At 42.8% G+C, this 144,179-nt stretch overlaps 3 protein-coding genes and 1 long non-coding RNA gene across 6 annotated transcripts; 1 reads left to right on the forward strand and 3 right to left on the reverse strand.

The window, feature by feature from the left end:
* Nucleotides 1-17,434: 17,434 nt before the first annotated feature.
* Nucleotides 17,435-38,994, reverse strand: LOC124037106 (regulator of G-protein signaling 8-like). Its single transcript, XM_046351751.1, has 6 exons — nucleotides 38,801-38,994; nucleotides 38,611-38,677; nucleotides 28,133-28,237; nucleotides 26,227-26,288; nucleotides 20,389-20,555; nucleotides 17,435-19,581 (listed from the first exon to the last, which is right to left on the reverse strand). Exons 3-6 carry the CDS (start codon nucleotides 28,231-28,233, stop codon nucleotides 19,387-19,389), a joined length of 525 nt encoding a protein of 174 aa, XP_046207707.1. The 5' UTR covers nucleotides 28,234-28,237; nucleotides 38,611-38,677; nucleotides 38,801-38,994; the 3' UTR covers nucleotides 17,435-19,386.
* On the forward strand, nucleotides 38,537-62,026 carry LOC124037107. Of its 2 annotated transcripts, none has more exons than XR_006839117.1 (3): nucleotides 38,537-38,647; nucleotides 61,769-61,888; nucleotides 61,974-62,026. It is a non-coding gene; the product is annotated as an uncharacterized LOC124037107 (long non-coding RNA). The 2 variants fall into 2 exon arrangements; XR_006839118.1 differs by lacking the exon at nucleotides 38,537-38,647 and adding an exon at nucleotides 59,973-60,239.
* A 14,855-nt stretch (nucleotides 62,027-76,881) lies between these two features.
* Nucleotides 76,882-78,604, reverse strand: LOC124037887 (putative nuclease HARBI1). Its single transcript, XM_046353083.1, has 4 exons — nucleotides 77,955-78,604; nucleotides 77,770-77,885; nucleotides 77,562-77,673; nucleotides 76,882-77,467 (listed from the first exon to the last, which is right to left on the reverse strand). The coding sequence occupies exons 1-4, from the start codon at nucleotides 78,424-78,426 to the stop codon at nucleotides 77,097-77,099; spliced, it is 1,071 nt and encodes a 356-aa protein (XP_046209039.1). The 5' UTR covers nucleotides 78,427-78,604; the 3' UTR covers nucleotides 76,882-77,096.
* LOC124037888 lies at nucleotides 78,367-80,858 on the reverse strand. 2 transcript variants are annotated; one of them, XM_046353084.1, is made up of 9 exons: nucleotides 80,576-80,858; nucleotides 79,679-79,749; nucleotides 79,415-79,591; nucleotides 79,263-79,324; nucleotides 79,091-79,180; nucleotides 78,962-79,003; nucleotides 78,720-78,893; nucleotides 78,608-78,643; nucleotides 78,367-78,509 (listed from the first exon to the last, which is right to left on the reverse strand). In XM_046353084.1, the coding sequence occupies exons 1-8, from the start codon at nucleotides 80,731-80,733 to the stop codon at nucleotides 78,608-78,610; spliced, it is 810 nt and encodes a 269-aa protein (XP_046209040.1). In that variant the 5' UTR covers nucleotides 80,734-80,858; the 3' UTR covers nucleotides 78,367-78,509. The 2 variants fall into 2 exon arrangements, with proteins under 2 accessions (XP_046209040.1, XP_046209041.1); XM_046353085.1 differs by lacking the exon at nucleotides 79,679-79,749 and having other exon boundaries at nucleotides 78,501-78,643; nucleotides 80,576-80,652.
* Nucleotides 80,859-144,179: the final 63,321 nt, after the last annotated feature.

A 144,179-nucleotide genomic window follows, 5' to 3' on the forward strand; every position in this document is an offset into this window, starting at 1 on the left:
TATTGTTTCCATCTTAATTAACACGGATGTAATCAAATCCACAGGCATAATTTAATATAAGTCGGTCTCTATCTATGTATCCTGAGAGGACATGGTTGCCCTAGCAACTTGTTGTGAAAAGCCCAGTGGTGTGGTGAATGTTGAGCAGCAGCATGGACCATAATGCCTGTGAAATCCAGTAAATTAGCAGTTTGTTTGCGTGCGTGTGTTTGTGTGTTTGTGTGAGTGTCCTGGAAAACGGTTTGCTTGAGTTCAATGCCACCGGAAAGGCCCGCAATGATTCCTGGCAGCACTTGTTTGTCAGCTTTTCAAGGCCTTCACGTGGTGAGTCAACTGCACAGGAAGGGATGGGTTGGTTAACATCGTTGATGCAGAATGATAATAGGAAAACGTTTCCCTGGATAGCTTTAATTGCAAAAAGTAAAAAAAAGAGTAAAAGTAATTGATATACACAGCCAGCTGAAGGAATCCTTGGGACACATGGGAAATCGCACCCCTATGAATCCAGAGTTATTGGAGTGTGTTCCGCTACTGTACATGTTGCTATAGATGCCTGATATGCTCTATGGCTCTGGTGTCCATCTTGTCAGTTCAAAACCTCTGTTTCTGCAACATACATGAGTAGACAAAGATTATCTTTGCAGGTTTAAAATGTGAAGATATGAAAGGCGTCATTGGAATGGGTATACTTCTTTATGCTTCAGGTCTCAGCGTTTGTAGTGTTAATAAAGTAACTATATTAATTCCAAACTCATTTTCAATAAAATGCCATGCGATGAGTATCGTGTGAAATGACACATTTTTTGTAATGATTGATCTTTTTGTACCAGAATATTCCCCTCCATCTGTAGTGGCAACATGGCTCAATGTGATGAGTTTGGGAGCCTCAGGTTGACCATCTGCCTGACAGTTCCCAGGGGAAAAGGGGAAGAGCGGAAGGGAAGAGGTGGAGGAACCAACAGATGCTGCCTAGGCCTCGTTACACACTGTACTACTCCACAGGGACTGTCAATATAACCTCTATTGTCTGACCATCAACTGAAGACCAACTTCAATCAAACACACTTTGTGTGTGTACTGGAAGTGGCATATGTAATATATGATGTAATGTTACGGAGTGCTGGGAAATCACTAGGGTGACACACCATGTACGCTTACAGCATTCAAAAGAATGTCCATATGAATATAGACTAGTAAAAACATTGCTGCGGTAGGTTTGATTGCCATATAGGGCCTTGCGAGCCATCCCAGACCTGCAATAATGTATTTATTGTATTTATTTGTATTTAACTAGGCAAGTCAGTTAAGAACAAATTCTTATTTACAATGATGGCCTACACCGGCAAAACCCAGACGACGCTGGGTCAATTGTGCTCTGCCCTATGGGACTCCTAATCACGTCTAGTTGTGACACAGTCTGGATACCAACCAGGGTGTCATAGTGACACCTCAAGCACTGAGATGCAGTGCCTTAGACTGCTTCGCAACTTGGGAGCCCAATAAGCTGCATTCCCATCATACACACTCTGAAAAAGTAAATATTCCATATGTTGACATCACGTGAACACTACAGACTTTAATATCGCAATCTATCAGAGATAGTGGCCCCAATGTCCCTAATGCTTGTCTCCGACAGGACATGTTGCTATGTACGTTCCATTTGTGTCGCAGGATCCTTTCATAGCATACTGACTGGGCTGAGACAGTATTTCTGTGACTGCATTGTCCTGTAATGTGATGATTGTTTTGTCTCTTTTTATTGTCCTGTCATAAACTATTTCACAGCTCCTCAGCCTCAGAGGAGGGACTGAGTTTGACTCGGGTCCAGTCTATTGACCACTACCACCTGAGGTTTTGACCACATGCTGCCCAGTGTTTGACTGGGTTTACCGACTGCATAGTGGTGTCTCGACTGTTGGCCATATGACCAACATAGGCTGGTAGCTGATTAACTCTAGCATAAAGAGTTAATCTTTCACAACACAATGGGAAGCCTGGGAAATAACATGTTGATCACAGGTGTCTTACTTAACCTGTAAACATACCTGTAAACATAACATGAAAATGACATATGTAAAGTGACCACCTTTGGGATGGAAGGTGATGTGTTTCTACTCTCCGGGACGCTCTGGAAATGTGATGAGTGGGAAGCTAGCAATCATAACAGCAGCAGGCTCTGGGCAGGTGATTGTGTTTGTTATTAATTAGGAAGCTAGAGAGAGAGTGGCACATTTGTAGGATTTCTCCTTAGTGAATTAGAACACGTTGCCATGACTACAGTTTGCTTTGGAAATTTGTGCAGCTGGAGTCTGACATTTGTTTGGCTTTACTGCAAATAAATACAGACAGTAGTGGGAATAACATTCAAAAAAGGATCACCCAAAAACATTATGTTGAAGATTATTTTATGTAAGAAAGGAATACCACTACTGCTATGTAATCATCACCATTCAGATTATTGTAATCATTTAGGTCATCATAACAATATCTATCACCATCATAATTACATAACCATCATCACCATCAATAATATCCAAGGTAGCACGGTGGGTTTGTTGATTGTTTATTGACCTACATCAGCCCAAGTGTTGCCTGTATGCTGCCGTGTGTCTATGGATGATGTGACGTAGAAGTCCGTCACTGGCCGCGGGCAGCATTTGGTTCTTTAACTCACCCACACGTTCATCACTCCTCCCTGCTCCGTTATAAGATAAGTTAACAATGTGGGTCGACACACAAGTTAACTTCTCTGTCTTAGTACATACATTTCACACTTATGTCAATGTTCCTATTTAATACAAGCAATATGTATTTTACTTATCGATGTTATGGATGAGCGCGGTGTTTGTTTGTTCTGTTCCTCTCTATCTCTGTAGCTTCCCGAGTATCCTGGAAAAGGACCCGAGCTAAGGGAATTGGGCTGACTTTGTAGTGCCTGTCCCGAATGGCTCATCAATGTAAATGTGCATATTGAAAGACACTCTCAGTATTGATGGAATTTTGTAAATGTTATGTTGTGATATTGTTTCATAAACATGTTGCAATGTGTATACTTTAGTATATTTAGTTAATGGGAAATGTAGGTTTGACGAGGTAATTGCTTAATTAATTGTTCTGAGGGGAGGGGCTATCCCTACAAAAGGAGCCTCTCTTTCAGTTCATGGAGAGGCATTTTGGATTGAGCTGTGAATGGGGGAGCATTGTTTTTCGCTGTCCCATAAGGTATAAGTTTGATGGCAGAACTGTTTTTGTTCCGGAATCACTATGTAAATAAACACCCTTGCATAGAAGAACTTTTGCGGCTCCGCCATCTTTTTATTTTGATAGAGGTTAGGTTTCCCAGTATAGCCTTCTGGCCTACTCTACGTGACAGATGAGAACATTGGCCTACATTTCCCCTGTTCCTCTTCCCAACAGTGACTCGACAACTCACAGATACACAGCAGGCGAAACTAAGTGTTGCAGTGGGCGAGACCACTGGGCACCTGGTCTACATATTCAACGGGTGCAGATCCCTTAGTAAAGACACACACTCTCTCTCTCTCTCTCTCTCTCTCTCTCTCTCTCTCTCTCTCTCTCTCTCTCTCTCTCTCTCTCTCTCTCTCTCTCTCTATATATATATATTGGTTAGGCCAGGGTGTGACTAGGGTGGGAATTCTATGTTCCTTTTTCTATGTTTTTGTATTTTGTTTTTGGCCGGGAATGGTTCTCAATCAGGGACAGCTGTCTATCGTTGTCTCTGTAGCACTTGCCCACATGGGTTTTGTGGGTAGTTTCTTTCTGTGTTGTGCCTGACTGAGCTGTTTCGGTTGTTCTTTTTGTTACTTTGTATTTAGTGTTCAGTTCTATTTAATAAATGACGAATACGTACCATGCTGCGCTTTGGCCCTCACCTTCTTCCACCACCGGCCGTTACAGTGTGATGGCTCCCGACTAAGGGCTGTTAGGCCCGAGGCGAAGCCAATAATTAAACGATAATTCCTGGGTTCGAGTGCCTTAGTGCTATTATAAAATGGTTGCCAACATATAAAAAAAGATAAAAAAGTGATTTTACTTAGTAAACATTATTTATATCATCCTTCCACTAGACAATAAAGCCCGTTTTTAGTTCTCAGATTCTGAAGTTGCTAGCCAAACGCTGGTCGTTCAGTATATTCACTCTATTTGCCATGATTTCTTGATTTCTGGTGTCAAAATAAAGAAATCAGAGCACATTTTTGGACTCAGTCAGTAGTTTTTACAAAATCATTGGAAATGAATGTTGAAAGTTCAATTTTTATTCCTAAATCTTAACTTGAAAATGATGCTGTCGCTGCTTGCTGTTGACAAGACATTATGATTTTTTAAAAACAATTTCAAAAGACATTTTTAGTGTCCAAATCAATATTTAAAACCTACAAATAAAATGTAGTATCTTGACATACATGTGCAACAATAATCAAATACCTTTTTATTTTTTATATATATATTTTTTTACAAATACCTTAACTGCAGACACCAGAAAGCGGCAATAATTCACTCATATTGACTTGGGGGAACACCAGCTGGTGAAACTAAAAAAAACACATGGAAACTGGAAATATTTTTTACATCACTGGATAGGGGACAACCTGCAGAAGGCAGTCAGCTACATTTCAAAGTGTTGGATTTTGATACAGAGGACACCGAAACAGAAAAAGAAATGCAACACTGTTTTCTCAAGTACTCATACTGATTTCAAGTTTATTACTAGGTGGTAATAAACTGGTCCTAAACATCTCTAAAACTAAGCTTTGTATTTGGTACAAAAAGTTCTAGACCTCAGTTGAATCTGGCAATGAATGGTGTGGCTGTTGAACAAGTTGAGGAGACTAAATTACTTGCCTTTACCTTAGATTGTAAACTGTCATGGTCAAAACATATAGATTCAATTGTTGTAAAGATGGGGAGTGGTCTGTCAGTAATAAAGAGACATAAGCACTCCAAAAAGCAGGTTCTGCAGGCTAGTTTGCAAGGAAAGACTCAGTTAAACTGCAGCTGGGCCAGAGCAGAGAGGCACATCTTTATCTTCATTGCAATAAGAGGGCTGATATAAATACGATGCATGCCAGTCTCTCTTGGCTAAGAGTTGAGGAGAGACTGACTGCATCACTTCAAGAAACATTCATGTGTTGAAAATCCCAAATGGTTTACATTGTCAACTTACACACACTTCTGACACACACTATCCCACCAGACATGCCACCAGGGGTCTTCTGATAGTTGCCAAATTCAGAAAAAAAGTACAGTATTATATAGAGCCATTATTGCATGGAACTTCATTCCATCTCGTATTGAGCAAATAAACAGCAAATCTAGTTTAACCCCTCCCCTCCAACCACCCCATAATAACAACAGATACAACACCTCTCCCCTATTTGACCTAGATACGTTGTGTGTATGCATTGATATACACTGCTCAAAATAATAAAGGGAACACTAAAATAACACATCCTAGATCTGAATGAATGAAATATTCTTATTAAATACTTTTTTCTTTACATAGTTGAATGTGCTGACAACAAAATCACACAAAAATGATCAATGGAAATCAAATTTATCAACCCATGGAGGTCTGGATTTGGAGTCACACTCAAAATTAAAGTGGAAAACCACACTACAGGCTGATCCAACTTTGATGTAATGTCCTTAAAACAAGTCAAAATGAGGCTCAGTGGTGTGTGTGGCCTCCACGTGCCTGTATGACCTCCCTACAATGCCTGGGCATGCTCCTGATGAGGTGACGGATGGTCTCCTGAGGGATCTCCTCCCAGACCTGGACTAAAGCATCCGCCAACTCCTGGACAGTCTGTGATGCAACGTGGCGTTGGTGGATGGAGCGAGACATGATGTCCCAGATGTGCTCAATTGGATTCAGGTCTGGGGAATGGGCGGGCCAGTCCATAGCATCAATGCCTTCCTCTTGCAGGAACTGCTGACACACTCCAGCCACATGAGGTCTAGCATTGTCTTGCATTAGGAGGAACCCAGGGCCAACCGCACCAGCATATGGTCTCACAAGGGGTCTGAGGATCTCATCTCGGTACCTAATGGCAGTCAGGCTGTGCGGCCCCCCAAAGAAATGCCACCCCACACCATGACTGACCCACCGCCAAACCGGTCATGCTTTTGGATGTTGCAGGCAGCAGAACGTTCTCCACGGCGTCTCCAGACTGTCACGTCTGTCACATGTGCTCAGTGTGAACCTGCTTTCATCTGTGAAGAGCACAGGGCGCCAGTGGCGAATTTACCAATCTCAGGTGTTCTCTGGCAAATGCCAAACGTCCTGCACGGTGTTGGGCTGTAAGCACAACCCCCACCTGTGGACCTCGGGCCCTCTAACCACCCTCATGGAGTCTGTTTCTGACTGTTTGAGCAGACACATGCACATTTTTGGCCTGCTGGAGGTCATTTTTCAGGGCTCTGGCAGTGCTCCTCCTGCCCCTCCTTGCACAAAGGCGGAGGTAGCGGTCCTGCTGGGTTTTTGCCCTCCTACGGCCTCCTCCACGTCTCCTGATATACTGGCCTGTCTCCTGGTAGCGCCTCCATGCTCTGGACACTACGCTGACAGACACAGCAAATCTTCTTGCCACAGCTCGCATTGATATTCCATCCTTGATGAGCTGCACTACCTGAGCCACTTGTGTGGGTTGTAGACTCCGTCTCATGCTACCACTAGAGTGAAAGCACCGCCAGCATTCAAAAGTGACCAAAACATCAGCCAGGAAGCATAGGAACTGAGAAGTGGTCTGTGGTCACCACCTGCAGAACCACTCCTTTATTGGGGGTGTCTTGCTAATTGCCTATAATTTCCACCTGTTGTCTATTCCATTTACACAACAGCATGTGAAATGTATTGTCAATCAGTGTTGCTTCCTAAGTGGACAGTTTGATTTCACAGAAGTGTGATTGACTTGGAGTTACATTGTGTTGTTTAAGTGTTCCCTTTATTTTTTTGAGCAGTGTATAAGCTACATGTGCCTTTTTTTAAATGTATGTAGTTCTGTCCTTGAGCTGTTCTTGTCTATTAATGTTGTTAGGCGGAGCGGAACGGGTTAACCCAAGAGCTGACAGAGGAATCCAAGGGAGTGGTAGAGTGGGGAGTCAAGGACAGAGTAGCAGGATGACTAGACGTGGAACAAGAGACAGGGACCAGAGTCAGAGCGGGCAGAACATGCAGCGACCCAAGGAAACGACTCCGAAAAAGAGGGAAAAACGCGGCGGTGTTCTGGTCAGACTCCGAAAAAGGGCACATCGCGCACCACTTCCCAGTATTCTTCTTGCCAATGTCCAGTCTCTCGACAACAAGGTTGATGAAATCCGAGCAAGGGTGGCATTCCAGAGGGACATCAGAGACTGCAACGTTCTCTGCTTTACGGAGACATGGCTTACTGGGAAAACGCTATCCAGGGCGGTACAGCCAACGGGTTTCTCCACGCATCACGCCGACAGAAACAAACATCTATCTGGTAAGAGGAGTGGAGGGGGCGTATGCCTCATGACTAACGGGACATGGTGTGATGAAGGAAACATACAGGAACTCAAACCCTTCTGTTCACCTGATTTAGAATTCCTCACAATCAAATGTAGACCGCATTATCTTCCAAGAGAATTCTCTTCGATTATAATCACAGCCGTATATATCCCCCCCCAAGCAGACACATCGATGGCTCTGAACGAACTTTATTTAACTCTTTGCAAACTGGAAAACATTTATCCGGAGGCTGCATTCATTGTAGCTGGGGATTTTAACAAAGCCAATCTGAAAACAAGACTCCCTAAATTTTATCAGCATATCGATTGCGCAACCAGGGGTGGTAAAACCTTGGATCATTGTTACTCTAACTTCCGCGACGCATATAAGGCCCTGCCCCGCCCCCTTTCGGGAAAGCTGACCACGACTCCATTTTGCTGATCCCTGCCTACAGGCAGAAATTAAAACAAGAGGCTCCCACGCTGAGGTCTGTCCAACGCTGGTCAGACCAAGCTGACTCTACACTCCAAGACTGCTTCCATCACGTGGACTGGGACATGTTTCGTATTGCGTCAGATGGGAATATTGACGAATACGCTGATTCGGTGTGCGAGTTCATTAGAACGTGCGTCGAAGATGTCGTTCCCATAGCAACGATAAAAACATTCCCTAACCAGAAACCGTGGATTGATGGCAGCATTCGCGTGAAACTGAAAGCGCGAACCACTGCTTTTAATCAGGGCAAGGTGTCTGGCAACATGACTGAATACAAACAGTGCAGCTATTCCCTCCGTAAGGCTATCAAACAAGCTAAGCGTCAGTACAGAGACAAAGTGGAATCTCAATTCAATGGCTCAGACACAAGAGGCATGTGGCAGGGTCTACAGTCAATCACGGACTACAAGATGAAATCCAGCCCAGTCACGGACCAGGATGTCTTGCTCCCAGGCAGACTAAATAACTTTTTTGCCCGCTTTGAGGACAATACAGTGCCACTGACACGGCCTGCAACGGAAACATGCGGTCTCTCCTTCACTGCAGCCGAGGTGAGTAAGACATTTAAACGTGTTAACCCTCGCAAGGCTGCAGGCCCAGACGGCATCCCCAGCCGCGCCCTCAGAGCATGCGCAGACCAGCTGGCCGGTGTGTTTACGGACATATTCAATCAATCCCTATACCAGTCTGCTGTTCCCACATGCTTCAAGAGGGCCACCATTGTTCCTGTTCCCAAGAAAGCTAAGGTAACTGAGCTAAACGACTACCGCCCGTAGCACTCACTTCCGTCATCATGAAGTGCTTTGAGAGACTAGTCAAGGACCATATCACCTCCACCCTACCTGACACCCTAGACCCACTCCAATTTGCTTACCGCCCAAATAGGTCCACAGACGATGCAATCTCAACCACACTGCACACTGCCCTAACCCACCTGGACAAGAGGAATACCTATGTGAGAATGCTGTTCATCGACTACAGCTCGGCATTCAACACCATAGTACCCTCCAAGCTCGTCATCAAGCTCGAGACCCTGGGTCTTGACCCCGCCCTGTGCAACTGGGTACTGGACTTCCTGACGGGCCGCCCCCAGGTGGTGAGGGTAGGCAACAACATCTCCTCCCCGCTGATCCTCAACACGGGGGCCCCACAAGGGTGCGTTCTGAGCCCTCTCCTGTACTCCCTGTTCACCCACGACTGCGTGGCCACGCATGCCTCCAACTCAATCATCAAGTTTGCGGACGACACAACAGTGGTAGGCTTGATTACTAACAACGACGAGACGGCCTACAGGGAGGAGGTGAGGGCCCTTGGAGTGTGGTGTCAGGAAAATAACCTCACACTCAACGTCAACAAAACTAAGGAGATGATTGTGGACTTCAGGAAACAGCAGAGGGAACACCCCCCTATCCACATCGATGGAACAGTAGTGGAGAGGGTAGCTAGTTTTAAGTTCCTCGGCATACACATCACAGACAAACTGAATTGGTCCACTCACACTGACAGCGTCGTGAAGAAGGCGCAGCAGCGCCTATTCAACCTCAGGAGGCTGAAGAAATTCGGCTTGTCACCAAAAGCACTCACAAACTTCTACAGATGCACAATCGAGAGCATCCTGGCGGGCTGTATCACCGCCTGGTACGGCAACTGCTCCGCCCTCAACCGTAAGGCTCTCCAGAGGGTAGTGAGGACTGCACAACGCATCACCGGGGGCAAACTACCTGCCCTCCAGGACACCTACACCACCCGTTGTTACAGGAAGGCCATAAACATCATCAAGGACATCAACCACCCGAACCACTGCCTGTTCACCCCGCTATCATCCAGAAGGCGAGGTCAGTACAGGTGCATCAAAGCTGGGACCGAGAGACTGAAAAACAGCTTCTATCTCAAGGCCATCAGACTGTTAAACAGCCACCACTAACATTGAGTGGCTGCTGCCAACACACTGACATTGACACTGACCCAACTCCAGCCATTTTAATAATGAGAATTGATGGGAAATTATGTAAATATATCACTAGCCACTTTAAACAATGCTACCTTATATAATGTTACTTACCCTACATTATTCATCTCATATGCATATGTATATACTGTACTCTACAACATCGACTGCATCCTTATGTAACACATGTATCACTAGCCACTTTAACTATGCCACTTTGTTTACTTTGTCTACACACTCATCTCATATGTATATACTGTACTCGATACCATCTACTGTATGCTGCTCTGTACCATCACTCATTCATATATCCTTATGTACATGTTCCTTATCCCCTTACACTGTGTATAAGACAGTAGTTTTGGAATTGTTAGTTAGATTACTTGTTGGTTATCACTGCATTGTCGGAACTAGAAGCACAAGCATTTCGCTACACTCGCATTAACATCTGCTAACCATGTGTATGTGACAAATAAAATTCGATTTGATTTGATTTGATTTGAACTATAGCGGAGAGGAAAACATCAGGCAGGGAAACAGACACAGCAGAATCTGAACAGTAACAAATAGCTAGAAGCGTAGACTGACTGAGCAGAGATTACGATCTGGCAGTGTGGAAGTGGCAGGACTGAGTATTTTGCAGAGGTCTTGATTATGGAATGGGTTGCAGCTGGTGGGGATCTGCTCTGATTCCAGCACACCTGTCTCCACCCACACACAGGGAAAGAGCACTGGGGGAGGTGGCAGGTCAAAGAGGGAAAGGATGAGCATTAGATGGCGGTGCAGGAGCAGATGTGACAGTAGTACCCCCACCACGACCAGGCTTATCTGGGTGTGAGGTATAGAAATCCCGTAAGAGGGATGGGTTCCAGAATATGGTGGAGGGGCACCCAGCAAGGCTCCTCAGGCCCGTATCCCTCCCAGTCTACTAGGTACTGCCAGCCACAACGGCACACATCCAGAAGCTGCCAGACAGTATAGGCAGGATGGTCATCGATGAGAAAAGGGGGTGGAGGAGCTGCAGCAGGAGGAGACAGGGGACTTGGCCAGACAGGTTTAATAAGGGATAAGTGGGAGGTAGGATGGATTCTGAGAGAGGATGGGAGTTTCAGGCGCACCATCGAGGGATTGATAACATGATCAATTTCAAAGGGGCCTATGAATCGGGGGGGAAAGTTTCTTCGATGCCACCTTCAATGGCAGGTCCTTCGATGAGAGCCATACCTTTGCCTTGGGGTGTAGACTGGGGCTGAGGCCTGGCGACGGTTGGCATGGTACTGAGTCATGTTGTAGGCACGAAGAAGGGCAGCCCCGGCCTTCTTCCAGGTACGGTGACAATGGAGCAGATGTTCCTGGACAGAGGGAACCACAACCTCTTGGGCGGGGAACAAGGGGGGTTGGTAACCCAGAGCACACTCGAAGGGTGACATACCTGATGAGGCATTGGTGAGGGTGTTGTGGGCATATTCAACCCAGGGCAGCTGAGCTCTCCAGCAGGAAGGTTTGGCAGAGATCACGCAGTGTAGGACATTCTCCATCCCTTGTTTGGCCCGTTCGGTCTGGCCTTTGGTCTGGGGGTGATATCCAGAAGGCTGACATTGATAGCAAGAGCTCAACAGAAGAATCTCCATACCTGGGAGGTGAACTAGGGTCCTCTGTCGGAAACAATGTCAGTGGGGATGCCATGCAGACAAAATACATGGGATACTAACAGGTCCGCATTCTCCCTGGAGGATGGTAGCTTGGAGAGGGGAATGAAGTGAGACATTTTGGAAAACTTGTCAATAATGGTGAGGATGATGGGGGAAGGCCAGTGATGGAGTCCATAGTTGTGTGAACAGGGGCAACTGGGTATGGGAAGAGAGAGGAGCAGACCGGATGTGGGTTTTGTGGAGGTTTTGTTCCGGGCACAAACCGAACAGGCTGAGACAAACTCCCAGACATCTCTTGCCATGGTGGGCCACCAAAAGTGCTGATGCAGGAAGGCGAGGGTCCTGTTCATACCAGGGTGACAGGTAAGGTGGGTAGAATGGCCTGACTGAAGATAAGAATGAGCACAATCTGTAACAAACAGAGTATTACTAGGACCCTTACCCGGGTCATTGAAATGTTATCTTCCGAAGAAGGCCCACCTGGCTTGCCTGGCGGTCTGGATGTAGGACAGGTTTTTATGGTCAGTCAACACGATGAAGGGGGTTACAGAGCCCTCCAGCCAGTGACGCCATTCCTCCAGAGCTAGCTTAACTGGAAGGAGTTCCGGGTTTCCGATGTCAAAATTCCTCTGCATGTGAGAGCTTATGGGAAAATAATGCACATGGATGGACCTTCTGATCAGAGGGGGAACGTTGAGACATAACAGCACCTACCCCGGTGCCACAATGAACTGGAGTTTTGGGTCGGGCTGTGTAAGGACCAGGGGTGAAGTGACGCTTGAGTTCCAGGAAAGCTGCCTCTGCCTCAGGAGTCCAGTGGAACGGAGGTGAGAGGTGCTGCTAAATGGTTGTAGTTGCGGATGAAACGTATGTAAAAATGTGCAAACCCCAGGAAACACTGTAGCTGCTTCAGGTTGGAGTGCACAGGCCACTGACTGTTATATATCCATACGAAACTGTCCCTGTGCACTAATATAACCCAGGAAAGACACTGGCAGCATGGAACTAATATTTTTCAGCTTTATCAAAAATTGTATTCTCCAACAGCTGTTGAAGATGAGCCTCAGGGTTCTTGGAAAAAAAATCAGGATGTCATCTAATTAGACAAAAACAGAGTGTCCAATCACATCCCTCAGCACGTCATTTACTAGGTTATGGAAAACCGCAGGGGCTTTAGTAAGACCAAAAGGCTTGACCAAATACTCAGTGGTGTGTTGAACGCAGTCTTACACTCGTCCCCCTCTCTTATGCGGACAAGGTTTTAGATATTCCGGAGGTCGAGTTTGGTAAATACCGTGGCACCGTGGAGCAGGGCAAAAGCGGAGCTGATGAGTGGCAAGTGGTACTTGTTGTTAACAGTAATATTATTCAGCCCAAGGAAGTCTATGCACGGCCTCAGTGACCCATCCTTCTTCACAAAGAAAAACCCAGCACCTACCGGGGAGGATGATGGCTTGTAGCCAGAGAATCCTGGATGTACCTCTCCATAGACTCTTGTTTGGGACGAGAGGTTAACTTCTTGCGTCGAGCCATGCTCTCAAGCTTAGCCTTTTGTTAACAACACTGTCATCTCAGATTTTCAAAATATGCTTCTCAACCATTGCAAAACAAGCATTTGTGTAACAGTATTGATTGCTAGCATAGCATTTAGCTTTAGCATTCAGCAGGCAACATTTTCACAAAAACCAGAAAAGGATTCAAATAAAATCATTTACCTTTGAAGAACTTCAGATGTTTTCAATGAGGAGACTCTCAGTTAGATAGCAAATGTTCCGTTTTTACAAAAAATATTATTTGTGTTGACAAATCGGTCCGTTTTCTTCATCATTCTTCATCACGTTTGCGTAAGAAAAAAACAGAAAATTAAGTCATTAAAACGTGAACTTTTTCCAAATTAACTCCATAATATGGACAGAAAAATGGCAAACCGATGTTTAGAATCAATCCTCAAGGTGTTTTTCACATATCTATCGACGATAAAATCCTTCGTGGCAGTTGACTTTCTCTTCTGAAAAAATGGAACGTGCATGGACCTTGGAGAAATGACACAAAGGGCAGGCTCATTCCTGGTGCATTGACAGCCATATAAGGAGACATTGGAACACAGCGCCTTCAGAATCTGGGGCATTTCCTGTATGAAACTTCATCTTAGTTTCGCCTGTAGCATCAGTTCTGTGGCACTCACAGATAATATCTTTGCAGATTTGGAAACGTCAGAGTGTTTTTTGGATGCAATGTTCAGACATTCACAGAATCTCAGTCCCCACCCCTTTCCTTTGTCTACCAAACCGTCATATCGGCTTCATCCGCTAGGGACTTTTTCATTCTATCATGTAGTAACCCATATATCTACTGTTTGTTTGTTACGTATTTTGGGGTGATTATTTAGTTAGTTACTATATAAATATTTAAGTCAATTTGTATATCGTTGATTCATGATTTAGGCTAGGGCTCATGCAGATATCCAATGGTTTGCGACATTCTGTCATGTTTTGTCATATATTGTCTTGTCATTATGCTTTCCCTTCTGTTCGTTTCCCCCTGCTGGTCTTATTAGGTTCGTTCCCTCTTTCTATCCCTCTCTCTCCCCCTCCCTCTCTCACTCTCTCGCTCTCTCTTCTCTCTATCGTTCCGTTCCTGCTCCCAGCTGTTCCTATTCCCCTAATCAATCATTTAGTCTTCCCACACCTGTTCCCGATCCTTTCCCCTGATTAGAGTCCCTATTTCTTCCTTTGTTTTCCGTTCCTGTCCTGTCGGATCCTTGTATGTATTGGTCACCGTGCTGTGTTTGTGTATCGCCCAGTCGTGTCGTGTTTCCCTCAGATGCTGCGTGGTGAGCAGGTGTCTGAGTCTGCTAGGTTCAAGTGCCTTCCCGAGGCTACCTGCTGTTCAAGATCGAGTCTCCAGTCGGTTCTCGTCATTACGAGTGGAAGTTGTGTTTTTTGATTGTATTTTACTTTACTGGATTAAAGACTCTGTTTTCGCCAAGTCGCTTTTGGGTCCTCATTCACCTGCATAACACATTCAGTAATGAGAACTGATGAGGTAATAATAATGAATTAATAGAAGACTAATTGATCAGATATTAAAATATCTGAAGAGTTATATTCAGAAAATTATAACTCTGTAAATCTAAAAATTTTCCATGGTGTCCCGACTCCCTGGTTAATTAATGTTTGCATGATCAGTTTAATTAGTCTCATATGTATTCTACACTATATTGCATCCTATGCTGCTCTGATATTGCTCATCCATATATTTATATTTATATATTCTTATTCCATTCCGTACTTATATTGGTATTGTAATGACCCGACTAGATCATAAATGAACAATTGTCCAGACAGAGGCTTGAGTTTACGAATTGACGGTTTATTACACCAACTTTACACAGGCTACTGTTTGGGCCGTAGCACACGCCAAATAGATGACACAAGCCAATCGTGACCTTCTCTTGTGAAACCCAGACGTAAGAGAGAGAGAACAAAGGCTGAACCTGGTCTTAACTTCCAATGCTCCACCCCCCTGCCCAACCCCCCTCCACGCCACTCCGCCAACCACCAGGATGCCCGGCATCAGAACATTCCAGGCATTCCCGTGATTGGCAGATAGCAGGTTGATTGACAGGTCGGACCCCGCGAACACCGGGTACTGGTCAGTACAACACAACCACCTCCTAGCCTAACACATAACACACAGCTGTCTGTGCGGGTCGCTACAGTATGTATTAGGTGTTGTTAGATATTACTTGTTAGATATTGCTGCACTGTCGGAACTAGAAGCTACAATCATTTCGCTACACTCGCAATAACATCTGCTAACCATGTGTATGTGACAATAACCTGTATTTTTTAAACAAATAAACAAACAAAACAACATGGCTCACATTTGGGAATGGACACAAATGGCTCTTTGGAGGTCAGATGGTATGACATGATAAAATGTCCTGAAATTATGTATAGGGAATTTTTGTATTACTTTGTGCTCTCCTTGGGAGTGGATGGTTCCACTGTGAAAAATTACAAGAGTACAGAGGCCTGTCAGTACCTCCACAATGGAAGGTGGGCCGACTTCTACTTCACCAGGGGGATGGAAAAGGATTGTTATTTTTGAAGGCCGATGTTCAGTCCAGCCAATCAAGCAGTGCTTACCACTCTGCTTGGGGACTTGTGTATCCAACAGCGGATCAGAAGAGACGGCTTTCGAACAAGTCAAGCATTTATAGTGGACCTGGGATTCCTAGGACTGCATTCTGATGAAATTCATCAATGGTAAGGAAACATGTATCATGTATTTTCTGGTTTCTGTTGACTCCAACATGGTGGCTAATTTGGCTACTGTTCTGAGCTCCGTCTCAGATTATTGCGTGGGTTGCTTTTTCCGTAAACTTTTTTTGAAATCTGACACAGCGGTTGCATTAAGGAGAGGGCTATCTATAATTCCATGTGTATAACTTGTATTATTATCTACATTTATGATGAGTATTTCTGTTGAAACGATGTGGCCCTGCAAAATCACTTGATGTTTTTGGAACTAGTAAATCTAATACGCCAATGTAATCTCAGATTTTTGTATATAAATATGAACGTTATCAAACAAAACATGCATGTATTGTGTAACATGAAGTACTATGAGTGTCATCTGATTGTAACGTTCGTCGTTGGGAGAAAGAGATGAGGACCAAGGTGCAGCGTGGTAACTATTCATATTCTCTTTTAATGAAAACGAATACTCGAACAAAAACAACAAAACACAAGAACGAAAACAAAACAGTCCTGAATGGTGAAATACAAACACAGAACAGCAAATAAACACCCACGAAACACAAGTGGGAAAAGGCTACCTAAATATGATTCTCAATCAGAGACAACTAACGACACCTGCCTCTGATTGAGAACCATACCAGGCCAAACGCAAAACACAACATAGAAAACGGAACATAGACAAACCCACCCAACTCACGCCCTGACCATACTAAAACAAATACATAACAAAGGAACGAAGGTCAGAACATGACACTGATGAAGATAATTCACGGTTAGTGATTCATTTTATCTCTATTTCGGCTTTTTGTGAATGCTATATTTAGCTGGAAAATGGCTGTGCTTATTGTGGTTTGGTGGAGACCTAACATAATCGTTTGTAGTGCTTTCACTGAAAAGCCTATTTGAAATCGGACACTTTGGTGGGATTAACATAAAGATTAACTTTAAAATGATATAAGACACATGTATGTTTTAGCAATTGTAATTATGAGATTTCTGTGGTTTGAATTTGGTAGTTGACAACTGGTAGTTGTCATATCGACCCCGTTAGCGGGATTGCAGCCATAACAAGTTAGTAATGCAAGATATGGAAACGTTATTAGAGTGGCATTATTAAAGTGACTGGTGTTCCATTTATTAAAGTGGCCAATGATTTCAAGTCTGTATGTAGACAGCAGTCTCTCTGTGCTAGTGATGGTTGTTTAAGTCTGACGGTCTTGAAATAGAGACTGAAAAACAGCTTCTCGGTACCAGCTTTGATGCACCTGTACTGACCTCGCCTTCTGGATGGTAGCAGGGTGAACAGGCAGTGGCTCGGGTGGTTGTTGTCCTTGATGATCTTTTTGGCCTTTCTGTGACATTGGGTGCTCTAGTTGTCCTGGAGGGCAGGTAAGTTTGCCCCCGGTGATGCATTGGCAGACCACACCTCCCTCTGGAGAGCTCTGTGATTGTGGGCGGTGCAGTTGCCGTACCAGGCGGTGATACAGCCTGTCAGGATGCTCTCAATTGTGAATCTGTAAAGGGTTTTAGGTGCCAAGCCTAATTTCTTGGGTAGAATGTGGGTGGACCATTTCAGTTTGTCAGTGATATGTACGCCGAAGAACTTAAAACTTTCCACCCCCTTCACTGCTGTCCCGTCGATGTGGATGGGAGGGTGCTCCCTCTGCTGTTTCCTGAAGTCCAAGATCATCTCCTTTGCTTTGTTGAAGTTGAGTGAGAGGTTCTTTTCCTGACCCACACTCCGAGAGCCCTCACCTCCTCCCTGTAGTCTGTCTCGTCGTTGTTGGTAATAAAGCCTACTACTGTTGTGTCGTTTGCAAACTTGATGATTGAGTTGGAGGCGTGCATGGCCAAATAGTCATGGGTGAACAGGGAGTACAGGAGACGGCTGAGCACACACCCTTGTGGGGTCCCAGTGTTGAGGATCAGCGAAGTGGAGATGTTGTTTCCTACCTTCACCACCCGGAGGCAGGCCCGTCAGGATGTCGAGGACTCAATTGCACAGGGTGGGAGTTGAGACCCAGGGCCTCAAGCTTAATGATGAGCTTGGAGGTTACTATGGTATTGAATGCTGAGCTATAGTCAATAAACCGCATTCATACATAGGTATTCCTATTGTCTACATGGCAGAGGGCAGTGTGCAGTGTGATGGTGACCCAAAAGCATCGTCTGTGGACCTTTTGGAGCAGTAAGCAAATTGAAGTGAGTCTAGAATGACAGGTAAGATGCACTTCATGATGACATAAGTGACTGCTAAGGGGCAATAGTCATTTAGTTCAGTTACCTTTGCATTCTTGAGTACAGGAACAATGGTGGCCATCTTGAAGCATGTGGGGACAGCAGGGATAGGGAGAGATTGAATATGTTCGTAAACACATCAGCCAGCTGGTCTGCGCATGCTCTGAGGACTTGGCTAGGCATGCCGCCTGGGCACGCAGCCTTGTGAGGGTTAACATGTTTAAATGTCTTACACAAGTCGGTGGCACTGTATGATCCTCAAAGTGGGCCAAGAAGGTGTTGTTTGGAAGCAAGACGTCGTTATCCGTGACATGCTTGGTTTTCCTTTTCTAGTCCTTGATTGTCTGTAGACACCGCCACATACGTCTCGTGTCTGAGCCGTTGAATTACGACTCCACTTTGTCTCTATACTGACATTTTGCTTGTTTGATTTCCTTGCGGAGGGAATGACTGCCCAGTTTGTATTCTGGCATATTCCCAGTCGCCTTGCCATGTTTAAATGCGGTGGTACGCGCTTTCAGTTTTGGGCGAATGCTACCATCTATTATGATTTCTGGTTAGGGTAGGTTTTAATGTTATGATGTGTTAATGATGCCCGTTTGTCAGTATTAGCTAGCCACCGCTGAGGTAATTCACTAGCGTTGACGGAAGTTGTGAGACGGAAACAAACACAATCACGTTCAAATGGAACTGAGTCGAGTGGACGGGGCTAGATAAGAGGAATACCCACTGTATCTGTTGTAAGATGAAAAGAAAGTTATGGAAAAACATGATATTGATTAGACTTTTTTTCCAACCCACAATTTGCACCAATTCTGTACAACCACCCACATATAGTGTATATATCAGATGACATGTTGCAAAACTTTAATAAAATTGCCAGACATATTTCTACACCACGATAAATCTATAGTGATGGGAGAAATAAATATCATCAACAACAACACATTTTCTAATAGGAGTAATGAAAGGATACACAGTACAATGTCTTGTGGTATTTTGTTTTCTAAGTGTAAACTATATGTTGACACAGTTCTAAGAGGGATGATACAATATCACAATATGTCTAAATACTAAGAATCTCTCTGTGAGAGGAGAATCCTAACTTGATATTTGTATGGATAACTCAAAAACGTTCACATGATGTCATCTTGAGTTGTTGAGTTACGCATTGAGAACTCAAGTTAGAACATGAGGAATAATGGTTCCTTGGGTCCTAGCTACTGAAGAAAAACACAACTGTGTGTGTGTGTGTGTGTGTGTATGTGTATCTGCGACGGCACATGTGTGTGTTCTTCAGACAGAGTTCCGATGGCAGTGTGTGTACTGCATGTCGAGTAAGTCCTGGTAGATCTTGGAGTGGAGAAAGCGTGGGTAAGAGTCTTTCTCCATTAGGCTGTGGACCCTGGCCTGAACCTCATTCAGACTGGAGGGGGTGGGCTCCGCAAGGCTCTGCCTCATCACTTCCCGCGTACGGAAGTCTATGTTTACCTACAGAGACCAAGGAAGAGAAACGAAAATGTAGATATCCAAATCATCTTAGTGTGAATTTCCTATGAAACACTTGTTTGTGGACAGCATAAGCATGAGTATTAATCCTTATAATCAAAGTATGCATAGAGTATTCATGTGTATCTATCGGTAATATTGGGAGGTTGTGGATTAAAATGTTTATCTGACACATAGTAACCCCAAATTAAAAACTAATCATAGTCTTTTGCATTGTTATTTAAGGCCAGGCACCACAGGTTGAAAATATATTTTTGTATATACAGTACTTTGGTCCATTAATATTTTCTATATTTGATCTTATTCTTACTCATCAAAAAGTCGAAGCCCATTTCATAGAGAATGTTACATATTAATTTACTTTCATTTAAAAATAATTCTAGATGACATTTTCTTCTGAAACCTGTGCCCTTTTAAAGGCATTTTACCTATCTTTCTTTGGTGTTTACAGATAGATGTGTGAATAAATGTGTGAATAAATACTTTAAAAAACAATCTGTGTAAGTCCAGTCATGGAGTGTCTTAACAAAATGAAACACAAATATTTAGTCTTTCTTCATTCAGCGTCCAGAAAAATGTATTTGTGTGATATGCAAATATACACATATTTAATTAGAACACCTAATTTTTATATTTAATACAAAAAACTATTCGATTTCTGTACACTTTCAACTGGTAAAAGATTGTGATATGATTAAGGGGGAAAATACCCTATTAGGGTGTGGTGCCTGGCCTTAAAAGAGACAAAGTGAATATGTTGCATCATTAGTCATTTGATCAAACACAAACCTCTCTGGGAGCCTTGACATCAATAAACTCATTGTAGATCTTGTTAATTTTGGTCATCAATTTAGCGGGAGTCTTTATTTTTTTATATTCCTCGCAGGCCATCCAGAACTCAATGTTCTCGTCGCTGAACTCCGTCTGGAGAAAAGCCTGGAAGGCAGCCAGGCCACCTAAGACACAAAACATCCATCAGATAGATGGAAGAGCTAATGGACAGCAAGTGAGTGAGAGAGCGAGAGCGAGAGCGAGAGCGAGAGAGAGAGAGAGAGAGAGAGAGAGAGAGAGAGAGAGAGAGAGTCTTTACAAAGATCGATATTGTATCCCAGCACCTATTTTTTTCTTCACAGAGAGCAGCTGTAGATACTAACAGGGTTGTTTACCATGTGTTGATATTGTCTCAGATGCAGAGTGTGCTCTTGTTCTCAGCACAGTTGGCTGGGGTCGTTAGGTCAGCATTATTGTGTATATTAGTTGGCTGGGGTCGTTAGGTCAGCAGTATTGTGTATATTAGTTGGCTGGGGTCATGAGGTCAGCAGTATTGTGTATATTAGTTGGCTGAGGTCGTTAGGTCAGCCTCTTCTGTAGCCTGTCAACTATGTGTCTGTCTATCCCTGTTCTCTCCTCTCTGCACAGACCATACAAACGCTCCACACCACCCTAATCTGGTGGTCCCAGCGCGCACGACCCACGTGGAGTTCCAGGTCTCCGGTAGCATCTGGAAGTGCCGATCTGCGGCCAACAAGGCAGAGTTCATCTCAGCCTATGCCTCCCTCCAGTCCCTCGACTTCTTGGCACTGACGGAAACATGGATCACCACAGGCAACACTGCTACTCCTACTGCTCTCTCTTCGTCCGCCCACGTGTTCTCGCACACCCCGAGAGCTTCTGGTCAGCGGGGTGGTGGCACCGGGATCCTCATCTCTCCCAAGTGGTCATTCTCTCTTTCTCCCCTTACCCATCTGTCTATCGCCTCCTTTGAATTCCATGCTGTCACAGTTACCAGCCCTTTCAAGCTTAACATCCTTATCATTTATCGCCCTCCAGGTTCCCTCGGAGAGTTCATCAATGAGCTCGATGCCTTGATAAGCTCCTTTCCTGAGGACGGCTCACCTCTCACAGTTCTGGGCGACTTTAACCTCCCCACGTCTACCTTTGACTCATTCCTCTCTGCCTCCTTCTTTCCACTCCTCTCCTCTTTTGACCTCACCCTCTCTCCTTCCCCCCTACTCACAAGGCAGGCAATACGCTCGACCTCATCTTTACTAGATGCTGTTCTTCCACTAACCTCATTGCAACTCCCCTCCAAGTCTCCGACCACTACCTTGTATCCTTTTCCCTCTCGAACTCATCCAAAAACCTCCCACACTGCCCCTACTCGGATGGTATCGCGCCGTCCCAACCTTCGCTCTCTCTCCCCCGCTACTCTCTCCTCTTCCATCCTATCATCTCTTCCCTCTGCTCAAACCTTCTCCAACCTATCTCCTGATTCTGCCTCCTCAACCCTCCTCTCCTCCCTTTCTGCATCCTTTGACTCTCTATGTCCCCTATCCTCCAGGCCGGCTCGGTCCTCCCCTCCCGCTCCGTGGCTCGACGACTCATTGCGAGCTCACAGAACAGGGCACCGGGCAGCCGAGCGGAAATGGAGGAAAACTCGCCTCCCTGCGGACCTGGCATCCTTTCACTCCCTCCTCTCTACATTTTCCTCCTCTATCTCTGCTGCTAAAGCCACTTTCTACCACTCTAAATTCCAAGCATCTGCCTCTAACCCTAGGAAGCTCTTTGCCACCTTCTCCTCCCTCCTGAATCCCCCCCCCTCCTCCCTCTCTGCAGATGACTTCGTCAACCATTTTGAAAAGAAGGTTGACGACATCCGATCCTCGTTTGCTAAGTCAAACGACACCGCTGGTTCTGCTCACACTGCCCTACCCTGTGCTCTCACCTCTTTCTCCCCTTTCTCTCCAGATGAAATCTCGCGTCTTGTGACGGCCGGCCGCCCAACAACCTGCCCGCTTGACCCTATCCCCTTCTCTCTTCTCCAGACCATTTCCGGAGACCTTCTCCCTTACCTCACCTCGCTCACCAACTCATCCCTGACCGCTGGCTACGTCCCTTCCGTCTTCAAGAGAGCGAGAGTTGCACCCCTTCTGAAAAAACCTACACTCGATCCCTCCGATGTCAACAACTACAGACCAGTATCCCTTCTTTCTTTTCTCTCCAAAACTCTTGAACGTGCCGTCCTTGGCCAGCTCTCCCGCTATCTCTCTCTGAATGACCTTCTTGATCCAAATCAGTCAGGTTTCAAGACTAGTCATTCAACTGAGACTGCTCTTTTCTGTATCACGGAGGCGCTCCGCACTGCTAAAGCTAACTCTCTCTCCTCTGCTCTCATCCTTCTAGACCTATCGGCTGCCTTCGATACTGTGAACCATCAGATCCTCCTCTCCACCCTCTCCTAGTTGGGCATCTCCGGCGCGGCCCACGCTTGGATTGCGTCCTACCTGACAGGTTGCTCCTACCAGGTGGCGTGGCGAGAATCTGTCTCCTCACCACGCGCTCTCACCACTGGTGTCCCCCAGGGCTCTGTTCTAGGCCCTCTCCTATTCTCGCTATACACCAAGTCACTTGGCTCTGTCATAACCTCACATGGTCTCTCCTATCATTGCTATGCAGACGACACACAATTAATCTTCTCCTTTCCCCCTTCTGATGACCAGGTGGCGAATCGCATCTCTGCATGTCTGGCAGACATATCAGTGTGGATGACGGATCACCACCTCAAGCTGAACCTTCGCAAGACGGAGCTGCTCTTCCTCCCGTTCCATGATCTCGCCATCACGGTTGACAACTCCATTGTGTCCTCCTCCCAGAGCGCTAAGAACCTTGGCGTGATCCTGGACAACACCCTGTCGTTCTCAACTAACATCAAGGCGGTGGCCCGTTCCTGTAGGTTCATGCTCTACAACATCCGCAGAGTACGACCATGCCTCACACAGGAAGCGGCGCAGGTCCTAATCCAGGCACTTGTCATCTCCCGTCTGGATTACTGCAACTCGCTATTGGCTGGGCTCCCTGCCTGTGCCATTAAACCCCTACAACTCATCCAGAACGCCGCAGCCCGTCTGGTGTTCAACCTTCCCAAGTTCTCTCACGTCACCCCGCTCCTCCGCTCTCTCCACTGGCTTCCAGTTGAAGCTCGCATCCGCTACAAGACCATGGTGCTTGCCTACGGAGCTGTGAGGGGAACGGCACCTCAGTACCTCCAGGCTCTGATCAGGCCCTACACCCAAACAAGGGCACTGCGTTCATCCACCTCTGGCCTGCTCACCTCCCTACCACTGAGGAAGGACAGTTCCCGCTCAGCCCAGTCAAAACTGTTCGCTGCTCTGGCCCCCCAATGGTGGAACAAACTCCCTCACGACGCCAGGACAGCGGAGTCAATCACCACCTTCCGGAGACACCTGAAACCCCACCTCTTTAAGGAATACCTAGGATAGGATAAGTAATCCTTCTCACCCCCCTTTAAGATTTAGATGCACTATTGTAAAGTGACTGTTCCACTGGATGTCATAAGGTGAATGCACCAATTTGTAAGTCGCTCTGGATAAGAGCGTCTGCTAAATGACTTAAATGTAAATGTAAATGTAAATGCACAGGGAAGAGCTCTGTTATTAGAACATAAACATATGCCCCACAAACCTTCAATGAGATTTTTGTATTCATCAATCAAAGATAAGTGATCAATTTGTCTGACATCAATGAAAACACAGGAGGTCATGTTTTGCAATTGGCCATGTCATGTTAACATGTTTTCTCCATACTTGCTATCCCTCCTTCACTCCCTCCCTCCCTCCCTCTTTTCTCTTGCATTTATTTGCTTAACATTTGCCCAGCAGCAGCAGTAGAGTAGTCCATCAGGCCCTATCACCAACATTACTCACACACTCTCACTACACACTGGTTATAGGAAAATCACCAGGGACACTGTGACTACATGCAGCCTTGTCAACAGACAGTGTTCACAATAAAAAAGCATTGAACTTAGCTTGGAGGAAGATTCTCTCGCCCTGCTTTATTCTTACAATACGTGTCCCAAAAAATATACAAAGGTCCTGAGCTTTCCTATTTATCCCAGATATAGGACAGACACTTCAAAACCTTATTCCGTATGACCTTATTCCTTATGACTGTCTTTTTCCCCATTTATGAATGTGTTATTCAATGTGTTTGTATGGGCTGTAGTTGTAAAGACCAAATTCAATATTCTATCAAATGATATGTAATTTTTTTTTTTTTACCTAAAGGGGTGCTAAAATTCTAAATCAAAGAGCTCAATTATCCATGGTATGACCATCTTAAAACAATTCCATATATTAGCTTATATTTTTATAGGTTTTAATTAATTAGCATCTTTAGGAATAGGCTATTATCTGGTAGTCAAGCAAAGGCCTTCCAATGTCTGAATGTACTGTAGGTCAGTGTTCATTTCTCACTCTCATTCGATTTTCCTTACAGAAATACACTACACAGAGAGAGCTAATGTACACATAAAGATTATAATTTAATATTGAAAAACATAGATTTAGTTCAGCATCATGGTCTCTTTACTCATTGCCAGGTCGCAGTTGTAAATGAGAACTTCTCAACTGGCCTACCTGGTTAAATAAAGGTGAAATCATTTTAAAAATGGTGTTTGGTGAAACCGGTTACAGAAGTGTTTCCCTTTGTCCCCTTCTGTCTGAGGATAATATTTGTCAATTACAGGAACAAGCAGACTGAGAGCCTAGACTTTCATGCAGCTAGGGTCATACGAGGTTACGTGTGGATGTGACGTCAAACCATGATTGAAGTTTACACCAATTTGTCTATATTATACAACAGCACCACCTGCTAAAGAGTTAATAGAAGGGTTTACAGTACTGCTTGATTAACTCAATAGAGACAAATGCTAATTTGAATCATTCACACATTACATTACTAATGACCATTAACATAACATTACCATATGACTTGAGTTGTGAGTATATCTCTAGTTTGGACAAAATATTATTGTAGTATTAAAAAACAGCAAGTTGTTGTTCATTGACACACTGAAAAATAAAATTAAATAGAACTAAAGTCAAGGTAGGTCGTCTGTCTTCCTACAGTGCAGTCTAGTTTTCCGCTCCCTGTGGAGAGCCTACAGCTATCACTCCCTTTTCTGTCTTTTTTGTCAGGTTCTCTAGTGAGAGTGTATGTGCGAGTGAGAGAGAGAACACTGACAGTCTCTTCAGATGACCTGTTATTATGAACACACTTAACCTGTCACGTGTGTGTGTGTGTGTATGCCTGCACGTGAACGCTATGTGTGTGCTTGTGAGTCTGTGTGTGTGTGTGTTTGCATGTGTGTATTTGCACATGAACATGTGTGTTATTGTGTAATCCACAGAGAAGGTCACAACCAAGCGTGTGACTCATTGTGTGTTGAGGAGTAACACAATGAGTCACACATCAATAGCCAGACAGACAGCGGATCTTACATAAGAAGGGTTTAGGGGGAAGGAAATGGACTGATGTGGGGAGCCATCCTCAGATAGGAAACAGAAAGACAATCATCTTGTCAAATGAAATAGAGAGGCAATCATGTTTTCAAAGGGAACAGAAGGGGTATAGAATGAGACTGAGGAAAAAATGTAATCTGTACAGTTGCGTGGTTTGCATCGCTAACAATGGCACGGGCAGTTTTTTGGAGGGGTTGGTTGATAAAAAAAATATATATTGTTTCCTCCTTATTTTGGTTCAATTTCTCATATCGAACTCTAAGGAGAAGGATTGACTGATACTTGTCAATAAAAAGGGACTTACACTTGTTCGACAGAAGAACATCGAAGGATTCTGCCCACAGAACGACTTCATCTTTTGACAGCCTTGAAGAAAAGACAGAAAGATACAGTGGCATGTTTTCAAATGTGGATCCAACCATGCAGATAAAGGCAATTCAACACACCCACATTTATAGTTTAAGAGGTGTTTCAAAAAGAGTCTACACCATCTATCGCGTAGTCTTATTACATACAGCTGAAGTCAGAAGTATATATACACCTTAGCCAAATACATATCAACTGAGTTTTATGAATTCCTGACATTTAATCTGAGTAAAGTTCCCTGTTTTAGGTCAGTTAGAATCACCATTTTCTTTTAAGAATGTGAGATGTCAGAATAATAGTAGAGAGAATGATTTATTTCAGCTAGTATTTCTTTAATCATATTCCCAGTGGGTCAGAAGTTTACATACACTCAATTAGTATTTGGAAGCATTGCTTTAAATTGTTTAACTTAGATCAAATGTTTTGGGTAGTCTTCCACAAGCTTCCCGCAATAAGTTGGATGAATATTTTCACATTCCTCCTGACAGAGCTGGTGTAACTGAGTCAGGTTTGTAGGCCTCCTTGCTCGCACACACTATTTCAGTTCTGACCACACATTTTCTATGGGATTGAGGTCAGGGCTTTGAGATGGCCACTCCAATACCTCGACTTTGTTGTCCTTAAGCGATTTTGCCACAATTTTGGAAATAAGCTTCGGGTCATTGTCCATTTGGAAGACCCATTTGCGACCAAGCTTTAACTTCCTGACTAATGTCTTGAGATGTTGCTTCAATATATCCACATAATTTTCCTCCCTCATGATGACATCTATTTTGTGAGGTGCACCAGGCCCTCCTTCAGCAAATCAGCCCCACAACATGATGCTGCCACCCCCGTGCTTCACGGTTGGGATGGTGTTCTTTGGCTTGCAAGCCTCCCCCTTTTTCCTCCAAACATAACGATGGTCATTATGGCCAAACAGTTCTATTTTTGTTTCATCAGACCAGAGGACATTGCTCCAAAAAGTACTAACTTTGTCCCCATGTGCAGTTGCAAACCATAGTCTGGCTTTTTTATGGCGGTTTTGGAGCAGTGGCTTCTTCCTTGCTGAGCGGCCTTTCAGGTTATGCCGATTATAGGACTCATTTTACTGTGGATATAGATACTTTTGTACCTGTTTCCTCCAACATCTTCACAAGGCTCTGTGCTGTTTTTCTGGGATTGATTTGCAGTTTTTGCACCAAAGTATGTTAATCTCTAGGAGACAGAACGTATATCCTTCCTGAACGGTATGATGGCTGAGTGGTCCCATGGTGATTAGACTGCATACTAATGTTTGTACAGATGAGCGTGGTAGCTTCAGGCGTTTGGAAATTGCTCCCAAGGATGAACCAGACTTGTGGAGGTCTACCATTTTTTTCTGAGGTCTTGGCTGGTTTCTTTTGATTTTCTTATGATGTCAATCAAAGATGCACTGAGTTTGAAGGTAGGCATTGAAAGACATCTACGGGTACACCTTCAATTGACTCAAATGATGTCAATTAGCCTACTGGAAGCTTCTAAAGCCATGACAAAGTTTTCTGGAATTTTCCAAGCTGTTTAAAGACACAGTCAACTTAGTGTATGTAAACTTGTGACCCACTGGAATTGTGATACAGTGAATTATAAGTGAAATAATCTGTCTGTAAACAATTGTTGGAAAAATGACTTGTGCCATCCACAAAGTAGATGTCCTAACCGACTTGCTTAACAAGACATTTGTGGAGTGGTTGAAAAACATAAGTTTATGTAAACATCCGACTTCAACTGTATGACATATTTCTGGCAGTGCGAGTAATAATACGTACATTCTATATCAATGGGAGGGACTGGAACAATGTCATCTGATGAAAATATCTACTTACTTTCGGCATCTGGTGGCCCTGTCCTGGGCAGGGGGCAGGAACTCAGTGATGTCTGGGTATGAGTCAGACTTATTGGACAGGCAGCCTAGTCTGGTCTTCATGGTTCTACTCATATGAATGGGAGAATGGAATAAAAGCACACAAGAAAGTACCTCTCCTGATTACTGATCACATGACATGAAAACCTATTATATCAAATTTAGACTGTCCTCTGATTTTTTTCACCTTTATTTAACCAGGTAGGCAAGTTCTCATTTACAATTGCAACCTGGCCAAAATAAAACAAAGCAGTTCGACACATACAATGACACAGAGTTACACATGGAGTAAAACAAACATACAGTCAATAATACAGTATATACAAGTCTATATACGATGTGAGCAAATGAGGTGAGATAAGGGAGGTAAAGGCAAAAAAGGCCATGCTGGCAAAGTAAATACAATATAACTGTCACGCCTTGGGTCTTAGTATTTTGTGTTTTCTTTATTTATTTGGTCAGGCCAGGGTGTGACATGGGTTATTGTGGTGTGTTTTTTGTCTTGGGCTTTTGTGTGGTGTGTACATAGTCTATGGCTGCCTGAGGCGGTTCACAATCAGAGTCAGGTGATTATCGTTGTCTCTGATTGGGAGCCATATTTAGGCAGCCATATTCTGTGAGTGTTTCGTGGTTGATTGTTCCTGTCTCTGTGTTTGTTATCACAAGATAGGCTGTATAGGTTTTCACGTTTCGTTTTGTTGTTTTGTATATTATTGTTATTTCATGTATCGTTCAAATTATTATTAAAGAACATGAGTAACCACCACGCCACATTTTGGTCCGCTTCTCTTCCAACAGACGAACGCCGTTACAATAACAAGTAAAACACTGGAATGGTAGATTTGCAGTGGAAGAATGTGCAAAGTAGAAATAAAAAATAATGGGGTGCAAAGGAGCAAAATAAATAAATAAATAAAATAAATACATTAGGGAAAGAGGTAGTTGTTTGGGCTAAATTATAGGTGGGCTATGTACAGGTGCAGTAATCTGTGAGCTGCTCTGACAGTTGGTGCTTAAAGCTAGTGAGGGAGATAAGTGTTTCCAGTTTCAGAGATTTTTGTAGTTCCTTCCAGTCATTGGCAGCAGAGAACTGGAAGGAGAGGTGACCAAAGAAATAATTGGTTTTGGGGGTGACCAGAGAGATATACCTGCTGGAGTGCGTGCTACTGGTGGGTGATGCTATGGTGACCAGCGAGCTGAGATAAGGGGGGACTTTACCTAGCAGGGTCTTGTAGATGACATGGAGCCAGTGGGTTTGGTGACGAGTATGAAGCGAGGGCCAGCCAACGAGAGCGCACAGGTTGCAATGTTGGGTAGTATATGGGGCTTTGGTGACAAAACGGATTGCACTGTGATAGACTGCATCCAATTTGTTGAGTAGGGTGTTGGAGCCTATTTTGTAAATAACATCGCCGAAGTCGAGGATTGGTAGGATGGTCAGTTTTACAAGGGTATGTTTGGCAGCATGAGTGAAGGATGCTTTGTTGTGAAATAGGAAGCCAATTCTAGATTTATCTTTGGATTGGAGATGTTTGATGTGGGTCTGGAAGGAGAGTTTACAGTCTAACCAGACACCTAGGTATTTGTAGTTGTCCACGTATTCTAAGTTAGAGCCGTCCAGAGTAGTGATGTTGGACAGGCGGGCAGGTGCAGGCAGTGATCGGTTGAAGAGCATGCATTTAGTTTTACTTGTATTTAAGAGCAATTGGAGGCCACGGAAGGAGAGTTGTATGGCATTGAAGCTTGCCTGGAGGGTTGTTAACACAGTGTCCAAAGAAGGGTCAGAAGTACACAGAATGGTGTCGTCTGCGTAGAGGTGGATCAGAGACTCACCAGCAGCAAGAGCGACATCATTGATGTATACAGAGAAGAGAGTCGGTCCAAGAATTGAACCCTGTGGCTTCCCCATAGAGACTGCCAGAGGTCCGGACAGCAGACCCTCCAATTTGACACACTGAACTCTATCAGAGAAGTAGTTGGTGAACCAGGCGAGGCAATCATTTGAGAAACCAAGGCTGTCGTGATTGACAGAGTAGAAAGCCTTGGCCAGATCAATGAATACGGCTGCACAGTAATGTTTCTTTTCGATGGCGGTCAAGATATCGTTTAGGACCTTGAGCGTGGCTGAGGTGCACCCATGACCAGCTCTGAAACCAGATTGCATAGCAGAGAAGGTATGGTGAGACTCGAAATGGTCGGTAATCTGTTTGTTGACTTGGCTTTCGAAGACCTTAGAAAGGCAGGGTAGGATAGATATAGGTCTGTAGCAGTTTGGGACAAGAGTGTCCCCCCCTTTGAAGAGGGCAAGTACAGGGAGCATGTACACCTACAGCTCTAAACATAGTCTTCTAGGAAAGTGCTCAGATGTAAACCTCCTGCATGTAGTCACTATGCTGATGGGTCAGTCATGAGCAAGGCCATGGCCTGTGGATCAGTGTATTGATCTATCCAATGACTACATAATTAAATGTTTGCATCCAGATGTTCAGATGTTGGAAGTGGGAGAGCACAGTTTCAGGATGTGCCTCATGAAGTTTACTAAAACATCACTTCACATTTGTTTAATATGCACCGACCTGATGACACATAGTAATTTGCCTTCGACATATTTCTACTTACTCACTCACACTACATATCACACAATCAATCTGTTCAATGTTTTTTCTATGGTGTATCATGGACACCGGTTGTTGATGTAATCATCAAATGAAAGAAATGGCAAGTAAAGTTCTACCTGACTTATCAAACAGTAACGTTTCATATCATCACCTATTGGCCAGCTGCTGTAGGATTAGACAGATCAGACAGACAGACATATTTATGGATGTGATTAGAGTCATTGCTCTAAAGAGACACACCAGATAGACATAGAAAGCAGGTGTAGCTCCATATGGAGAAGGCAACATGAATATCCATCAGCTAGCTACCAGAGAACATCCAATCTGGATAGTGAGCCACAAGCCTCTCTACCATGCACCTATTTCCCCTGATAACACGCACACCAAACACTGCTGAGTGCTCAATATGCCAAAATGGAATGAGAGGAATGAGTTCCCCCCATCTGTAGTTAGTTACATCAGTGACATGATCAGTGACATGATCTCCATCCCATTGGTGGGTAAATTGTTAGAGAACTGAGTGTTGCTTTGCCTCTTGGTGTTATTGGAATGGTCAGTCAAGCTTCTGTAATCCAAGGACTCCTCTTTTAAATAACTGGTGTTTGCAGTATTTCTCTGCTGGCGAATAAAGAGAGGGGGGTTGTCTGGTCTTTTTATACTTATGAACAACAGGGTAGTTAGTGTGAGTATTACTTCCTTTGGTGATCATTACCCTAAAGCCAGATGCCACATCATTCCCACTACAATATCAACAAACTGCTTGTATCACAAAAGCTTTTCCTTTTTCAATAAGCTTGATTCCTACAGGCCACTATATTGCAAAAAAATATATATTGTTGGTTAAGATGGTTTAGTTGGATGGAACATGGTGCTGCTAGAAACACTGAGGTTGTTGGTTTGATTCATGAATGTGCTACCATACGTACAGAATATACGAGTTAATTCTAGGGCACTTTGGATAAAATTGTCTGCTAAAATGTATTATATTGCTATTGTATTTCAGCATCCATCTAAACTAACACTTTCTCTACAGAGAAACATTGGTAGGTGTTGGAGGAGGCGTCATGGAGAATTGTTTTGGCATCTGATGAAATCTCGCGTCTTGTGACGGCCGGCCGCCCAACAACCTGCCCGCTTGACCCTATCCCCTCCTCTCTTCTCCAGACCATTTCCGGAGACCTTCTCCCTTACCTCACCTCGCTCATCAACTCATCCATGACCGCTGGCTACGTCCCTTCCGTCTTCAAGAGAGCGAGAGTTGCACCCCTTCTGAAAAAACCTACACTCGATCCCTCCGATGTCAACAATTACAGACCAGTATCCCTTCTTTCTTTTCTCTCCAAAACTCTTGAACGTGCCGTCCTTGGCCAGCTCTCCCGCTAATCTCTCTCTGAATGACCTTCTTGATCCAAATCAGTCAGGTTTCAAGACTAGTCATTCAACTGAGACTGCTCTCCTCTGTATCACGGAGGCGCTCCGCACTGCTAAAGCTAACTCTCTCTCCTCTGCTCTCATCCTTCTAGATCTATCGGCTGCCTTCGATACTGTGAACCATCAGATCCTCCTCTCCACCCTCTCCGAGTTGGGCATTTCCGGCGCGGCCCACGCTTGGATTGCGTCCTACCTGACAGGCCGCTCCTACCAGGTGGCGTGGCGAGAATCTGTCTCCTCACCACGCGCTCTCACCACTGGTGTCCCCCAGGGCTCTGTTCTTGGCCCTCTCCTATTCTCGCTATACACCAAGTCACTTGGCTCTGTCATAACCTCACATGGTCTCTCCTATCATTGCTATGCAGACGACACACAATTAATCTTCTCCTTTCCCCCTTCTGACGACCAGGTGGCGAATCGCATCTCTGCATGTCTGGCAGACATATCAGTGTGGATGACGGATCACCACCTCAAGCTGAACCTCGGCAAGACGGAGCTGCTCTTCCTCCCGGGAAGGACTGCCCGTTCCATGATCTCGCCATCACGGTTGACAACTCCATTGTGTCCTCCTCCCAGAGCGCCAAGAACCTTGGCGTGATCCTGGACAACACCCTGTCGTTCTCAACCAACATCAAGGCGGTGGCCCGTTCCTGTAGGTTCATGCTCTACAACATCCGCAGAGTACGACCCTGCCTCACACAGGAAGCGGCGCAGGTCCTAATCCAGGCACTTGTCATCTCCCGTCTGGATTACTGCAACTCGCTGTTGGCTGGGCTCCCTGCCTGTGCCATTAAACCCCTTCAACTCATCCAGAACGCCGCAGCCCGTCTGGTGTTCAACCTTCCCAAGTTCTCTCACGTCACCCCGCTCCTCCGTTCTCTCCACTGGCTTCCAGTTGAAGCTCGCATCCGCTACAAGACCATGGTGCTTGCCTACGGAGCTGTGAGGGGAACGGCACCTCAGTACCTCCAGGCTCTGATCAGGCCCTACACCCAAACAAGGGCACTGCGTTCATCCACCTCTGGCCTGCTCGCCTCCCTACCACTGAGGAAGTACAGCTCCCGCTCAGCCCAGTCAAAACTGTTCGCTGCGCTGGCCCCCAATGGTGGAACAAACTCCCTCACGACGCCAGGACAGCGGAGTCAATCACCACCTTCCGGAGACACCTGAAACCCCACCTCTTTAAGGAATACCTAGGATAGGATAAAGTAATCCTTCTACCCCTCCCCTTAAAAGATTTAGATGCACTATTGTAAAGTGGCTGTTCCACTGGATGTCATAAGGTGAATGCACCAATTTGTAAGTTGCTCTGGATAAGAGCGTCTGCTAAATGACTTAAATGTAAATGTAAATGTAAATGTAACTGTAGGTAAAGAACATTGAACAGAACAAGACTGTGTAAATAACTCAATTTGGACAAAATTGCAGATATAACCTTATAGTCCCAAGCTCTCGAAATGTCCCTTGACTATATACAGATCAGTATCAGCTGTGATAATTCTCTAAGATCCCTAAACTGAAAGTCCTCAACGATTATAGACCTGTTGCCCTCACGTCAATAGAGATAATAACAGAACAGCTGTTGGGCCCCCTTCCAATTTACCTACAAAGCAGCGTGGATTACAGAGGACACTCTGTTATTCTTCATGCACATCCTGCACCAGCACTTGGATACACCAAAATCATATACCTGGATTCTGATCCTGGTCTTCTCTTCAGCATTCAACACCATTCAACCACATCTCCTTTTGCAAAAACGTATGGACAACAGCTACATCATCAGATGGGTTGACAGCGTCCTGAATAACCTCCCTCAAACAGAGGGTGAACTCTGCCCTTTCCCATTCCATACTCAGCAACGCAGTTGTCCCCAAGGAAGTGTCATTTCACCAGTTCTCTTCATATTGTTTACAAATTGCGTAAAGTCATGCTCTGCCACACCATCAAATTTGCAGATGGCACAGCCATGGTCGGAAGCATGTTAGGCATTCAAGAACAAAACTACAGACATGAAATACACACATTCACAGAATGGGGCAACAATCACTCACTACAAGTAGACGTCCCAAAAAGAAAATATATATATATCTCCAACTTCCAAACAAAAGCTGAGGATCTGGAACCGGTCAAAATCAACACAGAAAATATTGACAGTGTAAAAGCATACCACTCCCTGGGAACAATCCTCGACTCTACACTAACCTGGAATTCTAACACAAAAGCAATATTCAAAAAAGTACAACAAAGACTGCACTTCCTCAGTAAAATTCAATGTTTAGAACACAATACTCCATCTCTTCTATAAGGCATTCATCTAAAGCAGTGGTCACCAAACTACGGCCCGCGGGCCGGATACGGCCCGTCAGCACATTTGGCCCGGCCCTCTGAACAATACCAGAGACGCTATCGAATTTTTTTCCTATTTGGCCTCCAGAAAAAAAATCCTAGGCCCGGCCCTGTCAAAGAGAGAACGGAATAATGGCGAAAAGGTTAGGTAAGAGAAAATTTGATTCAGAATGCAGGGTATTTAACCTGCAGTGGACAAACGATTATTTTTTTGTTCAATGCAAAGAAAAGGCTGTTTGTCTCATCTGTCAAGAGACGGTGGAGGTATTCAAAGAATACAATCTTCGCCGACACTATGAATCCCGTCACAAAGACAAGTACGTTAGCTTGCAAGGCCAAATACGAGCAGACAAACTCTCAAAGCTAAAAAGTGGACTACTATCTCAGCAGAATACATTTGTACGCCAAGCTCAGCTGAACCAGGCATCCGTTCGGGCCAGCTTTCGGGTTGCTAAACTGATAGCAAGAAGCGGTAAGCCTTTCACTGACGGAGAGTTTGTTAAGAAATGTATGGATGCTGTCGCGGAGGAGGTGTGTCCCGAGAAGAAAGATGCATTTAATGCCGTAAGTCTGTCGGCGAGTACAATCACCAGACGCGTTGAAGAAATCGGGAGTAATGTATATGCCCAGCTGCAGCAGAAGACGAAAGAATTTGACTTTTTTTCATTAGCACTTGATGAGAGCACGGACGTGCAAGACACAGCGCAACTGCTCATTTTTATTCGTGGAGTTAGCGCAAACTTTGAGATATGCGAGGAGCTGGCAGCCCTCAAGTCTCAAAGGGACTACAACGGGAGAGGATATTTTTGACAAAGTGTGCCAAACCATGGAGAAGTTGGACCTGGACTGGTCAAAGCTAGCTAGCATCACGACTGACGGGGCTCCTAGCATGGTGGGCGAAACTTGCGGTCTAATAGGACGCATGAACCGGGAGTTGGAAAAAAGGGGTCTCACCGCCCCGCTACGAGTGCACTGCCTAATTCACCAGCAAGCACTGTGCTGCAAAGTGTTGACGTGGGATTCTGTAATGAAGGTTGTGGTGTCGTGCATAAACTTCATCAGAGCAAAGGGACTTAAACACAGGCAGTTCCAAGAATTCCTGTCTGAACTGGTGTCTACGCACGGAGATGTGCTGTACTACACAGAGGTCCGATGGCTGAGCCGGGGCAGAGTTTTGAGGCGTTTTTACGAGCTGCTACCCGAAATTAACGCATTTCTTCATTTAAAAGACAAAACGGTCCCAGAGCTGATCGACCCAGAATGGAAATGGCACCTCGCATTTTTAACAGACGTGACAGAAATACTTAACAGCCTTAACTTGCAGCTACAAGGCGAGGGGAAACTCATTTGCGACATGTATTCACACATAAAAGCATTTGAGGTGAAATTAGCGCTGCTTTTGGAACAAGTGAAAAAGCGCAACTTCGTCCATCTTTCTGCTACCCAAAACCTGTCGACTGAGAACCCAGCGGTCCCGTTCCCAGCTGAAAAGTGCGTGGAAGCACTGGAAATGCTGAAGGCGGAGTTCGGTGTGCGATTCAGTGAAAGAAATCTGTCTTTTTCAGAACCCCTTTGTTGCCGACATTGATGAAGCCCAGCCTTCATATCAGTTTGAGTTGGCTGTTACAGAACTGTGATGTTCTGAAAGACGCATTCAAGCCCAACAGTCTCATTGACTTCTATGCCGCCCTCCCAAACGACACATATCCAAACATCAAAAAACACGCAATGAAAATGTCCACAGTTTTTGGCAGCACGTATATCTGCGAGAAAACCTTTTCTCGCATGAAACTGCTGAAAACCCCGATGAGATCAAGATTGACAGATGAACATTTGCATCAGTGCTTGAGACTGGCTGTAACTAGAATGGAACCTGATATTCAACTTCTCACCAGCCAGATGCAGGCCCACAGTTCACACTGATGAACATACATAGGTAAGCTCACTTTTCTGACTTGAATGAGTCATTCTGAGCATAAACAAATATAATCATAATAAAATCTACTGGGATAAAATCCATCTTTACAACCATACTGGTAGTGAAATGTATTGTGCTGTGTAGGTGCTGTATCACTTAGTTCAGTTTCTCAACCTGCTTCTTTTGTGGTTTTCACAGGGAAGTTGATGAGAGAGAGCTGCAAACAGCGGTGTCTACAAGCCTACTGGAACCTACAAAAGGATTATAAGGAAGGAACACAAGAACTTTAAGAGACTGCTCATATGTGTCAGAGAGATTCTGCTCTGACAACTGAGCTGAACGTTTATCTGTTAAGATTGTGCATGGCACGACAGAAAGTTAATGTTCCATGGCTTTTTTTTCTATGAAGAACCCAGAGAGAGTTATTTAGTTATTATTTATTTCCTGTTTTTTTCTGTGAAGAACTCAGAGAGGGTTATTTAGTTATTATTTATTTCATTAATAGTGTTATTATTTGTTTCCTGACTTTTTTTCTGTAAAGAACCTGGAAAGGGTTATTTGGTTATGTGTGGCTTTCTGGAAAACAATACATTTTTTAAGCTCCCCTACGATCGTCACACTTTTTCTGTTACAAACTGACACCGGCCCCCCCATCAGAGAAGGGAAAAGTTATGTGGCCCTCACAGGAAAAAGTTTGGGGACCCCTGATCTAAAGCATTCTCACCTTCTGTTTCCTTGGCTGGTATAGTTCACTCTCAATAACAAACACCCACACAATTCGCAAAACTGTCAACATTTCAAGCAAAGTCTGCTGTGTCAAGTGCCAAAGCATATCATCCCTCTATAAAACCAGAACCATCTACAAAGCCAGACACATCAATAAAGACATCACACACCTGCTGTACAACCAGTACATTACAAACATTACAGTCCGGCCGAAGACAGATTCCTGAACACATACATTTTCAAAACAAATAACATTTTATTTGTCACATGGTTTGTAAAGAATAGGTGTAGACTAACAGTGAAATGCTCACTTACGGGCCCTTCCCAACAATGCAGAGAGAAAAATAAACACCAAATAATAACACAAGGAATAAATACACAATGAGTAACGATAACTATATACACAGGTTACCAGTACAGAGTAGATGTGCCGAAGTATGAGATCATGGAGATACAGTAGGCCAAGTTGAAGTTGGAAGTTAACATACAACTAGGTTGGAGTCATTAAAACTCGTTTTTTCAACCACTCCACAAATTTCTTCTTAACAAACTAGTTTTGGTAAGTCGGTTAGGACATCTACTTTGTGCATGGCACAAGTCATTTTTTCAATATTTGTTTACAGACTGATTAATTCATTATAAGTCACTGTATCACAATTCCAGTGGTTCAGAAGTTTATATACTGTACACTAAGTTGACTGTGCCTTTAAACAGCTTGGAAAATTCCAGAAAATTATGTCATGGCTTTAGAAGCTTCTGATAGGCTAATTAACATAATTTGAGTCAATTGGAGGTGTACCTGTGGATGTATTTCAAGACCTTGTAAAAATATAGATGAAAACATCAGACGAAAAGTATAGATGAAAACTCTCTTGGTAATTAATGTGTGTATATATTACTGATTCCTGCTAGTAGCTCACTAGTCCCTATGAGGTGTCTAGTTATACAGGTTATGAGCTCTATATGCAATTAGTTGTTGGTAGAGAAGCCGAGAGAACAAGAAAGGTTCAACACGACCACGCTATTATCCCACACTCAGTCTCTGTGGTTCATATGAGCCCCCAAATGAGCTGTCTGTGTCTAGCTCAACACTTTCCATTCTCTATGGAGGAGTATGGGAATGATACAGTATTGCTGTGCGATAGGAGCGCGAAAACAAAATACTGAACAACAATAAGTATTTTTGCATGCCGTGGCCTAATACCAATAGTTCCAAATTATACAGCAAATACAGCATTATCGTCACAATAAAATGTGAATGGAGGCGTTTTCCAGGTGGAATTTCTATGCTCATTTACGACTGTTTTATGACAGCTTTACGACAGATCTGATTTATAATGGGAAACATGCCTATGCACTGTATAGGGTGCGCCTAGTTTATAAATCTCAATATTTTTGTACCTGCGCAGACTTTTCAGAAATCTTCATCCAAATTGAGGTTAGTGATCGCTGTTCTGATGTCCAGAAGCTGTTTTCGGTCATAGGATGGCAGAAACATTATGTAAAGAAAAGTTACGATCAGCGAAAATAAGCACAAAAAATAGCAGAATTGGTCAGGAGCCCGTAAGATGGCAGATATGCACTGACATACCTCCAAACTTTCAGTATTCATCCATACGTTTGAAGTACGTCTTGTGATATGTGTTGTCTGTAAATGGAGTGTTGTATGTCCTGTGCTTTGATTTTGTGTATGTTTGCCAGGAACTGCTGTATGTTGCCAGACGAGGGACAATAATGTATTATATCAATCAATCTCTGCAGTGGAGAGCAGAGCTGTGTTTTCACGTTTTCTCTGCTCTGTAGTGAGCTGAATCTCTTCACCTACATTGGGTGGGAACACGTGCCTGTCAGTCTGCCTGCAGAGCTATTTATAAAGTTCTGTGACAAATCTGTGTAGTCAGGGGTAAGCCACTTAATGTTCTATTCAGCCATGCAGCAGGCACAGACTCCTGGAGGGGCTGCTATAAAAAGGATTCCAAATTTGAACATGTCAGTTTCCTCATGAATTTTTTATAGAACAACATTCGCAATTCCTTTAAAAAGATGCCTGGTTGCTGAAAAGGGATCCTGAAAGTACTGGGTCTAAAAATTCCCTTTGATGTTGTTTTGGTACCATACGGTATTTTGACTTCTTCCCGTGCCATGGTTTTCTTGTTCTTAGTGTGGAGAATGTAGTTGGAGAGCAGATCCTGGTATGTCCATCTGTCAAGGAAACATCATTGGCCTTGACATTTGGCCATGAACATGTATCGGTTCAAATCAGTGTATTGTTTGTTGGAATACCACTGCAGGGTATAAAACACTGCATGAATAACCAACCTGGTCTCAGAGCATTTCATAGTATTCTGTACTTATATGATATGTTACGTTTCCCATGGTATGTATTAATTTGTGAATGTCCATCACCAATTTCATTTGATATCTTACGAATGAATTTGTAATATATGTTATGAATATGCAAAACATACAATATGCTACAAATTTGTTAAGTGGTATATGTTACGCATTTTCAAAAGGTACAGTATGTTACAAATTAGAAAAACGTACAATATGTTAGTAATTTGCAAAACATACAACAGATTAAGAATTTGCTAAACGTGTTATATGTTACGAACTTTCAAAAAGTACAATAGGCTAGGGGTTAAGTTTAAGAGTTAGGTTGCACGGTCAAGGGAAGGGTAAATGTTAAGGAAAGGTTTAGCTTGCATGCTGAGTAGCAAGCAGTTGATGTGATTTGAACTCGCAATTTTTGGGCTACTAGATGTTTGTGTTTTACACTGAACCATCCTCCATGACCAAGCACCCAATTATTATTTTTTCCTTAATAATCTTAGTGCAGAAATCCCGCTACCGGGATCAAATTCGACAACATCCGGTGAAATCGGAGCGCCAAATTCTAAATAAAAAATTGTAATGTTAAACATGAATGAAAATACAAGTGTCTTACATCGTTTAAAAGCGTAACTTCTTTTTTAATCCAAACGCTTTGTCAGATTTCAAAAAGGCTTTACGGTGAAAGCATACCATGCGATTATCTGAGGACAGCGCCCTGCGTACAAAAGCATTACAAACATTTTTCAAACAAGCAGAGGAGTCACAAAAGTCAGAAATAGCGACAAAATAAATCCCTTACTTTTGAAGATCTTCCTCTGTTTGCAATCCCAAGGGTCCCAGCTACATAACAAATGGTTGTTTTGTTCGATAAAGTCCTTCTTTATATCCCAAAAAAGTCAGTTTATTTGGCGTGCAAAATGCATACAAATGAATGACAAAGTTACCAATAAACGTTATCCAAACAAGTGAAACAACGTTTCTAATCAATCCTCAGGTACCCTAATATGTAAATAAACAATCAAATTTAAGACATAGAATAGTATGTTCATTACCGAAGATAAATAACGAAGTGCGCGCCCTCACCAACGCGCGCCACAATACTACTGCCAAAATGGGAGCCACCTAGAAAATATACAAATTCTAGCTCATTTTTCAAAAAACAAACCTACAACTCTTTCTAAAGACTGTTGACATCTACTGGAAGACCTAGGAATTGCAATCTGGGAGGTATTGCATTGATTTTCCCATAGACAGCCATTTCAATGAGTGGTGAGCTCCAAAAACATTTTTTTCCGGATGGATTCTCCTCTGGTTTTCTCCTGCCATATCAGTTCTATTACACTCACAGACATTATTTTAACAGTTTTAGAAACGTTAGCATATTTTCTATCCAATTCTACCAATTATATGCATATCCTATCTTCTCGGCCTGAGTAACCAGACGTTTACTTTGGGGACGTCAGTTATCCAAATTTCCAAATATTGCCCCTCAAGAAGTTTTAAGGAACCATCTGTAACCTTACCAAATGTAATGTATGTATCCGACTGGCTCGATTCGTTCTTATATAGCAAAATTTGAAATTGTACAAAAGTAGACTCAGAGCTAGAAAATTGTATATTATACACTACAGTTGAGGAACTGGGAAAGTAATTCTGCTTTGAAAGTTGACATTCAGCATAATTCACACCCTCTAAAGCCTTAGCCTCACCCATCTCTTTCAGGATTGACATGTGAGGCCATCTACTAAACAACCAAAGATTAAGCCTAAAGGCTGGTTAATACTACGGGTGTGTTCGTAAATTGCCAGAGTGTGCTCAGAGTGCGCACTGGGTGTTCATGAATTCAGAGTGCTGTCAAGAGCGTTTCACTCTCGGAACATTCAGAGCTTACACTGGATGCTCTGGCTGAGGAGTAGGGTTGATCCAAGCGTTCTGACCTCACAACGGCAGTCAACCATCAAAGCTAACTAGCTAATGTTGGCTAGCTTGCTAGCTACTTCCAGACACAAATATTAGAACACCTCACTTTGACCATTTTACTCGCCCTGGCAGAGCTGATTAGGCTGTTTTCATGTTATTCAGCGTGTTGGTGACTGTAACTCTGCTTTGCAACAATTTAATTAGACTTGTTTGCTGATGTTTACTGACACCAACCATATTCAACTTGTGTTGAGCGTTCGTAAATTCGCCAGTTATTCTGCGCTCTGGAACACTCAGACGAGAGTGCTCTGAAATTAGAGTAGATAGCCAGATCGAATTTACCAGCTACGTCTATCGACAGTTTTTGCATTGATATCATGAGCATTCTATTGAAATGGTTACTTGCATAGTGGAGTCTTTTGATTAGAAATATAGCTAGCTAGCTAAACAATGAACCATAATCCTAACTCATAATGTTACAACCCTGCATGAATCTGCAGGTAGCTTACCAACCAGGTTCAATGTTAGCTGGCTAACATTAGGCTATAACTAGCATTGCAAATGGCTCTGAGATAAGAATAATATAAATACACAGATCATACACATAACGTTAGCTAGCGAGCCAGCCAGCTAACTTAAGCTGGGCTAGCTAACAGTACACTTGAAATGAAAAAGTCTTTCTGACAAAATTAGAAACGTGCAATATCTGAAAATGACGGTAGATAGACTATCTTTACCCATATACATGGATGGACACTTCTCCCTCTCTATCACAGATGCCATGGTTGCCCTTAGTTTGAATCCTGAGAGAGGTGTTTTATACAACAGCCTTCTGTGTGATCTCTTTCGACTCCGTCCTCATATTTTATCCAGCTCCTTAGATATCAAACTCTAATTCCACTGATTTTAAAACTCGGTCCTCCAGAAAGTGGAGCGCAACACTTATGCACTTGTACTATGTGATATCTTTCAAAAACGCTGTGTTAGAAAGGATTACCTACACATATTGACCAGCTCATATTATAGGCAGAATGGCGCTACATGGCAGACCAATGCAAACTCATCTCTCGGCATGCCCAGCCCACTCATTATCGCCGCTAATCATGGCTAGCAGGAAGGTTGGTTCCTTTATCTGTGGCTAAACCAATTTGTCCTGTAATTTAACAATTGTATTCGTATTTACAGATTGCATACACATTTGATATTAAGGCACATGAAAGTTCACATGTTCCCGAAGGCATTTTTGCCCAAAAACACATATGATAAAAAAAAGTTTACGTTCAAATGACTTTCCTGTGAAGTATTGACGCGCGACATATGCCTAGTTTCCTGAAACGAGTCACATATCATACTAAATCAAGTGTTTCTGATTTATGTACAGAATAATACAAAATGCTCTGAGACCAGGTTGGAATAACCACCCTGTTGACTTGGTGCAAGCAGTTTCCCACCATGCAGTGTTTCCCTTTGTTGCTAAAGTACAGTATTATCTAAATGTTGCATTAGGTATGGAGAGAAGCAATTGCTGCAATCACTTATTTCCCGTGTGAGTTAAACATCATGGGAACACTGAATAATTCGGTGTCCTTTTTATTTATTGTGTGTATCTGTATGTGTGTCCACTTTTGCATAAGGGTATGCGCATGCACACATTTGGATACCGTCTGTGTCCCTGTCCAAAAGATGAGTGCCAGTGCTGAAACCTTCCCAGGCTGTTTATGGGCTAATTATGGCCTTACAGACCTATGCTGCTCTGCTGTCTTTGTTTAAGGCTGGGGTTGTCTGCCTGTCCCTGCCCTGCTCTGTCTATCCGTCTATCTGTCTGATGTCCAGTTTGTCTCCGAGGGGCAAACTTGAATCCGTTTGAACTGATTCCATTCTTCTCTCTACCCTCTTTCCATCCCTACCTCATCACTCTCTCTATATCTCTCACATCCCTATTTGTGTACATGTTGCCACTGCCAACGGTTACCCTTCATGAACATTGTTATGTGGACCCCAGCTATCATGCTTTTATACACAGACGCATTGACCTTACCCTCTCAGGTAATCTAACTCTAAAATTAGCCCTGTTGTCTGTTCTGCAGGCTGCAGCTTGCTGTCTCACTGATGTCCTTGCCTTGTTATGCCAGCTTTGCAGTATACACAACTGAGTGTAGGCTATCTCTATACACTCTCATAGAGTAGACCTGATCCTGATAAACACATCAGCCCTGATGCATGGCGCACCTCGACAGGCATGGGGTAAAGCCAGTCTCAGTTCATCAAACTAACACTGTCTATCTATTTTTACCCTAGCTCTCTTCAGGCACAGTCATGTACGATCATATTAATGTCACTTTTGTTCTACAGAGAGGTTGATTTTCATGTGTGCTGCTGCCCAGTAGGCTGCAATTGAATCTAATGCACTCATTACCATTTCAAATAAGAAACAATTAAGACACACTCGCATGCACACCCACGCAAACACACAGACACATTCACTGCCCCCTGGAGGTGGAAGTTGGGGACTGAGGCATATGTCACAAGGGCAGTAAGGACCCTGAGCAAGGCCATATACCCATCCAGCCCTGAGCGATGAGAACAGTTCTATTTCAACTAAATATATGTAATGTAATATTGGCTAAAAATGACATTGTGCGGAGCATCACAGCATGCAATTTATAATTACATTTTAAGCTTTCGTTTTCATCTCTGTATCAGAATCATTGTACGGTTTACAACGAGCACAGACATGTGCTTCGTTATTCAACCTTTGCACAACAAAACAACATTTATTTGTTAATTTGCTCTGGAATCATGGATAGGTGATAATACAGCCAGGTCGTTCAAGATTGATGTTGAAATGTCCTAAGGATGATGGAAAATGGCTTCAAAGCTTGGGTTGTACTACAGCATTGTGGGCTGAGGTGGATGGAGGTGGTGGACTCTGGATCAGAAGGTTGTGTGTTGATTAAGAATTCGAGGACCCCTTTTGATATAAAAATTAGGTTGAAAAATGATTTGATAAAATATTTAATTTGGTCGTTACTACCATAGCCCCTACAAACGCATTGAATAACACAGTTCTAAATGGCAAAAAAAAGACTATCAAAAATAAATCATAAGGAATAAGGTTTTTAAGGTTCTAGGAGATGTAAGAAAGTGAAGGAAATATTTTTTGGCACATATTTAACACAAATCTTCCTCCGTACTTCCATTCATTTGCATGAGTCTCGTGACACCATTGCATTCGTGCAAGTCTCCCCTTTCCATAGATCATAATAGTTTGTATGTTCAACCGTTCCGACGCTACAGACCTTTAATTGAGAAGACCAATTTTCGGGATGTCTCATGGTCTGACAAACACCGCTGTAGCTTGGCTATCTTCGACTGCAGATGCGGAAGGGCGACATGGGCGGATGAGGTGGATTGAGACGCAGCCCATGCAGATATCTCTATCTTAAACTGACGGATTTTGATGAGGATTTTTTTACTGTGTTACTGAGATTGATGCACATGTGCATCGATGGACTCTTAAGGATGAACCATATCCCAAACCTTAACCATTCAGAATGACTGTCAAAACCTAATCCTTAACTTCGAAATTTGACGTTTGGTGAAATGGAACGATACAGAGCAACAGGAGCAACAAGCACACATAGACATTTTATGTTTGGAGCAACTATGACATTTGACATTTAAAGAACGTGGACCAACGTCTAATTATGCAGGGAAATGTGAGATCTTTTTGGATAATAACCACTGGGCAGATGATTATGAAGTAGATGATTACAAGTTTGAACATTGCCCTTCTTTTGTTATTTTTTTAAATGTTATTTTCTGCTGAGTCAGAAATTATGCTCTTAATCCTGACTTTAGGTTTTTATGTAATCAATGTATTTGGGGGATTAGGTTTGCAAACCACTCTATTCAGACTGAATAAGCTTGACAGCTCATTCTGTTGAAAGCTTTCACAGTTACTAACCCTTTGTAGGGTCATTTGGCTTAAAAATACTGTAGCTGTATCTAGATTTAGGTAGCTATAGCTGTTTTCTCTTTCAAATGCACACTTTTTGGATGTAAATGTTCATACAATGTTTTTGAGTTGAGAGTGGCCAGGCAGAATCTCTGTTAGATTAGGGGCAGGTTTTTGGGTAGTATATGCTGAAAAGGGTGGGAGGAGTACTGAGATGAGAGGGAGGGAGGAACGATATTGATTATTTCTGTACCCAAGGATGATAAATATTTGTTGGATTTCCCTTGTGTGATAAATGATAAGGAGGTGAGATAATGATTGAGTTAGAAGAGTGTGAGAGAGAGGTGTTAAACCTGTAGGTGGGATTTGTGGGTGCTTCAAATCTCCTCTGTCTGTAGCTCCTCCATTGTCTAACAATTACTGACATACACACACACACACATACTACAATTTCTAAATGTGTAAACAATGCACTGCTGATGTAAATAAGCAACAACCAAAACCAAACTATATGTGGAGTAGTAAATAAACTATCTTCTCATGTCTCTAACAGTGTGTTTCCAGATGATGACAGTTATCTGTCCTGTAAACGAACCGTCTCCATCTTTTCTATTCTGGTGATCAGACACATTGACAGCAGATGTACATAATGACAGTCTGCTTCCCAACCTTTATCCATAGTGGACTTAAGTAATGTAGCGATCTACTAGTAAGATGAATATGGATGATGTTTTACCTTAGCCCTCTTGTGTATTTGATCAGCGCAGGTGGACACTTTCTCTCTTTTCCTCCCCAGCGTACGTTTGAGAGGAACAAGCCGTTATTTATCCACGTCAGTGTGTGCGTGAGTGTGTTTGTCTGTGATGGCACTCCTCTTTGTGAGGCGATTATATCTGCTGTTACTATTACAATTGCCGTAAGTAGGAGGCTAGGAGCCACGCAGCATGATCATCAGTGTGAAAACGTGGTAGGGGGAAAAGGAAACGGGGCGAGGGGGTTAGGAAGAGGGAGAAACAGAGATGGAGGGAAAGGCGGAGAACTCTGTGTTAACGCACAGAGAACCCATACAGAAAATCCACATAATTTCATGTGAACACTTATTTTTGGAACTCTTCACTTGAAATCACATGTTTTCAAATGTTTAGTTTCATGTAATCATGTATTGATTTACATGTTGTCACATTAACTTCACATGAAAACGTGTGAAAACATGTTTTTGGAACAATTCATATCTGATCAAGTGAAATGCATGTGTTTTTGCGGTAAGGGAATTCTCTGAAGACAAGCCAAGGTCTAGCAGAGTGGTTGTTTAGATGATGTATGGCTATAAATATACAGTGGCTAAATAGAAATATACTTTTCTGGACAGAGGCCATATAAAAACAGTTCTAGACTGGATCTTTATAAAAAATAATATACTGTTCTAGGCACTGTAGGGATAAAAGGTGGGACAGAAACATTGTTCAGAGAGTCGGGAAGCAAGTTCAGGGAGTGAGCGTTTGTAATGAAAAACGCAACATAATCCAAAACAAGAAACTCGAAGAACGCACAGACATGAAACTGAAACAGAAAAAATGACACCTGGGAAAGGAACCAAGGGGAGTGACACACTGTATACAGTTGAAGTCGGATGTTCATATACACCTTAGCCAAATACATTTAACCTCCGTTTTTCACAATTCCTGACATTTAATCCTAGTAAAATTCCCTGTTTTAGGTCAGTTAGGATCACCACTTTATTTTAAGAATGATAAATGTCAGAATAATAGTAGAGATAATTATTTATTTCAGCTTTTATTTCTGTTATCACATTCCCAATGGGTCAGAAGTTTACATACACTCAATTAGTATTTGGTAGCATTGCCTTTAAATTGTTCAATTTGGGTCAGACGTTTCGGGTAGCCTTCCAAAGGCTTCCCACAATAAGTTGGGTTAATGTTGGCACATTCCTCCTGACAGAGCTGGTGTAACTGAGTCAGGTTTGTAGGCCTCCTTGATCGCACATGCTTTTTCAGTTCTGACCACATATTTTGTATGGGATTGAGGTCAGGACTTTGTGATGGCCACTCCAATACCTTGACTTGTTGTCCTTAAGCCATTTTGCCACAATTTTGGAAGTACGCTTGGGGTCACTGTCCATTTGGAAGACCCATTTGCGACCAAGCTTTAACTGACTGATGTCTTGAGATGTTGTTTCAATACATCCACATAATTTAATCTATTTTGTGAAGTGCACCAGTCCCTCCTGCAGCAAAGCACCCCCACAACATGATGCTGCCACCCTCGTGCTTCCGGTTGGGATGGTGTTCTTTGGCTTGCAAGCCTCCCCCTTTTTCCTCAAAACATAACAATAGTCATTATGGCTGAACAGTTATATTTTTGTTTCATCAGACCAGAGGACATTTCTCCAAAAAGTACGATCTTTGTCCCTATGTGCAGTTGCAAACCGTAGTCTGGCTTTTTTATGGTGGTTTTGGAGCAGTGGCTTCTTCCTTGCTGAGCGGTCTTTAAGATTATGTCGATATAGGACTCGTGTTTTACTGTGGATAAAGATACTTGTGTACCTGTTTCCTTCAGCATCTTCACTAGGTCCTTTGCTGTTGTTCTGGGATTGATTTGCACTTTTCACACAAAAGTATGTTCATCTCTAGGAGACAGATCACGTCTCCTTCCTGAGTGGTATGACGGCTGCATGGTCCCATGGTGTTTATACTTGCATACTATTATTTGTAGAGATGAACGTCCTACCTTCAGGTGTTTGGAAATTGCTCCCAAGGATGAACCAGACTTGTAGAGGTCTACAATTATTTTCTGAGGTCTTGGCTGATTTCTTTTGATTTTCCCATGTTGTCAAACAAAGATGCGTTTGAAGATAGGCCTTGAAATTCATCCACATGTACACCTCCAATTGATCTATCAGAAGCTTCTAAAGTCAGGACATAATTTTCTGGAATTTTCCAAGCTGTTTAAAGGCACAGTCAACTTTAGTGTATGTAAACTTCTGACCCACTGGAATTGTGATACAGTGAATTAATCTGTAAGTGAAATAATCTGTCTGTAAACAATTTTTGGAAAAATGACTTGTGTCATGCACAAAGTAGATGTCCTAACTGACTTACCAAAACTATAGTTTGTTAACAAGAAATTTGTGGAGTGTTTGAAAAACGAGTTACCGTAATTGCTGGACTATTAAGCGCAGCTGAATATAAACCGCACCCACTGAATTATTAAAAAATATGTCTTTTGTACATAAATAAGCCGCACATGTCTATAAGCCGCAGGTGCCTACCGGTACATTGAAACAAATTAACTTTACACAGCCTTTAAACGAAACACGGCGTTGTAACACAAATAAATAGGCTTTAACGAAACACGGCTTGTAACAAAAATAAATAGGCTTTAACGAAACATGGCTTGTAACAAAAATTAAAACAGTAGCCTACCAAGAAAGTCATTGGTCACTATCTTCCTCCTCCTGTGCACTGAAACCACTGAAGTCATCTCCTTCGGTGTTGGAGTTGAATAGCTTCAGAATTGCTTCATCCGATGTTGGATCGTTTTCAATGTCGCTCTCATCACTTTCATCCGGAGGCAAATACCCCGCTGAGCTCATGCTGCCCCTTCAACACGCAGCAGTCCAGCCTTTCGAAACCCGTTGATGATAGTGGATTTTTTGACAATGCTCCACGCTGTCAGGACCCACTGGCAGACTTGACCATAAGATGCTCTTCGCCTGCGGCCCGTTTTAGAGAAGGATTTCTCCCCACTTGTCATCCAAGCCTCCCACTGAACATGGAGCAACACCTTAAATGCACGATTTACACTGATGTCGAGTGGCTGCAAATACTGTGGGGCATCTGCTTTTCTTCCCTCTGAAAGCTTTTGTTGTCTTTTTGCACTGAGTCAGTTCCTCACGCTGCTGTTTCCAACGTCTTATCATCGACTCATTAAGGCCAAGCTCCCATGCAGCAGCTCTATTTCCTTTTCCAACAGCCAGATCGATCGCCTTCAACTTTAAAGCTGCATCATATGCATTTCTCTGTGTCTTTGCCATGATGAGGGTCACAAAATTACTACCGTAATCAGAATGATGGGAAGTTTGAGCGCGCTCGATTTACGTCACATTATGTGACGGTGCTCAGTTTTTTGGCGGCATGAATGTTGTGAAAGCGGGAAAAATCCATAAATTAGCCGCGTCATTGTATAAACCGCGAGGTTCAAAGTGTGGGAATAAAGTAGCGGCTTATAGTCCGGAAATTACGGTAATGACTCCAACCTAAGTGTATGTTAACTTCCGACTTTACTGTATATGGCGCCCCTGTGAGGAAAATAAGATAAAACTAGGCCGCACTTTTGGGTTAGTTCCATACCGATTGTGTAGCAAGATACATATATTCAAATGATAGCTAAAGGCAGGATTATTGTTGAGAGAGGAGTGTGTGTGGTTTCCCTTTTCACCCAGATACTGGTAGGAAGAAAACCACCCCTGTGTTGTATATCTGACAAAGGTCAGAGTGTGTGTCGGATTTACTAAATGCTACGAGCTAGGCCATATGTATCAGCTGATGCAGGCATTCTGAGAATAATACTATTTGGGCCCAACGTAGTGTTATTTCTGTCTATCTCTTTCAGGAGCGAATAGACTCGGTCATAAGCAATTCCTAGAGCAGAGGACATATGAGCCGGCAATTACGCGAATTTGAGTAGATATAATTGCTTGACCGAAGCGAAATCATTATCTCTCTATCTCTCGCGTTTTGGTAATGAGTTGACAAGTTCAACTCGGAACTTAATCGAACATGAGGTTTTCCTGTGTGGCTTGGGTGATTCACCAGCTGACACTTACCGCCCTCCTCTGATAGGAGGCGTGTGCCTAAACAGCACTATGGTTGAGGAAGCCATACTGGCAGACTGGTCGGAAAAATCCGCAATCAGTTTGGAAATGTTCAACGCAATTTGAAAAAATGGCTAACTGCCATCTCCTTGTTCCGAAAACATTCAGATTTCCACTGCGAACGACTCCCCAGACGACACTCACTGCCATAGGGGAGTGTGCGCTATCAATCCGCATTGGAACCAAGGAAGTATCTCACTAACTACTGGTTGCCGCAGATGTCCCACATACAGTCTATGTGGGAACGGACATTTTGGTAAGATTGGATGTTAAACTCAATACCATACACACCAACTATCAACGGCAACCCGCTATTGGAACTAAACACCAGATCCACTTACTTCCTGGTACATAATCTGACTCAAGAGGATATTTTCATTCCTCTGCACACTCAGCTAGGAACCTTGATTGACTACTCCTTCCATGATTTTGAACTTGTTGTTCCTGTTATTGGGCCTCTTCCGTCCTCCCTAGACCAAGGTGGCGAGGGAGGTACGCTGTCCGTCCATAGCAATCGCAATAACTCCCGTATTGCCACTTGACAACACATCGACTTTCAGGCAGGATGTCGATTCTTACAACAACCTGTTAATATACTTCATCGTCATGGAGGACGATATCGCATCTCCTCCTGCATGTGAGGTAGACTGTTGTCTACCTCACATGCATTAACAACCAATGATTCTCCCACCGTTGACATGCCGTCACCACCCGATGAAGACCTGTACAATCTCGCCAAACCATATCCTGGTTACCATGCACAGGTAGTACAAGTACTGTCGGAGGCTGATGCACTTGCACAATGAAACTGGACGGCATCAGTTGAGATAATTCTTTAACTTCTTGGTAACAGGGGGCAGTATTGAGTAGCATGAATGAATAAGGTGCCCAGAGTAAACTCCCTGCTACTCTGTCCCAGATGCTAATATATGCATATTATCAGTAGTATTGGATAGAAAACACTCTGACGTTTCTAAAATGGTTTGAATAATGTCTATGAGTACAACAGAACTCATATGGCAGGCGAAAACCTGAGACAAATCCAACCAGGAAGTGGGAATTCTGAGGCTTATAGTTAAAAAAAAACTCAGCCCCTATTGTAGATAGAGTGGGATATTGGTTATGTTGCACTTCCTAAGGCTTCCACTAGATGTCAACAGTCTTTTGAACTTTGTTTGAGGATTCTACTGGGAAGTGGGACCGAATGAGAGACGAATGAGTCAGGTGTCTGGCAGATTACCACAGGCTCTGTCACGAGAGGTGTTCGCTCTCGCTCCATTGCTTTTCTACAGACATAGGAATTCTCCGGTTGGAACATTATTGAAGGTTTATGATAAAAACATCCTAAAGATTGATTCTATACTTAGTTTGACAAGTTCCTACGGGCTGTAACGGAACTTTTTGAACTTTCCGTTCGGCGGGACCTGAACGCGCACAATGACATTCCGTGCAAACCACTTCAATTTCAGCTAGGCAACAAGACCAGCCAGTTCGCAGAAGTGGCGGGCATGCTAATCACATTGCAAACGGCTGTGAAACACAACTTGTCAGATCTCGCAATCTGCACCAAATCAAAATATACCAGACTCACCTTGTTATGCCACTTACTGTTTTGGAAACAAAAGCACATGACTAAGAAGTGGTTAACAAAGAGTGATGACCTCATCACCAAACACAAAATACAGGTGTATTGGAAGAAAGTCAAGGGACACTCCAAATCACCTGGTCTTGACAAACTTGGCAATGATCATGCCGATAGCATGGTGAAATCTGGTGCAATTCACAGCACCACTTGGGTGTTCGATGCTCGAGATGTTAAAATCATAGAGGCGGCCATGGTATCTGCGGTAACGCGTAGCCGTGTAGCCCCGCGGGAAACTTCTTCGCACGAACATAATGTGTTGCTAACTCATTAATTCCTGAATGGTGACCTGGTAGCAATGCAACACAAAGATGAGTCCCTCGCCACTTTGATGGCTTTCCTGTCTCATCCTGTCAATCACCCAGTGTCCAAACTGGGTTTGGCAGGGTCACACCTCTTGCGTTTACTGTACACAACTAAACAGCACCTCACACTTGTAGATGACCTACTGGGTTATGTTTCAGAAACTGACGCCACACGAAGGTGGGTGGTTCCTAAAACACAGAGGGGGATACTGATAGCCCATGCCCACGACGAGCCATGTGGAGGCCATAGGGGGGTCAAGGTTACCTGTGAAACATTGCGATAGGTAGCCCACTTGCCTCACATGGAACAAGATGTTACACAATATGTGAGGGGGGGGTCTCGTTTGCTGCCAGTTTCAACCCTCCAAGCCACTTCACAGAGCACCCCTGCAACGCACCCCTGCAACGCAAGGGTGTGCCATCCCCCTGGAGCTCGATCCACAAGTATCTCCTCACAGCCCATTCACAAAGTGGGTGAAGTGCCTGCCCGCAACCAATGACACAGCGGAAACCACGGCCGTTCTTTTGCTCAACCACATTTTCAGTTGTTTTGGCCTTCCAGGAGAATGTGTGGTGAACTCCCACTGGTATTGATGGCGATCAGAGCCACACGCAACAGGTCTACAGGAATAACACCATTCGAGATGATGACGGGCCGCAAACCGACACTTGCACTGCATCTCCTGTACCAACCGGGAGATGTTGCCGCAACCACGGCCTCCACAGCTCATCGATTACATGATGGACTTTGGAAACCACCTCCTGACTACCTTTGCATATCCTCAAAGAAAGTTGGAGAAAAGTGCAGATTATTATGGCAACACGTATATATTGTAGCTGGGAAGAGAAGAAAAGATGTTAGGTGTAATGTACTGATATCCTGGAAGGGATCAGCAGAGAGTACTTAACAATCTTCTTAGTACCTCTGACTTGCTAGGTTTTTGTCTATTCGGTGCTGGCTATAGTGGGTTCCTGTGGACCCACTATAATGTGGTGTTTTGTCGAACTTTGCTGATTCTGATTTGATAAGCTGCAGGTGACAGCTGGGTTTTGTGTATATGTAGTACCACACCTTATCCCAGACCTCAAACATCTGGTGTGAGGCCTTTTTGCCACTATTGTTATTGTCCTGCACTGTCCTGTTGTCAAAACATTTCCATTTACAAAAGCAAATAAGTGAAATAATCAAACAATATCTCTGATTATGTTTTTCTGTAGGATGGAGTTCCTTTGGCTGATCCAAACATTCTGCGTCCTGGTCAAAACCAACCCAGCAGATCACGAGCGAACCCTCTATGGGAATCGTTCTCCTCGTTGATCTAGGACTCCTTATAACTAACTGCAGAGTACGCATGCAGAGGGTGTAAGTCTGCCTAGAAGCAGAGAATGTGTACCGCCCAGCTAGACACTGCCCTTATGTTGGCCCAACTCCAAAAGTTCACAGCCACCCAGTCAGAACTAGCAGAGCCCAGGTGAGAAAACGACGCTACTCTTGATAGGTGCAGCCGTAGGGTCACTATTTGCCCTAGGTACCACTTCCGTCAGTGCAGTCAGTTTAGCCACAGTCAAGAGAAATGTTAGGGAGATTAATGAAGAGATCCAGCAACAGAAAGCACAGGCACTCAGATTGCAACATGTGGGAAAGTCTCTCCAGGACACTATTCTGGTGGTAAACACACACACTACACTCTCCTGAACAAACCCCTCCTGTCTGTAGGAAAGCTAGAAGAGGTTATGAACATGACTATGCCCACATCCAATTGGTTCGATTGTTATTGGAAGATTTTCTCCGTGAAGTTAGTTCTTCTGTGGACCACTTGGCCATGAATAGAGTCCCCTCTCAATGGTGCATGACATATTGACCTCAGCTACTACAACCACGATAAGGCTGTTACAGTCACATTTGGCCTATAGTCTGGGGTTGGCAATCCCAATACACGTTGTGTTATGCTGGTGAATGAGGACCCAAAAGCGACTTGGCGAAAACAGAGTCTTTAATCCAGTAAAGTAAAATACAATCAAAAAACACAACTTCCACTCGTAATGACGAGAACCGACTGGAGACTCGATCTTGAACAGCAGGTTGCCTCGGGAAGGCACTTGAACCTAGCAGACTCAGACACCTGCTCACCACGCAGCATCTGAGGGAAACACGACACGACAGGGCGATACACAAACACAGCACGGTGAACACTAGATAAGGATCCGACAGGGCAGGAACGGAAAACAAGGAGAGAAATAGGGACTCTAATCAGGGGAAAAGGATCGGGAACAGGTGTGGGAAGACTAAATGATTGATTAGGGGAATAGGAACAGCTGGGAGCAGGAACGGAACGATAGAGAGAAGAGAGAGAGGGAGGGGGAGAGAGAGGGATAGAAAAAGGGAACGAACCTAATAAGACCAGCAGGGGGAAACGAACAGAAGGGAAAGCATAATGACAAGACAATATATGACAAAACATGACACGTTGATGTTGATCAAAATGAAGTGGGATTTTACTGACGCTGCCGGTTTTTGAACTGGAGAATATCTATAGATTGAAAACGGTTCTAAATGTAGGATTTTGGCGTGAAAGTACCCACGTGAAAATTGCCACACCCCTAGTCATAGCTTATCAGGAAAACAATCCAGATTTCTGTCTCACCCCTAACCTGTTATTGTGTACTCTAACCAAAGATGTCCACTACTTCTGTCCTAGCAAACCGTTCGTTGGGGATGACACTGAGCATCTTTGTGGTCTTAAGCCTATAACCAGCAAAGAACGTTGTAGAGCCAAACTAACAGCAAGGGATGGGGCCATCACCAAACAAGTGGAGGTGGTAGGGAAAATATGGTTGGTTAACACATCGTTCGCGTACGCCACTATGACTTACGAACGCCATTACAAAACCACCCAATTGAACCTCCCCAAACAGACTGTTTTTGTTAAGGTACCAGAGGGGGCGATTATCCACATAGACGACCTCACACTATACCAACTTCCCGATGACAGCATAGACACAGAGAATGAAATGCCTGATGCTTTTGCTAAGCATTCCCTTGAGTTACCACAAGCCATTCGAAACCAAATCCAGTACGAGGGACCAATGACTGTTGATCTTAGCGTACTATATAAGGCACTTTTAGTTGTCCCGACTGACTACATGTCAAAAGATTGATCAGTCACCCGGTCTTGTACTTTTGGATGGTGCCGGATAGTATCCTGACTGCTATCATGATCCTTGGTTTTATTTCCCTTGGCGTGTGCATCTACTACGTACACAGGCACATACATGCAATGGATCTACTAGGATCACCTGTGGGACGGAAGCAATCCCGATTTTCTGAAAGTTGGCAATAGATCCTAAAACCCCGTCAGGTGTCCATCCACCGCATCCCCAGCTAGTGGAGCTAGGCAGTAACTTAATAACGCACAACACTCAAGCAATACATCATTACATATCTTCCCCAAATGAGCTGCATTGTGGCTCTAACTGGTGGTTGTATGGGGAACCTTTTTATGGCTCTACTTCCTAAGTGTCAAAGGAAATGAAACAAAATTAATAAAAAATGAATAAAGACAAACAAGAGATATACAAAATATAGCTACCACGCCACAATCATCTAATTTGGACTGTGTCCAAGGTCTTGGCTAAATGACTCTATCATGGCATTGTCTCTAATGTCAATTCTGGGGCGATCCTTCTTGAAGGTGGGTAGTTAAGGCACTTGGAATAATGGCACCCTGAATGACAAAGCTTAAACCACCAGGGGGGGGGGGACTGCTATAATGATCCACAAACCAGGACACCCAATGATCATTCTTATGGTGGATTGCAACATGCAGAATCCTTCAGGTCAGGTTACCATGGACCACACTCCTACAGATTCTACCTCTCACACCCAGAGGGGGAGAGATCGAATGGTATTGAGGTGGGGGGGTGGTGGGGGGGGTTATGACACATCCCATCCATTGTAAATCTTAAGGCAGCAGACAAAACCCTTTGTCCTCTCAGTTTGGAGGAATGGAATGTATGATGGGTCTATGGAGAACATACCTCAGAACAATAGCATGCAATAAATGGACTTTGGGACAATATGTTTTGGCAGCCAAATGGTAGTAATGACGATAGGTGGAATATGAAAATGAATGTTATTAAAAGTTAAATGACGACGTTATAACGAAACCATTGTAACTTGAAGAGTTTTCACCATATGTACCTGTTGTTTGCATACTGTACGTTGTGTGGAACTTGTCAAGATGAAATGTGAAGTTAGTTGTCTAAATTGGATCTGAGTTCAGACCTTGCCTCGTAACTAGTTATGCCCAGAGAACTTGCCCTAAAGGTGGAAATGCCCATTTCTGACACGAGGGTATAAAACATGTGACCACGAGCTGCAGCCAAGATCCGATTTGATGTAACCCCAAAACGCAACACGAGGTTGAAGAAGACAAAGGAACCTTTCAACAATATATGCTATGGATGAGTAGCTGTGTCTAAGAGGGTGAATTCAAGCAGGACCACCCGGTTATTCTCTTCAAGGAATCGTATATCTACAAAGTTTTTATTCCCACACTGGAACCACTTACAGTGGGGAAAACAAGTATTTGATACACTGCCGATTTTGCAGGTTTTCCTACTTACAAAGCATGTAGAGGTCTGTAATTTTTAGCATAGGTACACTTCAAATGTGAGAGAAGGAAATCTAAAACAAATATCCAATATTGTATGAATTTTAAGTAATTCATTTGCATTTTATTGCATGACATACTGTAAGTATTTGATACATCAGAAAAGCAGAGCTTAATATTTGGTACAGAAACCTTTGTTTGCAATTACAGAGATCATACATTTCCTGTAGTTCTTAACTAGGTTTTCACACACTGCAGCAGGGATTTTGGCCCACTCCTCCATACAGACCTACTCCAGATCCTTCAGCAATACAGACTTTCAGCTCCCTCCAAAAAAATTCTATTGGGTTCAGGTCTGGAGACTGGCTAGCCACTCCAGGACCTTGAGATGCTTCTTACGGAGCCACTCTTTAGTTGCCCTGGCTGTGTGTTTCGGGTCGTTGTCCTGCTGGAAGACCCAGCCACGACCCAGCCACGAACCATCTTCAATGCTCTTACTGAGGGAAGGAGGTTGTTGGCCAAGATCTCGCGATACATGGCCCCATCCATCCTCCCCTCAATACGGTGCAGTTGTCCTGTCCCCTTTGCAGAAAAGCATCCCCAAAGAATTGTGTTTCCACCTCCATGCTTCACGGTTTGGATGGTGTTCTTGGGATTGTACTCGTCCTTCTTCTTCCTCCAAACACGGCGAGTGTAGTTCAGACCAAAAAGCTCTATTTTTCTCTCATCAGAGAGTTACTTTGGTAAATAGAAACTCAATAATGCCAAAACTTTCCCATGTTGCCCCAGGTTAATGAGTTAGTAATTACCTGATTAATTTAATCACGTAATACGATGAACAACGTCGTGACAACACCTAGCTATTGATATGGATAATTTTACCTAACATTAGCTGTACGATGATAGAGGTGTAGTATTTTTATGGTTTGGAAGGAAAATCACATATAAATGTTTGACTATATGGTGAATTCTGCATAATAATCAGAATCGTTATACTTTATACTGTTTGATCATCATTCAGATACACAAACATTCCAAAAATATGGATATTTCCTGTAGACTAAAGGTTTAACATCCCCAGAAAAGACACTGAGTTTCCCAACTGGTGGCCCGGGTGGTTTTATTTAGCCCCCCAAGTTCTTTCTATTTGTATACTTTTTTACATAAGACTGTAAAAACACCAGGAAAACAGTTAGTTTAATTTTGGAAATCTGTTCCCAATTGTTCCTACGCATAATAGAGTTGCTGATCGTATATGTTTAAGTAAGTAAGTTTAGTTTGAGAAGTCATTATGTTTTAGTCAAATATTATATCTGTTTTGGCATCTTGCAGTCAATTTGTAGTCTACAAATTATTTACCCAACTGGTGGCCCAGGTGGTTTTATTTGGCCCCCCAAGTTTTCTTTCTTTCTGTCTATTTTCATACTTTCTGTCTATTTGGAAAACAGTTAGTTTAATTTTGGAAATCTCTTCCCAATTGTTCCTACGCATAATAGAGATGCTGATTGTATACGTAAGTAAGTAAGTAAGTAAGTAAGTTTAGTTTGAGAAGTCATTATGTTTTAATAAAATATTATATCTGTTTCAGCATCTTGCAATCAATTTTGTAGTCTACAAATTATTAGCAATTTTGCAAGCTAGATGGAACCTACTGTTCACACGGTTCAACTTCTCCCTCTCATATTGGTCCAAGAATGTCAAGCCGTATGCACTGTCTCGCCGTTATAGCTCCACCACTATTACCCCGGAGCCATCCTTCCCACCTCGTGCCTGGCGACGGCACTCAGCTGGGGTATAGGGAAACAGGTCCTGGAGGCACAGTGTTCCCAGCTGAACCCTGAGGGGTGGTCCGGATACAGTGCCTTGCAAAACTATTCACCCCCTTGGCGTTTTTCTAATTTTGTGGCATTACAATCTGTAATTTAAATATATTTTTTATTTGGATGTAATATAATGGAAATGTAAAAAATACTTGTTACAAGGAATTCAAAAAAATGAAAACTGAATATGTGTGCCTGCACATGTATTCACCCCCTTTGCTATGAAGCCCCTAAATAGGATCTGGTGCAACCAATTACCTTCAGAAATCACATACTTAGTTAAATGAAGTCCACCAGTGTGCAATCAAAGTGTCACATGATCTCAGTATATATATATATATATATACAGTGGGGCAAAAAGTATTTAGTCAGCCACCAATTGTGCAAGGTCTCCCACTTAAAAAGATGAGAGAGGCCTGTAATTTTCATCATATTGACACTCCTTCATACCTCTTTGTGTGAACAACAACTAAGATGGAAGATGTCTCCCATTGAGGTATTTTATGAGACAACATAATAATAATTGACAACAGGTGGAGGAGAGGAACAACAAAACAGATCTCACCTGTACAAACAGGAAGGAGAACGAGGGCGAGAGGGAGAGCGAGAGAGAAAGATACATATTTCCCTGGGATTACAAGGACCTACAAATTATTTGAACAATAAACAAATATTGATAAGTTGCTGTATATGTTAGCTGTTAAGTGAAATACCGCATTGCGTAATCATCAGAGCAAATGTGTCACCTGTTGCGATAAGAAAAGGGCAACCAGTGGAGCACAAACACCAAAGTAAATTAAACTATATTTATCTGTTTATTTATTTGCCCTTGCCATTTGTACTTTTACCATTTGCACATTGTAACAACACTACACATAATTAGTAATATAATATTTCAAACATATTTCTCTTTTGTGAGTTTAATGTTAACTATTAACTTGTGATTGTTTATTTCACTTGCTTTGGCAATGTAAAAATACGTTTCCCATGCCAGTAAAGCCCTTTTGAATTGAATTGAAAGAGACAGAGAGAGAGAGCGTTCTGTCATAGGTCAAACAAAGCACGGAAAACATGAAGTCGCTATACCGTAGCTAATTTTACGTAGTTTAATTCTCTTCGACAGATCTTGTTCTTTACCTACCATCATGACTCTCCTCCTGCTGTATTTAGACTGATAACAGACTCTGACTGCTTCAAATTGTTTCCTCTTTCTTCCCGATTACGTGCCCTGTGACATTTAAAGACATTTTAGCATTGATGGGTGTAACATCTCTGGTTAGATCAATGGTAGTCGGTGGCGGCCGTGGCTTCATCTGGAGGTAATGCCACGCATTTATGTGGGGAGGCGAGTGAAGACCTTGCATGCGTCAGAGTGATGCACTGTGGCTCAGCGACCGGTGGGTGGGTGGAAAATACCATTCTGAATGAACGCCCACCCACACACTGTTAGTTCAGTGGGGATAACGAAGACGAGAAGTCACACACACAGGGATTTCCTAATATGGGTTGTCTACTTCCTAAATTATTATTACATTATACTGACAGTGAGTATGGGTGATTTACTTCCTAAATATTGAATTCGTACTGACGGGGGATGGGGGGGGCGGGTAATACATGTTTTGGTCTGTTTTATGTCATGTTATATTTAAACGCCTAAATGCCATTCCTTGTTTGGGATAGATGTGACATGGCAACACACTAAACTATACTGTACATACATTTTTTTATTATGTTATCAGGTATATGTTATTTTCAAAAACCGAGAGAGCAAAAGAGATAGGAGGGAGTGGAGAAGGAAGTCAGACACACATAGAACTGTCTTTGTGACATGCAAATTTAAGGTTGTCATTTAGTTTTATCGCCAGAGGAAGTATGATGATAGAGATACTATGCAATATAATAGGATGTGTACATAGTTTCCATTGGAGCTGAGGGGCTGATAAGAGACAAAGCTTCTGCTCCTGCTTATACTGGCTTTATGAGAACAACAGTGTCCGACCGTCACTCAGCCCTCCCTGTGAAGGCCTGTGGTAGACTTATATGTCATCATCATACAACAGTGTAAACTCCTTGCTTACATACATCAACAAGAACAAACGTAAACATCTAATCTGTTAGACTGCTAAATAAACATGGAAATCTAATTGGAAGTTAGAATTATGTGTAAAGTCTCCTAAATATGGACATAGCAGTCACCCACCTTATCTCATCCTATCACAAACAACGTGAATCTGTCTACACCAGAACTGCTAAACAAAACTCTTAATCTAAAATGTTAGTTCCATGACTTCCGCAGAATCTTGACAAGTTTGTTACAAAAATGAGCAATTAAAGATCAGACATGACCATACATGAAAGGTATTTTCCAGGCCGTCATTGTAAATAATAACTTTTTCTTAACTGACTTGCCTAGTTAAATAAAGGTAAAAAAATACAAAATCAGTGATGAGGGCATCAACGCCAAGGTGGTGGGGCAAAACCCAGATGACACTGGGCCAATTGTGCACCTCCCTATGGGACTACCAATCACAGCCAGTTGTGATACAGCCTGGATTCGAACCAGGGTGTCTGTAGTGATGCCTCTAGCACTGAGATGCTGTGCCTTAGACCGCTGCGCCACTCTGGAGCCAGAGTGTGTGTGATGAAGACCTTGAGGTAATTTTCTTGTTTGAAGAAATTATTTTGATTGTCTTGATGAGTCTCTCAACTACAATTCGCTTACAATTCACATGACTAACAGTATCCTTCCACTTACTGTAACTATTACATTGCATACCGAGAGCTTTCCGACTGCACAGTCACAAATGATTGGATGAGCAAGTGGCTGGATCCTTCATGATCATTAAGGGTGAGACAAGAAGGCTCAAATTGAGCTAATCCTGCAGTCTCATAAGGAAGATATAACAGGGTCATTGTAAGCTGGGCAAGGACTTTGATGCTGACACCCACTTCTACTTCATTACATAAGTTATGTTCTGAGAGGTTTTTAAATATGGTATTGGATTTTTTTATGTGTTATAGGAGTGTACATGTTGCAGTCGATGCACCATCTGTTTGCATTCTTATTTTACAGGTCACAGTGAGGATTCTGAAGAAGCATGAGGGTTTCAATCACTTTTGAGAAAAGCTGTCCTACGATGAGGCGTGTGTCAACCGATGCATGTCAACTGGATTGAACCATTGTGTTATGCAGGTGAGTGAGGACCCAAAAGCGACTTAACAGAAACTGAGTTTATTTAAGTCCAAACAGAAATAACATAATCCTCAATCCTTTACAGGAAATGTCCAAACGGGGAAAACAGAAATCCTCTAGTTGTAGAGGGGAATTGCAGGATAAGCGGCAACAGACTGCAGGTCCCTTCGGGTAGGCGCGGGCCGTAGCTGACAGAGACACCTGCTCACACGCAGCATCTGAAGATAAGGCAAAACACGACTGGACGGAACAAGAACACAGCAAACAGCAAACAAGAATCCGACAAGGACAGAAGCAGAAACAGAGAGAGAAATAGAGACTTAATCAGAGGGCAAAATAGGGGACAGGTGTGAAAGAGTAAACGAGGTCGTTAGGAGAATGAGGAACAGCTGGGAGCAGGAACGGAATGATAGAGAGAGAGAGGGATAGAGAGAGGGAAAGAAACCTAATAAGACCAGCAGGGGGAAACGAATAGAAGAGAAAGCACAGGGACAAGACATGACAATATATGACAATACATGACAATTGATGCAAACACACACTTGCGCGCACACACACACACTTGTACACTTTAGTTTTCCTCACACATATTTCCTCCCCATAAATTGTTTTATTTATTTCACTATTTGGTTGCATCTGCATGTTCATTTGAGAGGCAGAGTCTAAGGGGTTAAGAGGGGCCATATCCGAGCTAGCGAACTTTCTCTGTTTCGTCAGATGTAAATTGTGTTCAACTCTAATCATCTTCCAAGTAGGTACAGTAGGTTCAACCTAAAACATATCGTTGATATTTCGTGAACCATGTATCTATATAAATCAAATCATATACTGTATATATGTATTGAATCGTCTTGAAACGGAAAGATGCACATCCCTATTAACATGTTTGCTTTTTTTGGTATATAATGCCACTGTCGTGACTTTACTTTAATTAATCTGAGGACTGTTATTTATCTAATCAACTATGTTAAATTGTTACCCGATTAAATTAATCATATGACAATTAACTCATTAGGAATTGGGGCACCGTGAGAGTGGTTCTTTAAAGAGTTACCATCTGTCATGGCTGGCTGAAGGACTGGACCAAGGTGCAGCATGGTAAGCGTACATTTTCTCTTTATTAAAAAAATGACGCCGACAAAACGAAGATCAAAAACCAAACTGTGACGCTTTGGGCTATGTGCCCTGAACAAAGACAAAGTTAACTTCCCGCAAAACAGGTGGGGGAAAAGGGTACCTAAGTATGGTTCTCAATCAGAGACAACGATAGACAGCTGCCTCTGATTGAGAACCACACCCGGCCAAACACGTAGAAATAGAAAATCATAGAAGATAGACTGCTCACCCAAATCACACCCTGACCAAACCATTGTTTCCTTAGTGATAGCTAGCATTTCTTATTGTCCTCTTAATCTTTAATGTCTGTGTATTTTCCAGGAGCTTTCTCGATCGTCTTGTAAATAGAAGTCAGGGAAGAGTTTTGCCAGTTTTTTTCCCATACTTGCTGCTGGTTTTTGCTCCCCTCTGAAAAAACATCCACCTTCACATCTTACCACAAGATCACATTTTTGATTTATTTAACATGTATGCTTTTTATTTTAAATATCTGTAATTCCACCATCATATTGTAACATCAGCACAAAGTTCTCATGTCTCGCTCATCATGTCAAGTAAATCTCATCAATGTGTTATAGTTGCAAATATATAACTATATATTATAACTATATAACTATATAACTGTTTTGTTTTCTTAAAGCCTACATGTCATATTGTTTTCTTGCTGTCTTCTTGCTGTTTGGGATCTGCTTATTACTTTGTTAGAACTTATTCTTTGCTCAAAGTAGCGTACAGCTTTGTTTACTTATATAATAATAAAGTCAGACACACTGTATACTCAAATCATTTAATCCACATGTGTCAAACTCATTCAATGGAGGTTTGAGTTGCTGCTGGTTTTCATCCTCCCTTGTGCTTGATTAATTACGGTAAATAGCTACTAAGGAACTCCCCTTACCTTGTTGGCTCGGTCTTATTTGAAAGGAAAAAACAAAACCTAGCAGACACTAGGCCCTCCATGGAATGAGTTTGTGCTTCTACACCTGCATTGCTTGCTGTTTGGGGTTTTAGGCTGGGTTTCTGTACAGCACTTTGAGATATCAGCTGATGTACGAAGGGCTATATAAATACATTTGATTTGATTTGATTTGATTTTGATTTGAGTTTCACACTCCTGATTTAATGGAAAGAACCAACATTTCAGCACCTTCTTCAGGGAGGGTTGAGGATGCCACATAGGCTGTGTTTACACAGGCAGCCCAATTCTGATTATTTTCCCACTAATTGGTCTTTTGACCAATCAGTCAGATTAGCTCTTTGACAATAATTGGCCAAACTATTATAAATCGTGCTGCCTGTATAAACACAGCCATAGTACTGAACCTTGGCTGGAAATATACAGAATGTATGACTTTATTTTTGTTGGTCAACATCAATTTGGTGTTGTGGGGGATGAACAGTTTTCTTTTGGATAGTCTGTAATGTTTTTTTCTCTCACCCCTGAAATAAAACCTGTTCACGCAAACATTTCACTGTCTGTTAACCGGTTTAACAACCTACTAATTAAGCATATGGCCATAAATTACATCATGGACTTGCTTTCTCCTCTGCAATATTCTGGAGATAAACTTAAGACACACACAACGCAGTTGTGTCTTCAGTCTTCAGTTCCACATTTCCACAGTTCCACATTATATCAGTAGAGGTCCCTCACGTGACATAAATGGACAGCAAAAACAGATGCTTTTGGAGAAATTGCAGTACCATGGGTTAGTTATATAAATCTTTGATAGTAGTGGGACGTCGTTTTGAAGTAGTCGCGAAAAAACAGGACTTTTTTAAGTGCATTTTTTCACCCTGCCAGATCCTATTAGTTCTATTGAGCACCGTGGCACAAACTCGCCTTCTGAACATTCTATTCCCAGTTTATTGTTCAACATCACAATGCCTGCTTCGCTATTGTTGGGAATGAGACCTGCTCACGTTGTTTTATAGTTAAAATGTAAACAAAAATAATATTGGAACACTGCGGTCTTCCCATTGTTTCCTATGGGGGAAATATAGGCATGTCTGTCTGTTTCGCCAAATATCTCGCTATGTGTATTCGGATGCCATTTTAATCATGGGAATCTCCTCATTCTAATTATGTAAGCCTGGGAAACTAGATCGGTTGTCATCAAATGTTAGCCCCAAAATACTTTTTGCCCTTGGAACACTGAGCTCCTCCCCATTGTTTTCCTTATGGAGAGGCATGCCGGTCAATTTCGCCAAATTGTCATCTGGACCAGAAATAGTCAAAAGTTTGATGTATAACTACTAAAATTAGGTAGCTAGCTGACGTACCGGTACATACTGCTTAAATGATATGCTATGTGGTTCGTGAGGACAGCGTAGCTAACACATTGTCAGCCAACATAACGTGTAAGGTAACTTATTTGAAAAGTCATTACTTTATGACATTGAGTAGCAAGCTACCTGTAACGGTTCTCTTGGTGTGAAGGAGAGTCGGACCAAAATGCAGCGTGTAGATTGCGATCCATGTTTTAATAAACAAACGTAACACGAATCTAAATACAAACACTACAAAAAACAATAAACGTGACGAAAACCGAGATAGTTTTGCACGCCCAATTTTTCAGTTTTTATTTTGTTTTAAAAAAGTTTGAAATATCCAATAAATGTCGTTCCACTTCATGATTGTGTCCCACTTGTTGTTGATTCTTCACAAAAAAATACAGTTTTATATCTTTATGTTTGAAGCCTGAAATGTGGCAAAAGGTGGCAAAGATCAAGGGGGCCGAATACTTTCGCAAGGCACTGTATGGTTTTCTGTGACTAGGTGCTGATCTAACATAATCGCATGGTGTGCTTTCACAGTAAAGCTGTTTTGAAATCGGTCACTGTGGTTGTATTTCCTAGAAGTTATATTTAAAATGGTGGATAATACTTGTATGTTTGAGGAATTTTAATTACAGGATTTCTTTTGTTTTGAATTTGGCGCCCTGCAATTTCACTGGCTGTTGTCGAGGTGGGACGCTAGCGTTCCCAAAGTAAACGGCCTATTTCTCATGCTAGAATATGCATATAATTGACAGATTAGGATAGAAAACACTCTAAAGTGTCCAAAACTGTCAAACCAGGAAGTGGCTTCTATTTTGAAAACTCCATGTTCCATAGCCTCCTAAAAGCCTGAAACTATGTCTGAAGACTGTTGACACATTGAGGAAGCGATAGGAAAAGGAATTTGGTTGATATCCCTTTAAATAGAGCAATGGGAGGCTATGGAACATGGAGTTTTCAAAATAGAAGCCACTTCCTGGTTTGATTTTTCTCAGAGTTTTGCCTCTATTGGCCACTCTTTCCTGTGGATTTCTGAACATAATGCGCCAAACAAACGGAGGTATTCTGGATATAAAAATAATCTTTATGGAACAAAAGGAACATTTGTTGTGTAACTGGGAGTCTCGTGAGTGAAAACATCCAAAGATCATCAAAGGTAAATGATTCATTTGATTGCTTTTCTGATTTTCGTGACCAAGCTACCTGATGCTAAGTGTAATTAATGTTTTGTCATGCGATCGATAAACTTACACAAACACATGGATTGCTTTCGCTGTAAAGCATAATTTCAAAATCTGAGACGACAGGTGGCTTAACAAAAGGCTAAGTTGTGTTTTGCAATATTGCACTTGTGATTTCATGAATATGAATATTTTTTGTAATATTATTTGACTGAGGCACTATGCCTCGATTGCGGTTGCTGATGACAATTATCCCGCTTAAGGGATGGGTAAGCGTCAAGACGTTCAGAAAATGCTAAGATTGTGCAAAGCTGTCATCAAGGAAAAGAGTGGCTTTGGTTAACACTTTTTTTGTTACTACATGATTCCATATGTGTTATTTCACAGTTTTAATGTCTTCACTATTATTCTACAATGTAGAAAATTGTAAAAATAAAGAAAAACCCTTGAAAAACCCTTTTTACTGGTACTGTACATGAGATCTCAACGCTATCAACCTATAGCTTGAAGGACCAGTATGGTCTTTTCCTGGTTTCCATATCGGTATCACTACAGTCTGCGTCCAACTTCCAGATAGGTCCCTTCCTGCCACACCTTATTGTAAAAGCCCAATGCTTTCCCCATTGCATTGCCACTGAAATGACCCATCATGTAACACATCTAATCCTTCTTAGAAGATGCTGTTGTGGAAATTCTTACACAGGGCCATCAAAGTCAATCTTAAATCAATCATTGTTTATTGTCAGCACTTTGGAGAGGTTCCAACCAACTCAATGCACCATAATACACATTTCAATCAGGAGCTTTGCCGGAGCAGTCCCAGCAGTTGTCTTATATATGGCTATACACAGAGAAGTTATATTTGCATAATTCATGAATCATTACAGTTTTGTTTCATTCATGTGACCAACCATTACTGGTTCATAAAATGTGACAGACCAATACTTTACGATGCTTCTTCTCTCTACGCTGAGACCTTGGAACTGAGAAATCTTGCATTCTCAAAACAAGGTCTGGGCATACTGTCAAATTGCAGCTGCTGGTAGTGAGGATTTGTTAAATCAGACACTTGCATGAATACATAAATAGTTTATTAGAACAACACATGAATAGAACACAGAAATTAGTTATAAGAAAAGCACAAACATTAAAATGCCCATACATTCCATCTTGTTATCACTTATGTGAAAATAACCATTATATTTGAATGTAAGCCTTTAGATTTTAGCTTCTATATTAACTTGTTGGGGATAGGGGGCAGTATTTTCACTTTGGATGAATTGCGTGCCCATAGTGAACTGCATCCAACTCCGTCCTTGCAAATATATGCATATTATTATTACTATTGGATAGAAAACACTCTGAAGTTTCTAAAACTGTTTGAATTATGTCTGTGAGTATAACAGAACTCATAGGGCAGGCAATCTTCCAAACAAGAAGTGAAATTCTGAATGCGGGTCTAATTTGAAGTCATCGCCTCTTCACTTCCAAAAAAGAAATGGGAATGTTAGCACTTCCTACGCCTTCCACTAGATGTCCTCACACTAGATGTCCTCACTAGATGTCCCCACTAGATGTCCCCACACCTCTAAACCCAACAGAATATTAACAGGTGGGTTGTGTGTGGGTGATGGGGTGTGTGTGGCAAAACAACGTAGGGTAAACAAACAAAATAGCTAGGTCTTGCTTAATTTGGGAGGTCCCTAAACAGCTGGATCCGGGCACTTTTAACTGCTCTCCCAAGGCACCTGCCTCATGGAGCCTTTCAAAGGGAGAGATACAGAATCATTGATTAACATGAAAAAAACTTGGTAGCGGACATTCCATCAGTCCTAGAAGAAAGAAAAAAAAAATAATCGAGTTCACTCCATTTTGGGCAGGAAGTTTTAATAGTAACTCCCCATCCCGGGTCCGGGAGCGTAATCATCGACTGACACTAATTAGCATAACGCAATGGACATAAATATTCCTAGAAAATATTCCTATTCATGAAAATCACAAGTGAAATATATTGAGACACAGCTTAGCCTTTTGTTAATCACCCTGTCATCTCAGATTTTCAAAATATGCTTTACAGCCAAAGCTAGACAAGCATTTGTGTAAGTTTATCAATAGCCTAGCATAGCATTTTGTCCAGCTAGCAGCAGGTAACTTGGTCACGGAAATCAGAAAAGCAATCAAATTAAATCGTTTTCCTGTGATGAGCTTTGGATGTTTTCACTCATGAGACTCCCAGTTAGATAGGCAATGTTCCTTTTTCCCCAAAATATTATTTCTGTAGGCGAAATAGCTCCGTTTGTTCTTCACGTTTGGCTGAGAAATCGCCTGGAAATTGCAGTCACGAAAACGCCGAAAAAATATTCCAAATTAGCTCCATAATATCGACAGAAACATGGCAAACGTTGTTTATGATCAATCCTCAAGGTGTTTTTCAAATATCTATTTGATAATATATCCACCGGGACAATTCGTTTTTCAGTAGGAACGATTGGAATAATGGCTACCTTTGTATTTTACACGAGAATCACTCTGAGAGCCTCAGGTGACCACTTGCGCAATGTAGCCGCTTACGGGTATTCTTCAACATAAATTCGTAAAACTATGTCACAATGCTGTAGACACCTTGGGGAATATGGAGAAAAAGTCATTTGGTTGATAGCCCATTCACTGCTCAATAGGGACGCATAGGAACGCAGAGCTTTCAAAAGATGAGTCACTTCCGGATTGGATTTATCTCAGGCTTTAGCCTGCAATATCAGTTCTGTTATACTCACAGACAATATTTTTACAGTTTTGGAAATTTTAGAGTGTTTTCTATCCTAAGCTTTCAATTATATGCATATTCTAGCATCTTGTCCTGACAAAATATCCTGTTTATTACTGGAACGTTATTTTTCCAAAAATGAAAATACTGCCCCCTAGTCACAAAAGCTTAATAAACCCATGAGTATACAGAATTATACTTCAGACCCACTTATACTTCAAACACATCAGATGATACGGTATCCCGTAAAGCTGAATTAGGCACATTTTAAAGTAACCAATTCACTTGTAATCTTAATATTTTTCAGCTGTTGCATTGACATGCAGTTATGTACAAACTGTCCCAAATTTAGCTGTCCTAATGATCCTCCTTACTACTGATTGTTTTTGTTTATGCTGAATCAGGCGCTGGTAATTATGGGACCTTTTCAACATTCTGAAAGCCCTGTTCCTACTCTTCACAGCTTACACTCTTCAGTCCAGCAGGAAACTGCTTTATGCTTTCTCTCCCCTGTACCCATAGGAATCACCTGCCTTGCGGCACCTACTATTGCTCCATCATTCACTTTCTATATCTGAATTGAGATCAACCTGAGACAGCTCAGGTTCACTCAACTCCTGAAACTGACCCCACTTTCCCAAATATCCACCTCAATCCATTTCCTACTGAATCTTCCACCCTCATTCCTACTGTACACATGATAGGATAGTGATCACAACCCCTGTAGAATCATCAAAAACCTCACAACTATATTTGCCTGCCATTGATCTTAAAATCAGCTTAAAATCCAGAGCAGATTCATTTCCAGTTACTAAGTCAATCTTGGTTCCCCGGCAGTCATTTAGACTCACAAGCCCTTTCTCATCCAGTAGTTCCTCCAACACTTGTCCATTTACAGTTTGCAAAATATGGAGAGTGGTACTCGGTAATGTGTTGTATTGAATTTGCCACAAATATAGCACGTTGTATTCAGGACAAAAAGTTGAATGATTTGCAACATTTTCTGCAGTATTACTTTATTACTTTGTTGCAAACAGGATGCATGTTTTGAATATTTTTAGATATTATGTACAGGCTTCCTTCTTTTCACTCTGTCAATTAGGTTAGTATTGTGGAGAAAATACAATGTTGTCGATTCATCCTCAGTTTTTTCCTGTCACAGCCATTAAACTGTAACTATTTTAAAGTCATCATTGGCCTCTTGGTGAAATCTCTGAGCGCTTTGACTTCCCCTCTGGCAACCTAGGAAGGACACCTGTATCTTTGTAATGACTAGGTGTATTGATACACCATCCAAAGTCTAATTAATAACTTCACCATGCTAAAAGGTCTATTCAATGTCTGGTTTATTTTAAAAAAAATGTACCCATCTGCCAATAGATGCCCTTCTTTGCGAGGCACTGGAAAACCTCCCCAGGCTTTGTGATTGAATCTGTGTTTGAAATTCACTGATCGACTCAGGGACCTTACAGATAATTGTATGTGTGGGGTAAAGAGATGAGGTAGTCATTAAAAAAAATATTGTTTTAACCTCTTGAACCTCTGGGGGCAGTATTTCATTTTTGGAGGAAAAACGTTCCCGTTTTAAACAAGATATTTTGTCACGAAAAGATGCTCGACTATGCATATAATTGACAGCTTTGGAAAGAAAACACTCTGACGTTTCCAAAACTGCAAAGATATTATCTGTGAGTGCCACAGAACTGATGCTACATGCGAAACCAAGATGAAATTTCAAACAGGAAATGCCCCAGATTTTGGAGGCGCTGTGTTCCAATGTCTCCTTATATGGCTGTGATTGCGCAAGGAATGAGCCTACACTTTCTGTTGTTTCCCCAAGGGAACTGTGCAGGCAAAACAACAGGCCAAAGGCAGGCAGAGGTCAGTAATCCAGATCAGAGTCCATAAAGTACAGAATGGCAGGCAGTCTCGGGGTCAGGGCAGGCAGAGGTCAATAATCCAGGGCGGTGTAACAATGTACAGAATGGCAGGCAGGCTCAGGGTCAGGGCAGGCAGAATGTTTAAAACTATAAATAAACTCGAAAAAGACAGGAGCAATGGGGAAAATACTGGTAGGCTTGACGAACAAAATGAACTGGCAACAGACAAACAGAACACAGGTATAAATACACTGGAGATAATGGGGAAGATGGGCAACACCTGGAGAGGGGCGGGTACAAGCATAAAGACAGGTGAAATGGATCAGGGTGTGACAGCAGCCACCCCCCTAGGGGTGACACCTGGCCTCCTACCTGGGCGCATACCTGGTTGACCGGGGTGCCTGTGTTAGGAAATCAACGATGAGGTCTGGGTCCAGGATGTTCCTAGCAGGGACCATGTGAACAGAACCTTGGGAGAGGTGTGTGCAGACAGGGGAAGCCAGGATGCTGTAACCCCGGATAAAGCAGCAATAAAAGTTAGCGAATCCCCCAAAAACGTTCTAGTTGCACTCTGGACGTAGGCTGGGGGCGAATCCACCACCACTCTCACCTTCCCGGGATCCATCTGTACACTCCCTGCAGCGATGATGAAACCCAGGAAGGGGATGGTGGAGTGATGGAATTCACACTTTTCCTCTTTCACAAAAAGATGGTTCTCCAGGAGATGCTGGAGAACCTGTCGGACGTGGAGCATATGTTCTTGGGCAGAGCGGGAGAAAACAAGGATGTCATCGAGGTAGACAAAGACAAACCGGTTCAACATGTTGCGGAGAACAACATTTACCAGAGCCTGGAACACAGCAGGGACGTTGGTAAGGCCAAATGGCATGACCAGATATTGGTAGTGATTACTTGCCATGTTGAAGGCAGTCTTCCACTTCTCCCCTTCCCGTATCTACACTGAGGTGGTAGGCGTTATGTAGGTCCATCTTAGAGAACATGTTGGCCCCCTGGAGCGTCTTGAAGGCCGAGGAGATGAGTGGTAGCAGGTAGCAGTTCTTTACCGTGATGTCGTTGAGGCCCCTGTAGTCGATGCAGGGTTTTCTCCTTCTCCACAAAGAATAACCCTGTGCCGGCGGGGGAGGCAGAAGGACAGAAGAACCCTAGCGTTAGGGAATCCTCAATGTAGGTCTCCATAGCCTTGGTCTCCGGAAACGACAGAAAGACAGACCCAAATCATTGGCCACTAATAAATGGATCACTAGTCACTTTAAATATTGGCACTTTGATAATGTTAACAAATCTTACATTTCTAATCTCATATGTATGTACTTATTCTTATACCATCTATTGCATCTTGCTTATGCTGCTTGGTCATCGTTCATCCATATTTTTAAATGTACATATTCTTATCCATCCCTTTAGATTTGTGTGTATTAGGTAGTTGTTGTGGAATTGTTAGATTACATGTAAGACATTGCTGAGCTGTCAGAACTAGCAACACAAGCATTTCTCTACACTCACGATAACATCTGCTAATGTGTATGTGACCAATAAAATGTGATTTGGTTAGATTTTGATTTGAAAAGGTTGATCCCGCAGTCATAGGGTCGGTACTGCAGAAGCGAAGTGGCCGACGTCTTACTGAACACCTCACGGAGATCCTGGTACCTCACATGGCGGAGAGCTTCCGACACCCCAGGAAGATGTCCCGGGGCAGGCTGCGCTTACTTCAGGCAATGAGCGTGGCAAAACGGGCTCCAGTCCATGATGGCACCAGCAGATCAGTCAATAACGGGATTGTCTTGCTGGAGCCAAGAGAATCCCAATAAGACGGGAACCTGAGGAGCCTTAATAAGCAGGAATTGGATCGTCCCACTGTGGTTCTCTTACACACGTAGGTTGATAGGGTGTGTGACCCGGCCTATAGCGCTCCCGTCCAGTGCTCTAAAGTCCATGGGAATGGAGAGGGGCTGAGTGGGGATGCCCAGCTCGGATGCCAGTGTAGCGTCCCTAAAGCTGTAATCGGCCCCAGAGTCGATGAGTACCCAGAGAGATTTCGACTGGTTCCCCCACAGCAAGATGGCATGAAAAGGGGTGCGGGTAAGGAGAGAGTAAAAATGATCTGCATGGCCCACCAGAGTACTTTCTCCTACCAGTGTGCCTGGTCTTTTAGTGGAAATAACCAGTAGTCCCAGAATAAAGGCAACTCTTCATGTGAAGCCTTTATAGTCATTCGGCTGGGGACAGCCTAGCTCTGCCTAGTGACATCGGCTTGGGAAGAGATGTACTGGCAGACTTCGGAGACTCTCGGGGGAACTTGGGTAGCCTCGGGTTCACTCGGCAATGGAACCATTGGGGACTTCTGGGATGTCTCGGAGGCGAGGTGGAAGCCTTAGGCGGTCGAGTGAAATCGAACCTACTCTCCTTCCTTTGCTCCCGTAGTCACCCATCGATCTGAATGGTCAAGGCGATGAGTGAGTTGAGATGTGTTGGTAATTCCCGGGCTGCAAGCTTGTCCTTTACTTCCTCCGATACTCTGTGCAGGAACATGCGAACGGTGATTCCGGGTTCCAGGCACTCTCTGCTGCCAACGTGGGGAAATTCACCGCATAGTCTGCCACACTGTGGGGGTCTTGCCGAAGCTGGAGTAACTTCCGGGCAGCCTCTCTCCCGGACAATAAAGCATCAAAAACCACAATCTCCTACAGACTGAAGTGACTGTTGTTCCGATACTGCTGTAGCCCAGGTGAGAGCCCTCCTGGACATCAGCGTAATGAGGTATGCTATCTTAGAGCAGTCCGAGGGGAAGGAGGAGGGCTGCAGCTTGATGATGAGGGAACACTGAGCGAGAAATACCTGACAGGTGCCTGACACTCCAGCATTCCGGGGGGAGATAAGCAGGGTTCCCGGGAAATCGAGGTGGCCGGGGGGGGGGGGGGGTAGCGCTGCTAACAGCCAGGATACAGAGGGGCTGGGAAGTTACCATTGTGGTAGGCTGCCTAACAGTCAACCTGTGGAGTTGCTCCAGCAATGTGTTCAAAGCTCGGTCATGGTGTACGGCCAAGGTCTGGAACCCTTCTATAAGACCACGAAGCAACTCCTCGTGTCTTCCAATGGTGTCTCCTTGGGAGGAGATGGTGTTGTGGAGCTGGTCCGAGTCTTCTGGGTCAATCATGGCCAGTTTGTACTATCACTTTTCAGGAGAAGACCCAGATGCAGACAGTGTCGAACTAACAAAAGTGTATTACTAGAACAGCCTTCAGGCAAAATAACAAGCCAAGGGAAAAACGCTGGTAGGCTTGACAAACAAAATGAACTTGCAACAGACAAACCGAGAACACAGGCATGAATACACTGGGGATAATGGGGTTGATGGGCGACACCTGGAGGTGTGTGGAGACAAGCATAAAGACAGGTGAAACAGAAATAAGTTATCTTGTGACTTGTTAAGCACATTTGTAGTCCTGAATTTATTTAGGCTTGCCATAACAAAGGTTTGAATACTTATTGAGTCAAGACATTTGTGACCGACCGGCTTGATTCGGTCTTCTATAGTAAATTTGAAATTGTGTTATTTGGATAAAAGTAGAGACTCCAAGCTAGAAGCTGGTACATTGTACACTACAGTTGAGGAACAATGGGAAAGTAATTCTGCTTTGAAAGTTGATAAACTTGTAAACCTCGCTTTTGATGAAAAATGCCCTACTGGAGAGCTCTTCTTTGTCTACACCCATTCAGCATCTTTCACACCCTCATAAGCCTTAGTCCCACCCATCTCTTTGATGATTCACATCTGAGGCCATGTAGTAAACACACACTCAAGTTTATTTGACATGTGCAGGATACAGAAGCTGTAAACAGTACAGTGATAGTATTTGCGTATTTGCATAGAAGAAATATCAAAAACAGAAGGTGTCCAGATAAAAAAGTTTCATAAATATTTTATCGTTATTCAATGACGCTTACCTGACACACTTCTCTAAATTGATGGGTCATGTGAAGTACATTCTATAACTACCCCTCACCCACATCTAGCTACTGTAAGTGGATGGGTCATTATTGTCTAGACATGTACACATGTTCTTGAAATACAATCAGTGGCCGTAATCACCCCCAGACACACCTGCTAGCTAGCTAGCAGGTGTGATGAACTGTTAATGAACTGAAATAATCTCCACTCATACTCCTACCAATTCAAACATTATCAAAGCTGTAGTATGAATCTGCAGGTAGCGAAAGCTAACAAACTAGGTTCAATGTTAACTAGGTAACAGTCTATAACTAGCAATGCAAATGGATCTTGATTTGAAAAATATTACTACCCTGATCATTCGTGTAACGTTAGCTAGTGAGCCAGCAAGCTAATGTTTTCTGGCAAAATAACAGTAACGTTTATCTTGCAATAAAATTATTTTCTGACAAAATTAGAAACTTATATCTGGAAAATGTAGCTAGACTCTTACCCATATACATGGATGATTGCTTCATGGCAGACTCGAACCATTTAACTCCATTTTGTTTGTAGCTACATCTTGTTTGGTCAGCTTTGTTTCAAGTCACTCTGGTTCACACTGACTGTGTGTAACGTCGTTCGTCTGTTGAATGAAGAGAGTCAGACCGAAATGCAGCGCGTAGGTTACTCATGACTTTAATGAATGAAAAGGTACATGAAATAACTGAATACAAAAACAACAAACGAAACGTGAAACTAATTACAGCCTATCTGAGGAAGGGGAGGACCATCCTCCTCAGTGAAATTTCATAAAAACAGAAACATTACAAAAGTTATTCTTTTTAGATAAAACTATACTAAATATATTCATATGTCACCAAATAACTGATTAAAATACACTGTTTTGCAATGCAGGGGCCTGTTGCACAAAACTAGGATAAGGGATTAAGCCAGGATATCTTGGTGATCCTGGCTCAATTGATCCGTAATCCGGTTGCACTAAAGATGGATAGGGGGCAGGAGGATATGTTATGGTATAAATTACCATGGAGATGTATTCTGTGGAGCTAGCCTGCTCCAGACCAGGCTAAATTCCAGGATCTATTTAATCTCATCCCTAATGTCAGTCAGCAGTCACCACAAATGGAAACCAATAGTTATTTCACTGCTCACTATACATTGTTATCACATATAACTAGACCCACTGTCATTATTTAAACGTTTGTGATCATTAATTTCAATGATTTTGGATAAAAAATGATTTTTAGATGTTGCTATCATTAGATAATTTACAGTTTCCCATAGACTATATATAAAATGATAGAATATTAGGGCCACAGAGGGAAAAAAAAGACAAGTCATAATATTGTAACCAGTTGTTTTAAAGGAGGACAGTTGTTAAAATGACAGATGCGGGGCATTTCGTGAAATTGTACTTCAGTATGGTTTCATAAACAAAGACATGCTGATGTGCCAGAATATTAAGTATCACATTGTCATAAGTATCAAAACTGTAAAAACAATATGTAGCTTTTCTGCAGAAAGAACCAGCCTCATAAATTTATGACTTTATCCTTTTTCTTCAGTGTGGCCCTAGTACTCTGTCATATAAACAAATACACATTCCATATGAATATAAAAACACAATGTGTAACATTATGTTCCTTTATTGAATAAGGACAAAACAAAGCAGGTAAACCATCAGCTCCTTTCGAAACTGAAGTCACAGTGACTCTACAAGATGGAAAGCACAGAATCCAAGCATATTATACAAAATGATACATACACATTCAAAGGTCTGTATATAACAAACCCTGCATGTCTGCACACTAAAATAAATGCAGGACAAATCCATACACATCAACTGAACAGACAAATGAATGGATGCAGTAGCCTCCCTGCAGCCTTGTATTACACACAGTATACCGCACAAACATCATAAGAGGCCAAATTCGTAAAAAAACGAACCCCAAAAAAAACAAATTCCTCTGCCACCGCAGGACATATTTAACCAAAATTGAAAGCACACATACTAACTAAAATAATTCAACACATATTGGTCCCTCAGCAGCCGACCACTGTCGTCATCAGGGAAGATTGCCGGATTGTCCCAGTCCATGGCTGGTGGCACTCTGGGGGCCCTCTCCTTCCTCAGGCAGGCCACATTGTGGAGGACAGCACAAGCCACAGTAATATCACATGCCCTAACAGGGCTGACCCTTAATTTGTGAAGGCAGTGAAAGCGTGCCTTCAGGAGGCCAAAGGTCATTTCAACTCTGGCCCTGGTCCTGGCATGGGCATGGTTGTAGGCCTGCTGTGCTTCCTGGGGGTCTGTGAAAGGTGTCAGGAGAAAAGGCTGGCAGCCATACCCCCTGTCTCCCAGCAACACACCAGAGAATTCACCTGTCAACACAAAATCTCATCATTACTACCTCATAAACACAGTGATATTCTTGACACAGCCATGATGGTTATAAATAGGGGTTGTGTGGCTTACCTTGTGATAGGCACTGATAGATTTCAGAGGCCCGAAAGATTCTGGAGTCATGGACTGAGCCAGGCCATTTTGCCACAACATTGCTGATCACACAGTCAGCATTGCAGACCATCAGAAATCATAAGATGAGGAATATTACACCAATCAATGCACATCACTGGCAATGCAGAGTGTTCGTCAATGGACAATATCAAAAAGTTATGTTCACCTGAACATTAATGCTGTGAAAGGATTTCCTATTCACAAAATCGGCCTCATGGGCACCTGAGGGGGCTTTTATCCTTATGTGTGTGCAGTCCACTGCACCAATGACATTGGGGAAACCTGTCACACAAAGTAATGAGTATCCTACTATGTGTTAACAGTTGTCCTGTAATTTGTAGATCCTCTTACCTGCAATCCTATAGAACTCCTCTTTGATGTCACAGAGTCTTCTGTGGCCAGGGAAGGAGATGAAGACATCTGCTAATGCTTTGATAGCCAGACACACACTCCTTATTGTGCGGCAAATTGTGGCCTTGTTCAGCTGTTCTGCATCCCCCACTGAGTACAGGAAGGCTCCACTAGCAAAAAAGCGCAAGGCCACACAAACCATTTGCTCCACACTCAGTGCATGGCTCCGTGCAGTGCGGTGCTTAATCCTGGGACCCAGTAGTCTGCATAGATACCTGATGCCATCTGCAGAAAACCTGTATCTTTCATATAGATGGTCGTCAGGGAAGGCCAGTGGGTCCAACCGGTCCCTGAAGACCCTTTCTCGCCTGAAGGCTCTCCTCAGCACAAGTGCTTCTTCATCCACCACATCTCGCACGAATGGGCATGCCATTGTCAGAGCAGAAAGGAACACACAATTTTGGGCCTTCATATAGGCTAGTGGCCACACCTGGTGCTGGGGGGGTGGGCAAAAGAGGGCGATGCCTTATAACGATGACTTGGTTGTACTGATTGCTGGGAAAATAAAAAAAACCTTAGAAAGATGCCACCGTCCTGTGTGCTCACAATAAGAGCTCATATGTCATGGCTCACTTGACTTTACGAGAATATACCTAATTTTTATTTTGAGCTGTGTCATCTTCTTGGAGCTGGGGGAGGAAATACAAATAATGATTAATACATTTGTGTTACAGTTAGCATACAGTGTACATTTGCATATCTCACCTCCCTCTCAAGTTTTTTTATTTCAAGGTCCAGTTTCCTAATTGTCCTCTTTTTTATTTCGGACTCCAGTGCAAGATTTTCCATCTTTTTCTTCTTGTACTGAATGTCTATGTCTGCCAGTTCTATTTGGCGCCGGAGGTGGTTGCCATACAACTTTCTGATAGCTTGTGAGCTCTGTGAACACAATACAATTAGCGCAGCTGGAATTTGGCAGGATGTGGTGTCCTTTTATTAATACGCACTATGTTGCCAGGCTGGTTTTCCCACTGTATAGCATCTGGGTCCTGTAAAAGAAATGAGATTTTTTGATTTTGATGAGGACTCCTCACCATTGTAGAGTAAATAGTACTTTCACAGTCTTACCATGATACCTCATGCCTTCTGGAATCCAGAGAGATGGTCTCCTCCTCATCATCATCGTCTCCATCATGTGCTGTTGCTGCTGCACTGGGGCCTTCACCCTATCACATTTAATCGGATTCATATTGAAGCTAGTAGACAAGACATGCCAGGACTACAGTATGCCTTTGATGGAGTACTCACTGGATCAGCATCGTCTGGTGCTTGTGCTGGTGGCTCTAACAGGAACACATTGCTGCCAGACACTGCAAGGCAATAGGTAAACCAAAGTCAGACAGTCCAAATTGATTCAATATGAATGTGGTTGTATCCCATGTAGAGATGGAAGGACATACCTTGAATGAAGCGGGTGGCATCTTGGGAGGAACCTATGCTCGTCTCTTTCCCCCCAGGGATCCCCTCTAAGACGGGCCTGCCTTTATTTAGCTCCAAGGCCATGTCCTCTGCTGGGGTAAGGTCAGCCTTTGGTGACCCACCACCCGTGCCTTGTCTGTGGGTATTCTTTTTCACTGCTAAAACAGTACAGACAATGTGTGAGCAGGCACCTTCTGGGTACAATATATGCTTGTGCTTTGTTAAATATTAGTCAGGGACCATACCATTCTGCAGAATGTTCTTGTATTTGATTTTGACCTGCTGCCATGTCCGTTTTGGCCCGTTCATGTTTAATCTACACACACACACACATTTAATGGAGTCACACTGCAAAAAATTACTTGGTATTTTTGTCTTGTTTTCAGTAAAAATATTAAAAAAAAAACTTAAATAAAGATGTATTTTCTTGATTTGCTAAATGACCTAGCAAAATAAGTATAGTTTAGACAAAAAATATAAACTTTAAGTAAATGTGTGCTTAAAACAAGCAAATAAAAAATCTGTCAATATAATAAAAATTCTCTTGAAATAAGTTTACTTTTTCCATAAACACTTTTTTTGCTTATTTTCCTAGGTAATTTTGCTCAAGAAAATATTCAAGATGTTTTTTAGATATTTTTTTTAAACTGAAAACAAGACAAAAATACTAAGTAAGAAAGACATTTTTGCAGTGCAGTGAGCAACCGACCTTGGGTCCTTTGAAAGGCGCTATATAAATTAAAGTGATTATTATTATAGCTCATCTATTTATTCAATTAAATTGTATTTATATAGCACTTTTCACAATTGTTTCATTCTGTCAAAGCAGCTTTACATTAATGAAAGCAGGAGAAACACAAAAAAAACGGTGGACAACATAAGAAGCAGAGTACAACGGCTAAGATTAAACCGTACTGAGCGTAGTAACGTTAAATAATAATGTAAGGCTTTAATAATAATTTATCATAGCTTTATACAGTGTGATGGACTTACTTTACACAATTTCACTCATATCTGCAGTGCATTTCAATTAAAAATTTAACCGTTTCATAATTACAGTACAACTGCGTTTTTGGAGATGTGAATTAAATATTTGAATTGTAATTGTGATGTTTATCAGTGTGTAATTGTGCACTACTTACGCATTCAGGCGGTCTGCAATACTTTGCCACGCTTTTTCTCTTTGCTTTATCACTGTGGCGGTGTTGCCTTTCTTCTTTTTTATATCTTTTACCTCCTCGTATGCCTCCATGAGGATTTGTGCTTCCGACGGGGAAAAGTACGCGGCTCTAGTTGCCATGGTAAATCAGTTAATCTGTGATCTGTGGCGGGGTCTATTTGAGTGAGCCGTGAGCGCGCACCTATCCAGGATTGGTTTCACCTGGCTTAATGAATCCGTGTCTGCTCATTCTGGCTTGGTCTTTGTGCAACCAATTAAGCCTGGACGCACATGTTTTGGCTTCATTGAGCTCAGCTGAGTCATTTATCCCGGATGTCTTAATTCTACTTTTGTGCAACAGGCCCAAGGTCTACAGTAATGTCAACAGAACTGACTGGGGTAGCACCACGGTGTAGCCGGAGGACAACAAGCTTCTATCCTTCTCCGGCTAAATTGACTTCAATACAAAACCTAGGAGGCTCGTAGGCCTCACCCCCTTCCATAGACATACATGGTATTTATGATCACTTCCGGAGGACGCTCTCCATCCAATCAAAGGTTTATGAACTGACATGTTGTCCATCCAATCATAAAATTAGGATCAGAAAATTAATTTAGTGTGATACATTGGGATTGTGCCACAGAGTGCAAATTAAAAGTGAGGGTCGACCTCTACCTGAGATCAGTTTCATGAAGAAGGATGAAAATGTGAGGGCGTTCAATATCAACTGGTGTCAAAGGTATAGCTGGTTAACAGGGAGCCTTTCATCAAGCCGCCTGTATTGCTGGCCTTGTCTTCTTTTTGGAAAGTCTGAGCCTTGGTCAAAAGGTGGGTACACTGACCTGAAGAACATCCACCATTCAGCTAAATGGCGAAACAAAAGCAGCGAGCATATAAATGCCCACATCAGATTCAAGCTTCTGGGAAAAAGCTGCATCGATAGAGGACAGGACGAGAAAGAAAGTTCCACCATCAAGGGCAACTACAAGGAGCTTACAGAGGTAATTGCACGTTACAACGCTTTAATTTGCTGAACATATCAAACTTTCGACTGTATTTTCTAGGATGTCAGAAAACAATTCCGCATGATTCTATAGCTTCCATCGCAACCATTCATTAAAGTTTTGATTAAAGAGAGATGATGACCCAGTGCATTGAGAGATGATGACCCAGACTTTCCACTTTCCTCCAGTATTTATTTAGCAAAGATGATCACACATAAACACTCCGGACAGACACCAGCAAAAACTCATGACAGAAATGTTGCTGCATCCTAGTCTACATATAAACATTAGACATCTGGAATGCTGTATGTGATGAAAACAAGACTACTTTTCACTCTGAAAAAATGTAGGCTAGTAATAAGAGCAGCTGCATAACGTTACATCCTATGCGCCCTGTCCATCTGGTCAGGGTAAACAAATTGGTCATGTATTTAAAGTCCATTTGTGTGTCAGGAGAAACTGGGAATGTGATCAAATGTAGTTTTTATTCCAAATTGGTCTGGCTAGGCTGCCTATACGTTTTTGATCATCCAACATTATTAACTGGAATTAATCAGTCAACATAATAGTGAGTAAATGTTTTGTAAGGCCTACAGTTGCATAGGCCTGTATGATGCAAACATGCATAAAGCAAGCTCAGCCCTTGGAGTTCTACTGTCTATCAGTTGTTGTATATGAGTCTAGGTAGAGGAAATCCCCCTCCTAATCTAGTCTAAATATAATTTATATGAACAAATATAAGGTAGCTGCAGTTTGATAAAGGTTTCATCCCCCCAGGGCCAGGAGTTTTTTTAAACCATGTGGTCTGATTAGGAAAAACTGGTCCCATCACAGCCCATTTAAAACCTTTTTACAACTGATTAATCACTGTCATACCTTATAGGGCTCAGAGTTTCCCTAGTTAGGTTATCATATAAGGAAAAACTCCAGGCCCCAGAGGGTGCCACCAGTCTGCTTGCAGTTGTCAGTTATCATCAAGTATGTGGATGATCAGGGCTTTATTTAGGAACGTTTGTTGAACTAATTTGATTTGTCAAGTAGGCGAGATGAGCAGTCTGTGTTTGACTATATTTATTTTGAGATGTCTGAGTTTAACTTCATAGAGAAACTCGTTGTCCAAACCTACAATTGTGCAGCTGTAATGGAATGTGTCTGCTTTTCATATTTACAGCTAAGTCCCCTTCTGTTCCCTGATTAAGAGGTGATGGCTACTCCACTCCACTGCCACTCTCTCCTGGCATGAACTGAAGCCACGTCTCTTGTGCCCGCTCATCCATTGGTACATTGAATGTTTCCTCTCCAAGCACTAGAGAGTGATTGATAGAGTACCCCTATCAATTTACTCTCATTACTGTATGTAGAGTCAATCACATACACAAAAACAATCACATTATTACAGATCAATGATTTTACTCCTTGCTTGGGCTAACTCAATCTTAGCTCTTTTGTCTGTGTAGTATGTTGTGGTATTGTTTTTTTGTCTTCCCAGTCATATCCTGTCCTCCGCTGGTCAAGCCTCTGAACAGTTCAACTCATGCCTCATACCCTCATTCAATCACTGCTGTGATCCCTTTCCATCACTGTGTAAGTGGCCACTTCATTCCCATTCCTCATAATATTCTACTATAAATGCCTTTATTAAATGCTTTAGGTTAAAATAATTAGTCCTAGAAGATTTTTGAAACACTTTGTTGTCTCCGTGTTCCGCGCCTGTACCGTGGGTCTCCCATCCTCCGCAATGTTTTAATTCACCAGCCTCCACTGGATCACTTTTTCCTACTGCTCTGTCGATAGTGCCTGCTAAATTCAGGGCATCAATGTTGTTGAGAAAAGTAGCAGACCAATCGAAACTCATCTCCTGGGATGAAAAAATAATAATGACAAAATAAGTTTAAAGGCCATACAATTTAAATGATGCATACGGTGTGTTTTACTTCACTGTCATGTTGATACTGTATGCTTTTGAGTTTGCTTCCATTAATGTTTTCACATCCGTCTTTTGCGAAAAATGATTTACATCATTTGTTATTTGTTCAATCCCCTTCTCCAAGAAGATTACTCGCTTACATAACTCTTAGCAATTTATAAAATTACTGTGCATGGAGAATAGTGTTGGTTCTATCTGGAAAAAGTAAAGCACATGTTTTTCCACTTGGAGCCGAAAGGTTTTCTCGACCATATTCATGGTTTCCTCACGAGTAAAGGTGGTGGAATTATCAGTCAAGGTCAGAATACTGTCAAGGTTAATACAGCGCATCTGTAGACACCCCTCTTCCACACCTCAATTTCTGTGATCTCCACCCCAACTGAATACGTGGCTAGTACATGTGTTTCCCCATGCTTCAGTTCAAGGTCAGAATACCCATAGAGAGAAAAGTGCACAAAAAGGGAATTAAGTTACATTTATGCATGTGTAACTCGGGCTGAATTAACCCATAACCTTTTACAAAATTGTCAATAGTAAAGAATCAAGAATCTCTGCGCTGCAACCCTATTATCCGTGCAATCTATAAAAAGGCACCCACAGCGTTTTTCACTGTTCATGAATTAGTCACATTTTTACATTGACTTGCATTGGTCAGCACAGGTTTTTTAATTAAAAACAATCAAATAGAATTTGACCATATACATAGTGATTACATTGTGCACATGAACGTGGTGGTAGAGGAACTGAATGGCAAATATTTGGTTTGGCAAACACACCTCAAGGGTAGATCTACACAAAATACTTTTTGTGTGTGTTGTAAAACTTGTTTGTCTGCTGGAAACTTGTTGTTCGTGTTCATAAGGCTACAGTGCTCTCTGATGGCTATATACACGTATTGCACTCCTTGGACACAAACAATTGTAATACAGGTGTGTTGTGTATCCGTTGCATCGCTTTCTTCTCCCTTTATGTGGTGGCAGTGCTGCATGTTATTTCCCTTTTTGAGTGTCATGCCAGAGGTTAAACTTGTGGCAGGTCAGTTCTTCTCTTTGATAAACACTCAGCTGGGATGCGCTCCACCAATCGGCTGCACTTCTCTGATGAGAAACAGCACGGCCATGGCAGCAATGTAACTGGCATAGACAAAGAACTGCAGGGGGAAGAACGCTCTTGTTATGCTACGTTGCATTACATAGGTCTTATAACACAGTAACTACCTGTGTAAACGTAAATATATTGTTGTTACTTTTACAGTAACAAGCTAGAAAGTACATGCAGTTCCACCATACCTTCCACTTTTTTAAACATAATTTGTCAGTAATTGCTTGTGAGATTATTGTATTTCAGAAAGGTAAGTGTATGTGTTTGAGGTGGTTGTATATGTGTGTGTGGTTGTAAGTGCATGTCTCTCTGCAGTACTTGTCAGTTGCAGACTCTTGGTGTTGACGATGATGGCAGAAGGGAGACTGCAGGGCCATGCCCACAATGCTGTTGACACCAAACACCAGGACATAGTGCTCCCTGCTGAAGCCTCAGGCTACCTGGAACCTGAGAGAGACACACAAAGGGAATCATTAGTCAACTCAATTATTGATTTATTGATTGATTGACTGCCCAGTTCCTAAAGTCAGATGACCGCTCTCTGTATTAAATTTGTATTTCATCAATCCCTCTGGGCCTGAGGAGAGTACAGTTAATGGAATTAATCTCATTCTGAAGGAGGGGAGGAGGAGGAGAGGAAGTGAAGACAAGGAGAGGAGGACAAAAAGGAGAGGAAAGGGTTATGATACAGACCTGCTAATAGCTTAGCATTGGCAGTAATCCCTCCATGAAGAACAGATAATGACACATTTAAATTACATAAGCAGGGACACATTCTGTTTAATTAGTATTACCGAGTATGCCTTTGATTCTGGATGTTTTAGAGAGGAGATAGATGGAGATGACAGAACCACCTGACCATACTATGAACTGTTTGCTGCTGGGAGTGGATTAATTTATACTGATGAGGCTGGTGGTAATAACTCCAAAGTGTACAGAAATATTATGTGAATAGGATATATTACTTGAAACGTTCTAAGTTTGAAGGAAACTACAATCATTTTTGTAACTTTCAAGCCACATAATACATTGCATGGACTGGATTTTTGAATGACTACCTCATCTCTGTACACCACACATACAATTATCTGTAAGTTCCCTCAGTCGAGAAGTGAATTTCAAAGAAAGATTCAAACACAAAGATCAGGGAAGTTTTCCAATGCCTTGCAAAGAAGGGCACCTATTGGTAAATGGGTAAAAAAGCAGACATTGAATATTCCTTTGAGTCTGGTAAAGTTATCAATACACCCACTCACTACAAAGATTTATACTAAATTCATTTTAATCCCACTTTGTAACACAACGAATTGTGGAAAAAGCCAAGGTGGTCTGAAAACTTTCTGAAGGTATTGTAAAATATATACAGTACCAGTCAAAAGTTTGGACAAACCTACTCATTCAATGTTTTTTCTTTATTTTTACTCTTTTCTACATTGTAGAATAATAGTGAAGACTCCAAAACTATGAAATAACACATATGGAACCATGGAGTAACCCAATTTGTAAGGGAGTGCGTGACTGGCAGCAGGGAAGTCAGGTGCAGGAGAGCAAAACTGGGTAAGTAAACGGAGCAGTTTTATTCATAAAATAAAAGAACATAAAACAAATGGGTCGCAACAAACAAAACCCGTCGCACACCAGAGAAAACGTGCACATGCACTTACAAAAAACTATTCTGCACAAAGAAATGGGGGAACAGAGGGTTAAATACACAACATGTAATGAGGGAATTGAGACCAGGTGTGTGGGAAGACAAAACAAAAGGAAAATGACAAGTGGATCGATGATGGCTAGAAGACCGGCAACGCCGACTGCCAAACGCCGACCCAAACAAGGAGAGGAACTGACTTCTGCGGAAGTTATGACAGTACCCGCCCCCCCTTGACGCGTGGCTCAAGCAGCGCGCCGACACTGGCCTCAGGGATGATCCGGAGGGCGAGTCGCAGGGCGGTCCGGACGGAGACTGTGGAACTCCCGCAGCATTGAAGGGTCCAACACGTCCTCGAACGGAACCCAGCACCTCGCCTCCAGACCATACCCACTCCACGAGGTACTGAAGGTCCCTCGCCCGACGCCTCGAATCCAGTATGGAGCGAACGGAGAACGCCGGGGCCCCCTCTGGACATCCAGAGGGGGCTGAGGAAGCTCCCGCAACTCAGACTCCTGGAGCAGGCCAGCCACCACCGGCCTGAGGACGGACACATGGAACTAGGGTTTAATAGGGTAATCGGGTGGAAGCTGTAACCTGTAACAAACCTCGTTCACTCTCCTCGGGACTTTAAATGGCCCAACAAACTGCGGGTCCAGCTTCCGGCAGGGCAGGCAGATGGGCAGCTTTCGGGTCGAGAGCCAGTCCCAGTCCGGGGCCTCACTGTGGTGACGGTCTGCGCTGTCTTTCTGGCGCAGCACGGCCCGCTGAAGGTGAACACAAGCAGCTTCCCATGTTTCCTCCATGCGCCTGAACTAGTCGTCCACCGCTGACCCTAGTTGTCGACTCTCTAAGGCATGAACGGGGAAGGGCACTTCTGGGCGCTCCTCGTCCCCTGTCTTAGATGGAAGATGCGGACATTCATCGCTCTACCCACGGGCAGGTGGTCGAAGACTGCGAACTCCACGAAATGGTTCAAAGCCGCATCTCCCTCTCCCCACACGGCTTTGGCACACTCCAGGACTTTCCCAGAGAGGCACAAGACTAGGGCGGACACCCTCTCATGGCCCGAAGGAGCCAGGGTGGACGGTTGCCAGGTATAGGTCAAACTGCAACAGGAACCTCTGGCAGCGTGCAGCCGTCCCGTCGTATTCCCGGGGAAGGGCGAGACGAATCACACTGGGACCAGGAGAAGGAGTAGTGGAGACCCCGGTTGTGCTGGTGGAGGCGCTGGAAGAACTCTGTCTCTCCCAGCAGTCCATTGTTTGGACAACGCGGACCATGGCGGTGCCAAGATGGTGGATCATCGCCGCGTGCTCCCGGACACGCTCCTCCACCCCTATACCAGGGGCACCTGCTCCTGCTTACTCCTTTAGCGGTGCGGAATTTTGTAAGGGAGTGCGTAACTGACGGCAGGGAAGCCAGGCACAGGAGAGCAAAACTGGGTAATCAACGGAGCAGTTTTATTCATAAAACCACCGGAAACCAGAACAACAAACAAATGGGTTCAAAACCCGTTCTGCACCAGAGAAAACGTGCACATGCACTTACAAAAAACTATTCCGAACAAAGACATGGGGGGAATAGAGGGTTAAATACACAACATGTAATGAGGGAATTGAGACCAGGTGTGTGGGAAGACGAGACAAAACAAAAGGAAAATGAAAAGTGGATTGATGATAGCTAGAACACCGACGACACCGACTACTGATCGCCGCCCGAACAAGGAGAGGAGCCGACTTCGGTGGAAGTTGTGACACAATTTTTTTGAGGAAGTGACATATATAGGGGAGGCAATCAATGACGTGATAGAGTCCAGGTGAGTTCGATGAAGCACTGGTGCACTTAACGATAGTGTCACGCCTTGGTCATTGTATTTTGTGTTTTTGTTATATGTTTGGGTAGGCCAGGGTGTGACATGGGTTTATATGTTGTATTCGTATTGGGGTTTGTATATATTGGGATTGTGTATGATTAGGGGTGTGTCTAGTTAGGCTTGGCTGCCTGAGGCGATTCTCAATTGGAGTCAGGTGATTCTCGTTGTCTCGGATTGGGAACCGTATTTAGGTAGCCTGAGTTCGTGTTGTATTTTGTGGGTGTTTGTTCCTTTCTCTGTGTTGTAGTCACCAGATAGGCTGTAATTAGTTTCACGTTTCGTTTGTTGTTTTCTTATATCAGTTATTTCATGTACAGTTTTCATTCATTAAAGTCATGAGTAACCTACACGCTGCATTTCGGTCTGACTCTCTTCTTACAACAGACAAAAACGACGTTACAGATAGTGACAGGTGTGCGTAATGATGAGCAGCCTGGCGACCTCGAGCGCCAGAGAAGGGGAGTGGGAGCAGATGTGACACCAAGTCCATATTATGGGAAGATCAGCCCAAATAAACATTGTAGATGTTCATGCAAAACAATCTTGGTTCATGCTTTTCGCCAATCTTGGATTTGTTTCCCATAACATTCATATTGCCAAGTTAATTGTAATATAGCGCATAAGTTTAAAACTTTATTACACTTGATGTTTGAAGACATGGAATGAAACAGTGCATTAGTTATCCAAACCCTGTTATCAAATATTGGCAATGCTATACAATAACCTGGATCTTAAGGGAAATATGAAATTCAGAATTGACTTAGTCAAAGGCATAGTAACTGCAATTGCAAGTCACCCGGAATAATTTACACTGTGGAGTCTTGAAGCAGGATGTAATTTAAATACAGTAATCACCTGTGGTTTCCAGGGAATGTTACAGATCTATAATCAATGCAAAGCCAAAAGAAAGCCATTCTGCGACTAGTTCCATCTGGTCTGATCCATCTGGAGACGATAGACATCACAGGTAATTAGCCAGTGTAATTAATGCTTTCCTTATTGGCTGCTGTCTATTGGGTGTTTGGAAATAGTGGTAATTTAATGTCTATTGACAGTGACCGTCTTTACAGCTATGTATTTATTGCTTTTAGGGTTTTAAACACAACTAAGAATAGTACATACATTCCAATGTCATGGAGTATAATGTGTAATAGTTATATGTATGTTTTTAATATAATTTTTATTGAACCTCTATTTAACTAGGCAAGTCAGTTAAGAACAACAACATAGCATGGCAGCAACACATGACAACACAGCATGGTAGCAACACAACATGACAGCAACACAACATGGCAGCAGCATAACATGGTAGCAGCACAAAACATGATACGAACATTATTGGGCACAGATAAGAGCACAAAGGGCAAGAAGGTAGAGACCACAATACATCACATGAAGCAGCCACAACTGTCAGTAAGAGTGTCCATGATTGAGTCTTTGAATGAAATGATGGCGCAAACTGAAAAGAGGAGTGACCCAGGGTTGATTTGGGGACCTTTAACAGAATGTGACTGGCAGAACGGGTGTTGTATGTGGAAGATGAGGACTGCAGTATGTATCACAGATACAGATGCTGTGCGGTAGCAGAGAAAACAGTGACTTGGGTTACTGGAGTCTGACAATTTTATGGGCTTTCCTATGACACCACCTATTATATAGGTCCTGAATGGCAGGAAGCTTGGCCCCAGTGATGCACTGGGCCGTACGCAAAACAAGCATTTCGCTACACTCGCATTAAGATCTGCTAACCATTTGTATGTGACCAATAAAATTTGTTTTGATTTACCCTCTGTAGGGCCTTACAGTCAGATGCCGAGCAGTTGCTATACCAGGCAGTGATGCAACCGGTCAGATTGCTTTTGATGGTGCAGCTGTATAACTTTTTGAGGATCTGGGGACCCATGCCAAATCTTTTCAGTCTCCTGAGGGGGAAAAGGTTTTGTCGTGCCCTCTTCACAACTGTCTTGGTGTGTTTGGACCATGATAGTTGATTGGTGATGTGGACAAGATGGAACTTGAAACTCTCGACCCGCTCCTTTACAGGCCTGCCTTTTCCTGTATACCACGATCAGCTCTTTTATCTTGCTCACATTGAGAGAAAGGTTGTTGTCCTGGCACCACACTGCCAGTTCTCTGACCTCCTCCCTATAGGCTGTCTCATCGTTGTTGGTGATCAGGCTGTTGTGTCATCAGCAAACGTAATGTTGGTGTTGGAGTCTTGTTTGTCCACGCAGTTGTGGGGTAACAGGGAGTACAGGAGGTGACTAAGTACACACCCCTGAGGTGCCCCAGTGCTGAGGATCAACATGGTAGACGTGTTGTTGCTTACCCTCACCACCTGGGGGCAGCCCGTCAGGAAGTCCAGGATCCAGTTGCAGGGAGAGGTGTTTAGTCCCAGGGTCCTTAGCTTAGTGATGAGCTTTGTGGGCACTATGGTGTTGAACACTGAGCTGTAGTCAATGAACAGCATTGTCACGTAGGTTTTCCTTTTGTCCAGGTGGGAAAGGGCAGTGTGGAGTGCAATTGATTGCATCATCTGTGGATCTGTTGAGGCGGTATGCAAATTGGAGTGGGTCTAGGGTATCCGGGAGGATGTTGTTGATGTGAGCCATGACCAGCCAGTGGGTCTTGCGACAAGTATACAGATATGACCAGAATATTTCATACAACAATAAATCCACATCAAAGCATTTATCTCCTAAAAGTATCTGATATCATAAAATAGAATTTATGATATGACTTACCTGGCTAAATCAAGGTTAAATTAATAAACTATGAACATGCCTTACCTGTTGGGTGGTAAGGTTCTTGTATGACCCATTGAGGTAGCCTGTGAGGTTAGGCCTCATTATTGAGCTGAAGCCATAGACACAGAGCAGCACCGTGGGACCCACCCAACCTCCGCTGTGAAGCCCACACTCGTTGGGCCAATTCCATATTCTCCCCATCTTCTCTCACCACGGCTGGACTGAGCTCAGTCTAATTCAGCCTGTTTAATCTGCAGTGATATGGAGGTGGAGATAAACCCAAGGTGCTCCCATTGTTATTGCTCCACCTGAGATTTGGAGAGGAAGAGCTAGCCAGACAGACAGGGAGTATTAAGATGAAAAATACAACGGTGAACCCCAGGTATGGCTGTTGTCGTAAATATATCACCCTCCATCTCTTTCATAGTTACAATGCTCAGAATTGATTTCATATAAAAATATAGCTGTAAAATAGTTCAGCCCTATGGTACCACAAGAGGACAAATTCGACTCATCGCCCTTGGATGAGCTACTGTTGTTCTTCTTACAGTGTACAAAGGAAGGCACTAAAGCTATTCAATGGTCATGCTTAGAATGATGACTTTTATTTTTGCCTGTGTGTGTGTCCTTATTTAATTCACAGCCAGTTTTATAGAAGAGCACAATAGCCGATTACAGATGGGGCTGAACCTGTGAAAGAGAAGGTGAGAATCACCCCCACAGTGGAAAGGACCCAGACCACAGGAGGCAGATAGAGGTCAACACTGGTCGGGCTGATCTGATCCACGACAGAGAGAATATAGAACTGTTTTCCCCTACTTACCTACCCCACTTAATACCTCCACACCTTGTCTGCAGGTCCCTGCTGCCGGAGCATCTTTAAAACAAGCGGCAGGTGATACAATTGTGTTTGTGAGGTCCAGATAGGTAGGTGTGTGTGTGTGTGTGTGTGTGTGTGTGTGTGTGTGTGTGTGTGTGTGTGTGTGTGTGTGTGTGTGTGTGTGTGTGTGTGTGTGTGTGTGTGTGTGTGTGTGTGTGTGTGTGTGTGTGTGTGTGTGTGTGTGTGTGTGTGTGTGTGTGTGTGTGTGTGCGTGCCTGCGTGCGTGCGTGCGTGCGCGTGTGTGTGTGTGTGTAAAATACTATTTGAACAGTAGTGGGCTGGTTGACCTGCATAACAGCACTCTGACTGACGCTCACTGAAAACACTTGGAAACTAAGACATGTTTAAATACTTTTGGCTTGCTTTTGAATTAATAACGCTACAGTAGGATTACTCCTAAAAACCTAGGTGTATTATTATAAAGGCCAACAATGGTTAGAAGAAAAACATCGTATTCCTAGTATGATAACCTTGAAATGGTAAACAAGCTACCAGAAAGACCTTGTTTACTAGCTGTGAATTTCTTCTTCTTCCTTTCCTTATTCTGATCAACCAGGGCCAGGTAAACATTATTCGTTGTGAAGCATCAGTCCAGGCTGTCAGTAACACAGCTACGCAGGTGCTATCGAATGCTTAGCTTTCGGCAGATTGAGACTTGAGTGTAGAAACAACATAGCCATCCATATTGACGAGAGCCTCATTGATCCCCTAACAGGGAACTCTGGATCTCAGAGACCTCCTCCTGCCTCCGCCTCTGGGTGGACTGATTAAATCCCAGGCTGAAATGGCTCCATGCTGTGCCCTGCAAGCCTCCGCTTCCTCACAGTTGGCAGCTTGTACCACCGAGCTGCCAACCTCCCTATCTCTGGCATCCTTTCAGCTCGCCGGTTAATAACTAACTCTCTCTCTCTCTCTCATGTCATGTCATGACAGCAGAAATCCTCAAGGGGGCGGTGGCAGCTCATAGTAGAACATCAGAAGGTTTAGAACCATCTCTTCGGCTCTACATCGGTGTATGATGTGACAAGCACTTGACATATTTTTGATGGCTGTGACAATATCCGCCCGAGCTTGTAAAAGCTGATAAACAAGAAGATGAGAAAGTGACAGTTACGCAGCATCCGGTCCACAGCCAGCTGTCCACACACTGTGAAGCCATCTGCCTTGGCAAATTAATTGTAAAATGACCGTTGCAATTCGACTTCTTTTCATAGATGTAACTGTTTTAGCACACACTTTATTTACTTTACTTTTGTTTCTGATTTCTATCTTTCTGAGTTTGTCCCATGTGTTTGAATGTTCTGTAAAATCGCTGATTTAATTTCTCATTTACCTGGAGATTGACGGAGTGATATTTTATATCAGGATGGAAAAAGTAAAAGTAATCAACGTCTCTAGATGATAAGAGACAGGTTTTATCGACTGGTCTGCAGAGCTGTATGTGACATGGGCAAATAACAACCATAAGCAGCAACCACACATGGCTTTCCAGCGAAGCTCTTTTGACACTTTGCTTGATTTACCACAGGGTCAGTTAATATGTTCACTGAATGTAGGCTCTGCTTTACTCAAGGTATTTATGTGACTGGCGAGGTGTGGAATTTAGCAGCACTGACCAGGCTGTGTGGGAAGAATGTGGCTGTTCTGGATACACGCACGCATACACACACACGGAGCGGCAGGTAGCCTGGCGGTTAGAGCGTCGGGCCAGTAACCAAAAGGTTGCTAGTTAACCCTAATTGCTCCAGGGTTGACGTAGATAATACCCTGGCCGTGACCCCACTCTCCGAGGCCGTCTCTGGGGAATGCAAAAAAATACATTTCTATTTCACACGAGTATGTGAAATAGGACAAATATAAGTGCAACACACAAACATGCGTCCGTCTGATCGATAAGTGTCAAGCCAGAAGGGATTGTGTTTGAATAATGGAACACTAACTGCTCTCAGGAAATCACTTAGATCTGTTCTTGCTCTGTAAGTCGCTCTGGATAAGAGCGTCTGCTAAATGACTTAAATGTAAATGTAAATGTAACCTGTCACTCAGCTGGAGTAGGAAGTCAACAAAACAAAAATGAAACATTCTGTCTCCTCAACCAGACAGAAAGGTGTTAAAACACTTGTCTGGACTTTCTGAAACCCAGTGAACGTCTAGTGTTGGACAGATTGATCTTACATCAGATAGCACAGGGAGACAGACACAGTAATGATAGTGGTTTAGTTGGTTCCTGTGCAATTTCATTTCTATCACCTGCTAGAAGAAAGGACAGAAAAGACCAAGAGCTGGAAGGAAAAGTAGCACTGAAATCCAAATGTCACCAAGCATAGACATCTTCACACAATCATGTAGTTACCCTGTACCACAACAATACACTAAGATTAGACCCTCAACATAATGCTAGCCTGAGGCAGCTACAGTATGCTAATGTGGCACACACAGCAGACTGGACAGTTGTCAGCATTGTGCCCTATCCCTTGGCATTAGGTTCTTATTAATAGCTAAATTAATCATGAAATGGATGTGCTCATGTCCTTTAGGATATATCTATTACATCTATCAGAAGTCATGCATTAAAACTCATTAGAGCTTGTTAGGGTGGCACGGAACGCCTCTGCTTCAATCAGATGGCATGGAATGTTTGCTCCAATCAATGAAGGTCATTGGTGTGCTGTGATGACGTCATAGCTGAATGGCTCTTTGGAGTGATGGGTGTTGTCGGACGGTTGCCACGGTGCGCTGCTGGCTAATGTCCTGCTGCAGCGCGTCTCCCATAAGAGATTACTTCTCAGAGTGAGGGATGAGGAGAGATAGAGGGGCAGAGAGAAGTGTCAGAGAGTGTGAGGAGAGTGACTCTGCTCTGATCTACTCAGGTTCAATATCCTGCTCTTGACCTGTGCGAGCATTGAGCGTGGTTGTAAGATTTCCTCTCTCTCTCTCTCTCTCTCTCTCTCTCTCTCTCTCTCTCTCTCTCTCTCTCTCTCTCTCTCTCTCTCTCTCTCTCTCTCTCTCTCTCTCTCTCTCTCTCTCTCTCTCTCTCTCTCTCTCTCTCTCTCTCTCTCTCTCTCTCTCTCTCTCTCTCTCTCTCTCTCTCTGTTGTTTCCTCTCTGTGATTTTCTCCCAGTCATATTTTCAGCAGCACTCAAACAGACCCTACAGTCAGCTTCTACAATCAGCTAATCAAATTATATTGAGTTGGGGGGGTTTTATCTCTCTAACTGGATTGAGCTCAACTATAAGGTCACTGCTTCCCAGTCATAGCATTAGTGTTGCTGGCCTGCTTTCAATTTCAACATAAGGCCAATCACTCATTGCCTTTCTGGTTACGATCGGGCAGAAAACATGTCCTAATATCTTCGGGACTGATAAGCATTTCAAACATGCCTTAAATTGAAATCAGCCTGTGCTGTTTTCTTTCCATATTTCAGTGCAGGTTGTGGCAAAGCTAATTCCCCATTAAGTTATGTAAATACATGTTATTGGGAAGCATTTAATAAAAGACCGGCACAGACAATCAATGTTGCATTAGCAGGCAACACAAAGATCCACACTCCATTTGATTTTGGAATTCATTATTTTAATTAAAGCGAAAGGTGCATTGAATCACTTAAGGTCAAACAGCTGCAAACGCATAAATCCTAAATTAAAAAGTAATTAATTAATCATATACTGGACTAAAAGGAGCGAGTTTCTGATGACCTTGCTAATGATATTTTACCTCTAACCATTAGCATGTGTATTAGAAATCTGTTATGGGACCTTAGTCATTTCCAGAGGTTCGCTAAATGTTTTAAACTACCCAATATTTCCCAGCACTGTGCAACAGATTGACATTCAATAAACATTAATACTCTGACTATAAAAGAGGCAAATATCTAATCAGTTTGGTTTGACAGTATATCAGAGTTTGTTTTAAGCCTTACTTCAACAGATATCATCGTCCTGGGCTCATTTCTAACTGTGGTAAACTCAAAACACACTCTCATGTTGTAATTGCCCTGTAAATGCTTTACCAGGCTGGTCACTCAGCACAGGCCTATGATGAGTGCACCGGTGTGGAACATAACATTTTCAGTTTCAATTAAGTCTAAGAGAGCATATATAATGCATTTGAGCGTTGGAGTCATGTGGGGGTTGTTGGTGGGCATACAGGGATTAAGTTTGCTCTGTGTCAGTGCTGGTTAAAGCAGTCATTCTTAAGTCATGTCAGTGAACCTTAGTGTTCACTCACACGCATACACAAGCCACACATGTACACTCTCAACCTAACCGTACTCTGATTGCAAGTGGTTTCAAGTGATGAGCTTGAACTGAGGATGCAACAGGCAAACACTGCACTACTGCCATTCAGAGTTACTACCTACCATTTTGAATATGACTTGTACCTTGTGGAACTGAAAATGTTGCGAGCAAAAAATGTCATGTGTGATGGTAATATAGTATTATTACAGTGAGTGTGCGTCGTAGAATTAAGTGGCATTCACAGTATTTCACACAATGAGTCAACACACCATCGCCACAGGAAACTGAATGCTTTCCAATTGAAGTAATTAGTTGGTTGGTTTGAATATGACTGTGAGGGTGTTGTAGCAATCCTCGCTACATGAGCCACATTACAATTCTCACCACGTGGATTAACGCTATTGGTGAGATGTGTTTACCTTTCACGTCAGTGAACCGGGTTCGCTTTCCTGCCCAGCCATTCACTACACTAGTGTCAGAAGTGGGATGGCGTTCGTGCGGACATCGGAAAGCACAACCCGGACATGTGAGGTGGCTGAGTAGTCGAAGCACAGGAATCGGAAGGGGCAATGTAGCGATCCTTGCTATATGAGCCACGTTACAATTCCAACCAAGTGGGTTAACCCTATTGGTGTGCTGCAAAGGGTGTTTACCATTTACACCATCAACTCTGGTTTGCTTCCCTGTCCCACTGTCACTGCAATATGGACAATGTGAAGAACAAACTGTTGGCGCTCTCAACAGCTAAGAGATGCTTCATTACCCACTTGGAAAACATACTTTTAGCCAGAATGGATTTGTTGACACCGGCTGGAACTACTTAGTGAAGAAAAATATTCACCCACTAGAGTAGCACCCTATAGAAGTATTAGTGTTCAGGTGTTAAAAAAGAGAGATGCATGCAAAAATGTTATGGACTTGTGTTATGGGCGGACTGATTATATTATATCCCAGGCTTTAATGGCTCCATGCTGTGCCCTGCGAGCCTCTGCTTCCTCCCAGTTGGCAGCCTGTAACACTGTGGTGCCAAACTCCATCTCTGCCATCCCTTCAGCTCGCCAGTTAATAACTAACTTTCACTCTCTTTCTATATTTTAACAAAAATATAAACGGAACATGTAAAGTGTAGGTCCCATGTTCATGAACTGAAATAAAAGATCCCTGAAAATGTCCAAATTCACAAAAAGCTTATTTCTATCAAATCCTTGTTAGTGAGCAATTCTCCTTTGTCAAAATAATCCATCCACCTGACAGGTGTGGCATATCAAGAAGCTGATTAAACAGCATGATCATTACACAGTTGCACCTAGTGATGGGGACAATAAAAGGTGCCTCTAAGATGTGCAGTTTTGTCACACAACACAATGCCAAAGATGTCTCAAGTTTAGAGGGGGAGTGCAATTGGCGTGCGGACAGCAGAATTGTCCACCAGAGCTGTTGCCAGAGAATGTAATGTTAATTTCTCTACCATTAGCCGCCTCCGTCGTTTTGGGGAATTTGTGTGAACTCAGCGCAGCCAGTCTCAAACCCGGGCCAGCTAATCTTGGTAGGGGAGCCCAGGCATTGCCAACTGAATAGCCAAATGCTCATTATATTATTATTATTAATTATTGTTAGTATGACAGAGAAATTGCGCAAAAATCATTAAAAAAATCTTTTAACAGGTCCATGGGCCACAGGCCAGGTACCTCAGCTGGAAATTACATTTTTGCATCTATATATTCTGAGATTTGTTGGAATTTTGGTCCATTCATATTAGTATTTCCATAAGGTAAAGACAACAATTTGAAAAATGTATGAAATTCGACATTTCTTTAGCTTATACTACTGTCATCAGCATTTTAATTACTTTTAACCACTTTAAAATGGACATGCATCAATAATTTCAAAGCTCACTACATTAAATTACAAACTGTACTATATTTAGTAAATTACTTTGAAGTGGGTGATTGAGTCTAAATAGGTGTTTGTTGTTTGGTAGTCTAAATTCTGTGTACTTGTCTTTAACTGCCATTTTCCAAAAGTCAGACACACGCCAACTAATTTTCTCAGCTTCAGAAGCATCTGTATTCACCATTTTTTGTTTGGTTATCCTTAGATATATTCTCCAGACTTGAATTGTTGATAAGTTGTCAATAGGGTCATTTGTTTAGCATATGCACATCATATGCTAAACAAATGACCCTATGAGGGTATGATGACTGGCCTTAAAAAAATATTACACTTCAACCAGCCAACCCAAATAAAGAGGGTCCAGCCCATTTAGCTTTCTCCAGAATTGCCAGATGGCCAATACGCCCCTGCCTATTGGGAGTTGATTGCACAGCTATTATAGATTGGTAGCCCGTCCCTTCAAACATGCATGAGGACATGGGAAAACACAGCCCGGATATGTGAGGTGGCTGTGTAGTCGAAGCAAAGGATCGTGTCTTCTCTTTCGGAGGGGGCAATGTAGCGATCCTTGCTATATGAGCCACGTTACAATTCCCACCTGGTGGGTTAACCCTATTGGTGTGCTGCAAAGGGTGTTTGCTATTCACACCATCGACTCTGGTTTGCTTCCCTGCCCCACCGTTCGATGCAATATGGACAAAGTGAAGAACAAACTGTTGGCGCTATCAACAGCTCAGTATTGATTCATTAACCCACCTTAAAAACATAATTTTAGCAAGAATGGATTTGTTGATGCAGGGGTGGAACTACTTAGTGAAGAAGAATATTCACCCACTAGAGTAGCACCCTATAGAAGTATTAGTGTTCAGGTGTTAAAAAAGCATGAAGCCTGCAAAAATGTTATGGACTTGTGTTATGGGTGGACTGATTATATCCCAGGCTTTAATGGCTCCATGCTGTGCCCTGAGAGCCTCTGATTCCTCCCAGTTGGCACCCTGTACCACTGAGGTGCCAAACTCCATCTCTGCCATCCCTTCAGCTCGGTTGGCAGAACGTCCAACCGGTCTCACAACCGCTGACCACGTACATGGCGTCGTGTGGGCGAGCAGTTTGTCAACGTTGTAAATAGAGTGCCCCATGTTGGTGGTGGGGTTATGGTATGGGCAGGCATAAGCTAAGGACAGGGAACACAAGTGCATTTTATTGATGGTAATTTGAATGCACAGTGATACCTTTACGAGATCCTGAACTCCATTGCCGTGCCATTCATCCACCGCCATCATCTCATATTTCAGCAAGTGTCCCAGTTCTTCCATTGCCTGCATATTCACCAGACATTTCACCCATTGATTATGTTTGGAATGCTATGGATCGTTGTGTATGACAGTGTGTTCCTGTTCCCGCCAATATCCATCAACTTTGCACAGCCATAGAATAGCCCGTTCCATGATCTCGCCATCACGGTTGACAACTCCATTGTGTCCTCCTCCCAGAGCTCTAAGAACCTTGGCGTGATCCTGGACAACACCCTGTCGTTCTCAACTAACATCAAGGCGGTGGCCCGTTCCTGTAGGTTCATGCTTTACAACATCCGCAGAGTATGACCCTGCCTCACACAGGAAGCGGCGCAGGTCCTAATCCAGGCACTTGTCATCTCCCGTCTGGATTACTGCAACTCGCTGTTGGCTGGGCTCCCTGCCTGTGCCATTAAAACCCTACAACTCATCCAGAACGCTGCAGCCCGTCTAGTGTTCAACCTTCCCAAGTTCTCTCACGTCACCCCGCTCCTCCGCTCTCTCCACTGGCTTCCAGTTGAAGCTCGCATCCGCTACAAGACCATGGTGCTTGCCTACGGAGCTGTGAGGGGAACGGCACCTCAGTACCTCCAGGCTCTGATCAGGCCCTACACCCAAATAAGGGCACTGCGTTCATCCACCTCTGGCCTGCTCGCCTCCCTACCACTGAGAAAGTACAGTTCCCGCTCAGCCCAGTCAAAACTGTTCGCTGCTCTGGCTCCCCAATGGTGGAACAAACTCCCTCACGACGCCAGGACAGCGGAGTCAATCACCACCTTCCGGAGACACCTGAAACCCCACCTCTTTAAGGAATACCTAGGATAGGATAAAGTAATCCTTCTCACCCCCCCCCCCCTTAAAATATTTAGATGCACTATTGTAAAGTGGCTGTTCCACTGGATGTCATAAGGTGAATGCACCAATTTGTAAGTCGCTCTGGATAAGAGCGTCTGCTAAATGACTTAAATGTAAATGTAAATGTAATAGGAGCAGGACAACATTCCACAGACCACAATCAACAGCCTGATCAACTGTGCAAAGGAGATGTGTTGCGCTGCAAGAGATAAATGGTGGTCACACCAAATGCTGACTGGTTTTCTGATCCAGATCCCTACTTTTTTTTCTGTATTTGTGACCAAGAAATACATATCTTTATTCCCAGTCATGTAAAATCCATAGATTAGGGCCTAATGAATTTATTTAATCTGACTAATTTCCTTATATGAACTGTAACTCTGTAAAATCTTTGAAATTGTTTCATGTTGTATTTGTCAAGTTGGCTGGATGTTCTTTTGGTGGTGGACCATTCTTGATACACACAGGAGTTGAGTGTGAAAATCCCAGCAGCATTGCAGTTCTTTGCACATATTATCGTGCCCTGTTCAAAGACACAGAAATATTTTATCTCGCCCATTCACAACATATCAATAATTCAAGTTAGGAGAATATATCTCAGGATAACCACACAAAAAAAAAAATGTGAATGCAGATGCTTATGAAGCTGAGGAAATTAGTTGGCGTGTGTTTGAAATGATTGATGCATGTCCATTTAAAGTGGTTAAAATTCATTAAAATGCTGATGACAGTAGTTTGATAAACAAAATAAAATGTGCAATTTCATAAAGTATTTCAGATTGTTGTGTTTACTTTAAGGAAATTCAAATCTCAAAATATTTAATTAGATGCAAAAATGTAATTTCCACCTGTGGGGCCTGTTAAGATTTTTTTTGATGATTTTTGAGCAATTTCTCTGTTGTCATAATAACAACAACAATAACAATAATTCAAAATAATATAATGAGAATTTGGCTATTCAGTGGGTAACGCCAGGGCCCCCAACCAAGATGGGCCGGTCCAGTTTTCTGATTGGCTGAGCTGATTCACAAATTCACATTCAAAGTCAAATGCGCATCAGCAAAGAGACCCGCTCTGACTCTCATCAGTCAGCCAATATCAGCCTACTGCTGCCACTTAATCATTTGCGTGTACAGAACCTGTTAAAGTTTGGACACACCTACTCATTCAAGACTTACCAACATTGTGATCAGAAATATGACTTCCCCGATGCAGACCCCTGTTCGGACCACCACCCAGGACAAAGGATCTGATCCCAGTAGGCAACCCAAAACAACTGCGCCGCAGAAAGGGCAGACGGAGCGGTCTTCTGGTCAGGCTCCGTAGACGGGCACATCGCTCACAACTTCTGAGTATACTACTCACCAATGTCCAGTCACTTGATAACAAGGTAGATGAAATTCGAGCAAGGGTTGCCTTCCAGAGAGGCATTAGATATTGTAACATTCTCTGTTTCACGGAAGCATGGCTCACTCGGGGTATGTTATCTATGAAGGTACTGCCACCCGGTTTCGTCATACATCGCGCCGACAGAAACAAACATCTCTCTGGTAAGAAGAAAGGCGGGGATGTATGCCTTATAATTATCAAGTTGTGGTGTAATCATAACATCCAGGAACTCAATTCCTTTTGTTCACCTGACCTAGAATTCCTTAGAATCAAATGCAGACTGCATTATCTACCAAGAGAATTCTCTTTGATTATAATCACAGCCGTGTGTACCACCCCCCAAGCAGACACCTCAAAGGCACTGAAATAACTTCACTGGTCTCTATGTAAACTGGAAACCATATCTCCTGAGGCTGCATTTATTGTAGCTGGGGAATTTAACAAAGCTAATCTGAAAACAAGGCTCCCTAAATTTTATTAGCATATCGAATGCTCGACTAGGGCTGGCAGCATTCTGCATCATTGCTACTCTAAGCCCTTCCCCGCACTCCTTTCGGCAAATGTTACCACGACTCCATTTTGTTGTTCCCAGCCTATAAACATAAACTAAAACAGGAAACGTCAGTGCTCAGGTCTGTTCCAAACTGGTCCGACCAATCAGATTCCACGCTTCAAGATTGCTTCTATCATGTGGACTGGGATATGTTCTGGATAGCCTCAGACAACAGCATTGATGTATACGCTGACTCGGTGAGTGAGTTGTTTTTAGCAAGTGAATCGGTGATGTTGTACACACAGGGACTATTAAAACCTTCCCCGACCAGGAACCCTGGAAGGATGGCAGCATTCGCGCAAAACTGAAAGCACTAGCTATTCCCTCCACAAGGCAATCAAACAAGCTGAGTGTCAGTATAGAGACAAAATAGAGTCACAATTCAATGGCTCAGTCACGAGACGTATGTGGCAGGGTCTACAGTCAATCGCGGATTACAAAAAGAAAACCAGCCCCATCCCGGACACCGACGTCTTGCTCCCAGACAAATTAAACAACTGCTTTGCTCGTTTTGAGGACAATACAGTGCCACTGACACGGCCCGCTACCAAAACCTGTGGGCTCTCCTTCACTGCGGCCAACGTGAGAAAAACATTTCAAGTTGTTAACCCTCGCAAGGCTGCCGGCCCAGACAGCATCCCTAGCCCTGTCCTCAGAGCATGCGCAGAACAGCTGGCTGGTGTGTTTACAGAAATATTCAATCAATCTCTATCCCAGTCTGCTGTGCCCACATGCTTCAAGAGGGCCACCATTGTTCCTGTTCCCAAGAAAGCTAAGGTAACTGAGCTAAATGACTATCGCCCCATAGTACTCACTTCTGTCATCATGAAGTGCTTTGAGAGACTACTCAAGGATCATAACACCTCCACCCTACATGACACCCTAGACCCACTCCAATTTGCTTACCGCCCCAATAGGTCCACAGACAACGCAATCGCAATCACACTGCACACCTCCCTAACCAATCTGCACAAGAGGAATACCTATGTAAGAATACGAAAGGAAGACCCAGGCGAAAGGAAGACCCAGAGTTACCTCTGCCGCAGAGGGTAAGTTTATTAGAGTTACCAGCCTCAGAAATTACAGTCCAAATAAATGCTTTACAGACACAGCTCAACATCGACTGTTCAGAGGAGACTGCATGAATCAGTCCTTCATGGTTGAATTCATGCAAAGAAACCATTACTAAAGGACACCAATAAGAAGAAGAGATGCTTGGGCCAAGAAATACGAGCAATCCACATTAGACCGGTGGAAATCTGTCCTTTGGTCTGAGGAGTCCACATTTGAGATTTTTGATTCCAACCTCTGTGACTTTGTGGACGCAGAGTAGGTGAACGGATGATCTCCGCATTTATGGTTCGTACCGTGAAGCATGGAGAAGGAGGTGGGATGGTGTAGGTGTGTGCTTTTCTGGTGACTCTGTCAGGGATTTATTTAGAATTCAAGGCACACTTAACCAGAATGGCTACCACAGCATTCTACAGTGATACGCCATTCCATCTCGTTTGCGCTTATTGGGACTCTCATTTGTTTTTCAACAAGACAATGACCGAACACACATCCAGGCTGTGTAAGGGCTATTTGACCAAGAAGGAGAGTGATGGAGTACAGCATCAGATGATCAGATGATCCACAATCACCTGCCCTCCACCCAATTGAGATGGTTTGGGAAGAGGTGGACCGCAGAGTTCAGGAAACCAGCCAACAAGTGCTCAGTATATGTGGGAACTCCTTCATGACTATTGGAAAAACATTCCAGGTGAAGCTGTTTGGGAGAGTATCAATAGTGTGCAAAACTGTCATCAAGGAAAAGGGAGGCTAGTTGAAGAATGTAAAATATCAATATATATTTTGTTTAACACTTTTGGTTACTACATGATTCCATATGTGTAATTTCATTGTTTTGATGTCTTCACTATTATTCTACAATATTAGAAAGAAAAACCCTTGAATGAGTAGGTGAGCCCAAACCTTTGACTGGTACTGTATATTGCATGAATAAAGCGAATTAACACTTAATTAGAATAGGGGGTGTCGGGGGATCACATATGACATGCACTAATGTGCATTTGCCTAAACAGTCATGACGAATGACTCAGACAGAGTGACAGACAAGACAGCAGAGAAGAACAAAATAAAGCACAGACAGACATAGTGACAGAGGAGAAAAATGGAAGAACAGACAAACAGTGACAACAGAGGTGAGCAATGAGAAGCACAGGCAGACAGAGTGACAGCAGAGAAGATGCAGAGACCAAAGTAGGGTAGAGTACTGAAAATCTGTACTTAATTAAAACTACTGTTACTTAGATTGTAATTTACTCAAGTACAAGTAAAAAGTAGCCCTCTTAACTTATTGGTGACAGGGGGGCAGTATTGAGGGGCTTGGATGAATAAGGTGCCCAGAGGAAACTGCCTGATACTCAGTCCCAGTTGCGAATATATGCATATCATTAGTATGAATGTATGAATGTTTGAATGATGTCTGTGAGTATAACAGAACTCATATGGCAGGCAAAAAAAACAGAAAAAAATCCAACCAGGAAGTGGGACATCTGAGGTTGGTCGATTTTCAACTCAGCTCCTATTGAAGATACAGTGGTATATTGGTAATGTAACACTTCCTAAGGCTTCCACTAGATGTCAGCCTGTAGAACCTTGTCTGATGCTTCTACTGTGAAGTGGGGCCAAAGGAGAAGGGAAGGGAATGAGTAAGGTCTGCCATGAGCTGACCATGCTCTGACCATGCGCGTTCACATGAGAGGGAGCTCTGTTCCATCGCACTTCTGGAGACAATGGAATTCTCCCGTTGGAACATTATTGAAGATTTATGTTAAAAACATTCTGAAGATTAATTCAATACATCGTTTGACATGTTTCTTCTGACTCTTATGGAACTTTTTAACATTTTGTCTGCTTTTAGTGTATGTGCTTCGTGACTTTGTTTTTTGGATTTATTTACCAAAAGCACTAACAAAAGCAACTATTTGGACATAAATGATGGACATTACCAAACAAAACAAACGTTTCTTGTGGAAGTGGGAGTCCTGGGAGTGCATTCCAACAAAGATCAGCAAAGGTAAGTGAATATTTATAATACTATTTATGACTAATGTTGACTACCCTATATGGCAGATTTTTTTGTGTCTTTGCTTTTTCCGTAAAGCTTTTTTGAAATCTGACACAGTGGTTGCATTATCTTCTTCGAGATAGGGGGCGCTCTTTTAATTTTTGTATAAAAAACGTTCCCGTTTTAAACAAGATATTTTGTCACGAAAAGATGCTCGACTATGCATGTAATTGACAGCTTTGGAAAGAAAAAACTCTGACGTTTCCAAAACTGCAACGATATTATCTGTGAGTGCCCCAGAACTAATGCTACAGGCGGAACCAAGATGAAATTTCATACAGGAAATGCCCCAGATTCTGAAGGCCCTGTGTTCCAATGTCTCCTTATATGGCTGTGAATGCGCAAGGCATGGGCCTACACTTTCTGTCGTTTCCCCAAGGTGTCTGCAGCATTGTGACGTATTTGTAGGCATATCATTGGAAGATTGACCATAAAGAGACTACATTTACCAGATGTCCGCTCGGTGTCCTCCGTCGAAACTATTGCGTAATCTCCAGATGCGTGTATGTTTCCATTTTGAAGAGAGGAGAATCTAAACTGCCACGAGTGACTTATCATCGAATAGATATGTGAAAAACACCATGAGGATTGATTCTAAACAACGTTTGCCATGTTTCTGTCGATATTATGGAGTTCATTTGGAAAAAAGTTTGCGTTTAAAACGGGAACGTTTTTCATCCAAAAATGTTAATAGCGCCCCCTAATGCATAACTGGTTTTAAGTCAAAACTTACAGTCAAAACTGTAACTCGGCCACTCAGGCACATTCACTGTCTCCAGTATAGATTTGGCCTTGTGTTTTAGGTTATTATCTTCCTGAAAGGTTAATTAATTTCTCAGTGTCAGGTGCCTGTGCCATTCAGTTTCTTTTTATCCTGAAAATCTCCCCAGTACTTTAACAATTACAAGCATACCCATAAGATGGTGCAGCCACCACTGTGCTTGAAAATATGTAGAATGGTACTCAGTACTGTGTTGTCTTGGATTTGTCCCTAACATAACAGTTTCTACTCAGGACAAAAAGTGAATTGCTTTGCCACGTTTTGCAGTATTACTTTAGTGCCTTGTTGCAAACATGATGCATGTTTTGGAATATTTGTATTATGTACAGGCTTCCTTCTTTTCACTCTGTCAATTAGGCTAGTGTTGTGGAGTAACTACAATGTTGTTGATCCATCCTCAGTGTTCTACTATGACAGCCATTAAACTCTAACTGTTTTAAAGTAAACATTGGCCTCATAGTGAAATCCTTGAGCGGTTTCCTTCCTCTCCGGTAGCTGAGTTAGGAAGGATGCCTGTATCTTTGTAGTGACAGGGTATTGTTACTCTATCCAAAGTGTAATTCAAAATTTCACCATGCTCAAAGGGATATTCAATGTCTGCTTTTTTGTATTTTTACAAACCTACCAATATGTGCCCTTCTTCGCGAGGCATTAGAAAACCTCTCTGGTCTTTGTGGTTGAATCTGTGTTTGAAATTCACTGCTCTACTTAGGGACCTTTTATATGACTGTATGTGTGGGGTACAGAGATTAGGTCATTAAAAAAATTATGTTAAACACTGTTTTTGCTCACAAAGTGAGTCCATGCATGTAAAGTCTCTCGTCAGAAGGCATGGACTAAAACGCAGAGTGGTAAGTGTTCATGATTCTTTATTACTCAAAAACACTAAACAAAATATAGTGAAAAAACAAAACAGTTCTGTCAGGTGCAGACACTAAACAGAAAATAACTACCCACAAAACGCAGGTGGGGAGAAAGGCTGCCTAAGTATGATTCCCAATCAGAGACAATGATAGACAGCTGCCTCTGATTGGGAAACACACTTGGCAAAAAGCTAAAAAATGAACTAGAATGCCCACCCTAGTCACAACCAAAATAGAGAATAAAAGCCTCTATGGCCAGGGCGTGACAATGCAACTTATTCTGTGGCTTGTTAAGAACATTTTTATTCCTGAACTTATTTAGACTTGCCATAACAAAGGGGTTGATTAACTACTTTTTATTCATTTGTAAACATTTCTAAACACATAATTCCACTTTGACATAACTGGGTGTTGTGGGCCAGTGACAAAACAGAATCTCTATTTAATTCATTTTAAATGCAGGCTGCAGCACCACATGTGGAAAAAGTGAAGGGGTGTGAATACTTTATGAAGGCATTGTATATACCTAAAGGGTCATAACCGATAGAGTACTGCAAATCAAGCACGTGCTGTTGACTGTCCAATTAAATGTCAGAGGAGAATCTTCCCTCTTATTATGATGCCTTGTGTGCCTATCACGTTTCATCTAAGATGCAAATGCAGACTGTGTTGAAGTAACAATGTTCATTACAGCAACAAGGGCAGGCATACAGGTCAAGGCAGGCAGGGGTTGATAATCCAGAGTAGTGGCAAAAGCACAGGATGGCAGGCAGGCTCAGGTCAGGTAGAGGTCGGTAATCCAGAGAGCGAGAACAAGAGAGAATGGGGAAAGCAGGAGTAGAGACAAAACGCTGGCTGACTTGACAAACAGAGAACACAGGTGTAAGTACCCAGGGGATAATGGGGAAGCTGGGTGACACTTGGAGGGGGGTGGAGACAAGCACAGGTGAAACAGATCAGGGTGTGACATGTGCCTCTCTAACAAGCTGTGTACCACCACTTTCAATAAAGAAAAAAATTAATGATTCAGTTTCTTTAATATCTGGATTTAGTATTTACGAATTACCATGTATGTTGAATAAATATAACACATTCTCACATCGCAACAAACATGGTCCTTATTTGGTGGGTTCTTCTGTCACGTTCGTCATATTGATGAGACCAAGGCACATCGTGGCAAGCGTACATACTTCTTTAATTAAAGAAAGGACACTGAACAAAACTAACAAAACAACAAAACGTGAAGCTAATATGTGTAGTGCAGACAGGCAACTAAACATAGACCAAGAACCCACAAAACACCCAAGGAATTTGTCTATCTAAATATGGTCCCCAATCAGAGACAATGATAAACAGCTGCCACTGATTGAAAACCAATTCAGGCAACTATAGACATATAAACACCGAGAATTACAACAACAAAAAACGAGACAATGCAAAAAACAGTAGACAATGCTAAATCTAACAAACCACCCTCGTCACACCCTGACCTAATCAAAATAATAAAGAAAACAAAGATAACTAAGGTCAGGGCGTGACACATCAGAAACATTCAGTGACGTTGCCCATCTAACGGTCAAGTCCTTTTTACAGTGGGCCTGTAATTGACAAGTTGATAAACTGCTTTCAAATGAGTTTAACTGCCTCTACCAGCCCAGAAGCCTGCCTTAAAGACACACCTGAGAGTCTCTGACTGACTTTTGAAAATTCATAATCATTCCTCAAGTCATTAAGAACTACCGTAGCCGTATGCACTGAGTGTAATGTTACTGATTGTGTTTGTAGAGGCTTGATCCTACAGATGCTTAAGAGCTCTCTGAGGAATCGGACGATTACTTTTTGCCTGTTTAACCCGTTTCATTAATGGATTTAGTTGTTAGGCCGGAGTGTGAGGGGATACATTACAAACCCCAGTAGTGCCCTCTAGCCCTGCACAATGATGTTTCGATCAACACTGGCATTGATTTCACTGTTTGTACCTTCACACATACACACACACAGCACACCCTGAATTCACTATACCAATTTTGCAGCTCGCATTTTACTGTGATTTTTGCTAATGTGCATACATTCTGACTGCATTATAAAGTGAGACAGACCCCCTGGTTTGCATTGGAATTCCCTAATAGATGTCCATGGCAACCCCCAAAAAAGTATGTCTATGCAATTACTGTACACTTCTAACATTCCCTATGTAAAGCAGAGAGTGGGGTGATGCAACCACAGATCATATGCATTAACACAAAGCAATTAATAATTGATTTCTCGCTGAGTAGTAAAGGGAACCTGTTTCCATGGCACATGAAAAAACATTGGTCTGGTCTGCTTTGTGTACCACACACACTGTGCTCCCACTCTATTTTAATAAGGCTGGCTAATTCATGCCAACCTCTCTGTGTTCAGGGCCGTCTCAACATGCTCCCTGCTCTCCTCTCTCTCTAACACAGCCTATAGGTCTCAGCCTGGCCTTTCCACTCCTCTCGCCTGCAGAGTCACAACACCTCACCCACCTCCCATCACATCCCACAGGGGGATATGAAGAGCAAAACCATGTGAACCAGAGATGCTGGGTCCTGGGTTAAACCCTCATTGATCTCTAATTAAAGGCTATAGGTGGTCATTATGTGTGAAAGGTTGGACGATCACCTCTGTCAGGGGAAGTATTCTTGAACCCTTAATCTGACAAATACTGGCACACACTGGTGTTTTCTTCTTTTGTCTTGAACCATACTGCATTTATCCACCTCATTTGCAAACACCTTAAAAACACAGAAGCCAAATGCTGAAACTATGGATATAGGGCATGATCATATTTCATATGAGCGCGACTACAAATCCATGCATTTGCATGTTTCTGTTACTGATACTGCTCTGTTTTTATTTTTATTTGTAACTTTTAACCCTTTTTCTCCCCAATTTTGTGGTATCCAATTGGTACAGTCTTACAGTCTTGTCTAATCACCGCAACTCCCGTACGGACTCGGAAGAAGCGAAGGTTGAGAGTCGTGCAACCTCTGAAACACAACCCAACCAAGCTGCACTGCTTCTTGACACATTGCCCGCTTAACCCGGAAGCCAGCCACACCAATGTTTCTTAGGAAACACCATACACCTGGCAACCGTGCAAGTGCCCTGCCTGCCACAGGAGTCGCTAGAGCACGATGGGACAAGGACATCCCTGCCTGCAAAATGCTGGGCCAATTGTGCGGTTCCCCATGGGTCTCCCGGTCGCGGCTGCGACAGAGCCTGGACTCTAACCAGGATCTCTACTGGCACAGCTAGCGCTTTAGACCACTGTGGCACTCGTGAGGCCTAACTGATACATCTTGACATAATCCAGAAGATGTATTTAACTCCTTAATTTCATCACTAAACAGTCCCTATATATATATATTTCCATTCATTCTTGTGAGGACAACCAACATGTATGTGTTCGTGAGAGTCTCATCTTTCCATATAAGGGTCATTATAGCTATTAGGCTAAACCATTCGGACGCTACAGGCGATTTTGTGAGAAGACAGATTTTCTGGAGGTTTCATGGTCTGACAAACATCGTGCTAGCTCTGTTACCTTTCACCACAGAAGCGGAAGTGCGACACAGGAGGATGTGGTGGATTGAGATGCATCCAATGCAAAACAAATTATACACTACATTACCAAAAGTATGTGAACACCTACTCCTCAAACTTCTCGTTCCAAAATCATGCGCATTATTAATATGGATTTGGTCCACTCTTTACTGCTACAACAGCCTCCACTCTTCTGGGAAGGCTTTCCACTAGATGTTGGGACATTGATGCTGAGACTTGCTTACATTCAGCCACGAGCATTAGTGAGGTCAGGCACTGATGTTGGGCGATGAGGCCTGGCTCACAGTTTGCGTTCCAATTCATCCCAGAGGTGTTCAATGGGGTTGTGGTCAGGGTTCTGTGCAGGCCAGTCAAGTTCTTCCACACCTATCTCGCTAAACCATTTCTGTGTGGATCTTGCTTTGCACACAGGGACATTGTCATGCTGAACAGGAAAGGGCCTTCCCCAAAGTACAGAATTGTCAGAATGTTAAGTTTTCCCTTCACTGGAACTAAGGGTCCTTGCCTGAACCATAAAAAACAACCCCAGACCATTATTCCTCCTCCAGTAAACTTTACAGTTGGCAGTAGGCGTTGGGGCAGGTAGCGTTCATCTGGCATCTGCCAAACACAGACGGACTGCCAGATGGTGAAGTGTGATTCATCAATCCAGATAACGGATTTCGACTGCTCTAGAGTCCAATAGCGGCGAGCTTTACACCACTCCAGCCGACGCTTGGCTTTGTGCATGGTGTTATTAGGCTTGTGTGTGGCTGCTCAGCCATGGAATCCCATTTCATGAAGCTCCCGATGAAAAGTTATTGCGCTGATGTTGCTTCACAACCGAGGACAGACCATTTTTACAGGCTACGTGCTTCAGCACTCTGCGGTCCCGTCCTATGAGTTTGTGTAGCATACCACTTCATGGCTGAGCCATTGTTGCTCCTAGACGTTTCCACTTCACAATAACAGCACTTACAGTTGACCGGGCAGCTCTAACAGGGCAGAAATGTGTGGAACTGACATCCTATGACAGTGTCATGTTGAAAGTCACTGAGTTCTTCAGTAAGGCCATTCTACTGCCAATATTTCTATGGAGGTCGCGTGGCGGAGTGCTCAATTTTATACACCTGTCAGCTATGTGTGTGGCTGAAATAGCTGAAGCCACTGATTTGAAGGGTTGTCCACATACTTTTGCATATATAGTGCCATATATTGTGCATTTGTAGCTTAAACTGACAGATTTTTAATGGGTATTTTTTTATTATGCCAATTAGATTTCCTCGGGGGCTCGAACATCAACCTTGATGTGCCTGGACCTTCTAGGCTAAACTCCATAACTGATCAAAATGGTTGCCCAGTCAGGCAGTCGAGATGCAGTTTTTTTGAAATTAATATGCATTCAAAATGCAGGCTTTTGAGCTGTTATTTAAATGACATAGGCTGTTCACTGCAGTTTACGGCATAGACTATAGTTTTGTACTCACTTGAAAGCAACAATAACATTGTTCATTGCATTGTGTTGTTGTAGGGATTCAATCTTGCAGCCTTTCAGTTACTAGTCCAACACTATAACCACAAGGCTACCTGCCGTCCCATATATAACTTAGGTTATATCTCGAGCCTGTCTGTCTTCATTGTTATGTTACGCAATTATGCATCTATCCTCTGCGCTGCCATGGCTACTTCTATTACATCTTGTGGAGTCCTAGGAAAAGACAGACTACAAAAGCTTGTTGGACATTTATTTCAACTTATTTTCTTTATCCTACTAAAAGCCTATTGAAGGAGAAAGGCACGCTTGCTCTTCCTTGCTGAATATAAAATAGGCTACACCATTAAGAATGGGGAGTTGGAAAGCCGAAGCCCATATTTTCCTACAGTATGACTATCTTTACATTGATAGTCTACATCCTGACAAAATACACTATACGAGTGGCCTGCTGATGTACCATTCTGGACTGTCAAGAATAGACCAAAACGGATCCAAATGGTTGCATAATCAGGCCAAGGCTGTATGCCTAACAGTATGTTTGAGCCATCACAGGACGTTTGAGAGGTTATTCAAATTCGCCTACATCACTGCAGTTTACAGCCTATGGAAAATAACTGACTTGATAACAATAATAAAATCCTCATTGCACTTTGTTGTTGCAGCCCTGTCATAGTGTTTTTATTGTCTATGTTGTCCTAATCGGAGCGTTGCATGCCCGGGGACCACAGAGGGAAGAATGCACTACAGATCTGTCATTTTATAATCTGTAAACGTATTTTTCTTGGACTTTGACAGATAAATATTTAGCCTATAGCCCTAATGTTTAGCTCGTGAATGGGGTAATATCTAGCTAATATTTAACTTCTTATTTCAGCTACACATCACTTGACTCTCTCTTCTAGCTGTTCCCGTGTAAAATAGTCTATAGGCAATGCAAGCCTCTTTTTGTGAAATCCCAGGATAAAAAAAAATACTAGGCCTATTAGACTATTCGGGGAAAGAAGCAGGCTTCCTCTTGCTAATTGCTGAATGTAAAACAGGCCTAGGCTACAGCATGGAAAATGCATGTTGGGAAAAGTTCAGTAGAGAAAGTGCATATTTGCAGAAAAAAAAGATTAGAAAAAATGGAAATCACTTGCAAACCACTTGAACAAGGAGGCAATGACATGCTGTAAAATATGCTAAACAATGATTGTTGTTAAATTACTACATTTAAATACGAGTTACTGAATTATGTTTATTAGGCCTGCATGTACATTGAAGTGTTATTTGCAGTTGTCACGATGACAATGAACCCTAAAAGTACTGAATCTTCTAGCTTTGGGACACCAATACACAGACTCCCAATGTTGTGTTCCAAAGCTATGAATGGTCTTGTGTTACCACCTTATTAATAGCCAGCATGCAGTAGGATGCGTTGATCAGTTGATTAACAGGTATAGGACTGTAGAACCATAAACGTTCCTTTAGTGCGGATTCTCACCAACATTTTATAGTTAAGTAGCCTATATTTCATCATTATAGTTATCGGTATAGTTATTAACTTGGTTCATGGTGCTTAACACTGACACAACACAACTAACGTTATTATCACAACATAATAACTTGGTCTAGCTAACTTTAGCGAACTTAAGTTCAACGAATATAAAATTACATGTATGCACTTATACTTTTTACTTGACTTTTAAACTCTATAAATTGACTCCTTCAAATAATTTACTCTGGCAAGTTTGCCACCGGAGCGCTGCAGTAGGGAGGTAAAGCAGAAGTTGAATCCATCACTTGTTTGGCTGTGCCCATAGCAACGTTCAAAAACGAGGTGGATATACAGTAATGTACCTGTCTAAGCAGCATAATTCTATCATTCTGTCATCCACTGTCTGATAAAAAGTTCCCGAGACAGTAAACCTGCAGGATCATTGTGCTCTTTAGAGATGCTTCATGTCGTGGAGTGATGTTCTTGTTTACTTGTTGCCAGACTGACAGACAACAACAAAAATAAAGAAAGGAAGAAAGGAAGAAAAACAGGTAAATTCATCAGAATGGAGGGAAGACAGCAGGACGGGAACCTTTCTGATATCAATCTCCTGATCGCTGCTCCATTAGTGGATTTCTCTCCTTCATTCATTAATCTGCCTTCTATTAAACAAAACAAGCCTTGAGCGCTGCCTAAAAGGAGCATAGATAATCTAGACAGGAAGACATGCTGTTTACAGCTCTGCTTGCCCTCTCTACATTCCACATAGCCCTACTGGGAAAAGCTAATGCAATATATAAAAGAGCTGATTGACAGTGGAAAAATTATGTATAGGTCTAATGGTCTTTGAGCTATTATTATTGCGCTTGTGAAAGCAGCAAAAGAGACACAGGGGCCCCTGGCAAGAGAAGCATAAAGAAAAAGGGTAGGTGAACATCGAGCAATGCCCAGGCAAATTATAGTTTGGAAAACGGTCAGCAATTTGGGTTGATAGTTTACTGGGCTGTGAGGAAGGAGACAATCAGGGTGAATGAATCACACAGGACCTGGTACTGTAACAATGAGAGTGGAGCAGAAAACAGCCCTTAATAGGTTCGAGCTTACCCTGGGGAACACATACATACTCACTCCCTACACACACACACACCTTATTGGCCATCCATTCACGAGACAGCACTGCTTTCTCACCACTGCCAATTAGCCAATTACTGCCTTATAAAAGACGTCCGGTTCACGCTGACTGCTCTTTACAAGCCTGCTTCCCAGGCAGAGAGAGCCGACCCTGTCATACAATCATAACAATGATGAATATCACTGCATGTTTATAGCTCCGGCACCATAACTGGTAATGGAAGGTGGGTATGAAATGGTCATAGAGGTATACTGACCTGGACAAGCCCTCTCTCAAGACTGAGGAAAAATTATTCAAAATAGCATAATGAGAGGAGCAGAGATAAGAGCAGGGTTATCATAGAGGTAAACATTTATTAGAGTTAGAAGAAAACGTAGCTTAAATGAGCTTCTCTCTAGTCTGAGTAAACCTCTATTGGATCTGATCAGAGGGGCCAAGTTGGAGAGAAGAGGGGGTAGCTCTGCTTTCATACACTACACACTGCATACTGCAGTGGACGCTCTCCAAACTTTATTGAGTAGAATAAATCCATTACACTCTGCAATTATAAATCTGTCCACTTCAACAGGATAAAAAGCGTATCTGGATCCAGTTCTGCATTGGTTGCCTGGCTGGCGTCCACTTCTTTGATCGCTGCTAAGCACCAAATATTCTCTACCCCACATGATCTACTCCTCCACTGATGTTGATCGTTTAATGCACTGTGTTTAATATGAACACAGCCTGATGGCTGACCCAGCCAGGCAACACTACTTTTAGCTGCTGACTTACTATCGCTTCAATGATAGCCCCACATTTAACAACTTCGCTTTAAAAACGACAACCCTGTGTGGGCTCCAATGAGACCAAGCCAGGAGCATATGTTTGATGCATGTGGTATTGTACGTTTTCAAGCACGTTGGTCCCTCGTCACAAGCACATAATTGCAACAAGGTGTAACCTCACATGTTGTTGCTCTTATGTTAAACTCCAGATCATTAGTATCTCATTAGCAGAAGAGCAGAGAACCCTGGGGGTCTGTACATTCAAGAGCCTGGTGACACACATGCACTCACACACACACATTCACCGACGCCCACACACTGTACCATTCTCCCAAAGCTGGTCTTAGCTTTTGATGTCATTTTTTCTGGTTGTGTCTCCAAGGACTTTAAATTCCCTATACTACTGTTGGCAGAGCCCTATTTCTTTGTATACGGCTCTGGCCAAAAGTTCAGTATTGAACTACAGTACATGGGGAATACAGAGTCATTGGAGATTTGGCCTGTGTACTAAACAGGCTCCCATTCCCTTACAACCTTAATTATGCAATATTTCCCTGCCTGCATCTACCTGCTGACATGTTTCACCTCCATTGAGGTCCATTGATATTCTATTCTGGTTATTTTTTTTATGCAGGTTCTGGTCTGTCTGCCACAGTGCGACCAAGGGGAGATGGGACTGGAAATAGGACACTATCTGCAGCAAGACCGGAGGTGCTTGCCTTGTCATCCACTGTGAATATAACAGGCAGCAGATAGTACAGCCCTCTGTGGGTCTTTATCTGTCTGGGTTGGAGGGGGAAACAGATACCTTTGCATATGGCTGTATCTGCCTTCTCTGGATGGATTATTTCTGAAGTAAACTTCTACATAAAAAACAGATGCAGAACATTTGACTGTTTACAGACTAGTAGGAGTTTGAATGTCTGATCAGTGAACCTTGTGGCATCACTGAAAAAGTAATGTAAGTGCTGCAATTCACAAATGATGTATACTGAACAAAAATATAAATGCAACAATTTAAACAATTTTACAGTTCATATAAGGAAATCATTCAATTGAAATAAATGAATTAGCCCTAATCTATGGATTTCACATGACTGGGCAGGGGCCCAGCCAATCATAATGAGTGTTTCCGCACAAAGGGGCTTTATTACAGACAGAAATACTCCTCAGCTTTATCAGCCGTCTGGGTGGCTAGTCTCAGACGATCCCGCATGTGAAGAAGTCAGATGTGGAGGTCCTGGGATGGCGTGGTTACACATGGTCTGCGGTTGAAAGGCTGGTTGGACATACTTCCAAATTCTCTAAAACAACTTTGGAGGCGACTTGCGGTAGAGAAAATAATGTTCAATTCTCTGACACCAGCTCTAGTGGACATGCTTGCAGTCAGCACGTCAATTGCATGGTCCCTCAAAACTTGCGACATCTGTGGCATTGTGTTGTGTGACAAAAGTGCACATTTTAGTGGCTTTTTATTGTCCCCAGTACAAGGTGCACCTGTGGAATGATCATGCTCTTTAATCAGCTTCTTGATATGCTTCACCTGTCAGGTTGATGGATTATCTTGGCAAATGAGAAATGCTCACTAACAGAGATGTAAATACATTTGTGCACACAATTTGAGAGAAATAAGCTTTTTGTGCTGATGGAAAAAGTTATTTCAGCTCATGAAACATGAGACCAACACTTTACATGTTGCGCTTATATTTCTGTTCAGTATACATAGTCGTTCAGATTTGTGGATGATTCAGATAATTAAAAGATGTTACTCAATGGACAGACAAGAGGGATACTTTTATTGACATTTTGATGAAAAGACTGCAAATATGTAATTCTTTGATTTGCACTGTGTCCCATCTGGTATCATTGTAATTATGCATCAATAAATGCATAAGCTGTACGCATTGAGCGTTGTTGTAAGATTTCCTCTCTCTCTCTCTCTCTCTCTCTCTCTCTCTCTCTCTCTCTCTCTCTCTCTCTCTCTCTCTCTCTCTCTCTCTCTCTCTCTCTCTCTCTCTCTCTCTCTCTCTCTCTCTCTCTCTCTCTCTCTCTCTCTCTCTCTCTCTCTCTCTCTCTCTCTCTCTCTCTCTCTCTCTCTCTCTCTCTCTGCATGCTGGGAGTGTTTTTTTGGTCATGCTGGGAATTGAATGAGCGAGAGATGTCTGGAGTTAGATCACCTGTTTTTCCTTCGTTTTACTTTAAAATGTTCAGGAGAGAATTCCAGGACCACGGTGCTAAGTAACTAAAACTATTTCTACCATGACCTGTTCTAATTTTTGGTACTTGTTAGAAGCTAATCAGAATGGGACCGTAATTTATATTTATTTACTGACCTGACTAAAAAAGAACAGAGATAAAATGGCATATTACCCAATATGGCCTTATAAATCAGTGTATACCAGTGTTTAAGCATACACAAGGTCAATGACGACTAGCCAACAGCGCTGTAGAGATCACAATGATGTTTTAGACATTTCCGATTTGTAATGAACCTGAGGGCTTCATGATACACTGAATCAAGTTCTCTCAGGGTAGTGGCTGAGGCCTGCATATATATATAACATCAGTAAAATCTAAAACCAACAGTAATGTACATCGTACCAGCTCCTTCCTGGCCTGAAAAGAAAAAACAAGCCTTATGTCTGTAATAAAATCCTATTTTCAGCTTGAGCTTCCTTATCAAGTTCTCTACATGCACAGTGAAGCTCAGCTTATCATCAACCAACACACCCAAATATTTGCACACTTTAACTTGCTCTATAGTATGTCCAGCAAATGTAGCAATGACATGATTTGTAACATGCCTGGCATTTGAAAATGCCATGCATTTTATTTGACCCGAATTTAGAATCAGCTTTAAATCAGACAGATTATGCTGTATGATGTTAAACGCTCTTTTGTCTTTATCAAAAGCTAAAGATAACCTACTACAACTTGAATAAAGAACAGTATCATCTGCATAAAAATGAACATCCGCTGTTTCAAGAAGATCCCCAATGTGGTTGATATACAAAATGAACATCAGTTGGCCCAAAATAGAACCATGGAATACCTGAGCATTTTGGAGGCATTTCTGAACATGCCGTCAATGTAAACCAATGTAAACATAAAGATATAAAACTGTGTTTTTTTGTGAAGAATCAACAACAAGTGGGACACAATCATGAAGTGGAACGACATTTATTGGATATTTCGAACTTTTTTAACAAATCAAAAACTGAAAATTGGGCATGCAAAAAATACAGTTTTATATCTTTATGTTTGAAGCCTGAAATGTGGCAAAAGGCCGCAAAGTTGAAGGGGGCCGAATACATTCGCAAGGCACTGTATGTTAGATCACCACCATATCCAAAAAAAACACACAGCCAGAATTAGAGATCAAATTAATCACTAACCTTTGATAATCTTTATCAGATGACACTCATATGACATCATGTTACACAATACATTTATGTTTTGTTCGATAATATTCATATTTATATCCACAAATCTCGGTTTACATTGACGGCATGTTCAGAAATGCCTCCAAAATATCTGGAGTAATTATAGAGAGCTACGCGAGATAAGTGAAATACTCATCATAAACTTTGACGAAAGATACATGTTTTACATATAATTAAAGATACAGTGGTTCTTAATGCAACCGCTGTGTCAGAGTTTTGAAAAAAGTTACGAAAAAAGCATACCATGCAATAATCTAAAACGACGCTAAGAGGTAAACATATTTCTCAGCCATGTTAGAGTCAACAGAAATACGAAATTACATCATAAATATTCCCTTACCTTTGATAATCTTTCATCAGAATGCAGTGCAAGGAGTCCTAGTTCCACAATAAATCATTGTTTTGTTCCATAATGTCCGTTACTAGTGTCCAATTAGTTGCTTTTGCTAGTACGGTTAGTTCACATGTCCAAAAGCTGGCGCTTGTCCAGGCGAACTCTGACGAAAACTTTGAAAAAGTTATATTCCAGGTCGAATAAACTGGTCAAACTAAGTAGAGAATCAATCTTCTGCTTGGCATTTGACTGCAAGGCGCTACAGAGGGTAGTGCGAACAGCCCAGTACATCACTGGGGCCAAGCTTCCTACCATCCTGGACCTATAAAATAGGCGGTGTCAGAGGAAAGCCCATAAAATTGTCAGACTCCAATCACCCAAGTTATGGACTGTTTTCTCGACTACCGCACGGCAAGCGGTACCGGAGCACCAAGTCTAGGACCAAAAGGCTCTTTAACAACTTCTACCCCCAAACCATAAGACTGCTGAATAATTAATAAAATTGCCATCTGACAATTTAACCCCCCCCTCCCTTTTGTACATTGCTGCTACTCGCTGTTTATTATCTATGCATAGTCACTTCACCCCCACCTACATGTACAAATTACCTCAACTACCCCTGCACACTGATTCGGTACTGGTGCCCCCTGTATATAGCCTTGTTATTGTTATTCTTATTGTGTTACATTTTATGACTTGGTAAATATTTTCTTAACTCTTCTTGAATTGCACTGTTGGTTAAACTTTTGCGACGAGCAAACCTGTATCCGGGAGCGTGATCATAGCCTCAAATGCATTAGCATAACGCAATGGACATAAATACCCCTATAAACTTTTCCTATTCATGAAAATCGCAAATGAAATTAAATAAATATATTCAAACACAAGCTTAGCCTTTTGTTAAAAACACTGTCATTTGTGTAAGTTTATCATGGCATAACATTTTAAAGAAAATAAGAAAGGCAACCAAATTAAATAATTTACCTTTGAAGAACTTCAGATGCTTTCACTCAGGAGACTCCCAGTTAGCTAGCAAATGTTCCTTTTTTCAAAAAATATTATTTTTGTAGACGAAATAGTTCCTGTTTGTTCATCATGCTTGGCTGAGAAATCGACCCTAAAATGCTACAACTATAACGCCAAACTTTTTTCAAAATTTGCTCCATAATATCGACAGAAACACGGCAAACGTTGTTTAGGATCCATCCTCAAGGTGTTTTTAACAAATACATTTGATAATATATCCGTCGAGGCAGTTGGTTTCTCATAAGAAGCGATTGGAAAAATGGCTACCACATGCCATATATGGTCCCTTACAGCCATTCGTCAAGGGAATTGCCTAAAAAGACGTTGCATTGCTGTAGACACCTTGGGGAAAATGTGGAAAAAGTAAGCTCATTCGTAGCTCATTCACAGCCATATAAGGAGTCATTGGCATGAGGCGGTTTCAAAAAATGTGGCACTTCCTGGTTGGATTTTTATCTGGGTTTCGCCTGTAACATCAGTTCTGTGGCACTCACAAACAATATTTTTGCAGTTTTGGAAACGTCAGAGTGTCTTCTTTCCAAAGCTGTCAATTATATGCATAGTCGAGCATGTTTTCGTGACAAAATATCTTGTTTAAAACGGGAACGTTTTTCATCCAAAAATTAAAATAGCACCCCCTAAATCCAACTGGTTAAGGGCTTATAAGTGTGCATTTCACGGTGAAGTCTATACTTGTTGTTCGGTGCATGTGACAAATAAAGTTTAGGAGATAAGAACGGATCTGGAGAGCCATTTCCTGGTGAGGAGATGCCCACTACGAGCAATGGGGTACAGCAGGGGTTCTGGTGGGGCTAGTCTCCCAGGCTTTAGAGGAGATGCCGGGTAGGAGTGATGGGGTGCAAGTGGGGAGTGTTGAGAGGGATGTGGATATCTCTCTTGATATGATAGCAGCTGGTGACGACTCAATTTAGAGGAGGTAAATGGGTTTCTAGATCAGACTTTGGGGATTTTTTTATGTTGATAAGTTTGTGAGGTCAGCTGTGATGTTACAGAAGGTGGTGGGGTTAGACCAGTTGAGTGAGAAGCGTTTTCACTTGAGGAAATGTGTTACTGCTGTCACGGCAGAAAAAGGTAGTGGGAGACGTGGTAAGGTTAATAGAAAATTAAAACGGTGATGATGATCATGCCTCATAGGGTATTTCTTTCTATTTGTCTGGTTTCTCTGTGGTTTCTTCTGCTTTTCTGTATGGAGGTACTAAGTGTAGGTTCTCTCAATATTAATGGGGGAAGGGACAGGAATAAGAGGGCTTGGGTTTTAGAAGTAGTAAAACAGAAAAGGCTTAATGTCGTTTTTCTACAGGAGACACATAGTGATGAGCCTAGTGAGGTTGACTGGGGTATGTGGTGGGAGGGCCAGCATATACTCATGCTAGTCAATTAGTCATGGTACTAATTTCAGTGCTGGGGTGGCAATTTTGTTTTCCTCAGGCTTAGGGGTGACTGTGGTATTTACAAAATACATTGTCAAGGGTCATGTTTTATTGGTCAAGGCGAATGTTTTTTGTTGTTGTTTTTTTTAAAGAGGAGAACAGCTCCTCCTCTGCAAGAGCTGTCCACAGCAGTTATGCAGCTCTCATCAGGCCGAGCCCCTGGCATCGATGGTTTCTATAAGCACTTTTGGGGCTCTTGTTGGGGGGATTTTTATGAAGTGTTGTGTGAATCTTTTCACGAGGGTTCTCTTCCTGTATCCTGTCATCGTGCTGTGCTTTCATTGTTGCCAAAAAAAGGGGGATTTGGCTCTTCTAATAATTGGCGACCTGTTGCATTGCTGTGTGCAGAATATAACATTGTATCTATATGTCTCCCAAACAGTTTGAAAGAGTATCTGGGGCTGTTGGTCCAACAAGGACCCGTCTTACTGTGTACCTGACCACTTATTTGTTGATAACTTGTTTCTAATAAGAGATGTTTTAGACATTTAGACATTACTTTCTTTGAATCAGGAGAAGGCCTTTGACCGTGTGGACCGCCAGTACTTGTTCAAAACAATGAAAGCCTTTGGGTTTGGGGATCTTTTTTTTTGTCTTGGATGTGTTTACTGTATGCTGGGGCCTCATGTATGGTGAAGGTGGGGGTTGGTTTGATTTGCCCTATCCCCATCCAACGGGGTATCAGGCAGGGATGCCCAATTTCAGGGCAGTTATATTGTCTGGCAATTAAACCAATGCTTTGTTTTTTGAGAGCAAGGCTTACTGGTTTCTCTGTGTCAGGGCTAATGAAGGGTCCCACGACATAACTGTCTGCATATGCATATGAAGTGACTGTTTTTATTACAGGGGGTGAGGATGTTAAGGTTCTCTCAAACACTTTAATGAGGGGGCCTCCTCAGCTAGATTCAATTGGGAAAAGAGCGAATCACTGTGGGCAGGTCAGCTTCAGACGGGGTCCGCTCCACAGTTACCAGGGGGGCTTCAGTGGGGCATAGATGGGATGAAGACTTTGTTTTTTTTCTAGTCTAGTGGAGAAAGTTTGTACCAGATTGTCAAGGTAGAAATGGGTGCTACCCCAGCTCTCTTATAGGGGAAGGGTGTGGTAGCCAATAATTTAGCTGCCTCTACCCTGTGGCAGAAACTATTGATTTTACAGCCACTGATACAAGTCTGATACAAGTGCTTCAGAGGACCCTTGTCAATTTATTTTGGTCTGGACAACATTGGATTAAAGCTGCGGCCCTGTACCTGCCACTGCACGATGGTGGGCAAGGTCTGGTGGACATTTCTTCATGGCATTCCGGCTTCAAGAGGTCCAGAGACTGTTGTACTGTGACGGTTCAAGCTGGGTCGACACAGCCTATACACTGATGTGGAGAGCAGGCTGTTTGGGCTTAGACAAGCATATTCTTCTCTTAAAGCTAGAGGGGGGTGAATTGTCTGGCTTAACTCCATTTTACGAGTCTGTTAAGCAGATAATTTTTTGTAATGTCCCGTAATATATCAGTTTATATTTAGGCTAAAGTACAGGTTTAGTCAAAAGGGTGTAGTTCTTTTGCATAATTTTGTGTCAGGGGCAGCTAAATTAGCATTATGGAAGACCCGAAAGAACTGTGGATGAGGTGGGAATGCTGGAGGGGATATTGGCAGTGAGTAAGGGTTGAGTTTGCCTATTACAAAATGTATTTTTTTCATTAAAGAGACATGATCCTGTATCCTACCAACCACTTGCACAGGTAGCCTCGCGGTTAGGGTCATTGGGCCAGTAACCGAAAGGTCACTGGTTCAAATCCGGAGCCGGCTAGGTGAACCTGTAAGTTGCATTGGATAAGGGTGTCTGCTAAATGACAAAAATGAAAAATGTTTGGTAAACCACTCAGGAATGGTTCTGGAGAAAAGTAACCACTCAAATTCATAGGCATCTGAGATTTAGAATGGAGCGCTGTGCTGCTTTTGAGTCCCACTTGTAAAGTTTTTAATGTAATTTTGTAATTAATTTGTCTAAGATATCAGTTTAGCAAACAAACAATGTTGTTAGGTTAGGGGGCAGCATTCACTTCTTGATGATTTACGTGCCCAAACTGAACTGCCTCCTACTCTGTCCCAGATGCTAATATATGCATATTATTATTATTGGATAGAACACACTCTGAAGTTTCTAAAACTGTTTGAATGATGTCTGTGAGTATAACAGAACTCATATGGCAGGCAATACCCCAAGAATAAATCCAAACAGGAAGTGAGAAGTCGAATTTCAAAACAATGCTTATTCAAATCCCTGATATTTATGGATGTGCTTGCACTTCCTATGGCTTCAACTAGATGTCACCTTCTTTATATACTAGTTTTAAGATTATACTATAAAGGAGGGGCTCATGAGACCTCTTAGTGAGTGGTCTGGCAGAGAGCCTCGGTCTCATGACGAGCACTCCCGAGAGCGTTAGCTCCCGTTCCAATGCTTTTATTCAGACAATGAAATTCTCTGGTTGGAATCTTATTGATGATATATGTTAAAGACATCCTAAAGATTGATTGCAGACATGTTTTGACTTGTTTCTACGACCTGTAACTGAACTTTTGTTTTGTCATGGAGGAACTGGTCGCGCCTCATGAAGATGGATTACTGGGCTGAACACGCTAACAACAAGTGGCTAAATGATGGGCTTTATGGAACTTTTTGGAACAAATCAGTCATTATTTATAGTGTTTTTTCTAACTAATGTTGACTCCAAAATGGTGAAATTGTCTGATTGTTTATATGCAGAAACTGAGGGACGTTCTCAGATTATGCTTTTTCCGTAAAGTTTATTTGAAATCTGACACAGCGGTTGCATAGAGGATAAGTCTATCTTTAATTCTGTGAATAAGACTTGCATCTTTTATCAATGTTTATTATGAGCATTTCTGCAATATCAGCGGATGTTTTGGAATCAAAACATTACTGCACATAATGCGCCAATGTAAACTGAGATTTTTGGATATAAATATGCACATTATCGAACAAAACATACATGTATTGTGTAACATGATGTCCTATGAGTGTCATCTGATGAAGAACATCGAAGGTTAGTGATAAATTTTATCTATATTTCCGCTTTTTGTGACTGCAATCTTTGGCTGGAAAAATGGCTGCGTGTTGTTTTGACTTGACTTTGAGCTAACATAATCATATGTTGTGCTTTCGTTGTAAATCATTATTGAGATCGGACACCATGGGTAGATTAACAAAATGTTTATCTTTCATTTGCTGTATTTGACTTGTTAACCTCTTGCTCCTACCTGGCACGCAGGCGTCCCATCTAGAGCTCTGGAAATGCAAATGCACTACGCTAAATGCTAATAGTATTAGTTAAAACTCAAACGTTCATTAAAATACACATGCAGGGTATTGAATTAAAGCTACACTCGTTGTGAATCCAGGCAACGAGTCCGATTTTTAAAATGCTTTTCGGCGAAAGCATGAGAAGCTATTATCTGATAGCATGTAACACCCCAAAAGACCCGCAGGGGACGTAAACAAAATAATTAGCATAGTCGTCGCTACACAAACCGCACAAATAAAATATAAAACATTCATTACCTTTGACCATCTTCTTTGTTGGCACTCCTAGATGTCCCATAATCACTATTGGGTCTTTTTTTCGATTAAATCGGTCCATATATAGCCTAGATATCGATCTATGAAGAAAAATAGCATTTCGTAACGTAACGTCATTTTTTAAAATTCAAAAAGTCGACGATAAACATTCACAAAACACTTTGAAATACTTTTGTAATGCAACTTTGGGTATTAGTACACGTTAATAAGCGATAAAATTAATCAGGAGGCGATGTAACTTCTATAGCTGTCGGTCTCGAAAAGATGTCTGGAGAGAGCTCGACCAAAACATCCGGTCGGAGACCGGAGGGAATTGATTCCCTTGATTCGGTTTGACCAAGAATCAAAGCTGAATCAAATGGCAAGACTCTAGACATCGTGTGGAAGCTGTAGGCACTGAAACCTCGGCCTCATGTAATTCGGTTCACTTTGAACAATTCCTGGAAGTGGCGCAAGGATATTTATTTCCATTTTCAGTGATCAGATTTTCTTGCACTTTTCGATGAAACGCACGTTCTGTTATAGTCACAGGCGTGATTTAACCTGTTTTATAAACGTCTGAGTGTTTTCTATCCACACATACTAATCATATGCATATACTATATTCCTGGCCTGAGTAGCAGGGCGCTGAAATGTTTTTTAACAGAGTGTTCGAAAAAGTAGAGGGTCGCCTGAAGAGGTTAATGTGTGAAAGTTACATATTTGAAACAAATATTTTTGAATTTCACACGCTGCCTTTTTAGTGGAATGTTGTCGAGGGGTTCCGCTAGTGGAATGCTTGACCTAGACAGGTTAATCTTCTCTCGTTGCACCTTGATTGGCTCAGTGTTCTGTCACTCATTGGGAGGCTACGTCACTGCAGAATCTATGGGAGAGCTAGGCAGTTCAAGCCCCCTTGGGTGCTGCCATAGATTTACAGTAGAAGTGCCCATCCAAGAAGGATCATGGTCATTGTTCATGGATAAAATGATGTCAAATCACATTACAGTACATCTCTCGTAGTTTTGATTGGACTGATCATGTCAACATCATACTTTCAAAATCTAGCAAGCTAGATAAGCAGTCATCATCATGAATCACGTCGACAATCTGCTGGCAAACCCTATTCCATCCTTTGAGTCTCGGGGCACATCGGCCATTGGATATAAACATTACACAACAAGTCAGAAATCGCAAAATTCAACAATGAGTGGTGTCATGACATGGCCCTCTTTGGGTACAGCGAGCACCATCCCGCTCTCTCTGCACCATCCCCCTCTCTCTCTCTAACCACCTCTCTCTATTCCCCCTACACCCAGGCTCTGTTAGGCAGGTCATAAATTCCTAGAGGAGTTTCTCTCCTCATGGCCAGGGTATAGAGAGAGTGAGTTTCACAGGAGAACAAAGGAACCTCTTCCACATCACAGAACTTGAAAAGTGAACAATGCCCATGTTGTGGATAATGTGTACACGGTCAGGGGTGAATCCAGCTTCGACCGGTCCATTTCATTTAACTTCTTATGGGCAGGTAGCGTCCCACCTAGCCAACATCCGGTGAAATTGCAGTGAGCGAATTTCAAATTACAGAAATATAAATATTTAATATTCATGAAAATACAAGTATTATACATCAAAATAAAGCTTAACTTGTTGTTAATCCAGCCGCTGTATCAGATTTCAAAAAGGCTTTACGTCGAAAGCACATCATGTGATTATCTGAGGACAGCACCCCACATACAAAAACATGGAAAACATTTTTCAACCAGGCAGGTGCATCACGAAAGTCAGAAATAGCGATATAATAAATGCCTTACCTTTGAAGATCTTCTTCTGTTGGCACCCCAAAAGGTCCCAGTTACATCACAAATGGTCCTCTTGTTCAATAATGTCCTTTTTATATCCATAAAACTCAGTTTAGCTGGCACGCTTCATTCAATAATCTATCCAGTTTCCCTCCTTCAAAATGCATACAAAATGAATCCCAAACATTACCAATAAACTTATCCAAACAAGTCAAACAACGTTTATAATCAAACCTCAGTGTAACGGTTCTCTTCTATCTCCTCCTCTGATGAAGAGGTGGAACTAGGATCGGACCAAAATGTAGCGTGATGATGATTCATGATATTTTAATGAAGGAAAAAAACTATACATGAAGAAACTACAAAATAATTAAATGTGAAAACCGAAACAGCCCTATCTGGTGCAAACACAAAGACAGGAACAATCACCCACGAAATACTCAAAGAATATGGCTGCCTAAATAGGGTTCCCAATCAGAGACAATGATAATCACCTGACTCTGATTGAGAACCGCCTCAGGCAGCCATAGACTCTGATAGACACCCCACAAAAACCCCATGACAAAAACGCACCACAGTAACCCATGTCACACCCTGGCCTGACCAAATAAAGATAAACATACATATACTTCGACCAGGGCGTGACAGAACCCCCCCCCTAAGGTGCGGACTCCCGGACGCACATCAAAACAATAGGGAGGGTCCGGGTGGGCGTCTGTCCATGGTGGCGGCTCCGGCTCGGGACGTGGACCCCACTCCATTAATGTCTTAGTTCCTCCCCCTCGCGTCCTAGGATAGTCCACCCTCGCCGCCGACCATGGCCTAGTAGTCCTCCCCCAGAACTCCACTGGACTGAGGGGCAGCTCGGGACTAAGGGGCAGCTCGGGACTGAGGCAGCTCGGGACTGAGGGGTAGCTCGGCACTGAGGGGAAGCTTGGGACTGAGGAGAAGCTCGGCACTGAGGGGAAGCTCAGCACTGAGGGGAAGCTCAGCATTTCGCTACACTCGCATTAACATCTGCTAACCATGTATATGTGACAAATACAATTTGATTTGATTTGATTTGAAGCTCAGCACTGAGGGGAAGCTCAGCACTGAGAGGAAGCCCAGCACTGAGAAGAAGCACAGCACTGAGAGGAAGCTCAGGCAGGTAGTTGGATCCGGCAAATCCTGGCTGGCTGGCGGATCTGGAAGAGGAGGAGACTCCAGCAGCGCTGTAGAGGAGGAAGGCTCTGCCAGCGCTGAACAGGCGGGAGACTCCAGCAGCGCTGGAGAGGAGGAAGGCTCTGGCTGCGCTGAACAGGCGGGAGGCTCCGGCAGCACTGTAGAGGAGGAAGGACCGAGGACACGCACAGGAAGCCTGGTGCGGGGAGCTGCCACCGGTGGACTGGTGTGTGAAGGTGGCACAGGATGGACCGGACCGTGAAGGCGTACTGGAGAGCCTGAGAGCAGGACTGGCATAGGACGTGCAAGGCTAGGGAGGTGCACAGAAGGCCTGATTCTTTGAGACTGGCACAATCTTCACCAGCCGACTAACACGCACCTCAGGACGAGTATGGAGCGCTGCCCCAGGTGCCATCAAATCCCCAACACGCTCCGTCGGGCGACTATCTTGCATACTACGCCAAATCAACTGCTCTCTCCCTTCACTCTCCTCCAATTCTATTAACAACTCCTGGAGTCGCTAACCGAGACAACAGTGAATGTTCCTGTACAACTTTGACTTGAATCGACTTGAAAATATATGGCAAGACTTGAAAATTAATATCTAGCAATGATCAACAACCAACTTGACAGAGCTTGAAGAATTTTTAAAGAATAAATGTGCAAATATTGTACAATCCAGGAGTGCAAAGAACTTAGAGACCCAGAAAGACTCACAGCTGTAATTGCTGCCAAAAGTGATTCTAACATGTATTGACTCAGGGATGTGAATACTCATGTAAATTAGATATTTATGCATTTCCTTTTCAATACATGTGCAAAAATGTTTAAAAAACAGGTTTTCACTTTGTATTATTGTGTGTAGATGGGTGAGATTATTTTTTCATTCAGGCTGTAACACAACAATTGTGGAATAAGAAAAGGGGTATGACTACTCTCTGAAGTCACTGTATGCACTTTTCATATTTCATTTTGGAATAAAAAAGTTCTATATGAGTAATACCTTGTACTCTCTGAATTATGTTACAGTATATAGCTCAGTGCTGAACCCATTTCACCCGCTTGCCCTATGCCTATAATCTTGTATATTGAGTTTTAAATCCAGCACAGTTTATGTTCCCTCAGCCACTGAACTATCCCCAACGACTGTGGCACCATAACTGTAAATTAACTCAGTGTTAAATTGGATTAAAACGAATTACAACTCAACATAAGGCTTTGACATCAACTCAGGTGTTTCTGAAATCATTAGTCCTCTTAGTTCTAATCAAAGGAATGGGTTGGCTCTGGGTCAGAAAGTAACATTATAAACCCTGTAAGTGTAAGAGGATTTTTTTAACGTTTATTAACGTCCACCTAATCTGCTGTGGCCAGGGTGGCTCTGTTTTATGTGTTTTATGACTATTCTGGCCCTCAGCAACACTGGCTATAATTTAACTTCTTAAAACATCTTCACCGTCGTAAAACGTTTCACAGGCTCAGTTCTCTGGAGCACCGGTGTCTCACTGCCCGTCTCCCTTATTCTCTTTTTCTTCCCTTATCTCTCTCCCCCTCTCTCTACCTGAGCTGTTCATTTGTCTCTGTCTCGGTCATTGTTGCTGCCTCTGAGAGTTTGCCTGTAAGGTTGACTGGGATTGTGGCACAGAGTATGATTTGCATTGGATAGAGGGGATACAGATAGAGCTTTAAGAGATGAAATCCAGCTTCACTTCACTGTTTCTAAAGGGGACTGAGAGGCACCGTTGATGTATGCATTTGTGTGTTTGTGTGTGTGCATGCCTAAGCAAGTGTGTGCGTGCGTTGCATGCCTGCTTTCATGTGCGTGTGTGTGCAGTTCTGTGTCGTTGACTGTGCTGCATCATCCAGGGCTCTAATTATGTTCCTTCATTCTGATCACATAACTCTGCTCCCAAGTGGTGCTACGGTCTAAGGAACTGCATCTCAGTGCTAGAGGCGTCACTACAGACCCTGGTTTGATTCCAGGCTGTATCACAACTGGCCGTGATTGGGAGTCGCATAGGGCGGAGCACAATTGGCGTCGTACGGGTTAGGGTTTGTCGGGGGTAGGCTGTCATTGTAAATACAAATTTGTTCTTAACTGACTTGCCTAGTTAAATAGAGGTTAAATAAATAAACCATTTTATTAATGTAGATCTTCCAAAGGTGCTCATCAGCGGCTTGTTTGAATGGAGTCCTGGAAATGCTAAACGTGTTTATGTCAACTAATGGTCAATTACCGTGAGACCAGCAGTCTTTTGCATGACAATGACCGGCTGACAAAATGTAATGACTGCCGCAGCCCTACTTCTGGTCCATGATTAGTAGATGTGGGTGAGTGGACATACTGATCTGGGACTATCCTAGGAACAGAAGCTGTTCAACTATTGGCAATGATTTATTTGACATCCAATTACCATGAGAGATGCATTCAACACTTCTATTGCAGGTGAGGTGAGCACCTATCAGATCTCCTGCTGTCCTTCAACCCTTGGTGTAGTCTGCTGACCATCACTGAGGCCAGGAATAAATCTGCCAGCCAACGTAGGAGCCAAGTTCATCCCCATGCAATGCTCTACTGACTGAGGTAGACTATGCTTTCAGTAGCAACTGACTGACAGGTTGTCAGGCAGGGCAGAGATACACACACACACACACACACACACACACACACACACACACACACACACACACACACACACACACACACACACACACACACACACACACACACACACACACACACACACACACACACACACACACACACACACACACACAGTTGAATTGTCCTTATATTGACAGCACTCTACACACAGATACCCCACTCTCCCTTTCCCTTCCATTCATCTCTCCCTGCCTCCACCCTAGGTGCCCTGTGGTCTCCTACCTCCTTCATAGTGACCCCAGCTAGAATCTAGAGCTTCACCCTGGCCTGGCCCGGTCTGTCTTTGGCTTCCAGGTGGAATGTCCGGAGCCCGCTGGTTTTCTGTTCTACTTGATAATTAATTGCACCCACCTGGTGTCCCAGGTCTAAATCAGTCCTTGATTAGAGGGGAACAATGAACAAAAGCAGTGGCACTGTCTTTGACATCCAGAGTTGAGATTGAGGGGTCTAGAGAGACTACTATTTGGGTATTAATTATTGATTGATTACTGATGGTACGAAACTAACAAACAGAAAGTGCTAGTGGTTTTAATATGGTAACTTAAAGAGAAACTATATAGTTATAAAATTGTATATTTTCAATTAAGTATTGTCTGGTCCATTGTAATGCTCAGAACTCATGATCCAACTCAATAGGTGGCCACATTGTTTCCATGTGTTTGATCCCATTCCATTAATTCCGTTCCAGACATTATTATGAGTCGTCCTCACCTCAGCAGCCTCCACTGATGTATATATATATGTGTGTTTGTGTTGTTTCGGAATGTGTGTATGTGTGTATGCGTATGTAGTGTGTGTGAATGTGGGTTTTGTGTGGGAATGTCAATGTGGTGTGTATGTGAGTGTATGTATGGTGTGTATATATAGTCTAGTGAGTGTGTGTGGGGTATATATATATATTGATGTCACATGTATCATTAAAATTGTTATAATTTTTTACATGACTGTGAAATAGTACTACTTATTTCTCTGAGAGTGAGGCAGATATATAGCATTTTGGAATGAAATGCAATTACCTCTGTGTTCATGTGTCTTCTGAGTGTGGCCGTAGGCTAACAGTAACAGAACAGAGATGGATATAATTTTGCCTCTACCTCCCCTGCTTTATTACAGGGCATTACCTATAGGTGGCACTGTACCCTTATTGGACAGTATGCCTGACTGCAATGAGTACCAGTTGATGAGTCCCAAATATTATCTTGCCATTTGTGAAAGTCTCTTTTGGTTCATGGGGTGTCAGGATGACTGTGTGTGTGTGTGTGTGTGTGTGTGTGTGTGTGTGTGTGTGTGTGTGTGTGTGTGTGTGTGTGTGTGTGTGTGTGTGTGTGTGTGTGTGTGTGTGAAAGAGGGGGTTCCGGTCAGGAAGGCTACAGTGAGCACCTGCTGTACCTGCTGTCCGAGCGGGACTCAGCCCCTCCAGCGTTTGACACCACTCAGGTCTGTGTGTGTGTGTGTTTCAGTATGTGTCCAGTGCCCTCTACTTTACCTCAGCAGATAATCTATGCTGCATAAAGGTTAAGAGCAAGGACGCGTCAGATGCAACTAGTTCCTTATTATAAGGCCAACCACCAAATCCCCCCCAACACACACACACACACACACACACACACACACACACACACACACACACACACACACACACACACACACACACACACACACACACACACACACACACACACACACACACACACACACACACACACACACACACACAGACAGAGTGAAAGCTCTGGGGGAGCCACAGCAATTGCTGTTGATTGCTTATTTTAGCAAGGCCACAGTCGGGCAGCGCGGCTGGCAGGCACGCCACACCGCATACTTAATCAAAGCCAGCCCCTGGAAACCATTGAAACCATGCCAATCACCCAGGTGCCTTTGCTGCTTTGCTCTACACTGGGGAATCTATGGGGTGCATCTCAATACTGATTCACCTCTTCCTTTTCATCTGTACTGACCTGAAAATATACAAGAAGTGAATGCATGAATGGTCGATGCCTAATAGTTTCAGGATTCTTGTTCTATGTCAGTAGCGTAAATTATGGAAAAGAGATGAAGAGTGGAAGCCACTGTTCACTATTAAGATGCAACAACAGAGTCAACACAGGAAAAAAAATGGTTGTGTGGGATTCCTTTGAAATTGCATGAGAACATATTACCCGGGAATGAGAAAGGAAAGTGAGGTCAAAATAGGTAATTGCTTTTCCTTTACAGGTAGGAGTCAGTGAAGTCTGTGACAGCACAATACATGGATCAGGCGTGGAGCGGAGAGTATTGGCCACGGGTGCAAAATGACATGGTAAATATCTAGAGATCAATACCATCTGGGTGCTATTTCATAAAATAATTTTTTAATTTGGGTTTTGAAGGAGAGAGTATTGAATGGACATAATGTTGGGGCCAGGGAGTTGAAATCCTTTCATAGAGGCAAGAGTGAAACTATACTGAAGACAAATATAAATGCAAAATGCAACAATTTCAAAGATTTTACTGAGTTACAGTTCATATAAAGAAAACCTGTCAATTTAATGAAATTAATTAGGCCCCAATCTATTGATTTCATGACTGGGAATATAGATATGCATCTGCTGGTCACAGATACCTTAAAGAAAGTGGGCGTGGATCAGAAAACCAATTAGTATCTGGTGTGACCACCATTTGCTTCAATAAAGCTGAGTTGTCACCAGGAGAGGCAATTCCTTTCTTTATATTTTCCTTGATGTGGCTCCAATGACAACTTGATTTATATGGTCAGTGAAAAAAAAGTTGGTCTCTCTTTTAAAACATGTTTTTCTCTCAGCAAGCCTAACCTGGATGAATAATTCAATGTTAAATGAGAATTCTAACAAAACAATACATTTTTGTCATGAGGATAAATATTTTCTTTCATCATCTTGCCCTTTATGGTAGTCCCCAGACAACGCCATCATTGGAATGTGACAAGGAATTAGATATTATAGTACATCAAGGTTGTTATTTTGAAATAAACTTACTTAAATGTTTTACGTGTAGCTATATAAAGGTTAGCTTACATTTGAGGTGACCCTCTCCATTGTGATCTGAACATGGATCCATCATGGTGGAGTAGTTAAAGGTCTCAGGACTGCCCAATAAACTACAGCAGTAAATTACCTAAACAGTTAGAATGATGAATGGAAGCTTATAAAGTATACTTTTAAAAAAGTACTTATATGTACTAAACAATGAACAGCAGAATTCAAGATGAACGAGTCTCCCATCATTTTTGTTACTTTGGCCAGCCTCTCATACTTTTCCCAAACACCAACAAACCGCAGGGGTTTGGGTTACATGCTACTGTGATTGCTTTCCGGAGTTTGAAAGATGGATTTATGTAGTGATGTCACTTAGGGCTCCCGAGTGGCGCAGCGGTCTAAGGCACTGCATCTCAGTGCTTGAAGCATCACTACAGACACGCTGGTTTGAATCCAGGCTGTATCACAACCGGCTGTGATTGGGAGTCCCATAGGGCGGTGCACATTTGGCCCAGCATCACCCGGGTTTGGCTGGTGTAGGCTGTCATCGTAAATAAGAATTTGTTCTTAACTGACTTGCCTAGTTATACAGTGCCTTGCGAAAGTATTTGGCCCCTTGAACTTTGCGACCTTTTGCCACATTTCAGGCTTCAAACAGAAAGATATAAAACTGCATTTTTTTGTGTAGAATCAATAACAAATGGAACGACATTTATAGTATATTTCAAACTTTTTTAACAAATCAAAAACTGAAAAATTGGGCATGCAAAATTATTCAGCCCCCTTAAGTTAAGACTTTGTAGCGCCACCTTTTGCTGCGATTACAGCTGTAAGTCGCTTGGGGTATGTCTCTATCAGTTTTACACATCGAGAGACTGAATTTTTTCCCCATTCCTCCTTGCAAAACAGCCCGAGTTGGAGAGCATTTGTGAACAGCAGTTTTCAGTTCTTTCCACAGATTCTCGATTGGATTCAGGTCTGGACTTTGACTTGGCCATTCTAACACCTGGATATGTTTATTTTTGAACCATTCCATTGTAGATTTTGCTTTATGTTTTGGATCTAAGTATTGTTGGAAGACAAATATCCGTCCCAGTCTCAGGTCTTTTGCAGACTCCATCAGGTTTTCTTCCAGAATGGTCCTGTATTTGGCTCCATCCATCTTCCCATCAATTTTAACCATCTTCCCTGTCCCTGCTGAAGAAAAGCAGGCCCAAACCATGATGCTGCCACCACCATGTTTGACAGTGGGGATGGTGTGTTCAGGGTGATGCGCTGTGTTGCTTTTACGCCAAACATAACGTTTTGCATTGTTGCCAAAAAGTTCAATTTTAGTTTCATCTGACCAGAGCCCCTTCTTCCACATGTTTGGTGTGTCTCCCAGGTGGCTTGTGGCAAACTTTAAACGACACTTTTTTATGGATATCTTTAAGAAATGGCTTTCTTCTTGCCACTCTTCCATAAAGGCCAGATTTGTGCAATATACGACTGATTGTTGTCCTATGGACAGAGTCTCCCACCTCAGCTGTAGATCTCTGCAGTTCATCCAGAGTGATCATGGGCCTCTTGGCTGCATCTCTGATCAGTCTTCTCCTTCTATGAGCTGAAAGTTTAGAGGGACAGCCAGGTCTTGGTAGATTTGCAGTGGTCTGATACTCCTTCCATTTAAATATTAATCGCTTGCACAGTGCTCCTTGGGATGTTTAAAGCTTGGGAAATCTTTTTGTATCCAAATCCGTCTTTAAACTTCTCTACAACAGTATCTCGGACCTGCCTGGTTTGTTGCTTGTTCTTCATGATGCTCTCTGCGCTTTTAACGGACCTCTGAGACTATCACAGTGCAGGTGCATTTATACGGAGACTTGATTACACACAGGTGGATTGTATTTGTCATCATTAGTCATTTAGGTCAACATTGGATCATTCAGAGATCCTCACTGAACTTCTGGAGAGAGTTTGCTGCACTGAAAGTAAAGGGGCTGAATAATTTTGCACGCCCAATTTTTCAGTTTTTGGTTTGTTAAAAAAGTTTGAAATATCCAATAAATGTCGTTCCACTTCATGATTGTGTCCCACTTGTTGTTGATTCTTCACAAAAAAATACAGTTTTATATCTTTATGTTTGAAGCATTAAATGTGGCAAAACGTCGCAAAGTTCAAGGGGGCCGAATACTTTCGCAAAGGCACTGTGTAAAGGTTAAATACATGTAACAAAAACAAACAAAAACAAATCTGGGGGGGGGGGAATTGGAACTGGAGTGATGTCATGGTGACATCAATGGTAGCAACACCAACATTTTGAGACGGATTCAATTAAGCTTTTCTTGGAGTGCCTAGCAACCACACACTGAAAACTGTAAGTCTCACGTTGTCTGTTTTTACAGTGCCATTAAAACGTGTGCTACCTCATTATACAACTACTGTGAGAATCCTGCAGACCAGGTTGTTTTAATTAAACCCCTTGTCTCATATTCAGAGCAGAGCTTTAGTAACATAACATTTTAATAATGTAAATGGTGTCATTCCAGGTTACTGTCTGAAGTGCATTAAAACTATTTGGGGGATTTGACATTTAGACTTTGGAAGGAGAATTTTATTTTTCACTCTGGAATCCACTCGACATCCTCAATAAGCGCTTGACCACCTGCAAAGTCAGAACCCCAGTGGGATAAATGTAAAACACCCAGTAAGATGGTTTGAGAGGAGGGGAAGGACAGAGGGGAATGGAGAGGTGTTCGGTATATGAATGCAAATGTGTTGGTAATTGCTGGTTCTTGAAATTGGCTGACATGAGCACCCATCTGCTGTAAGAGTGTAGTGTGCAAAGAGCTTGCAAATTTGATTGGGAAAGTTGTGTATTGAACAGCTACCAAAAAGTGAAGTATATATTCATCATAAAAATTCATAGTTGAAATTTACACCTTTTTTATCTATTTGTTTACAGGTCTATATTTCCAAAATGCTTTGAGAAATCCTAATGCTATTTGTTAGTATATATAGGGCAGACAATTGACTACTTGTATTCTAAATTGTAGCAATAGCAGAGATTGCAATATTTCGTTACATGGACTTATGGCCCCCGCCCCCCTAAAGCCATGCACTATTCTGCAAGGGGATGAGTCACTATCTGTCAATGTGACCACTTTTTGCAGTAAAACAGTTCTATACAACCATCCATTCCATATTTGGGAGACCTTAGAGATTCCGTATGGAAAAACATGGTTGTGCTTTGTTATAACTCAGGTAGGGGTATTTCAAGAACTAAAGCCTTTTTGAGGATTGGTCAGTAGCCTAATGCATGACAATTAATAGCATAACACACAACAGATTAGATAAACTGTAATGACACTCACTCACTGTTGCACAGAAAATGCTGAGCAAACCATGCCCCAAAATGTTCTTACAGTGAATAAATGACCCTTTTCTGAAATGCAAAGAACTATTGAAGGGCTCAAATGGTTATTTCAGTTATTATGGTTCCACATAGAACCCTTACCAAATAACCCTTGAGGAATCCTCTTTTCTTAATGTATATTATCAAATAGTGTGTGTGTGTGTGTGTGTGTGTGTGTGTGTGTGTGTGTGTGTGTGTGTGTGTGTGTGTGTGTGTGTGTGTGTGTGTGTGTGTGTGTGTGTGTGTGTGTGTGTGTGTGTGTGTGTGTGTGTGTGTGTGTGTGTGTGTGTGTGTGTGTGTGTGTGTGTGTGTGTTTGTTGTGGAGTATTTATGATGCACTGTCAGGTTAATGCTATGCAACATTTATTGATGCAATTATGTTTAAATTAGTATACACTCTCGTGATAAACCATTAGCTGCTGTGCTTTGATTCAGAATTGTATGTTGTCGTAATGAAAAACAGATGCCCTCGAATATTCTACTGCACATCCATTGTGTTCATAGCTGAGATACTGAGATCATGTCATTCAAAATGTATGTACCAGACTGAATCACAGACACACAGTCTGCATGTCATGTCTGACAATTTTTGGGGCCTTCCTCTGACACTTCCTCTGGTGTATAGGTCCTGAATGTCAGCAAGCTTGGCCCCAATATCCTAGCTGTTGATGTGAAAAAAAATTCTGCAGGTTAGCTGTTACGATTTTAGATGGTTCCGGCATTAACATGATTGGATTAGCTTTGATAATGGATGTCATATACCAGGCAGCACTTCTTAAATAAATACAAATAAAGTCATTTGAGGAATGTCTTATAAAGTGTTGGAGGTGAATCTTTTAAAATGAGCCAGAGCAACAGCACTCAGATTGAATCAAGACACTCTGAACAACAAGAGGCTCTTCTCCCTAAAAACATTGATTAATAGAAATGGAATGAGCTAGATTATGTATGAGTGGCATCACCAAGTTCAAGTATGGTTTGTTCATTTGAACCGGTAAATAATTACAGACAAATTAGATTTCCGAGTGATTCCATTCTAGTAGAAGCGGATTGTACAGGCAATTTTCACAAAAGATTTTTAACATGCTTTTTACATTGGTATCACAAACCATTTTTGAGAAAATCCAGAGGAAATCTGCCATTTTATTAAGCCCCTTTCAGACCCATACATGCCTCCTGTGGGACCTAATGATCCGTGAACCGTACATGATACAGACATGTTGGTGTCATTATAGTCATTTTTGTATGCATTAACACATGGAATGTGCCTAGATTCTGAAATACACATTTTCACATTCATTTCTTCAACATAAACAATATGAATATGAATATCACAAAACTTCCTGTCACGCCTTGGTCATTGTATCTTGTGTTTTTGTTATATGGTTGGGTAGGCCAGGGTGTGACATGGGTTTATATGTTGTATTGGGGTTTGTATTAATTGGGAGTGTGTATTATTAGGGGTGTGTCTAGTTAGGCTTGGCTGCCTGAGGCGATTCCTAATTGGAGTCAGCTGATTCTCGTTGTCTCGGATTGGGAACCGTATTTAGGCAGCCTGAGTGCGCGTTGTATTTCGTGGGTGATTGTACCTGTCTTTGTGTTAGTCACCAGATAGGCTGTAATTAGTTTCACTCGTTTGTTTTTTTCGTATTTTCAGTTATTTCATGTACCGCTATTTTCTTCATTAAAAGTCATGAGTAACCTACACGCTGCATTTCGGTCTGACTCTCTTCAAACAGCAGAAGAACTTCATTACAGAATCACCCACCACGATTCACAGACCGAGCAGCGTGTGAACTGGCAGGATCTGAAGGTGGACATTATGGACAACAGAAGCAAGGATTATACGACGTGGGAGGAAATCGACAGGTGGGCGGCCGACCCAGAGCGAGTGCAGGAGCCCGCCTGGGATTCCCTACAGCAATGTGAAGAGGACTATACACGTATGGAATCGAGAAGGAAAGCATTGCTATACAGAGCGAAAACTGAAGGTAACAGGGGAAAGCGCAGAGAGAGAGTGGCTGAGTCAGGAAACAGACCTGAGCCTACTCTCCCTGTTAATCGTGAAGAGCAGTTGCAATGGGTGAGAATGCATCATTTGGAGATTTGGACATGGGAGGAGGAATTAGACGGTCAAGGACCCTGGGAGCAGCCGGGAGAATATCGCCGTCCCAAGGAGGAAATAGAGGCAGCTAAAGCGGAGAGGCGCATGTATGAGGAGGCAGCACGGCGACGCGGTTGGAAACCGGAAAGTCACCCCAAAAAAAATATTGGGGGGGGGGCTAAAAGGGAGAATAGTTATGCCAGGTAGGAAACCTGCGCATACTCCCTGTGCTCACCGTTGGGCTAGAGAGACCGGGCAGGCACCGTGTTATGCTATGGAGCGCACGGTGTTTCCAGTGCGGGTGCAGAGCCAGCTGCGACACATACCAGCCCTTCCTATTGGCCGGGCTAGAGTGGGCATCGAGCCAGGTAAGCTTGGGCAGGCTCGGTGCTCTAGAGCTCCAGTGCGCCTGCACGGTCCGGTCTATCCAGAGCCACCTCTACACACCAGTCCTCCGGTAGCAGCTCCCCGCACCAGGCTTCCTGTGCGTGTCCTCGCGCCAGTACCACCAGTTCCAGCACCACGCACCAGGCCTCCAGTGCGCCTCGCCTGTTCAGCGCAACCAGTGCTTTTCTCCCCTCCTGCGCTGCCGGAGTCTCCCGCTTGTTTAGCGCAACCAGAGCTGTTCTCTTCTCCTGCGCTATCGGAGTCTCCCGCCTGTTTAGCGCAGCCAGAGCCTTTCTCCTCTCTCGCGCTGCCGGAGTCTCCTGTCTGTCCAGCGCCACCAGTGCTCCCAGTCGGCCCAGCGCGTCCAGTGCGCATCGCCTGTTCAGCACAGCCAGTGTTTTTCTCCCCTCCTGTGCTATCAGAGTCTCCAGCCTGTTCAGCGCAGCCAGAGCCTTTCTCCTCTCCTGCGCTGCCGGAGTCTCCTGTCTGTCCAGTGCCACCAGTGCTACCAGTCGGCCCAGCGCGTCCAGTGCGCATCGCCTGTTCAGCGCAGCCAGAGCTTTTCTCCTCTCCTGCACTGTTGGAGTCTCCCGCCTGTTCAGCTCAGCCAGAGCCTTTCTCCTCTCCTGCGCTGCCGGAGTCTCCTGTCTGCCCAGCGCCGCCAGTCGGCCCAGAGTCACCAGTCTGCCAGGATCCGCCAGAAGTGCCAGTCTGCCAGGATCCGCCAGAAGTGCCAGTCTGCCAAGATCTTCTAGATCGGCCAGACAACCTGAATCATCCAGGTCCACCAGCCAGCCAGGATTTACCGGAGCCTACTACCTGCCTGAGCTTCCTCTCAGTACTGAGCTTCCTTTCAGTACTAGGCTTCCTCTCTGTACTGGGCTCCCTCTCAGTACCGGGCTTCCCCTCAGTACTGGGCTGCTTCGGTCCCGGGCTGCCCCTCTGTCCCAGGCTGCCCCTCTGTCCCGGGCTGCCCCTCTGTCCCGGGCTGCCCCTCTGTCCCGGGCTGCCCCTCTGTGCCGAGCTGCCCCTCTGTCCTGAGCTGCCCCTCTATCCTGAGCTGCCCCTCTGTCCTGAGCTGCCCCTCTGTCCGGAGCTGCCCCTCTGTCCCGAGCTGCCCCTCTGTCCCGAGCTGCCCCTCGGTCCCGAGCTGCCCCTCGGTCCCGAGCTGCCCCTCAGTTATGTGGGGATCAGGGTGAGGACTATTAGGCCATGGTCGGCGGAGAAGGTGGATTATCCTAGGACGCAAAGGGGAGGAACTAGGACATTTATGGAGTGGGGTCCACGTCCTAAGCCAGAACCGCCACCATGGACAGACGCCCACCCGGACCCTCCCTATGCTCTTGAGGTGCGTCCCGAAGTCCGCACCTTAGGTGGGAGGTTCTGTCACGCCTTGGTCATTGTATCTTGTGTTTTTGTTATATGTTTGGGTAGGCCAGGGTGTGACATGGGTTTATATGTTGTATTGGGGTTTGTATTAATTGGGAGTGTGTATTATTAGGGGTGTGTCTAGTTAGGCTTGGCTGCCTGAGGCGATTCCTAATTGGAGTCAGCTGATTCTCGTTGTCTCGGATTGGGAACCGTATTTAGGCAGCCTGAGTGCGCGTTGTATTTCGTGGGTGATTGTACCTGTCTTTGTGTTAGTCACCAGATAGGCTGTAATTAGTTTCACTCGTTTGTTGTTTTCGTATTTTCAGTTATTTCATGTACCGCTATTTTCTTCATTAAAAGTCATGAGTAACCTACACGCTGCATTTCGGTCTGACTCTCTTCAAACAGCAGACGAACTTCATTACACTTCCCTTTTACACTATGTTAATTTGAAGACATACTGTTTAGAACAATATACTCTACAAGTACATGACATTTCAGAGTGGGCTCTTTGCTAATTCGGAAGTTATGATACAGTTTATGAGCATCACCAACACAGTGAATGGTAAATGGATTTAAGGCGAACTCCCTCTGCTGGTGATTTGCTGAATGTCTAATCCAAAAAGAGTGCTGTGATTGGTTGATGACCTATAATGTTAATGTCTATTTATAAATTGGGTCATATAATTAAAAGTAGCAAGGAGACAGCTCTGGAAATGTAACGTGTTTGAAAAGTATGTTATTCCCAAAAACAACTCTTAAGATAAGCAAAATCGAAAAGGGTAGATTTGAGACATTCAGATGTTGAATATATGTACGTGAAAAATAGAATTTCAGAATCTAGACATACTCCATTTGAGAGAACACTATTTGGAGTAGAATACCACCAATATGTTGTCTGTATCATGTACGGTTCGCAGATCATAGGGTCTTCGAGCAGGTATGTATAGGTTTAAAAATGACCTAAATTGGCTACTTTCGTCATGATTTTCTCAAAACTGGTTTGTGATACAAATGTAAAAACCATGTCAAACATCCTTCCTTCCAATTAAGTATCTATGTGAGATTTGCCAAAACAATCTGAGATACCAAAAATGTTGTCACGCTGGTGTGGAATCGCCCTCTATTAAAATAAAAAACTTGCTTGGTCGAGAGGTGAACAATTAAGGATGCAGGAGACATACACACACTCACCATAAACATCCCACCTGTCACTTTTTAGTAGTAACAGTACTGTAAAATAGGAACCGGTTTGTTGACTGGGTTTAGCCTCACTGCAACAACCCCTAAAGTGCTGCCTCCTAGTCTGTCACTTCATCCTCTTCTCATCCTGATTAATGTCCTTAATTCACTTTTGAAACATGTTATGGATTATGCATGTTTGGGTTGGCTTGGGAGGATGGGACATTTCTTTTGTCATCCTGAACAGGGTACCGTTGAGCTGATATATTTACATGCGAATCAGAAACCATTATCATATCAGAAGCACACATTGATCAGTGAAACACCTCTAAATAAAACAGTTTATTTCAGCGCTGGAGTAAGTAATATAAACAGTCTATCAGTCTGATCTATACATCATAGGACCATTATATACATACAGTTGAAGTCGGAAGTTTACATGCACTTAGATTGGAGTCATTAAAACTCATTTTTCAGCCACTCCACAAATTTATTATTAACAAACTACAGTTTTGGGAAGTCAGTTAGGACATGTACTTTGTGCATGACACAAGTCATTTTTCCAACAATTGTTAACAAGAACAGATTATTTCACTTATAATTCACTGTATCACAATTTCAGTGGGTCAGAAGTTTACATACACTAAGTGCCTTTAAACAGCTTGGAAAATTTCTGAAAATTATGTCATGGCTTTAGAAGCTTCTGACAGGCTAATTGACTTCATTTGAGTCAATTGGAGGTGTACCTGTGAATGTATTTCAAGGCCTACCTTCAAACTCAGTGCCTCTTTGCTTGACATCATGGGAAAATCAAAATAAATCAGCCAAGACCTCAGAAAGAAATTTTAGACTTCCACAAGTCTGGTTCATCCATGAGAGCAATTTCCAAACACCTGAAGGTACCACGTTCATCTGTACAAACAACAGTGCACAAGTATAAACACCATGGGACCACGCAGCCGTCATACCGTTCAGGAAGGAGATGCGTTCTGTCTCCTAGACATGCATGTACTTTGGTGCAAAAATGCAAATTAAGCCCAGAACAACAGCAACGGACCTTGTGAAGATGAAAATGCTGGAGGAAACAGGTACAAAAGTATCTATATAAAAGGAGTCATATGTCGACATAACCTGAAAGGCCGCTCAGCAAGAAAGAAGACACTGCTCAAAGACCGCCATAAAAAAGACAGACTATGGTTTGCAACTGCACATGGGGACAAAGATCGTATTTTGGGGAGAAATGTCCTCTGGTCTGATGAAACAAAAACAGAACAATTTGGCCATAATGACCATCATTATGTTTGGAGGAAAAAGGGGGAGGCTTGCAAGCCGAAGAACACCATCCCAAGCACGGGGGTGGCAGCATCATGTTGTGGGGTGCTTTGCTGCAGGAAGGACTGGTGCACTTCACAAAATAGATGCCATCATGAGGGGGGGAAATTATGTGGGTATATTGATGCAACGTCTCAAGACATCTGTCTGGAAGTTAAAACTGGTCGCAAATGGACAATGACCCAAAGCATACTTCCAAAGTTGTGGTAAAATGGCTTAAGGACAACAAAGTCAAGATATTGGAGTGGTCATCACAAAGCTCTGACCTCAATCCCATAGAAAATTTGTGGGCAGAACTGAAAAACGTTTGCGAGCAAGGAGGCCTACATTTCTGACTCAGTTACACCAGCTCTGTCAGGAGGAATGGGCCAAAATTCACCCAACTTATTGTGGAAAGCTTGTGGAAGGCTACCCGAAATGACCCAATATAAACAGTTTAAAGGCAACGCTACCCAATACTAATTGAGTGTATGTAAACTTCTGACCCACTGGGAATGTGATAAAATAAATAAAAGCTGAATAAATAATGATCTCCTATTATTCTGACATTTAACATTCTTAAAATAAAGTGGTAAGACTAAACCTTTACTAATTTACTAAACCAAGATGGCATAGTAGTCAGACGTTCTTTGTCCTCGTCTTGTGGTGTCCCGTGTATGTTTATATATTTACATCTTTTTGTATATTTTATTTTCTAAAAACTCAACTTCAAAACACTCTCCTGCAATCCAACTCACCA

This window comes from Oncorhynchus gorbuscha, linkage group LG06 (assembly GCF_021184085.1).
Source record: "Oncorhynchus gorbuscha isolate QuinsamMale2020 ecotype Even-year linkage group LG06, OgorEven_v1.0, whole genome shotgun sequence".
In the NCBI taxonomy this organism is placed as follows: domain Eukaryota; kingdom Metazoa; phylum Chordata; class Actinopteri; order Salmoniformes; family Salmonidae; genus Oncorhynchus; species Oncorhynchus gorbuscha.

What these genes read in the sequence shown, in the direction of transcription:
- LOC124037106 (XM_046351751.1), bottom strand. Translation starts at nt 28,233, where the DNA reads ATGAAGACCAGACTAGGCTGCCTGTCCAATAAGTCTGACTCATACCCA. An exon ending in TGTTCTTCTGTCGAACAAGT is followed by an intron (nt 20,556 to 26,226) that starts GTAAGTCCCTTT and finishes TTTGTGTCTTAG; the next exon opens with GTGGCCTGGCTGCCTTCCAG. An exon ending in ATGTCAAGGCTCCCAGAGAG is followed by an intron (nt 19,582 to 20,388) that starts GTTTGTGTTTGA and finishes TGGTCTCTGTAG; the next exon opens with GTAAACATAGACTTCCGTAC.
- LOC124037887 (XM_046353083.1), bottom strand. Translation starts at nt 78,426, where the DNA reads ATGAAGGCCCAAAATTGTGTGTTCCTTTCTGCTCTGACAATGGCATGC. An exon ending in GGAGTTCTATAGGATTGCAG is followed by an intron (nt 77,886 to 77,954) that starts GTAAGAGGATCT and finishes TTTGTGTGACAG; the next exon opens with GTTTCCCCAATGTCATTGGT. An exon ending in CTATCAGTGCCTATCACAAG is followed by an intron (nt 77,468 to 77,561) that starts GTAAGCCACACA and finishes TTGTGTTGACAG; the next exon opens with GTGAATTCTCTGGTGTGTTG.
- LOC124037888 (XM_046353084.1), bottom strand. Translation starts at nt 80,733, where the DNA reads ATGGCAACTAGAGCCGCGTACTTTTCCCCGTCGGAAGCACAAATCCTC. An exon ending in CAAGAACATTCTGCAGAATG is followed by an intron (nt 79,592 to 79,678) that starts GTATGGTCCCTG and finishes GTACTGTTTTAG; the next exon opens with CAGTGAAAAAGAATACCCAC. An exon ending in TGGATTCCAGAAGGCATGAG is followed by an intron (nt 79,004 to 79,090) that starts GTATCATGGTAA and finishes TTTCTTTTACAG; the next exon opens with GACCCAGATGCTATACAGTG.